The 109,217-nt window shown below is 51.9% G+C and overlaps 4 protein-coding genes across 11 annotated transcripts; 1 reads left to right on the top strand and 3 right to left on the bottom strand.

Annotated features, from left to right (window-relative positions):
- Positions 1 to 17,660: 17,660 nt before the first annotated feature.
- On the bottom strand, positions 17,661 to 21,738 carry SPC24 (SPC24 component of NDC80 kinetochore complex). Its single transcript, XM_077121776.1, has 5 exons — positions 21,531 to 21,738; positions 18,290 to 18,434; positions 18,086 to 18,190; positions 17,905 to 17,981; positions 17,661 to 17,823 (listed from the first exon to the last, which is right to left on the bottom strand). The coding sequence occupies exons 1-5, from the start codon at positions 21,688 to 21,690 to the stop codon at positions 17,711 to 17,713; spliced, it is 600 nt and encodes a 199-aa protein (XP_076977891.1). The 5' UTR covers positions 21,691 to 21,738; the 3' UTR covers positions 17,661 to 17,710.
- A 2,168-nt stretch (positions 21,739 to 23,906) lies between these two features.
- Positions 23,907 to 48,210, bottom strand: KANK2 (KN motif and ankyrin repeat domains 2). 4 transcript variants are annotated; one of them, XM_077121770.1, is made up of 13 exons: positions 48,145 to 48,210; positions 46,568 to 46,869; positions 45,491 to 45,605; positions 43,778 to 44,992; positions 32,480 to 32,647; positions 32,274 to 32,376; positions 31,333 to 31,569; positions 30,618 to 30,705; positions 30,134 to 30,353; positions 29,380 to 29,522; positions 27,872 to 28,072; positions 27,697 to 27,786; positions 23,907 to 25,897 (listed from the first exon to the last, which is right to left on the bottom strand). In XM_077121770.1, the coding sequence occupies exons 3-13, from the start codon at positions 45,525 to 45,527 to the stop codon at positions 25,844 to 25,846; spliced, it is 2,556 nt and encodes an 851-aa protein (XP_076977885.1). In that variant the 5' UTR covers positions 45,528 to 45,605; positions 46,568 to 46,869; positions 48,145 to 48,210; the 3' UTR covers positions 23,907 to 25,843. The 4 variants fall into 4 exon arrangements, with proteins under 4 accessions (XP_076977885.1, XP_076977884.1, XP_076977886.1 ...); XM_077121769.1 differs by having other exon boundaries at positions 46,568 to 47,048; positions 48,145 to 48,200; XM_077121771.1 differs by having other exon boundaries at positions 46,568 to 46,952; positions 48,145 to 48,194.
- Positions 48,211 to 49,124: 914 nt separating this feature from the next.
- On the bottom strand, positions 49,125 to 107,470 carry DOCK6 (dedicator of cytokinesis 6). Of its 4 annotated transcripts, XM_077121761.1 has the most exons (50): positions 107,396 to 107,470; positions 98,421 to 98,508; positions 97,625 to 97,800; positions 97,310 to 97,378; positions 96,921 to 97,083; positions 95,832 to 96,044; positions 94,781 to 94,866; positions 92,366 to 92,432; positions 92,122 to 92,271; positions 91,517 to 91,597; positions 91,239 to 91,392; positions 90,993 to 91,120; positions 90,803 to 90,896; positions 90,258 to 90,420; positions 87,120 to 87,237; positions 86,951 to 87,021; positions 86,714 to 86,852; positions 86,510 to 86,611; positions 85,580 to 85,666; positions 84,900 to 85,131; positions 84,519 to 84,680; positions 82,749 to 82,903; positions 82,269 to 82,373; positions 79,913 to 80,005; positions 79,553 to 79,648; positions 78,581 to 78,721; positions 74,376 to 74,489; positions 74,131 to 74,301; positions 73,497 to 73,636; positions 73,232 to 73,401; positions 70,708 to 70,868; positions 70,397 to 70,579; positions 69,482 to 69,608; positions 69,138 to 69,222; positions 68,886 to 68,982; positions 68,584 to 68,718; positions 68,156 to 68,308; positions 67,374 to 67,532; positions 67,147 to 67,247; positions 65,606 to 65,798; positions 65,384 to 65,527; positions 52,982 to 53,113; positions 52,874 to 52,888; positions 51,353 to 51,478; positions 51,181 to 51,270; positions 50,614 to 50,850; positions 50,186 to 50,329; positions 49,996 to 50,102; positions 49,744 to 49,905; positions 49,125 to 49,347 (listed from the first exon to the last, which is right to left on the bottom strand). In XM_077121761.1, the coding sequence occupies exons 1-50, from the start codon at positions 107,437 to 107,439 to the stop codon at positions 49,305 to 49,307; spliced, it is 6,366 nt and encodes a 2,121-aa protein (XP_076977876.1). In that variant the 5' UTR covers positions 107,440 to 107,470; the 3' UTR covers positions 49,125 to 49,304. The 4 variants fall into 4 exon arrangements, with proteins under 4 accessions (XP_076977876.1, XP_076977877.1, XP_076977878.1 ...); XM_077121762.1 differs by lacking the exon at positions 79,913 to 80,005; XM_077121763.1 differs by lacking the exon at positions 82,269 to 82,373.
- On the top strand, positions 88,377 to 90,663 carry ANGPTL8 (angiopoietin like 8). Of its 2 annotated transcripts, XM_077121768.1 has the most exons (4): positions 88,380 to 88,714; positions 88,906 to 89,067; positions 89,626 to 89,735; positions 89,833 to 90,663. In XM_077121768.1, exons 1-4 carry the CDS (start codon positions 88,418 to 88,420, stop codon positions 89,858 to 89,860), a joined length of 597 nt encoding a protein of 198 aa, XP_076977883.1. In that variant the 5' UTR covers positions 88,380 to 88,417; the 3' UTR covers positions 89,861 to 90,663. The 2 variants fall into 2 exon arrangements, with proteins under 2 accessions (XP_076977882.1, XP_076977883.1); XM_077121767.1 differs by lacking the exon at positions 89,833 to 90,663 and having other exon boundaries at positions 88,377 to 88,714; positions 88,906 to 89,732.
- Positions 107,471 to 109,217: the final 1,747 nt, after the last annotated feature.

Here is a 109,217-nt window from a genome sequence, read left to right as displayed (position 1 = left end):
CCTAGAGAGATTCCTTGAGGTGGGCTGGGAGGCCAAGGGGCGGGGGGTTCCCATGTAGGAGGGGCGAGGCCGCTGTCCTGCCCTCCACAGCCAGCAGCTCCCCTGAGCCTCCCATCCCGGGCCGGCATTCCTTCCTCCCAGTTCCTCAAATCCCAAACCACAACCGGTCCCAGGAGCGCCCAGCAGCAGCCTGCGGTCAAGTCAGCCTGGAGCCGGGGTGGTGGGGTAAGGCTGAGCCCAGGTCGGGGGAGAGGCGGGCCTGCTGACCCAGCCCTGCAGCTGGCCTGGGTCCCCCACACTCAGGGTCAGCCGCTGTGGTGGGGGTGGGGGGCAGAGTTCCTGCATGAAGCGACTTCCCACCACGATGAAGGGATAACAGAGTGGCTGAGGGCTGAACCGTGTGTGTGTGTGTGTGTGTGTGTGTGTGTGTGTGTGTGTGTGTGTGTGTGTGTGTCAGTGTGTGCAAATGTGCATGTGTGGGCAAGCCCTGGGCAGCTAGGGGGGCAGGGAAGTGGTTCCTGAGTCCCAGCCAGCCTCCCAGCAGCTCGGGTTTCCTGCTCCCTGCTGGCCACCCAGGGGCCCCCACCTCCATGTCCCCACCCCCACCCCCCTCAATGTCCCCTCCCTCTCCCCCACCCCCCTCAGGACCCCCAGGGAGCTCAGGGACAAATAATGGCATTTGTCCCATCACCAGGACAGTGAGGCTGCTGCAAAGGGACCCGAATTGAGAGGCCCAGGTCTGACTCCCTTTTCCTGAGCCCCCCTGAAATCTGGCCCCCCCCACCCCTCCCACTTCCCTGTGGACCGCTGACCCCTCTGCCATCACCGTTCCCACCTCACTTGCCCCTTGGCCAGTCCACTGCCTGGATGACTGGCTCTACCCTTCCTACCCTAGGGAGGCCAGGCCTGGACTCAGATGAAATTCCTCCCTGGGGTTCCTCCCAAGTCCCCCCACTGTCCTGTGCCCCCATTTATCATGGACTGGCAGCGTGGGGGGTTGGCACACACTTGGAAAACTAGACCTCCCGAGTTCAAGCTTCGGGCCCGCACTCCACCAGCTATGAAAGTTTGGACAAGGGACTTGGCCTCTGTGCCTCAGCGTCTCTATCTGTAAATTGGGGGGCACAGAAGCACCCACTGTGCTTGGAGCTGACACAGAGCCAGGCAGGTAACTGCCCCAGGGCAATCCACGGGCAGCTCCTGCAGGTCAAGGTTGCCCAATCCAGACTTCTGAGTAAGCAGGGTCTCGGGGCCACCGGTGAGTAGGTGTAGTACAGGGGCTCCCTGGGACCCCAACAGTGCAGTGTTAACACCCCAGTCCCAAGTTCAATCCTCCTGGCCTCTCCTGCAGCCTGTCTATCCTCGTCCCCAAGGGGACAACCCCGGGTTCAGACCAGTCTCATTTACTCGCTCCCTGCTACACAGGCCTGCCCTCCAGGCCACCATGGCAACTGTGCCTCACGCCCCTGATAAGCTGCCACTGCACCAGCATGCACAGCTCATCCCATTCTGATTGAAGCCTGGTTGGGAAGAGCTAGATGCCCGTGACTTTGTGTCTAACAGCCTCAGGTGCTAGACACAAAATCCTAGCAGCCTTAGGATGTCACCATCCCACCAAGCGAGCAGCAGATCCAACGTGAGGGGTGTGGCCCTCTAGGCACAAAAGAACCTTGGTTATTTTCTGTTACATGCCAGGATGGCTGACCGGCTCCACCTGCACAGCGCCTACCGACACAGAACTTCCACCTGCTCTAACCCCTGTGGGCCCAACCGAGGGCAGGCATGGGGTCCATCCTCTGCCTACCTGGGTGACCCTGGACACGGGCCCCACTCCTCTGAGGTTCGGCTTCTCCTCTGAAAAACGGGAGAGGCCCGTGTGTTCGCCAAGAGGCTCGTCCAAGGGCTGTATGAACGTGCCACCCAAGAGGCGTCCAAAGCAGGCGCGGCAGGGTAGTCACCAGCCTGGCCTCTGGGGACCCCGCCTGGGTTCAAACACCAGGGCCCTCGCTGTCTACAAAGTGGGCCAAGTGACTACCTCACCTGACCTCAGTCTCCCCATCTGGACGACAGAAACTACTTGTGGGCTTGGCAGGGTGAGGGGACGTGGCCAGCGGATCAGCGTTTACTGTGATGTGACTACCAGCCCTTGTGCGGGGTGGGGGCCCGGGGGTGCAGGAGGCGGAGCAGAGGAGGTAGCGGTATGGGTTTGCGCCTTGGCCCTGCCAGTGCCAGGCCCTCGGGCCAGCCTCTGGCTCCTACGTCCACGAGGCTGGGCTGGGCGGACCTAGGGGGACAGTCATGGGCCTCCCCCGGCAGAGTGCGTGGTCATCAGGGCTGCATGGGCCTCCAGGATTCCAGAAAGAGCTGGTGGCCTCCCCGGGGTAGCTCCGGAGGGAGAGCAAGCGGGGGCGGGCGGGCCAAGCGGGTGGGGTATAGGCGGACACGGGGGGCCCGCAGCTGGCCCGGGCACCCCGCCAGGCTGGCCGTGAGTCAGGGCCGAGCTTGCTGGGCCCCGGCCAGGCTGCGTTCCTCTCCCACTTGCTCACGCCTTCTGCAGCCCGGGCTGTGGGGTGGGAGGGGGACGAGGGGGTGACTGAGGGACGGAGTTCCCACCCGGCTGGGGGTGGGGAGACAACCCGCAGGGAATGCCTTCCTGGGCACTGTCCCAGAGCCGAGCTTGGTGACTCCTTAGGGGAGGGGGGCAGCTCTCTGCGGACTGCACCCTGCTAGAGTGACCTGAAACACAGTTCCTTCCCCCAGCTCCAAGACCCTCCACCAGGGCTCATGTTCCCCCAGGACATGCTGGGTGGTGGCACTGGCCTTGGTGCCCACCCAGGGCAGGCAGCACACCTGCCACTCAGGCCAGCCCAGCATTGCTGGCACCTGGCTCAGGTGGGGGCCGCAGTGGCAGGGGTCAGCTCCGTGTCCTGGTCAGAGGGGACAGCCAGAAACGGAGGGCAGCTGTTCTCCGCTGAGTCCACAGAAGGGCTGTGGGGCCCCCATGGGACAGGAGGCAGCATCTGGTTGTCGGGCTGGGAGGGGGAGGCCAGGGATACTGCGACAGGACCTGTGACACCCACGATAACCCCCCTCCCCGTGCCGGGCTCAGGCACACGCGTTTGGCCCGTTTCATGCCAGAAAAAAAGCTCCCAACCTGGACCGTGGAAGCTGGCACCAGGAATCGTGAGTCAAGGGACACTGTTCCAGTTTAGGGGACAGACTAACCAGGGACCCCTGCTTTTCTGGGGCCAGACCCCCGGAGCTGGCCCTGCCCAGCACGCCAGGGCTCACGGGCGCCCACACGGCTAGGAAGGTGCACGGTGGGGGCCTCGGCGGCAGCTGCTTCTTCCAAGCTCCCTGGCTCTTTACTTTATTGATTTCTCTTCGTGGAGGTCAACTTTTCTGGAAAGTTCTCCAGTGTCACTGCAACTTTCTTTTGAACAGATGTTAGGCCAGTTTGTTATGCCAGCCCGCTCTGATCCCGGAGGGGCCACGCCTGCCTCTGCGGGAGCTGTAGGGGGTGGCGGTGGGGGTGGGTTGTATTCCGAGGTGTCCTGGCCCTTCTGGTGGCGGGGGGGTGGGGAGACCAGCGTGACAGAAAACCCCGGAGGACTTGGGCTTGGGTCCAAGCTCTGCCACTTATTAACTCTGCGGCACAGGGTGGGAAGGGGCGGCGGTTGGACACGCCTCGATCCCCGCCAGCTCTCCCCTTGTTGCCACCCCCTGGGGCAGCCTGAAGGGAGCCAAAGGAGGGGGTGAGTGCCCCCCGCTCCCCACCACCCTGAGACCAGTGTGCGGCGCAGATGCAGCTGCTCTCAGAAACGGCTGGCTGCACTTTCTCCTCTCCAGCTCAGAAACCAGCCGGTGCGCTTCACCTCCACCCCCACACCAACATCCACCTGCTAACCCCACGTTCACAACCTGCCCCCGCGCCCCCCGGCTTAGCCCTGATGCCAGAGCTGTTTTGGTCATGACCCCCAGCTCTCTTCCTCTGTTCCCCAGTCCACCTGCCCAGCATTCTTCCTATGACAGGGCCTGATCGCATCCTCTCCTACTTAAAAGCCTCCGATGGCTCCCGGCCAGGAAGGGCTTGCACACCAGCCACGTGCCCTGACCCTTCCCCACCTGCCCCCCCCCCGCCTTTTACACTCTGATTAAAAAACAACAGTTGTGCTTATTATAAACAATTCGACTGTACAGAGGTGCAGGAAAATCAGGACCAAGAGCTTCATATAACTGAAGCTCATGTAACAACAAATCTACCAGCTTCAGGCAAAGCTGTATCCAGGGAAAACTGATATCAGTGGGTCTCTCTGTCTCTGTCTCTCCCTCGTGGGCAGGCTGCAGAAAGAACACATCCACTTTCTCACAGTTCCTCAATAACTATGGATGGGGAAAGGATGAGCTGAGAAATTGGCCAGACCTGGCTTAGGCTGTATGCTGAAATGGTTTATTTTGATAACTTATAATAGAAAATCCCAAAATAATGGCTTACACAAAACAGATGCTTCAGAGTTTTCTGTGTTTTTTTTTTTTAACCGCACTTATATGAAGTCCAGCATCATCAGGGAAACCAGGCTTCTAGGGAACGGCATCCACATTTACGTGTGGCAGGAAGGCTGCCAGGGCTCCAGCTATCACACCCAAATGCCAGAAACCAAGCAAAGGAGAGCAGGATGTACTCCCTTGCCTTTTAAGGACACTCCTAGAAGTCTCATACAATACTTTGACTTACATTTCATTGGCCTTAACTTAGCTTCAAGGGAAGCTGGGAAGCGTTTTAACTGGGCTGCTAAAAGTAATGTCTTAATAAGGAGGGAGGGAAGAACAAAAATCAGGGAGGTAACGAAGACAAAAAGAGAGAAGATGCAAATAAATAAAATCAGAAATGAGAAGGGGATCATTACCACAGATCCCAAAGAAATAAAAAAGATCATATGAACAACTACACGCCAACAAACTAGACAACTTAGATGAAATGGACAATTTCCTAGAAACACACAAACAACCTTATCTGACTCAAGAATATAAGACCTCACCAAACCTATCACAAGTAAAGACTCAGTCATCAAAACTCCCCAATGTGTCTGTGTGACACCCGAGACGCGGAGCTAGGGTTCTGCAGATACGAGTCAGCATTACCCCACAGCAACTGTTAAAAACACTGAAAAAGCGACCAGACTTCAGTTAGAGATATGAATGAGGCTGATCTGGGTAGGCTAAGGTGAATCAGATTTAAGGTAAAAGGCGATATTGACTGTATTTTAAAACTTCAACTTCTGTGTGAGAGCAATGGAAAAGATTTTTTATTTGGTGCAAAATTGGTATTTTGGGCGGCACACTAACTGATACATAGGATCAACACAGACCAGGCTCTATCAGACCTGTTTCTAATGATGTTATTCTAGAATTTTTTCTTTCCAGAAGATGATTGAGACGCTAATAAAAAATGGTGCCAGGCACTATAACAGTAGCAGAACTTGCTGTTTTCTGGGATTTATGTTTTTTACTTTTTTTTTTACATGGGCAGGCACCGGGAATCGAACCTGGGTCCTCTGGTAAGGCAGGCAAGCGTTCTTGCCACTGAGCCACCGTGGCCTGCCCTTTTTGTTTTTTTTTTTAATGGACTGTGCTGGATGTCTTTTGATCAGATGACCACAGAACCTGGAAAACCTGATGCTACTAACGATGCATAACATACGGCCATTGCTCTTTATACATACACACACATATATATATATATATATAATCTGATTTTTTGGAAACTTAAGCTGTGCTGTCAACTTTGGAAAAAGTATTCCAGTTGTGCCGTGTTGATTTGGCATTGCACAAAAATTAGCAGCCATATTGGTCTAGAAATGTTAAGCTTATTTTTTCCCCATTTGTACAGGAATAATGCACTGTATTAAAAAGGTCTTATCTACATGGATTTGATTACAGAAAATAATAATCTCTAATAAAAAATAAAGTATGGAAAAGAAAGCTAGCAGACTTCGTCATGTGCCCTTCCTGCCACGAGAGAAACCCTGACCATGACAGCATTCTTGAATCTAGATAAGAAAACTGAGGCTGAGAATATTACCCAGAAGTAACTCTATGCAGTAGAAAGCATTGAAATAAAAGTACAAAGACCTAATCTGAAAACTGAGAGAACTAGACAAAAGAAGAGCAAATTAAACCCAAAATGAGGAGAAGGAAGGAAATAAGAAAGAAAAGAGAGAAGATAAATAAACTGGAAAACTGAGAAAATAATAGTATCAACATACACAAAGTTGGTTCTTAGAAAAAACGGACAAATTTACAACCTTTAGTTACAGATAAAGGAAAAACAGGATGCACATAACTAAATTCAGAAATGAAAAGGGGGTCATTACTGCCAACCCTGCAGAAATGAACAGGACTATAGTAGGAAGCTGTAAACAATTGCGTACCAAAAAAAAAATAGATAACCTAAATTAAATGGACACATTCTTAGAAATACATGAACTACCTCCATTGACTCAGGAAGATCTTAACAATCCAATTGTTAGTAAAGAGATCGAATCAGTAGTAAATTCCCCTCCTCAACAAAGAAAAGCCCAGGACCAGATGGCATCACAGAGAAATTCTACAAAACCTTTCAGGAAAAATTAACTCCAATTCTGCACAAACTTTCCCAAAAATTTTAAAAGACGGGAACAATCCCTCATGCATTCTACAAGGTCAACCTTCAAACCAAAGCCAGAAAAAGATAACACGGGAAAAGAAAACTACATATTACATTTTATGAATATAGATGCAAAACCTACTCAATAAAATACCAGCAACCAAATCCAAGAGCATAGTAAAAAGATAAATCCCCATGATCAAGTGAGATTTATCCCAATTATGCAAGGATCATTCAACATAAGAGAATCAATTATGTAATGCACATTAACGTAATGAACAAAAAATAATACAGGATCATATCAAATGACTAAGAAAATGCCTTTGACAAAATCCAGCAACACTTGTTGTTAAAAAAAATGATAGAAGAACATTTAGAACACTAGCATTCTTTAACATGATAAAGACCGTACATGCACACTCACAGCTACCATCCCGTTTCATGGTGAAAGTCTGAAAGCTCTCCCTCCAAGTTCAGGGGCAAGATTAGGATTGCCCCTGTCACCACCATTATTCCACATGGTGCTGGAAGTTCTTGCTAGATCAATTAGGCAAGAAAAAGAAATAAAAGTCATTCAGATTGAAGAGGAAGAAATAAAACTTTCCCTATTTGCAAATGACATGATCGTATATAGGGAGAATCCTGAAAAATTCACAAGAAAGCTCCCACAGCTAACAAATGCATTCATCAACGTGGCAAGGAAGAAGAGGAATCCCAAAAAGTCAGCAGAATTTCCATATATCAGTAATGAGCAACTGGAAGAAAAAAAATCAAGAAAAAAATTTCACTCACAATACTAATTAAAATAATCAAATATCTAGCAATACATTTGACCTACAATGTAAAGGACTTGCACACAGAAAATTGATACAAGGAATCCAAGGGACACCTAAATAAATGGAGGGATATTCCTTAGTCATCAGTGGGAAGACTAATAGCATTGAGATGTCCGTTCTACCCAGAACAATTTACAGAGTCAATGTCATCTCAATAAAAATCCCACAACCTTCTTTGCAGAAATGGAAAAGTCAATCATCAAATTTATATGGAAGGGCAAGGGGGCCCAAATAAATAAAGCAATCTTGAAATAAAAGAACGAAGTCAGAAGACTCACACTCCCTGATCTTAAAAGATATTACAAAGTAGCAGTAATCAAAACCGCAGGGTTCCAGCACAAGGACAGATATACAGACCAATGAAGTCTAATCTAGAGCTCAGAAATCAATCCTTACACATGTATGGCCAACCGATTTTGACAAGGGAGCAGAGAATGAGGAAGAGCGGTCTCTGAAGAGACATTTGAGACATTTGTTGAAACAAATGGTGCTGGGTAAACTTGATCTCCACTTGCAAAAACGAGTCCTCACACTTTATTTAAAAACTCAAAATGGATAAACAAACTATTAAACTCCCAGAAGAAAACAGAGGGAAGCAAAATCGGGACCTTGTGTAATATAATGGTTTCTCAGACTTTAAACTCAAAGTATAAACAGCAAAAGAAAAAATAGAAAAATGGGGCCTCATGAAAATGACAAACTTTTGCTCTTCAAATATTTAGAAACCACATCTCCAAAAAGATCTACTTTTGAGAATATATACAGAAATCCTTCAACTTAACAACAAAAGACAAAAACCCAATTTAAAAATGGGCAATAAATAAATAAATAAAATGGGCAAAAGTCTCTTCAATGTACATGTCTCCAAAGAAGATATGCAGATGACTAGAAACACATGAAAAGCTGTCCAACAACATGAGCCATCAGGGAAATGCACACTAAAACCACATCGTAGGCACCATTTTATACCCTTTAGAATGGCTACTATTAAGAAAATGGAAAATAACAAGTGTTGGAGAAGATGTGCAGAAATACGAACACTCATTCATGCTGGTGGCAATGTAAAACGATTCAGCCACTGTGAAAACTGCCTGGCAGTTCTTCAGAAAGCAAAATACATAACTTGCATATGACCTGGCAATCCCGCTGTTAGACGTATACCCCCAAAGAATTAAAGGCAACTTGAACAGATATTTGCACAGCATTGTTCCCAACAACATTACTCACAATTGCCAAAAGACGGAAGCAGCCCAGGTGTCCACTGACTGATGAGTTGGTAAATAAAATGTGGTCTACACATACAATGGAATTTTATTCAGCCATTAAAAGGAACGAAGTCCTGAAGCACGTGACAACATGGATGGACCTTGAAGATCTCAGGTTGAGTGAAATAAGCCGGAGAGAAAAGGAAGAATATAAACTCACTGATCTGAAACAAACAGAATAAGCAGACTCACAGAGTCAGTATCTAGGAAATAAGTTACCAGGGAACAGGGTGGGGCTAGGGAATGTGACATTAAGGCGTAAAATATGCATCATTTGGAAGGATGGGAATGCTTTGGTAATGGGTGGTGGTGACGTAATTAACAGTAGTGGGTTATATATCTACATGTCATTAAAAGCGGAAAGTTTAGATGTAAATATGGTAACAGAAAAGAAATTTTTTAAAAATCAAAATTCACACAACTATAGTACACAGAGAATGCTAAATTAAACCACGGATTATTGTTAACAGTACAGTTATAAAAATGTGCTATTATCAACTGTAATAAATGTTCCACATCAACGTAAGGTGTTATTAATAAGCTGGTATATGGGAATCCTGTATTTTATACATGATTGTACTATAAAGCCACAACTTCGCTAATAAAGGGGAGAAAAGGGAGTGCCAAGTCCCAAACTCACGTGCTAATCCCTATAAAAATAAAATAAAAATAAAAAATAAAGTATATGCAAAGTCTCTTTGAGGGACTAGGGAAAAAGGTGGGAATACTAAACTTCCCTACCTGGGGAATTCCTGGTATTCTAGTAAGTACTGGGGACTGCCAATTTGATGGGCCAGGCCCTCAGTCTTGAGGCTTGCCCTTATTAAACTTATTCCTGCAAAGGAGAAGCTAAGCCTACTTATGATTATGCCCAAGAGTCACCCCCAGAGAACCCCTTGTTGCTCATATGTGGCCTCTCTCTCTAAGCCAACTTGGCGGGTGAACCCACTGCCCTCCACCCTAATGGGACATGACTCCCAGGGGTGTAAATCTCCCTGGCGACATGGGACATCACTTCCGGGGATGAGCCTGGCCTTGGCATCATGGGAATGAGAAAGTCTTCTTGACCAAAAGAGAGATGAGAAATGAAACAATATAAAGTTTCAGTGGCTGAGAGATTACAAATAGAGTCAAGAGGCCATTCTGGAGGTTGTTTTAATGCAGTATATAGATATCCCTTTTCAGTTTTCGGTGTATTGCAGTAGCTAGAGGAAAAACCTGAAACTGTCAAGGTGGAATCCAATAACCTTGATTCTTGAAGAAGAGTGAATAACTTTAGAGCTTTTAAAGTGTATCCGTGTGATTGTGAAAACCTTGTGACTGATACTCCTTTATCCAGTGTATGGATAAAAACAAAGACAAAAAATAAATAAATAGTAGGGGGAGGATGGGTGATATGGGATGTTTTAGGTGGTTTTTTTTTTTGAGTAATAAAAATGTTCAAAAATCAATTGTGATGAATGCATAACTACATAATGATACTGTGAACCACTGATTGTGCACTTTGGATATTATATGGAATGTGAAATTATAATATAGCTCAACTAAAAAAAAAAAGACACCCCATCCCCCCCAAAACAAACAAACAAACAACCTCCCAACAAAGAAAAGCTCAGGGCTGAATGGCTTCACAGATGAATTTCACCAATCATCCAAGAAGAATTAATACCATTCCTGCTCAAACTCTTCCAAAAAGTTGAAGAAGAGGGAACATTACCTATTTTAGCTTGCCAATCCTGTGGGAATGCAACACACCAGAGATGGACTGACTTTTATAAAGGTCTCTTCTGACCTCTCTCCTTTAAGCCTCCAGCTAATTAAATTAAATGTCACGACTGAAGATGTAACCAGCTACAGATGAATTTCATGTGCTGATGATTTAAGACCACAGCAACAAAACAACTGGGAACCATCACCTGGCCATGCTGATACCTGAACCCAACTACTACAGTGTCCACCCCTTGTCAACATGCCAACTGTACACATCACCTTAAACCACACTTAATCTCTAAATAAAAAATAGACTTTTTTTTCACTTAACAATGCTCACCTGACCTGCATACAATGCACTAAATCTTTCCATGTAAAAAATACATTCGTTTCATCACAGTATCACAAAAGCCTTAAAGCATTTCAGTGACAATACAAATATGATACCAACTAAAAAACAGTACACAATCTCATCAACATCAGTTCCAGGCACAGTCTGTCTCAAAGCAATATTCTCCTCTGGCTGTGGACCTGTGAATTTACAGCAAGTTATGTGCTTTCAATATATAAAGAAAGAACTGTCATAAGGTGAAGGATCCCATTGCCACAGGGAGAAACTGGAAGGAAAACAGGGATCATTGGACCTAAACAATTCTGAAAACCTACAGGACAAACTCCATTAGATTCAAAGTCCGAGAGTCATCCATCCTCCGGGCTTTAGAAAGCAGCAGTCCCACCCTTTCCAAGGGCCTGTGCAGTGGCCTTGCTCTCTCCAAACAGCGGGATGAGGGTTGCAACATGGCGAGACCACCTCTTTTAGCCCCACCCTCCTCAAGCATTTGGGTGGCACCAGATTCTCTGCCATCTCCGGGGTACACGCTCAACCCCTGCAGAACAATGGGGGGGGGGCAGCCAGGCTCCCCCCAATCCCTGAGGAATGTGCTCCACCCCAGATCTCTTCCTGAGCATGCAGATGGAAGGCCTGCCCTCTGCCTCCAAGGCAAACTCACCCCTTCACACACACAGACGGCTCTACTCTTCCAGCCCGAGGGTTCTTGGCTTCAGACCTTAGCTTCCATGGTTCTACCTCTGAGGTTATTCTTCCTTCTATCTGTCCATTTTCTTACCCTTCCAGTCCAGACCAGGAGTGGTTCCATTTATACAGATCACACACAAAATGGTTGACTTGCATGGATCAAAGCCATCAGAAAACAAGACCTTCCACAAATCCTTCTGGATAACTCTTCTCCTGTCCTAGCTTTCCTTGTAATGACTGACTGGTTCCATGTTTGGTTAATTCTCACATGAGGCACTATTCTCTGGGGTCTCACTTTCTGGAAGCCCAGAATTATCCAGACCATCAAATTCTGATTTCTTTGCACCTAAAAGTTCAGTCCTCAGCCTATCCCTTTCACTGTAAGCTGCAAAGAGAAACCAGGCTCATCTCCACATTTAACTTGGAAATTTCCTCAGACAAGTTCCCAGATCATCACATTAACTTCTGCCTTCCATCCAGCACCAGGACTCAATTTTGACAAATTCTCTGCCACCTTACAACAAGGGTTGCCTTCCTTCCAATTTGAAACAGTACATTCCTTTAAGGCTTCAACAGAAGTATCTTTAGAGCCCATATTTCAACCAATAGTCTCTTCATAACAATCTAGGCTTTCTCTATCAAGCTCCTCACAATTATTCCAAAATCTTGCCCTTATCCATTTAAAAAGCTGTTCTAACGTTTGGTATTTGCCAATGCAGCAGCACCCCTTCCCTCTGGTAGCAAAATCTGTTCCAGTTTGCCAGTGTTGCCTAAATACAACACATCAGAGATGGATACGCTTTTATAAAGGGGATTTATTTAGTTACAAATTTACAGTTCCTCAGAGGAAAGGCAGCTAGCTTTTAACTGGTTCTGTCACGTGGGAAAGCCATGTGACATCTGTTGGCCATCCCTCTCGGCTTCTGTCTTCCAATGGCTTTCCCCAGGATGTGTCCTACTCTCACCTCCAAATGTCTGGGCCTGAGCTGCTGAGCTCTCTTCTGACCTCTCTCTCTTAAGCCCCCAGCTAATTAAATGTCACCCTGAGGAAGCACTTCCTTAGCTGACTACAGATGTAATCAGCCATAGATGAATTTCACATGCTGATGATTTAATTTCATGGCAACAGAGCGACCATTGCCTGGCCAAGCTGACACCTGAAACTAACTCCTCCCCGTGTACCTCATTCTATGAAGCCAATGTCACCTGTGCCCACATTTCTATAGCTTTACTTTAAATTGGACATTTTCACAGTCTTAGAACTATAAACTAGCAACTTAATAAATTCTCCTTTTTAAACACCATCCCAATTCTGATATATTGCATTCCAGCAGCTAGCAAACTAGAATATAACCCTAATACTAAAGCCAGATAAAGATACACAATACCAATCTCTTTAATAAATATAGGTGCAAAAATCCTTCTCAGAATACCTGCAAATCAAATCCAATAGTACTTTAAAAGGATTATACACCACCATTTTTTGAATTAGCCTGAATTCTTCCCCGGAAGAGTGCTAGGAATTCCTCTCAACAATTAGGCTCTCCTTCTCTGTACTACTCCAGGGAGACCTAGGGCAAAGGAGGGGGCGGTATTTAACAAATCAGTCTGGGTGGGGTGTTCCTGAAGTTTCAAATGGTATTGATATTGAGGGCCTGGTGGGGGAGGGAATCAGGGCAAAAAATGAATCTGGTTCGAGCCAAGGGTCAGTTGAATCTCGAACATTCCATTCTTTGTCCATCCTGTTCTGCTGGCTTCTTATCACCTTACACCCCTGCCCCCCAACCAGAGACGCTGCCATGTGTTCCACAAAACCAAACTGTCACCCAGCGACCTTAGCCCCGTCTCGCCATTCACGCCCCGGCCAGGATGCAGGCAAAATCGCTGAGGGCAGGGACCTCAGACTGTACCCACACGATTCTGTGATACCCCAGGCATCACCCTCAGGTCCTAAAGACGTTTCCCCATAGATTTTCACGTGAGTATATCTTTAAAACTATTGTGTATTAACACGCATCCCTCTTTTTCTAGTGCAAGGGCTGCACAGGAATGGCCCTTTGTGTGTCTATGATGTGGCTTTTGGCAGCTGTTTTTTTTTTTTTTCCATTCATATACTAGGATTTGTCATGTGAAATATCAACAAACAGATCATATACAGAATTTAGAAAGTTCTCCCACAAAATAGCAAGGAAAAGAAAGACAACCTAAAAAACTGGGCAAAAGACGAGTATTTTTCAGGAGAAAAATGATATCCAATGGCTAATAAACATGATAATGCGATCGATATAATATATGAGGGAAATGTAAATTTAAACTACAATAAATTACTATACAACACCCACTAAAATCCTCTCCTCATTCCTCACAAATAACATAAAAATAACTAAAATATTTCTGAAAATAGAACGTTGGTGAGATTTTAGAGCAACTGGAAAACTGCCTCTGGAAAACTGAGAAGGTAAATGTGTACAATTGTTCATAAAAATTTGGAATTACTTAATAACTATGACACCTGCATACTTTATGATCAGGTTATTCTACAAAATAACACACAAAAGAATGTTCATAACTACATTTCACACAGAAAAGCCAATCAAATTCCACTGATATAAAAATGGACGAGTAGATTGGGACATCCTTATAGAACGAATACGGTATGCTACCTGCAACATCCTATCTGATCTTTACCAAAATAAGATTGACAAAAGATACAAAAGAGTGAGTTCTCTGTATGATTCCACACGTGTAAAGAGGATCACTTTCAAGGGAGTTCCTAATTGGGAGGGAGAATAAGAAAGAGGGTCCAGGTTGTGTTTATTATGATTTTTGATCATGGATTCAGATACATGGGTGAATTCATGTGGTATTCAATTGTTTAACATTTTCTATTTCTTATTTTTAAATATTTGTAATACCACAACGTAAACATATTTCAAATATATTTATAGATCTACTATGTACTTGATTTTTCATCTAAAGTAGCTAAAATTTTTCTCCTTGTTTTTCAAGATTAACTACTAGGTAAGCTTACTATAGCTTCCCTTAACTCCCCCGTCCTCCAACTTGTTCATCACAGCTTTCCTTGGTAGGGTTAATACAATCTCAGGAACAGGATTGCTGAAGGTCTGACCGTAGCTCTTGGCCTTGTCTATCCTACGTAGTTATGTTGTGCATTTTTTATTGGTGTACCATGTTTAATTTGTCTCTGATACCTTAAATATGTAGTTTTTCTGAGAAATGGGACAATAATGCAGCATCAACTTATAAAAATACATTATAAGCCTAAAAAAAAAAGTTATACAACATGACCAAGCAGATTTTATCCCAGGTATGTAAAGATGGTTCAACACAAAGAAATCAATAATGTTATATACCACATTAACAAATGAAAGGGGAAGAAACCACATGATCACATCGATTGATTAAGACAAGGCATTTGACAAAATTCACCATCCTTTCTTGATAAAAACACTTCAAAAGGCAGGAATGGAAACATAAGGGGCATATATGAAAAACCTACCGCTAACATCGTACTCAATGGTGAGAGACTGAAAGCTTTCCCTCTAAGATCAGGAACAAGACAAGGATGTTGGCAGTCACAATTGTTTTTCAACATTGTGCTAGAAGTTCTAGCTAGAGCAATAAGGCAAGAAAAAGAAATAAAAGGTATCCAAATCAGAAAGGAAAAAGTAAAACTTCCACTATTTTCAGCTGACATGCTTCCATATTTAGAAAGATCTGAAAAAACTACAACAGAGCTACAAGAGCCAATAAATGATTTCAGCAAAATGGCAGGATTCAAGATCAACATGCAAAAATCAGCAGTGTCTCTGTACACTAGGAATGAGCTAACCAAGGAGGTTATCAAGAAAAAAATGCCATTTACAACAGCAACTAAAAGAACTGGAATATCTAGGAATAAATGTAACCAAGGATGTAAAGGACCTTTATACAAAAAACTACAAAATGTTGCTAAAAGAAATCAAAGAAGACCCAAACTAATGGAAAGACATTCCATGTTTACGGATTCAAAGGCTAAATGTTGTCAATTCTACCTAAACTGATCTACAGAGTCAATGCATTACCAATCAAAATTCCAAAAGGCTTTTTGCTGGAATGGAGAAGCTGATTATCAAATGTATTTGGAGGGGAAAGGGGCCTCAAATAGCCAGAAACATCTTGAAAAAGAATGAAGCAGGAAGATTCACACTTTCTGACTATTATAAAGTCACAGTAGTTAAAGCAGCATAGTACTGGGCGGGTCACAGTGGCTCAGTGGCAGAGTTCTCGGCTGCCACGCCAGAGACCCGGGTTCGATTCCTGGTGCCTGCCCATGTATTAAAAAATAAATAAATAAATAAACCTGAAAAAAATAAATAAACAAAAAAACAGCATAGTTCTGGCATAAAGATAGATACATGATCAACAGAATCAAACTGAGGGTTCAGAAATAGACCCTCAGATCTACGGTCAATTGATTCTTGACAAGGCTCCCAAGTCCACTCAACTGGGACGGAACAAGCTTTTTGATAAATGGTGCTGGGAGAACTGGATATCCACAATCAAAAGAATGAATGAGAACCCCTACCTCACACTGATACAAAAATGAACTCATAAGGGATCAAAGACCTAAATACAAGAACCAGACACCATAAAACTCACAGAATAAAATTTAAGGAAACATTTTCAAGATCTAATGGTAGAAGGTAGCTCTTACACCTTACACGCAAAGCGCATGCAATGAAAGGAAAAACAGATAAATGGGACCTCCTCAAAGCTAGTATTTTAACAAAAAATACATTGAGTATTTCGTGTATCTCAAGGACTTTGTCAAAAGAGTAAAAAGGCAGTTGACTCAATGGGAGAAAGTATTTGGAAACTACGTATCTGATAAGGGTTTGATATCTAGAATACAGAATGAAATCCTACAGCTCAACAGTAAAGACCAACAACCCAATTAAAAGATGGGCAAAATACATAAATAGACATTTTTTTCCAATGAGGAAACACAAGTGGCTAAAAAGCAGGAGAGGATGGTCAGCTTCACTAGCTATGAGGGAAAGGCAAATCAACACCACAATAAAGTATCGTCTCACACCCACTAGGATGGCCACTACTAAACAGGAAACTAAACGTGTTGGAGAGGATGTAGAGAAATAGGAATACTCACTCACTGCTGGTGGGAATGCAAAATGGTAGAGCCACTGTGGAGGAGTTTGGTGGTTCCTCAGGAATCTAAATAACGAGTTGCCCTATGACCCAGCAATTCCACTACTTGGTATATACTCAGATCTGAAAGCAAACTGTAGTTTGAAACTGAAAAAAAAGCCACACTCTTTTAATTTTTTGGAGGGAGACCAATTGCGGGTGGGACATTTTGATTAGGTCGTTTCCATGGAGATGTGACCCTGTCCATTCAAGGTGGGTCTTAATCCAGTTACTGGAGTCATTTAAGAAAGGGACATTTTGGAAAGAACGCAGATGTTTGGAGATGCAGAAGGAAATCGCCCCAGCAGAAGCCAGAATGACCCACAGGAGCTGAAGTATTTTGAAACCAGTGCAGGAGAGAAGGGCCAGCAGACATCACCATATGCCTGTGGTCCTTTGGGTTGGGGAACCCTCAACATGCTGCCTGGAGCCTGGCTTCACCCACAGGCCCTCCCGGACATCCTACCTCCTGCATTCATCCACCCCCATCTTTCCCGCTGCCCGAGCTGCCCCGGAATGGACACCCCTTGCAGTGACCATCACCCCCACCCTCTGAGAGGTCCTGACCCTGTCCGTGAGGCATGCATTCCCGCAGCACCCTGCACGCTCTCGGCTCAGGGTGATGGGCTGCAGGAACGTTCAGGCTGCCCTGCCCTCTGAGGAGGTCCTAGTCCCTTTTGTCTGTCTCTAGTACCCAGCACAGTTCTGGGCACACAGGGTCACTCAGGAAAGATAAAACAGGGCTGAGCTTGAATGGAGAGTGATCGCCATCTGGAATCTGTCATCTTATACCACAGTGTCCCCTGTACAGCATTGTCACAGATGTGACATCCCAGGGCCAGCACAGTCAAATGAGTCCCCAATGGGTACCTGGCCTGAGGCCGAAACTGAGGGGAAAAGAAAGCCAGGAAACAGCCCACTTATGTATAAATGTTTAATCGTACGCTGGCTCCTCCCACCCCCCCACCCCCACCCCCCGCCATGGGCAAGAACACGACATCCACGCAGCTCAGGGCTGCCACTCTGTGTCCACCAAGCTCCAGAGATAGTCGCTGATGAATTTCTGGGAGAGCTGGGTGCTGTCCAGGTGGATGGGCTGGGCAACGCTGGGGCCGTGATGGACTGCGGCGCAGCTGTAAGGAAAACGCGGGGCGGCTCGGCTTGGCCCAGCCCCACCCGGCCCCCCCAGCAGGGAAAGGATACTGCCTCTGATCAGCCCCGGCTCACACTCATAATCCCACTCAATCTTGCTGATCCGGCGGTAAAGCTGAGCCACGTACCTGGACCAGGAGAGGAGAAAAGGAGAGGTTACCCCAACTGCGGCTCCCGGGGACTGCCAGGCCAGAGGCAGGCCCTCTCATACGCATCCCGTGGGGGAACCTACATGGCTGAAGGGATGGTGACTGTCGTGTCTTCGTCCACCTCCCTCTCCTGTCTCTGGAGGTTGGCTTCTGTCTCCTTCAGCTCCTTCAGCTCCTGGGAGAGCTGCGTGGGGCAGGCAGTTAAGGAGCACTGCCGGGGAGGGTGGCCGCACGCTCACACCAGGAGGAACTCAAGCTATGCCTTCCATGCACACAGAAAAGGATATAGGAGGGTGGCCTTCAAGCAGGTGTCCTCCTCACTGGCTTTCTGAAGCTCGGCCTCAAGCTGCTGCAGTTCCACGCCCCCCTGGCTCGCCTTCTCCTTGGCGTCCAGAAGGCTCTGGGCCACTTCTTTCTCCATGGTGAGGATCTCTGCAGGATTGGGGAGTTGGCTCGGCCCCGCTTGTAGGCTCCCCAGGTCTGCCCTTCAGCCAGGAGCCCGAGTGTGTGCAGGAGCCCAGCAGCTTCACCCACTCCCATTCACAAAGATTTCGGCCACTTCTGGGTCTGCAGCTCCAGAGTCAGCGCGCCCTGCTCCCCAGCGCCACCCCGATGGTTCCACCCGGACCCTGGTAAGTACTTCCACTTCATTGGAACAAAGTTGAAGACACCAAACCAACACAATCTGAATCTTCTCTCCACACCTAATCTTAATTTATGATATCACAGTCGATGCCCAAAGAGAGTGGGACTCCCTTTCCACATCCACTTGGCTATCCAAGCCTGGCAGCTCCTCTTCCTGCTCAGTTCAAGCCCTTTGCCTGAGGGATGTCCCCCCATCACCCCTCCAGGACCACTGTGCAGCCTCCACACAGCTGCGCCCTGCTTTGGTCTCTCCCTGGGCCAATCCATTGTCCTTTCTGCCTCCAGAGTGACTGTGCTGCTGCCCAGATGCAAAGGATTCCCCTGCTCAAAGGCCTCCCATAGCTCCCCGGTGTCTCTGGACAAAGTACAGATCCCCTCCGGTGTTTTGCCATCTTCACCAGTTCCCTTCCCCCACTTCATATACTGTTCTCTCTGCTCTGGCCAAAGAGACCCTTCATCATTTTGCAAACATGCCACTGTTTTCACAATCCTGGGCCTCGCCTCCCTGCCCTCTCTGGGATGCCCCTCTGCCTCACACCGTCTCGTGCCCAGCCTTCCAGACCTCCTGGGTACAGCAGCTTGGCAGCGAGGTGTCCCCCTCCCGCTCCTGAGGCACAGCTATGCTTCCACAAGCACCCCGGCACATGGAGTCACGTGCTCCACGGCTTCCTTCCTCGTGGCATGTTCACCATCTATTTCCAGCTCCTATCCGGAGTGAACATGGGTTGAACAAAACACCCAGAAAGATCAAAAACATCTTACAAAGACAACAGTGTTCCTTTCCAGGGAGTCAGAGAAAGGCATAGATTAAAATGCCTCCCAAAGGCCACCAAAGTTTCAATTTTTAAAAATCTATGTCATGTTACTTTCTAACTTCTTATCAAAGTACTAAATATAAATGATTGCAAGAATTCAGATAAACATACATACACCTCTACCCCTCACCCATCTGAAGCAGTCACTTTCAACCCTTAGCTGTTTTCTTTGGCACCAACCTCCCTATTTCAAAGCGATTTGCTTATGCGGCTGTTTCTTGGTTTGTCTGCTTTAGACAGTGCTTGCTGCTTTCTTGTTATGACAGTGGAAGGCCCGGCCTCTCCACAGCTCTCCCTCCCCACCCATCTTCCCAAAAGACAACCAAGTCCTCTCTGATTCTCCTAAGGCAGGGGCAGCAGTCCCTGGAGCTATCTTTTCCATAATAACACACCGTAAACTGAGTGTGTGCTAAGAGCCATGTAGTAACTAACTAGGAGTTCGCAAGCATTTCATTCTCACTACAAGCGTCTAAGGGAGATGTCAGTCCCTCCCCACCTTTGAGAGGTGAAGGAGCAGCCCAGAGAGGTGCAGCAATCACCCATAGGCACACAGCCCCAAAGCTTGGATTTGAGCTGATGCATTTGACCCAAATCCCCAACATCCTCAAACGCTGCCTCTCAGTCTCCCCCAAGCCCCTACCCCATCTGCTTTGCTAAAACTCAGGTGGGCTGGGTCGCAGGGGCAGACGCTCTTGCTTAGAATAACATCCAGACTCCTCTGAGTGCTCCCGAGACCTGGCAGGCTTTGGGCCCTGCTGACCTCATCTTCTACGAGGCTCCTTCTCACCCCAGGACCTTTGCATCTGCATCCCTTCTGCCAGGAGTGCTCCTCCCTTGAGCCATCCCACCAGGCTGCACAGGTCATTCAGGTCTCAACTCAAACAGCTGCACCTCATAAAACAGGGCTGTGTAAAAGGCATTACATCCCCCTGGCTCAAAGAACAGCAACACCTGCCCAGGGCTAAAGGGGTGCTCCCTGCCATGAACACAAACTCAAACACAAACACACACACATACACACGACTCAGCGAGAGGTGCTCGCTAGCAGCAGTCCCATTTCACAGCGGAAGAAGACGAGGCTTGTCGAGGAAAGTCACTCCACTGGAACCACAGGGCTCAGGATACTGCTGAAATCCAGACTGAAGGCTCTGGGAGAGCCACTCTCACTTGCAGGAGAGGCTGGAGCTACCTCCATCTGCGGCTTGTTAAGACAGTTTTCTGAGCTGAGTGTCTCCTTATCTTTAAGGGTCTTACATTCGATACTGTCTTGGATTCTATGAACACAGTAATATTTACCCAGTAGGTAAACCACAAGGTGTTTCAGCCACATCAATTTACTTAATCCTTACCACAAACTTCACTCCCTCCTCACCTCCTGCTTTCTGTTTAAACATCACCTTCCCAGAGGCCTTCACGCCAAGATATCACTCTTTATGCAGCCTAATTTTTCCCATTAGCCCATCGCCTCCTGACACAGCCTTGCTCCTTGTTTATCCTGTCTTCCCCACTACCATGTCAGCCCTGCAAAAGGCAGGGCGCTTGTCTGTTTGGTTCCCAGCTGCCTCCCACTCCCACCCCACCATCCCACCCAGGGCCTGGCACTGTAACTGGGATGGCATACAGCAGGAGCTCAGTACAACAGCTGGCCACCTAAGGAAGGAGGTGCCGACTATCATTATAAGCAGTTTACAAAAGCAACGCAGGTCCAGAGACCTTAAATAGCTCGCCCAAAAACTGGAAAATGGGGGTGCTGAGATTACAATATGGCGCTTTAACTCCCGAGCCCCGCTTCAAACCCCGAGCCTCCCAACTCCTGCTCACCAGGTGCTCAGAATGGGCCAGGCTCCATGAACTCCTATGTTAACCACTAAACCCTTAGAGGCGAAGGCCATCACGAAGCCCATGGCATGGACCGGGAAACTGAGGCTTAGAGTGGGCGGCAGAGCCGCTCGCCGTTCCCACAGGGGGCAGGTCAGGGGATGAGGGAGCACAGGTGGGAGGGGGGTCTCGAAGACGGCCTGGCTGCCCCTCCCGTGGCGCGGGTCCCGGCCCCGGCCCCGGCCCTCACCTTTCAGCCGCTGCTCAGCACCGTCCTGCGTCTCCAGCAGCCGCCCCAACACCTGCTCGTGGCGCCCCAGCAGCCGCCGTTGCTGCGCCTCGGCCCGGTTGGTGCCCAGCAGGCTCAGCAGCCCCTGGCTCAGCTCCTCCATGTCACGGAAAGCCGCCATGACTCCACGGCGACCTCTACCACCCACCCGCGCAAATTTGACAACGCGCGGGGCCCGCCCCTTCCGGAAGGAGCCCATCTTCATTGGTTTGCTTCCCCGTCAGTCATTAGCGCGGGGCCGCCTCTGGGCGACAGGTCTGATGCGTCTACGCCGGCGCCTCTGTCAATCTTCGTCGGTGACCAATTGGCGCGGAGAGGGGCGGCCTCGGAAGGCCAGCCCGACGCGCCTGCGCAGGCTGGAAAGCGGCTGAGCGAACCTCTGGCTGTTTGCTTCTGCATTGATTAAGCGCCTGTTGTACGCGGGGCGCGGTCCTGGGGACGAGTCCGTGAACCGTTTCTCTTGGAGCTGACGTTCTACAGTGCTTGCGTGGGTAACATACAATGAACATAGTAAATAACTAAATTCTCTAAGAGGCTGCCTAGCAGAATGGACTCTGCCACTAGATTTACTGGGTTCGAATCCCAGCTTTGCCACTCGCTGGCTGTGTTGCTCTGGGCCAATCACTTCACCCTTCAGTGATTGAAATCATGACCAGCATTTTCTACAAAATAGTATAGGAAAAAAAATCAATACACTGCATACAGAAAGGTGAGTATTGTTTTGGGAAATGCTGGACATTTGTGTATATTTGTATTTGTATTGTGTATTCCATGCTTGCCACTCCTCATCAAGAAATGGGCTCAACAAAACGACAAGCAAACTCACTGCCCTCCCCCTCTCTACTGAGACATGACTCCCAGGGATGTGGACCTTCCTAGCAACCTGGGACAGAAATCCTAGAATGAGCTGGGACTCAGCTCCAGGGGATTGAGAAAACCTTCTCGACCAAAAGGGGAAAGAGAGAAATGAGACAAAATAAAGTGTCAATGACTGAGAGATTCCAAACGGAGGCGAAAGTTTATCCTGGAGGTTATTCTTATGCATTATATAAATATCACCTTTTTAGTTAAGGCATAACAGAGAGAATAGAGGGAACTGCCTGAAAATGTAGAGCTGTGTTCCAGTAGCCATGTTTCTTGAAGATGATACAGCTTTCACAATGTGACTGTGTGATAGTGAAAATCTTGTGTCTGATGCTGCCTTTATCTACCTTATCAACAGATGAATAAAAATATGGATTAAAAACAAATAAAATAATAGGGGGAACAAATATAAAAATAAATTTAGTAGATTGAAATCCTAGTGATGAATGGGAGGGGTAAGAGGTATGGTAGGTATGAATTTTTATTGTTTTCGTTTTCTGAATTGATGCAAGTGTTCTAAGAAATGATGATGATGATGAGTATACAACAATGTGATGAAAAAAGTTCATATTGTATGTTGATTGGTTTTATTAATAAAAATTAAAATAAATTTAGATTGAAATGCTAATGATCAATGAAAGGGAGGGGTAAGGGATATGGTATGTATGAATTTTTTGTTTTCTTTTTATTTCTTTTTCTGAATTGATGCAAATGTTCTAAGAAATGATCATAATGATGAATATACAAAAACAAAAAACTGCAAGCTGTCAGAGAGAGTTGGAGCCATTTTTCCTTGCCTTCTGCTAGGTTTTGCTGGCTCCCACCTTCCTGCTCTCCCCTTCCTTTCACTCTTTTTTTATTTCTAGCAATAAACCCCTTAAGCTTTAAAAAAAAAATGGAATGATCATATGGTAAGAATGTTTGTGTTTGCATGTTATGTTGAATAAAAAAAAATGTGTAATTATAAAAAAAAAACAGCAGCAGAAAAATAAATGTTAAGATCCAACATATTAGAAAAACGGTTGGCAGGATACACTCCAAAATGTTGACAGTGGCATCCTCTGCCTCACCAAACGCTTTGGTGTTGTTTCAATTTTATCTCTTATAAGCTCTAGAAACCATTTTGCAATAAGGGAAATAATCGGTGTAAGATCTGCTTTTTCCAAGATGTAAAGAGCAAGGAGTCCAATAGAACTTTGTGTGCTGATGGCTATGCTCTATATCTCCGTAGTCCAAGACAGTAGCTGCCAGCCAAGTGTGGCTATTGAGCACGAATTAATTCTAATCCATTTACATTTAAATGGAAATAGCCATGTGTGGGTAACAGCTGGGGGGGGCTGGACAGCGCCCCCTAGAGCCCAGCATAAGGGAGTTCATTGTAATATTAGGTTTGAACACTTTGCAAAAGAAGTCATTATTTAAAGAGACATTTGAAAGCTTAAAAGGGAGCAGGAGACAAAGATAAGACATGCATCGGCATTATCTGTTGCTTTATTAAATCCATTTACCTCTACAAAAAGAATACAAAAAGAAATACTTCATTTAAGTGTAATACTGTCTTCCTGGCCGTACCGTGGTTGGAAAGTGAAATCCAAGGTCATGTATATACGTGAGCAAGGAAAGGGATAAAGGCAGGCTCCCTGGAGCCTAGCACACCGAGCCCGTTAAGGATGGGGCCAGAAGGGAACTGCAAAGATAAATATGGACTTATCTGGTTCCCAGGCCAATGAGCTGCTTCTAGGAGCTTAAAATAAACACACTCGCGGGTGGGCTGCTGGCTTCGCGGTGGAATGCAACTCTTGTACCGTTTCTCATGCAGCCCAGAGGCTCAGCCATCATCGGACACTCATCCCCTTTGGCTTGTGGGTGGTTTGGCGCTGTCTCAATTTCTACACCCCCACATGATCTTATCGGCCTTGTTTGGGCCGTCTTTTGCCGTAGGCACAGCCCCTCCATAAAAAAATCAGAGCAAGACAGGCCACATCGAGCTAGGAAACCTACATTTCTGGGAGGGCACCCAACACGCAGCTTTACTTGAGGACCATGTGAGCTTTGGGGGGCTTCTTTGGTTCTGCAGGGGTTCTGCTTCAAAGCCCCAAAAGGCTGAGCCAAGGAAGTATGTGCATTTATAGAGATCTCGCTCCCTCTCTGCATGGTTACAAGCTCTGCCTCTCGCCCCTGACTTGGCCCATTCACGAAGGAAAAGGAAACTAGCTTGAGATGTGGGGGACAAAACCAGCCATGAAGGAAACTGCTTTTTCTCTAACCAGCCCCATTTCCCGGCGGGCTTCGGTCCAGGCAGTCCTTGGCAAGTCTTTTGAGGCTGTTGGAAAAACCAGAGGCTCCTTGTTTGGTTTTCCGCAAAGCTCTGTCACTTTAAGTTTGCCTTGCGCGTCCTTGGGGGAGTGGGGGGGCAGCCAACTTTTAATCAAGCACATGAGATTCTCGGAGCTGGCCCTCAGCTTTGCCAGCAAGCACGTGCCCCGTTTGCTCTGCTCTGTGGGGAGAGGTTTTAGAGCCCAGAGGTGGAGAAGGAAGCCCTGTCACCTGCAGCTCTCAGAACTGGACGCTTTTCCTGCGTCTCTGGGTCTGAAGGATTTTCTAGGAAAATGAGTATCTGCTAAGGCCTCCTGCGGGGAGGGGACAGATTGCGGGGGAATTTCTCGACAGGCATTGGTTCCCTGTATGTCACGGGCATCTAGGCTTTGGGGTTCTGAGCTTGAGTGGGGAAAGGCTGGTGGTGGCGGCAAGAAGGCAGAAGAAAGGACGGAGCTTCTCTGCCCCCAGTGACATGGACAGAATCTGTTTTGTAAAGGCAGCAGAAAAAAATTCCCCCGAGAAAGCCGCCTGGGGAGGGGTGTGTGTGTGTGTAGACAGAACAGCATTATATACCAAACAATTACGTGGGGGGGGGGGGGAAGGGGAGGGGGGACAGAGCCATTTGAGACCTCGACTCGTGCCTAATAACATTCAGGATAAAAAGCAAAATATGCAATTCCAGTGACTTTCAAATTTGGCAACACATAATAGGATTCCTGCCCTCCCCACCTTAATAATGATTTTAAAACCCTAGTTTTTACCTCTCACCCCCTCCATCCAGGATTCCCAACGTGCTTCCTAGAATTCATGCCCCAGTATCAGCAGCTGGTGCCAGCGTGTACGAGAATTAGCTTCTGTCTGCGCAGTGGCTGCTTTGAACTGGGGCAATGGGAAAACACGTCTGAAGCTGGAGTTGTGCTGCTATGGGGACAATCCCCAGGGAAGTGGGAGAAAAACCCGCTTGCCTTATGAGGCTTGGGCCTTGGGGAGTATGGCGGGGGTAGGGGGTGGGGGGGGTGGCCGGGGCATGGGAGGGGAAGGGACAGGGTTGGGGGTGGGGTAGGACAATTCTCTCTGGGGCCGGCTGGCAGCTACTCTTCAGCAGAGGATGATGCTGGACTCTCGTCATCCGTCATAGGGGCAAACTGAAACGAGAAGCCGAATTCCTTTTGTCTGATATCCTTCCAAATTGCCTATGAGGTACCGACTTTGGTGGGAGCTCGGACTGGGGGAAGCTGGCCCTGTGAGGCCGTGAGCGAACAAACAAGTAAGCATGGCAGGGGATGGTCACCGAGGATGAGGGACAGGTAGGGAGGGTGACGTCTGAGCTGACCCCTGAACGATGCCTAGGGGTCAGCAGGAAGGGTCCCAGAGAAGGGCACAACAGGTGGAAGAAATTGCCAGTGCAAATGCCCTGAGGTTGGAAGGGGGAAGGAACTGAGATATAGCCAGCATGGCTGGAGCGGAGTAAGCAAGGGGGAGAGGAAGGAGAGGGAGAAGAAGCAGGGCAGGGAGTATGCAAATGGGGCAGGTCGTGTGGGGCCCAGTGGGCCGCAGGGAGACTTAGGCTTTTGCTCCGAGGAAAGTGGGAGCTATGGAGGGTTCTGGGGAGAGGAGGGACGTGCCCTGGCTCAGGTGCTCATGGCACCCTCTGGAGGTTCTGCAGAGAACAGACTGTGGAGGATGAGAGTGGGAGCCCGAGACCAGCAGTGCTCCAGGTGGGTGATGAGGGGTGCCCTTGGGGGCAAAAGCAGGGGTTGAGGATACCCCCCAGCCCAACTGAGGAAACTGAGGCCCAGAGCTGACGATCCCAGCAGCACCAGGACCTAGGTGGAGCCTCTGGAAAACCCTGGAGAGCAGGTGGAGGTGGATGGAGAGTCACCGTGCCCAACGCCCACCCCCAAATGTGCCTCGGAGTGGGAGACCCTGGGAAGCAACCTCTCTGAGCAGCTCCCCTGCCTACGAAATGGAAATAATGACGGCACTTGAAGCCTCTGAACTGGAGGATTGTGGAAGAGTCAACAAATCACAACAACTATGGGAGGCACTCGGTATACACGCTCTCAGACTGGGAGGGCTTGTCTCCTCCATCAGCTCTCAGTACCCAGGAAGTATCATTTTGGGTCTCTGGTTAGGCTTCTAGAAGCATCTTTGGGTAACAGGCACGATGAATAAAACCCAGATTTTTGTGTGCAATAAGAGAAATGCTGGGTTAGATGCAGCGAGGTTAGGTTTCTTCTTGGTGGATCTTCTTGGACCTTTAATAGACTGACGTGTCCTGAGTCAAGCCCAAGGTCTGGTAAACCGGCCCTCGTCACCTCCCTGTCCTTCTCTCCTCCTTCTCTCCCCCCTTGCTCACTCCTTTCCAACCATAGGGGGCTCTTCGATGTGCCTCAAATGCTCCCAGCAGGTCCCTACCCCAGGGCCTTTGCACGGCTGTCTGTACTGGCTGGATCACCAACCACGAAGGGCTCCCTCGCTTCCTCGGTTGTCTGCTCAAGCATCATCTCCTTTCTGAGGCCTCAAATGGCACCTCCATCCCTCGCCCCCCCCCCCTTCTGCTGCTTCTCAGCACTTACCATCACCCAGCTATTCTGTATTGATTTGCTTATTGCTTCTCTTACTGAGTGCCCACTCCAAAAGCGAAAAACCTTCTTCCGTGTCATTAACCGCTGTGACCGCCAGGCCCTAACTCTTAGAGGCGCTCAGTAACTATTTCTCAGATGACAGAATGGTTATCATAAAACACGAATTAGGAAACAGCCAATCCAGACCCAGATACGGTGACGGCAAACACGACACGCGGCCTCAGCTCGCCAGGACGCATGTCCTCGTTGGACCACCACGAGGGTCCAACTAGCAGACGCTCCCACCGCCAGGCCGTCCCCATCCGGAACCCCCCGCCTCCCCCCAAGCCTCCTGCCCTGGTGGCGTCGAGACTCACCGAACACTTGATGTTCATGCGGGAGTAAAGCATGGCCGCGACCTCACTCTGTCCAGCGTCCAAGGCCACCATCAAAGCTGTGCTGCCGTCCTGCAAAGCATTGGCTGCTGGGTCGCTGCCCCGGGCCGCACCCCCCACCCTCCCCAAGGCCATGCCTGCGTTTGGAGGGACTCACGCGGTCAGTGAGCGAGATGTCGCAGCCAGGCACGGCCAGCAGCAGCCCCGTGATCTCCTTGTGGCCGTGTTCGCAAGCGCACATCAGGGCCGTGGAGCCATCGTCGTCTTGCACATTGACGTCCGCCCCGCAGGCCAGCAGGGCTTTGACCACGTCCACCCGGCCGTGGCTGACGGCCAGCATCAGGGCTGTCTGCCCCGCCTGGGCAGGGGAAGGGACAGGCTGGGCTCCAGGGCAACTTATGCCCTGCTCCAAAATCTTCCATGGCTCCCTAGTACCCGATGCAAACATGTAACCTCACTCTCTGGCCTTCTCCCGGATCTCAGGCGTGGTGCCCTCCCCACTGCTGGGCCTCTGGTTCCCCCGTTAGCGCCTTCCCATCCTCCGGATTGTAGCTGAAACATCTCCTCCTCTCCTTGACTACATCCTCTACCCAATCAAAAGCCAATTCCTAACTCACAGGTGAAAACACATGCAAGAATTTATCGAGCTAAGATCTGTACACTTCTGTCTGATAGGTAAACCTCAATAAAAATTAAACCAACATCCGTCAATGGATAAACAAGGGGTACAAGCTGAACAACGGAATAGTACACAGCCATCAAAAAGGGGAATAAAGTTCTGATGCCGGCTACGGCATGGAAAAACACTGAAAACATTAGGCCAAGTGAGACATGCCGGACACAAAGGGACAAATATGATGTGAGTCCATTTACATAAAAGGTCCAGAATAAGTAAATCCATACAGAACAGAAAGCAAATAAATGGGAGGCTGCCAGGGCCTGGGGCAGAGGCAACTGGGAAGTAGCTGCTTAATGGGTTTGGGGTTTCCTTTTGGGGTGATGGAAACACTTTGTGGCTAGATGGCGGTGGTGCCTATACAAAATTATGAAGAAAATAACACCACTGGAATGTACACATGAAAGCGGTTTGAATGGGGGTGTTTATGTCATATATCGGTGACCAAAAATTAAGAAGTATAAGACTACAACACACAGGGCGAAGCCTAATGTCAACTATAGACTTTAATTAATAACATAATTATAATAATTTGGGGTCACTGGTTATAACTAAGGTGCCACACTCATGTGAAATGTTAATAATAGGGAAGCTATGTGTGGGAGGGGGTGTAGAGGGGAACTCTGCTTTCTGCGTGGTTTTTCTGTAAACCTACAACTGCTCTGAAAAATAAATAAAATTTTAAAATCTTAAGAAGAAAAAGGGTGAGGTTGCCCACAGGTTGCCCAACACAACCCCTTTTTTTCCATGAGAACTTCCTGCATCAGAAGCAGTCTGGCATGCTTTTAAGAACTGGGTCCTGGAGCTAGACCACCTGGCTCTGGTTTGGCCTAGAGGAGATGATTCGGCCTCTTGGAGCCTCAGTTTCCCCCTCTGGGGAATGGGGACGTTCCTGAGACTGCAGCTAGGCTTGGTACACTGCCAGTCCTCAAACAACCCAGAGGGACTTTCCGGAGGTGGTGGCAGTGTGGCTGCGGAGGGCCCTGTACCTGGCTGGCTTTGGCGTTAACGTCCCCGAGCCGGAAGAGCTGCAGGACCGTGTCTGTGTCACCTGGGCTTTCCAGGTTGGCCAGGGCGGTGAGCATGAGGGGGCTGTAGCCGGCGCGGTTTTGCTTGTCCACCTGGCAGACACCTGAGTGGGCGGGGCCAGGTGAGCATGAGCCCCCAGGCCGCACCAGGGCTGGCAGGGGGAGGTTGCCCTGAGGAGCAGGCTGCGTCCCCACCATCAGACTGGAAGCCCTGCTTTATTCTCCCCCAAATGAGGTGGGGCTGGGGGGCACCCTGTCTCCTCCACCAGTCTAGGGTGGCCTGATTCCTCCCTTTTCTCAGACCGATGAAGCCCCTCTCCCCCAGGGGTTTCCATCTTCCCGGGGCCACCCGCCAGATCAGGGGCTCCTCAAGCAGAGACCACACCTCCTGCAACAGACTTGGGGCCCCGTGGAGCTGGAACCCACATTTTGGGCTAAGGGGAGAAGCCGTGACTCCCGCATTAACCCGGGAGAGCCTTTCGCCCTGCAGACTGGCCGTGACGCGTCTCTCCACGCAGGCTGTGCCACCTCCCGCACTCTGGGGAAGGACCGGCTCCTTCCTGGCGACCTGAGGGCCCCCTCTCCGCTCTCCAGGCCCCCGTGGAGGCCACATCCTCCTCCCGGGGTGGGGGTGGGGGTCACCTAAGGGCCTCAGAGTCCCCCGGGCCCTGCCTTTTCCGTCCAAGGCCCGGGGTGCCGCGCCCAGCCGGCTCACCGCTGCCCAGCAGCTGCCGCACCACGGGGAAGTTGGCGTGCGACACGGAGTAGTGCAGCGCCGTGTTGCCGTTGCCGTCGGCGATGTTGACCACGTAGTCCAGCAGGCGTGGCGACATGGCCCGGAAGGTGACCAGGTGGCGCCGCACAAGCTCAGGGTGGGCGTCGCTGCGGCAGGCCAGGCGCAGCCATTCCTGCAGCACCGTGGTGTACGCCACCTTCTGCAGGCCGGGCGGGGGGAGGGGCGCCGTGAGGGGGCGGGGCCCCCTGCCGGGCGGGGGGAGGGGGGACGGTGGTGTGGACACCCCCAAAGGGACATAAGGACAGCCCCCTCCTCTCCCAAGGAACCACACACGGAGCCTCAGGCATCGTCACCCCCTCCCTGGGCCCTGTCTTCAAGGCACCCCCCGCCCCTGGCCACGATCCCAGGGCCCCCAAAAGGCGGAGGGAGACCCTGAGGAGGGGGGGGAGGGGCCCCACCATACCAGCTCCCGTTCGCTGAGGAGGTTGGGGTTCTCCAGGTACTTTTCCAGGGCCAGACAGGCAGAGATGAGGTCTGGGCTCAGCTCCATCCTGGGGGGGTGTGGGGGTCAGGCACGAGGGGATAGTTTATCTTATCAGCCTCCTGGGCCCCCTGCCTCTCCCCTACTCCGCGAATCTATCTGGGGTGCTCAGGGAAGTCTCAATGATCTCTGCCAAAGTCCCATTCTCAGCCCCCTGAATGGTGGATTTCCAGCAAGGCCCCAAGACCCTTTCCCAGGGACACACCTTTATGCTATACCCCAAGCAGCAGAAGTAGAGAAACAGTGCCCAAGAGAAAGGGATCGTGCAGGCCCAGGTTTCCTCCCAGAGGCCAGGATGGATGGAAAATCATTTCCAGTTGGCAGACTTTTCATCAGGGAAATAAAAGATAGTCAAGCAGGATAGACCGGGCAGGGGGGCCAAGTGCCCACAATATGGTGGATAACTTAAGGGTAAACTTTGCTGGGCCCCTAAACCATAACCCCAGAAGCCCTAATTGCCACCCCACCATCAGGCCCTTTCAGGTACCCAGAAGGAGAAAGTGCTTGTTTTGCTAATTCAGACTAAGGTGTGCACAACTGATAGGAAGTTCCCTTAGAGGGCTTGAATGGTGGGACTGGAGGCAGAGGGCACCGACTCCCTGACCCTGCCTGTATGCCTCCCCCCCAGAAAACTGACCGGATCTCCTCTTCCACGTTGGATCCCGATGCCCCCTCAGCCGTGGGTGCATGCTGGGACTCCCGAGACAGCTGGCACTCCTTCTGGCTGCTCTTGGTCCCAGCTACCCCCGTGGACCTGAGCTGGGGGGCCTCAGCCACACCCGGCACCCTCTGCACTGGCTCTGGGGCCTCGCCTTCCGTGCTCTCGTTGTCCGAGTTCTCCGCTGTGCTAGAATCCTCGGAGGAGGACTCGTACCTGGGGAGGAAGCAGAGAGGGGAATGGGGCAGATGCCGCAGATGGGACAGGATGTGGTGGAGGGAGGGGCCTGGGGACCTGGCCCCTTGACCTGCCTGGGCCTCAGTTTCCTGCCACTTAAGACTGTCTTCCTAATGCAAATGGGACCTCCTGATGCTTCCTGCTGTCTCAGGACAAAACTTGAGCTTCTGGGCGTGGCATTCAAGGCTCCCAGTGGGGTCTGCCCTGCTCTTCACTCCCCAGGCTTCATGCTGCTTTCGCTCACCTCTGAGCTTTACCCAGGCCATGCTCCCTCCTCTCAGATGAGTCCTCCCCACCCCACTCTGCCTGGTTAGCTCCTACTCAACTTGTGGCCTGGTCTCCCATGGGGCCATCTGTGCCTCTGTGGTCCCCGCAATGCCCAGACATCCCCCCATCGTGGTCCAGGCACCCCACGTCAGAACCACCTGTCACTCTGGCCACCCTATGGACTGGGAGCTCCTCCGTCAGGCAGGGGACAGCAGTCAAACCCAGACTCAGATCCGTGGGTGGCCGGGGAACCCCGGGCAAGATGCTCAGCCTTGCCATGCCTCAGTTTACCAAATTTAGGGGTGGAGAACAGGACACTTAGTCCATGCTTGTGCGTGAATGAAGCAGGGGACAAACAGCGGTGTCAAAACCAAGGAAGGGGTGGGGGGCGGGGGTGGGGAGGGGTCTCCCCTTACCCGCCATTGACTCCCACGAACTGGAGGCTCTTCGGGTGGGCTGCCGGGCCAGTGGGCTCCTCTTTCTGCTTCATGATGGATCGTATATCCTCCTGGGGCCCGCCTGGGGGTGGGGGGTAGGGTTGGTGTCGTGAGGGATCTCCCAGCCAGATCCCCTGCCTGGGCACCCTGGGGCCCCATCTTTCTCTGCAGCCACCACCACTTACCAGGATCCCTGGCTGCTTCTGACTCGCTCGAGGCTGCTTGCTTGATGGGCTCCCTGGAGGCGGTGTTGCAGGCGGTCACCCGGCCTGCGTTCTCCTCAGGCTGTGCCAGGGGTGCGACCACAGACCCTGGGGTTGGCGAGGACAACTCTGCAGGGCCCCGGGGCAGACCTGGAAGGGCAGGAAAAAAGGTGTCCCCATAAATAATAAAGGAAAAAAAAGCAGTAAGGAGAGCTGCCTCTGTGGAACACATAGCAGGGGCTGGGCGCTTTCTAAGTGTTCTAAGGGATTTCTTGTGTTGCCTCGTTATATATTCCTGGGCCACGAGGGGCTTGGGTTATCCAAGGCCAGGGAGCAAGTTTAAGTGGCTGAACCCAATTCCAACCCCAATCTGTACTGAGTCTTGGCTGGGGCGTGCTCACAGCCAAGTCTGAGTCCCTAGCAAGACCTCTCATCTCAGCTCCACCACAAGGGAACTGTGTGGCCTCGGGCAAGTTGCTTAACTTCTCTGTGCCTCAAGCAAAGGACCTCCTGGCATTGCTGTGCAGAGCAAAGGAGGAAGTAAAGGGCTTAGACTGCTTGCACATCCAGACAGCACTGGAGAAGCACTTGTTAATTTAGGAGAATTGTAAACCCTATTTTGAAGAGATTTATTCTTTTTTTTTTTAAATGCAATTTTATTGAGATGTATTCACATAACATGTAATCATGCAATGTGTACAATCTATGGTTCACAGTATCATCATACAGTTGTGCATTCATCTCCATAATCGATTTTTGAATATTTCATTACTCCCTCCGAAATACATGTAAGGATAAAAATGAAAATAAAAATGAAAAAGAACACCCAAAACATCCCATTGCCTTTAGCACCCCTTATTACTTATTTATTTTTTTATCCTTATTTTTTACTCATCTGTCCATACCCTGGATAAAGGGAACATCAGACACAAGGTTTTCACAATCACACGGTCACATTATAAAAGCTATATAGCTATAAAATCATCTTTAAGAATCAAGGCTACTGGAATACAGCTCAGCAGTCAGGTACCTCCCTCTAGCTATTCTAATCCACTAAAATATGATTTATTCTTATTTGCATATATATAAAAATATATATATAAATTACATATATACTATATATGTAAATAAAAAAACATATAAATTATATATATATATTTTATAAAAGCAGCACCGTGTGCGAATATTGTTTTGTATCCAGCTTCATTTCCTTCTTCTGTATCTAACATTAAGTAGGTATTAAATGAACAATCAGGAAAAAGAAACAGTATGGACTATTAGAAAAGTGAAATCAAAGCCCCACCTTAGGTTGGTTGAGGATAAAAGTGACATCTTGGGTATCAGAATGGGTGGGAGGGGTGAGCAGACCCAGCCTGAGCCCTGCAACAAAAGTCTCGGGCTCCCCCCACCGAGGCCACATGTGGCTTCCGTGTCTCGGCTCCTCCAGGATGTCCCTTTCCTGCCACTGGCCACAGACTCTGACAACCAGCTAATTTTAACTCCCTTCAGCAGTTAATTTTATTTTAGGATATATATAAACACACGGTAGCTACTTCCTCACGTCTGTGGGTGATGCTCAGCTTTAATAACAAACAGGCATAGGGTGCAGGGGCCTTCAGCTTCAGCGGTAGAGTGCTCGCCTTCCATGCAGGAGACCCAGGTTCGAGTCCTGGACCATGCACCCCCCCCCCCAAAAAAATAAGTAAGTCACAAGCAGGGGAGAAAACATTTAACACATGTAGGAGAAGTCAGAGCAGCAGGGGACAGCTGTGCCACAAGCACTTCACATGTCCCCAAGTGCAGAACATGGCCTGGGCCAGGGAAATCCTGGGCGGTGACCCTAAACCAATTGCAGAGACCACAAGCTTACGATACTCAGCGAAACTCCTGATTTACTGTTGAAACCTTGGCAGTAAAGCCCAGTCGACAGCATCAAAATGCTAAAATAATGGCAATACAGAAAATGTTCTTGATCCGTGGCCCTAAAGGCGTGAACCCATTGGTGAACAGAACCCTTGGAAGATGCTGTTTGTTACTTAAGGCATGGTTTATAAGGTGTGGCTGAAGGGAACGAGGGTGGGCTTTGAGCTGCAGGATGTGGAAACCTTAAAGAGAAGCCAGAAGTCGGAGAAAGAGGCAGGAGGAAAGCAAGGACGTTGGTGCATGATGAGGGCAGAGAGGCAAACCAAGGATCCCCCAAGGCTGGGGGCAAGGACAAGCCTGCACTAGGAGGCACTAGACAGCAGAGAGAAAGCACAACCTCACTGATCCTTCAGTTTGAGACTTTTAAAACCGTGAGCCCACAAATTATTGTTTAAGTCGACCCGTTGGGTGGTATTTGTCATAGATGCTCAGGCAAACTGAGACAAAGAATAACAATAAAATTAAAAACTATTATATTGTTATTTAACTGGGGGAAGGCGGCAAACTGAAGCCACAATGTATATGGAAGAATTCAAATCCATGGCAAGCAAGACGAATTTTACAAAACAGGAGCAAAGATGGGGAACCCAGCTGATAAGAATGCAAAATACATGCAAAAAGGTCGGGTAAGGGTAGGCCACAGTGGCTCAGCAGGTAGAGTTCTCACCTGCCATGCCCGAGACCCGGGTTCAATTCCTGGTGCCTGCCCATGCAAAAAAAAAAGGTGGGGTGTTCCCCAAGAGAGCCTCTTTTGTTGCTCAGATGTGGCCTCTCTCTCCAGCCAACACAAGCAATCTCACCGCCCTCCCCCTGTCTACGTGGGACATGACTCCCAGGGGTATGGACCTTCCTGGCAACATGGGACAGAAATCCTAGAATGAGCTGTCACTTAGCATCAAGGGATTGAGAAAACCTTCTCGACCAAAAGGGGGAAGAGTGAAATGAGACGAAGTGTCAATGGCTGAGAGATTCCAAACAGAGTTGAGAGGTTATCCTGGAGGTTATTCTTACGTGTTGAGTAGGTATCACCTTGTTATTCAAGATGTAAGGGAGAAGCTGGAGGGAACTGCCTGAAAATGTAGAGCTGTGTTCCAGTAGCCATGTTTCTTGAGGATGATTGAATAATGATATAGCTTTCACAATGTGACTGTGTGATTGTGAAAACCTTGTGTCTGATGCTCCTTTTATCTACCTTGTCAACAGACGAGTAGAATATATGGAATAAAAATAAATAATAGGGGAAACAAATGTTAAAACAAATTTAGTTTGAAATGCTAGTGATCAGTGAAAGCAAGGGGTAAGGGGTATGGTAGGTATAATCTTTTTTTTTCTGTTTTCGTTTTATTTCTTTTTCTATTGTCTTTTTCTTTCTTTTTCTGAATGGATGCAAATGTTCTAAGAAATGATGAATATGCAACTAAGTGATGATATTGTGAATTACTGATTATGTTAATTTTTATTTCATTTATTAATTTTTTTTAATTAATAAATAAATTTTTTAAAAATGGGGTGTTGTCGCAGGAACAAATAGAAGTAACGAGGGAGAGGGCTCGGACATGGACATCATCCACAGGAACTGGGGGTAAGGCACAGAGGCTTCCAAAAATCCCTGGGAAAGGCTGGATTCCATGTGCATGCTTTTGGAAAAGTAGTCTACTCTCCAAGAGAAATAATCAACCTGAATCCCGACCTCACACCTCATACACAAAATAAACGGAAGGATTAATATGAAAAAACAACTATAAAACTAATAGAAGAGGATGTAGCAGCATAGAGGTGGTCTCTCAAAAGGGGAATGAGTCCTTCAAAAAACTTCTCAAAGCACAAACCTCTTGTGAAGAATATGACGGACTGAAATATAAGCAAAATGAAGATTTCTGTTTGATGGAAAATGTCACAGAGCTGCAGCAAACAGCTTGGCAATTCCCCCAAACGTTAAAAATAGAATTACTATTTGACTCCCAGGAATATGCCCCAAAGAATTGAAAGCAGTGACCCAAACAGGTACTTTTTCACAAATGTTCACAGCAGCATTATTCACAATAGCCAAAAGGTGGAAACAACTCAAAGGTCCATCAAAGGACAAGTGGGGCAACACAACAGAGTATGCAAGTACAAATGGAATATTACTCGGCTGTGAAAAAGAATGCGTCGCGGAACCATGCCACGCCATGGATAAACCTTGGAAAATATTACACTAGGTGAAAGGAGCCAGAAACACACAAAAAACCCCACATATTATAGGATTGCATTCCTACAGAAGTCCAGAATAATTCAATCCATTCAGGGAGAACACAGATTAGTGGTTGTCAGGGGCTGGAGAAGGGAGAATGAGAAGCAACTGTTTGGGATGATACAAATATTCTGGAACTGACAGAGGTGATGCCTGACAACATTGTGGGTGTACTAAAGCCACTGAACTGCACACTTTAAAATGGTCAATTTTAAGTTATGTGAATTCTGGTTTGATTAAAAAAAAGCTAACAAACAAGCAAAACCCCAGAGCCTCATCAATTGAGCTAATAAACAGAAGTCAGACTTGGAAGAAGATATTTGCAATGCCCCAAATGGGCAAGGAATTATCTTTTTGAACAGCAGCCACATGCTTTTTCTGCAAAGGGCCAGATAGGAAATATTTCTGGTTTTACAGGCCATATCGTAGCCACTCAACTCTGCTCTGCAGTGCCAAAGTACCTGTGGGCATGGCTGCATTCCAATAAATATGAGTTTCATAGAATTTGGCTCCTGTCACAAAATATTAGCCTTCCTTTCCTGTTTTTCAACCATTCCAAAAAGAAAAAAAAAACAAAAAACAACAACTTAGCTTTGGGGGGACAGACAGCAATAAGCCAAATCTGGTCCACAGGCCATAGCCCCTCTTCTGGAATGTGCCAGAAACTTCTGAATTGTCTAAGGACAAATGGGGAGAGGCTACAAACAGGTGATTTGCTGGGAAATCGTTACATGAACCCTACAAGGTGAGTTCCAGTGTCACCGGAAATCAGAGAAAGGCAAGTTGAGACGACAAGGAGATGCCACATTGCATGCCCATCAGAGGGACACAAAAGTTAGAAAGCTGGATAAGACCATTTGCTGGTGGGAGGGTGTGCAAGGAAGCCTTCTGGGGATGGGCAGACAAGACTGGAAGTGAGCAAAAGGCTGGGTATCCCCTTTGATCCCACAACTGCACTTCGGGGGACGCAACCCTGAGGTTGAAAGGGTATCTGCGGGGATGAGGCAGTGAAGCCAGGCACCCGCCACGAGGGCCGGGCTAAGAAAAGGCAGCACCTTAGACCCCACTGCTGGTGGCTTACATATATGCAAAATTGCCTCCTCACTAAAATTTATCTGAAATCCCAAATCAACACTCGCGGCGCTTTTGCCATCGTCCACCAACACGCCTGGAGCAACGAAAACTTTGTTCTCAACGCAAGTGGAACGAAGGGAAACGAAGTGAAACTCTACCCTCTTGTTTTGGCTTTCATCCTGTAAACGAGTGTCCTTTTCACAGTTTGTTTAGTGCCACGGGTTTTGTGGGGTTTTTTTTTTTTTGTATTTTTGTGGGCGAGTTCGCCGGTTGAAATGTCCAACCCCCTGGGATGATACTGGGAACCAGCAAATGCACACTTTGGATGGTTTCTATGCCGTGTGAATATATTTCAGTAAAATTGTATTAAAAAAAATGCCCCCCAGTGTAGTGCCAAAGTGCTGTCCAGTGGCCCGAAGTGTGGGAAAGCCGGGATGTGCTTTATGGAGAGAATATGGGTGTTAGATAAGCTTTAAGCTGGAGTTTTAGTGCCACTGGCTGTGAGTTCACTGTTAATAAACCCATAATAAATACATATAAACAGAAACATGCATAAAACAAGGCTCTGTATTGGTGGAATGACAAAAAACACTATGACCAGAGGCTCAGAAGAATCTGCATTTCCCTCAAAAGCGGGGGTTCAGCACTGGCTACCTCCATGTTCCCGATGACCACACACTACCCTAAATACAGCAAAGATGCACCAGCATCGGTTGGAATTCCATGCAGCTGCTAGAAGTGACAAATCAGATTTACAAAGCGGCCACGGAGAGTTCTGAGGCAGTGTACTGAGAGGAGAAAATAAGAAACAGAAGGAACCTTTTTTTTTTTTGATAAAGCACGATACCATTTAAGGAAATCCATCATGCACAGAGCATATTTTCAAGGACACCCAAGCATCTAAATAAATAATAAGCTTCTGGAAGGTGGATTGCAAAGAATGATATTCAGCAAGGCAGCACAGAAACTGGCGGTGGGAGTATGTAAATGGGCTAGGGCAGGGGTTGGCAAGCCAAGGCTCAAGGGTGTGGTTGCTACATTTTTAAGTGATCAGGAAAAAAAATAAAATAAAAATAAAAGAAAGAACGCTATTTCTGCCATGTGAAAATTATGTGAAATTGAAATCTCCTCAAATAAAGTTTTATTGGAACACAGCCCTGATCATTCCTCAATGGATGTGTACGGCTGCCCTTAGCCATGGCCGAGTTGAGTATCTGTGACAAAGTCTGCAGAGCCAAAATTACCTATCCAGGCAGAGAGGGCAGAAGACAAATGTGAAAAAATATTTAAAAACAACAACAACAACGAGGTACTTCAGAGGTAGAATTCTCGCCTGCCATGTGGGAGACCCAGGTTCCATTCCAGCCTCATGCACTTCCTAAAACAAACAAACAAACAAAAACCAAACAAGCAAGCAAACAAACAAACTTCAACAAATGGTGCTGCAGTTAATGGGATACTCACAATGGAAAAAGGATGAAATGGGACTCCCGCCACACAGCATACAGTAAACAAAACAAAACAAAAGAAAAAAATTTAAATTGCTTATTCACTCAGTGAGGAAAGAGAACGAGGCCATGAGACTGGAAGACAATTTGGAAACAGACATGGGGGGGGTCTCAAAAAGGCCCTTCTAGGGAAGAGCAAAATGAGACAAAGTGAAGTGTCAATGGCTGAGAGACTCCAAACAGAGTCGAGAGGTTATCCTGGAGGTTATTCTTACGCATTAAGTAGATATCACCTTTTTAATCAAGGTGTAATGGAGAGGCTGGAGGGAACTGCCTGAAAATGTAGAGCTGTGTTCCAGTAGCCACGTTTCTTGATGATGATTATATAATGATATAGCTTTCACAATGTGACTGTGTGATTGTGAAAACCTTGTATCTGATGTCCCTTCTATCTATGGAATGGACAGATGAGTAAAACATATGGATTAAAAATAAATAAATAATAGGGGGAATAGATGTTAAAATAAATTTAGTAGATTGAAATGCCAGTGATCAATGAAAGGGAGTGGTAAGGGATATAGAAAAAGATAGGGGAAACAAAGGCTAAAATATATTGGGTAGACGGAAATATTAGCAATCGATGAGAGGGAGAGGTAAGGGGTATGGTATGTATGAGTTTTTTTTTTTATTTCTTTTTCTGGATTGATGCAAATGTTCTGAGAGGTGACTGTGGTGATGAATATATAACTATGTGATGATATTGTGAATTATTGATTATATACCAAGAATGGAATGGTCATATGGTAAGAATGTTTATGTTTGTATGTTGTTATGTTAAAAAAAAATTTTTTAATTTTTAAAAAAAGATCAAAGGTGATGGTGGAATTATTCAGAGAAGACAGTATTTAACGAATGCATATGAATGCTGAATCATTAAACTGATATCTCTTTTAGACTCCAGTATTTTAGAGCAGCTAGAAGTCAACCTAAAATTGTGGAACTGTAACCCATATCACACTCTGAAATATATTCTACAACTAATTGTGGTGCTGTGCTTTGAAATTTATAGCTTTTTTGTATATATGGTTTTTTTCACAAAAAAAATGAAGGAAAAAGATAAATTTTACTCCAATGCCCCCCTCCCAAAAAAAGAATACCTACAGAGACAATGACAATTAAATGCAAACATCATTTGGATGGGATCTGGACAGGAAGGAGAGAAGTTGCAAAGGGGAAGTTATTGGGACATACATTGGAATACAGACTGTAAGTTTATATCAATGTTAAATTTTTTTAACTTGATAACAACCTTAAGATGGTTATATAAGTAATATTCATTTTTTCTTAAAAATGTGCACGGCAGTGTTCAAGGAGCATGATGTATACAATCTACATTCAAATGTTCAGAGAATGGATAGATAGAATGACACAGCATATATGGCGAAATATTAAAATTGGCGGATCTGAGTATCTGGGGGTAATGGGTATGTTGGATTTCTCTGTATAGGTTTTGTATTATTTTGCAACTGTCCTGTATGGTTGAAAATATTTCAAAATAAAAAGTAGAAAATAAATTAATTAATTAAAAAAAATGCCCTTCTAGAAATCTGTCCTGAAAACACAGATGTGAGGACACAAGGGGTCCTGGAAGCAGGCTGACTGCACGGGACTGTTGACAGCAGAGAGAAACTGTCGCTGTGGGATGGCTGGGTACAAGGGACCAGTCACGCAGCTTGGCCTCCCCACTTGTCAGGAAAAAATGATGCCGCTGCTTAGAAGAAAAAAAAATCAATCACATTGCCAAAGAAGCTTTACAAACATGGGAAAACACTCCCGGGATCATGTTACATGGAAATCAAAGACGGAGTTTAAATCCTGGTTTCAAGGACCTTGGGCAAAGACTTGAACCGGCCTGTGCCTCGGTTTCCCCATCTGTAAAATGAGGCTTAGGAACGCAACCCACCTCATAGGACCACTGGGGGCTTCAATGAATTATAACGCCTGGCACATAGGAAGAGCCTAAGTGGTTTTAAAAATAAAGCAAAATGGCATCAAGCAAATCAGTCACTTCCATCAGCTCTGTTATGCCAGACTTGATAATACATCATTATCTTATGATCCAAAAAATTCAGAAGGAAAGAAGCAGAAGTGTTGAGGACAGCTGCATCTGGGTGGCGGTACGGTTTATTTTTTTTGGGTGGTGGTGGAGGAAGCAGTTATTTTTTTCTGTTCTATGTTTCTCTGTACTTCCCAAACTTCCAACAACAAAGAACATGAACTGCTATTAGATGAATACTTCTGGAATACGAGCAAAGAATAAGTTTCAAAGCCTTGCAAAGACCTAAAAATATAAAGGGGGCCCCAGGCCTCTGCCTTACCCACCTTCACCAGCCTAAAGGGAAGCCTGCCTGCCTCCCTGCAGGGGGCAAATTACCCATGGAGCCTCATTAGTTGGTGAGAGGTTGGGACTCTTCCTCCAGGGAGTCCTCCCTGACTACCCACTGTGCTCACTGAAACACTCTTTCCTCCACATCCCTGCCCACCTGGCTGCTTCTCTCCTTTCAAATCTTGAGTCAAAGTTACCCCCTCGGAAAGGCCAAGAACAAGCCAAAAACTGGATTCTGGATACCGACTACATGCCAACATCACGTTGAACACTTGGCACGAATGTACGTGGTTAGGCCTCATGTTCATCCAGAGAAGTCAGGCTGTCAGGATCCCCATTTTGCAAATGAAAACAAGGAGGCACAGAGAGGTTAAATAACTTGTCCAAGAACACAGAGCCAAGGGGTAGTGAAAACAGAGTCTAAATTCAGGCCCCTACCCCAATCATTCGCTATCCATTCCATACCCTGGTTTATATGTGCTTCAATACTTATTCTCTGAGATTGTACTTCTTCACTTATTTATTGCAGCCTCTTACTTCCTTACTTCAGAGGCTTTTGACTGTCTTGTTCTCTGCCATGTGCCTAGGAGAATTCGGCACAAAATAGGCACTTAATAATCATTCAGGGAATCGGAAGATATCGAATTAACACACTCCAGTTCAGCTCAAGCAAGACAGATATTGGGGTTGGCTGCAGCAAGAGGGAGTTAAGTGAGACTCAAGGAGGAACTTCCAGCACAGCAGTAGGCACAGGCTCTGCCCTGGGAGTCAGGGCTAGAATGGAGGCTGCCTCTCAGATCCTGTGGCTGGGCCGGGCAGGGCCCCTGGATGGGGGCCAGAGCTGCAGGGCTGGGCGTCTGGGGTGGACACAGAAAAGAGGGCTGGTGTCTGAAGCCAGCCAGGAACAACACGAGGAGGCATGAAAACAAGTTGGGTCCCCACCCTCCAGCCTGCACCCACTGGTCCCTCCCTGGAGCTCTGACTACCCAACATTCCAGGCTGGGACAGGGACCTGGACCCCAATTCTGAGAACCCCGCCACAAATTCAGGCCAACCTGGGTTCAGATCCTGATTCAGCTACTTCCTGGCTGTGTGACACAGGGCAAGAGGAACCCCTCCAGGAGCCTTGGTTTCCCCAGCTCTAAACAGAGTTTGCCTGGAAGTTATCAGCAGAAACAGCCAAGAAGCACTGACTGACCACTTGTGCGGTGCATTAATTCAAGGTGGTCCCCAAAGTGGGGGCTGTTATGATGCCATTTCACAGCTGGGGAAGCTGAGGCTCAGAGAGGTGAAGCCACTCACCCAAGGTCACACAGTAGGAAGAGGGATTTGAACCCATGTCACCTGGCTGGCATGGCCCAGGTTTAGCCTCTCTTCGGGTAAAGCACTTAGTACAAGCCCTGACATCCAGTTAGCACTTGAGAAACAACAGCTGTTGTTATTAAGCATTATTCCGGAAACTTCTCTGAGGGGCTCAGGGCAGCGGGTAGCAGACATTCTGCACACCCAGCAAACTCCTTTCCTGGCAGGAGGACTCAACAGTTCCTCTAGGGAGGCTCCCCTTTCCTCCCTGACAGGCTATAGGGCTTGGGTGGGGCTGTTCCACCCCTGGCTCCGGGACTTCCCTGTGAGAATCACAGTGATGAGCACAACACCCAAGTCAGCCAATGAAAGGCAGGTCTGGGATTTTTATTGGAATTATCTGAGCCATGGGGGCTGTTCTGAAACTGAGCTGGAAGGACAGACGCCCCCAGCAGTGGGGCTACCTTCACCAGCTTGTGAATCCCAGGATGAACAGAAAAGAAAAACCCTGAGTTAGGGATCCCTGATGACATCTGAGCACCTGGATCCAGCCCTGCCTGAAGCTGTCTCTAAGTTCCGTGTAAAAAGAAAACTTTTTTTTTTCATTGCTTTAGCTGTGGTGAAATTGGTTCCTTCTACTTACTGATTATACAGGAAAGGTTTTTGCCCAGCAAAATACCTCCTGTTTCTGGTCACTTAAAATGTGTCACATTCAGAGGAAGCCAAGCACTTAACCAAAACCCACTTTTTTTTGCATGATCCCTATCACCCTGAAGGCGGCAGCAGGACTCTCTGGGTTTTGCGGATGAAGAGACAGAAGGTCCGAGAATGATCAGTTTAGGGGAAGGCCAGGACTGTGACTGGTAGGAGGAGGGACTCCCCCACCGGGTCCTCCCCTGCCGGCTGTCACTCACCTGCTGCCCCATCGCAGCTTCGCTCGGTGATGCTGATCTTTTTCACCATATGGACGTGGCCGGTGGACGCGGCAGGCGTGGAGAACGCCGCCTCCACCACCTCGCGGCTGCAGAACACGGGGCTGCTCTCGGCCCCGTTGGACGTTGCCAGGGCCCGCAGGCCCGCCCCGTAGGGCTCCAGGCTCTGGGCGTGCTGGGCAGGGGCCCCAGCGGCCGTGCTGGCCGCCACCTCCACCTCCCGCGGCCCTTCCACCACCCGGACGGTGTCCACGCGGACGGGGCTCTCCCGCGGCGGCCAGGCCTGGGGCTGGGGCTGGGGCTGGGGCTGGGGCTGGGGGTCGGCCCGGGCCTGCGCCGCCTGCAGCTCCTGGAGCGCCTTTTTCAGCTGCGTCTCCAGCACGGCCACCTTGGCCGCCAGCGCCGCCTCCCCGTCGGGCACGCCCAAGTCCCGCTCGCGGACCCAGGTGCCCACGCTCCGGGTCTCGAGGTCCTCGGGGGGCTCCGGGCCGAGCTCGCCGCGGCCCCGGGCTCCGGCGGGGTGGCCCAGAAACTTTTGGCTCTTGAGTTGCACCGCCAGCTGCCGCTTCTCCTCCTGCAGCACCGACAGCTTCACCTGGAGCACGGGGATGAGCTTCACCTGCTCCTCCAGCTGGCGCAGCTTCCGCAGGGCGCCCGCCATCTGCTCGCGCACATAGGCCAGGTGCCCGGCGCTGGGCGCCACCGGCGTGGACAGTCCCGAGCCGCGCGGCGTGGGCGGCGGCAGCCCTACACCCACCAGCGAGCCCGTGGAGCCCGCGGCGCTGGGCGGCGGGGAGCCCGGGCCCGACGGGGCGGCCGCCTGGTCCTCGAGGCGGCGGCGGGCGTCCAGCAGCGTGCGCTCCACGCGCGGGTTGAAGCCGGCGCGGGTCTCCAGGGCGCCGTACTGCGGGTGGAAGCCGCGGCCGCAGTAGGAGTAGGCCGAGTGGCGGCTGTCCCCGCTGGCCGTGGAGCACAGCGACTCGGTGGACGTCCACCAGGAGCCGGGGCCGCGGGGCAGCGAGCCCAGGCGCGGGCGGCGTTGCACGGCCACCCGGCGCAGCGTGTGGCCCTTCTCGATGTCGTCCACGTACTTGAGGAAGTCCAGGTCCAGGCGGAAGCCGTAGGGGGTCTCCACCGAGTAGGGCGGCTCGGCCTTCCCCAGGGGGAAGGTGGGTGGGGAGGCCGGGCCAGGGGTCCCTGTGAGCGAGAAAGGGGGCGCCCCTTATCTCCCGGTTCCCCCTCTAACAGCCTGGCCCCCAGAGAGGTCCCCGGCGCAAGGCCCGCCCCCTACCCGTGACACCCCCCCAGAGCAAGGTCCGCCCCCTATCCCAGATGCCCCCCCACCTCAGGGCAGGACACTGTCTCCCCCCTCGGATGGCCCAGGGCCGTGTCTCCCCCACATGTGACTCCAAGACAAGGTGAGGTCTCCCTTCTGGGGACCTCTCCTCGCTACCCCGCCCCCCTCAGCATAGGAAAGTGTCCTGCCTCTCCCACTCAGGTCTCCCCCAAAGCTCTCCCCCCTCAGACCCTCAGGGCATGGCCAAGGCTCCCCTCAGCCACTGAATCAGGCCCGTGTCTCGCCCCACCCACCCCAAATCCCATCCCCTAGGCAGGGCCCTGTCTCCCTCCCTCAGATTCTCACCCCCCACGCCCCCTCAGCCCGAGGCCTCCCACCCTGGAGACGGCCCCCCTTACCTGGGAAGGGGGCTGGCGCCGGCAGGACTTGGGCCATCCTCTTGTCACAGCTGTTTCTCAGGAGTCACTTGGGGGACTGCAGGTCAGACTGCCTGCAGCACTGGCTGAGGCTTACCTGGGGGCCGGGGAGGGGGGACACAGCCCAAGTCAGGAGGGGACTGCAGCGGGAGGGGGAGATGGCCCTCCCCCCACAGCTGTCCCCACTCAGCCCCCTCCTCCCCTATTCTTGGGGAGAACAGCTCCCCCCCACGCAGGGGTCCAGGGCCCCCTCACACCGCACACCCCACCCAGCTGCGATGTAAGGGCTGGGGGGGCGCGTAAGGGGGGGACGCGGCCTGGAACAAAGAAACCAAACCTCGCCCACCCGCCCGCACATCTGTCCAGCCCCTGGGCAGTCTCCAGCTGTTCCCACAGCCCCACCTCCACGAGGCCCCAGAGCTGGGGGGCTCCACCCTTCCTGTACCCCCTCCCCCACACCCCCAGCCCGGACAGATGAGGGCGCGAATGGGCAGCACAGCCTGCCTGCAAGCATTAAACACAGGAGACACGGCGGGGGGCGGGGGGGGACGACAAAAAGGGGTAGAGCATGGGGTAGGGGACCCCAATGCAGAATGCAGAGCCGGGTCAGGCCAGACCTGGGATGGGGGGTGTAGGGAAAGTGGGGAGAGGTAGCAAGGAGTGAAGCCTTTCCCCTTTATGGAAACAATTTTCTCTAAAAATAAACAGTTTCCCTGCTGGGCTACATAAGAACTTCCTGCCCCCCCAGGAAGCGTCCGACTCGGTGGCTCTGCAGGGATAAGGGACAGGGCAGCGGCCTGGGAAGTTGGAGGGGTGGGGGAGGAAGTAAGAGGGGATGCCCGGAGGCTGCACAGGGGAGGGACAATCAGAGTCTGTCACTAACTCCCCCCACCCCCCAGCCCTGGAGGACGGCCAGGATCCCTTTGTCCCAAACACCAGGCTTGAGCTCCACCAGTCCCTTTTGCTGTCTGACCTCCGACTGTGCTGCTGCTGAAGCCTGGCCCATCCCACCCCAGGATGGGGACCCTCTGGGCCTGCGGGTGCCAGGGCAGCAGGTACCTGTGAGGACGGACCAGGTGGGGCACCTGCTGGTCATGAAGGCGGAACTGGGGCTCCGGGGACCGACGGCCGCCTCCTCACAGCCTGTGTGTCTCTTGCTTAGGGCCTCGGTGTCTCCTTGTCTCTCTGTGTCTCTCTCCACGTCTCTGTGTCTCTCCACGTCTCTGTGTCTCCACGTCTCTCTATGTCTCTCTCCACGTCTCACTGTGTCTCTCTCCACATCTCACTGTGTCTCTCTCCACGTCTTACTGTGACTTTCTCCCTGTCTTTCCCAGTCTCTGCCCTTACTTCTCTTTCCACGCCTGGAATACACAGGCACTGATTGTAGCAAATTTGGTTTGTCCATCTGCCTGGAGGCTCACCCCTTGCCTGCCGACCCCTTTTTCTGAGAGATAAGCAATAGGGAGGAGATCAAAAATATTCTCTGCGGACCTAAGAGAGAACTGGAGGCAGGAAACAGGGCCGAAGACCCTGGCAGCCCCTGGGGGTGCAGAAAGGTGGTGTGAATACAATAAATAACTATAAGAATAATTACAGCAACTCCTTTCATTGCCACACCGCCCCCCCCCCAGGTGGACCGTCTGTCACCTTGCTTTACAGGGGTCAAGTCGCCTGCCCCGGCCCGGTAAGCGGGGAAGTGACCAGAGCTGAACCTAAGCCTGCCACCCCCTCCACAAGCCTCACCCCTCTGCCCATTTCTCAGATCTGCAGACGGAGGTGTGTGTCTGGGGGTGGGGGTATCTCCAGTCTCGTGATGCTCCCTCCCTGGGAGGGGGGGTGGACTCCGGGATGAGGGGAACAGATACCAGATATGGGGGTGTGTGGCGCTGGGAGGTTTAGGAGCCGAGTCCCATCTCCCCCCACCCCCCGGGGACCAGAAGTGGGGGATGCGATAGACACAGAGAAAGTTGACAGGAAACTCCTAGAGGAGACAGGTTGGGCTCTCAAAAAAGGGGCGCCGGGGTCCCAGACAGGACCCACGTGTCCCGCGGGGCCTCCCCAAAGTCACTCCCACCCCCCAATCAGGCCTGAACGTCTCTGGGGTCTTCCGGCCCCATTCCCCCCACCGCTCTCCCCACCGCTGCCCCCACCTCTCCGGAGTCGGGGGTGAAGGGGACCCCGCCCCGTGCAGGGAGGGGCGGGGCCTGCGGGGTCCCCGGCTAATGGCAAACAGCTGCGGCTCCCCACGCCGGCCCAGCCGCCAGGCCGAGGCCCAGCCCGGCCGCCTTCCCGCCGCCTGGGGCCTGGCTCCGGCCCGGGGGAGGGACAGGGGGGAACGGGGTGGGGGGAACAGGGTGGGGGGAGAGGAGCCGAGGGGAGGCAGCCACGGGGGAAAGGGGCAGGGCGAGAGGTCCGGACGGAAGGGACTGGGAGAGGCAGGTACGGGGTCGCAGATGGGGAGGGGACAGAACCCTCCGAGTCCGGGAAGTTTGTGCAGAGATGGTGGAGTTGGAGGCAGCGGAGGGAGAGCCCCGCGGGGTGGTGCCCGGGGCTTGGAGGTGGGGTGGGGGGTGGGGGACCCACTCTCGAACCCCGAATCGGCCTCGAACCCCGACCCGAACCCGGGTCCTACTCACCTAGCGCGCTCCGGCCGCCGCGGTCCCCGCGTCCCGCCGCCCGCGAGTCCTCCGCGCGCCGCCGCCCGTCCGGCTGGCCCCGCCCCGGGCCCGCCCACCAGCCCGGCCCCGCCCCCTAGCCCGGCCGCGGCGGGGGTTGCTGCGGGGTGGTTGGCGGAGGGGTTTTTTTGTTTTTCGGGGGGAGGGGATGGAGCAAGCGGGCTCACCTGGATGGCAGGTGCGTGCGTGCGTGCGCGCGTGCGGGCCAAAGGTCTGGCCTCGCTCCCCCCACCCCATGGTTCTTGGGGCAAGATACCCCCCACCACCAAGCTCCCGACACCCCCCCCCGCCCTTTGCGCTGTCCTCCCCCGCCCGCGGCCTCTGGGTCTCTGCGGGGGGCGGATCGGCTCCGCGGCGGGAGCGGGCGGGGCTGGCCGGGGCCCAGCTCGGGGAGGGCGCGCGGAGGGCGGGCGCGGCGGCGGCGGGAGGTCACCCTTCCCCCAGGCAGCCCAGGACTGGAGGCGTCCCGGCGCAGGCCTGGTCCGGGGTGGTGTGACGGCCGTGGGGCGGGGCCGGGGGCGAAGAGGCGGGCGGGTGGGGGTACGCGGCTCCGTGGGAATCTGAACGCGCTGTGGCTAAAGCCTGGCCTCAAATCCCAGCCCCACCAAGGTTTTATATCGCAGTGCCTCAGTTTCCCACCTGGAAAATAGGGACACCGACAAGATCCAGTGTCCCCAGCATTTGCAGATTTCTGCAAAAGAAAAGGATTTCTTTTGCAGAAATCCTTTAAGCAGCATTCCACCTTTTTGCTGTTCCCGGAGTCATTTGGTACAGGCATTCAGCTAGAGGTTGATAAATGTTACTCTTGTTTGCCATGGCACGTGACATTATTTGCATGTTGCCTCCCTCCCTAGAAAGTCACCTCCCAGAGGACAGGAATTTGGGGCTGTGATTGTCACTGTTGTGTCTGCAGCCTCCAGTGACCACACAGTACGGGTTGCTTATGAAAATCATTTTAAATTAGGAAAAAAAGTAGAAAGCATCAGTGCACTCAGACAAGGACAGACAGACCAGGGGAATAGAGGGCCCAGCCCTGTTGGCTCCATGGCCGTCCCAGGAAGGCACACAGTTGGCTGGTGTGGGTTCCTCTGGGTGTGGATTCAGCATCCCCACCCACGGGCTCAAAGGTCTGTCTTCCGAAAACTTGCTCTGTTCAGGGAGTTCCTAGGGGAAGAAAGAGGCAGGTCAGGACGGCCCCCAGACTTCCAATTCTTGAGTATTTCCAGCCGGCACTGCCTCTTATCCCCGAAGGATCCTTCTAGGACCTCCCCAGCCTCTTTCCATCTATTCTGGCTGCAGTCAGACAGATTCTCTCTTGGAATCCACCATAGGACCTCCAAATCACCCCCATTTGACAGATGGGGAAACTGAGGCCCGGAAAGAAGAAACCACATGTCCAGGAAGGGATGCAGTCAGGACTGGAAATGGCTCCCCAGAGCCTGCAGTGCATCAGCCGACGAGACCTGCTGCACATGCTCTGTGGATGGCAGCCCCTACGCTGTGTCTGTCTCTCCCCATCCCCTTTTGCCTTCTCTAGGGTGGGTGACCAGGGCCTGGCACCTGAGGCCGGGCGTGGCTGGTGCCAGCCGCTGGGGCAGGCGCTGGGTGAGCAGGGGCTGCAGAGCCTCCCGCAGGCGGCAGTAATGGCGCTCCAGTTCCCGGTGGTATTCCTTCTGATCCGGGCCAATCAGGGCTTTGTTTTTCCGCAGTGCATCCTCACACCTGAGGATCAGAGAGCAGGGGGTGCTCAGAGGCAGGACCGCAGGTGGGGGGTGGGGGTGAGAAATGTCTATAAATGGGGGCCGGGCCTACTTCTTGCAGAAATCCTTGAAACACAGCCGCAGCTTGTTGTGATGCCTGAAGAGCTTGGGGTCTTCTGGGATCTCCGTCAGAAATACCTGGGCCACCTCCAGGGGCCCCTGTTGGATGAGAGGGGGTGGTAAAGGCCCCTGCCTGGCCCCCAGCCTCCCTCGGGCTGCCTGCCCACCCCTGCCAGCCGTGCCTGGTTCACTGTGGGCCCCACGGAGCCCTGTAGCACCATCTGCAGCATCTTGGCATCCGGCGGGTCCTGCTCGGTGGCGAAGGCCAGCTCCCGCGTCTTCTTCTGCATGTCCTCAATGGCCACCTCTACCGGTGTCAGCACGGTCTGTGGGGCAGGGGGAAGGGGCGAGCCCGTGCTGGGGTCTTCAGGTGATCAGGCCCAAGCTGGCCCCAGGGCGGCTCAAACCCCAGGTGGGTGCTCGGACCAGCCTTGGGGCTACTGGGTCTGGGGTCTCCAGGCCTCCCTAGGTTGGAGGTAGAAGTTTGAGTCTGCCGATTGGGGCCTGGAGGTTGCAATCTGGGGTCCTCATACCTCCTCTCTCTCTCTCTCTCTCTCTTCCCCCTCCCCGGGCCTGGAGCCCCGCCCACCACCGCCCCGGCCCCGCCCACCTCCTCCCGGTGGCACACGCGGATTCTCGTCTTGATGTAGGGGAAGGCGTGCGCCGTGCTAAGCAGAGTCTTGCGCTTGTGCTGCTCTGGCAGCTCCCCGTGCGCCCGGCCGTCGGGGGTGAAGGGGGTGCAAAAAAGGAAGGTACGCAGGCCGTAGTTGCGGTCGAAGTAGGTCACCCGGTCCTTGAGCTCGTAGGTGTCGAAGTAGGGTTCCACGTAGGTGATCTGGATGTAGGCCTGGGCGCCGGCGGGGCGCAGGTGTGAGGGCTCCGCCGCCCGGATGCGCACAGCCGGACCCCCCCCACCTCCCCGCAGGGCCCCAGGCCTGGATAAAGGGGATCGGGACTTCCCTGCATGGGGGTTGGGTGGAGGGGCTTTGAATTGGGGGTTCCCAGGTCTCCCCATGTCTTCGTGTTTGGGAATCCCCTGAGGAAGGGGCTTTGGGGTTCCCTAGGGAAATGGGATTGGGGGTTTCCCAGACAAATCAGGAAGTGGTCTTTGGAGACTCCGTGAATATAGGATTTGAGGGTCCCCCCGGGGCGATGGTGGGAGCCCCTCCTCGCTCACCTTCTGCGGCTCGAGCTTGGACTTGTCCACAGGGTTCGAGTCTTTGATGATCGCCACCAGGCCCTCCCCGAACCGCTCCGTGTAGAACTCCTAGGGACACGGGGCTCGCGTGGGGGCCCCGCGCAGGTGCAGCCGCGCCCCCGCCCCGCCCGCACCCACCGCCAGGACGTGCCTCCAGCCGGTGGGAGATCTCGGCCAGCTTCGTGATGGACGGCTCCTTGTACACGAACTCCTGCTCGTCCAGGTCCCCGAAGCGGGCGCCGTAGAAGCCCACCCGGAAATACGTCCCGAACACGCGCTGGGGCTGCGAGAAGGGGCGGTTGTTACGGGGGGGGGGGGGGGACCCCTTTGAAGAGCTCCCTGCCCTGGGGGGGGGGGTGCCCTGATCCTCCCAGGGCCCCGCAGGCAGGATGCAGGGAGAAGCAAAATGGGGAAGAGAGGAGGGGGATGCAGAGAACCCTGCTGTGGGGGACCCCAAGAATATTGGGCCATGGGCACAGGCCGGGGTGTCTGAGGATATCGGGGTGTGGGCATGGGCAGGGGGACCCTGACCACCACCACCGAGTAGCCCATTGGTTTTTATCCCTAACTTTTCTGTACCACCCCCAAATCTGTGACTTCATCTAATACTAGCATCCCCAGTGTCCGTATTTCCTGCCTGCCCTGGGCGGTACTCCATGGACTGGATCCCAATAGGAAGTTAGGATTGAGGCTGTAGTGCTTATAGCCGTGTCCCTAAATATCCACGGGGCTGGATATACAGCAGGCACACACTAAATGCTTGAGTGGCCAAGGAAAGGCATGGCGGTGTCTGGCTCTGGCTCCCTTGTTGCTGGCCATCTCCCTAACTTCCTCCCACCCCTGGCCACAGCCCTAAGTTAGGAAGGAGGACCCCACCCCAGGAACTCCCCCACACACACCAGAAAACAAGAGGGGCAGATCCAGCTCACTCACCACGGCAGATCCGGGCACAATGGGGCAGTCATGGTGAAAGGGGGGGGGGGGGCAGAGAGAACAAGTCATGGAGAGGTCAGAGGTCAGACTCCCCACCCCCCCACCCCTGATTGTGCTGCCCTGTGAGGTCCACTCCACAGGTTGAGGGAGGGGGATTTGGGGAGGGGACCTGCCCGCCTCTCCCAGACCCTGTGCAGCCCGCCAGCCTGGACTCTGGGTTCCTGCCATCTTTGGCCAGAAAAATTCTCCCCAAACTAGGAGATGCCTAAAAATAGACCCAAGTGGAGGAGAGGCGGGAGGTGGCAGTTGGGGGGTGGTGGTGTATGAACCAGAGATGTGGAGCAGAGATTCTGGGGTGGGGTGGGGGGGAGAAGGGAGAGACAGAGACAGGGAAAAAGAGACAGAGACAAAGCGAGACAGAGATTGGGGGGGGGGGGAGACCAAGAGGCACAAAGAGACAGAGGCAGACAGAGTGATGAGGGAGGGAGTCAGAGCTGCCCTCCCCTTCCACCAAGCAGTGACCGAGCTGGCCCTGCCCGGGGAGGGCCATCTCTGGAGAGCTCCCAGCTGGGTGAGTCACAGGCTCAGATGCTGCCCTTGAGGTCTTGGGGGGGGGGGTTTGCGTCATTGCCTACCAAGCCCAGCCCCTGCAGTGACCTGGGAGGCCATGCTCCTCTGGCGCCCCCTGGTGGTCTCTGACCACTGCCGGCCAGAGGCGTGGCCACCAGGGTTGACTCACCTCCCAGCCAGAGCTCTGTAGGGAGAGAAAAGCCAAAGTCAACCAAGCCCACCTCGGTGCAGCCAGGGCTGAGGAAGTGGGGTCTGGGGAGGGAATCCTGGGCCCCACCTGGTGCATGATCTTGGTGAAGGCCTCCTGCAGTTTGCCATGCACAGCGGCCAGCTTCTTGTAGTCACGATGGGCTTCCAGAATGGGGGTAAGGGTCTTGTATACCTCATTCACTGCCTCGTAGAGCCCACCCTGGGGGTGGGGAAGGGGTGGGGAAGGGGTGGGGAACCCATCAGGATTCCCGGCCCCCTTCCAGCACAACCCTCTCCTGCCTGGAGCTCCTACCTCCCCTCTGTGTCCCCGTCTCCACAGCACCCTCCTCCAGGAAGCCCACCCTGATCACTCCACTCCAGATGGGGCACTAGCCTTTCCACGCGTTCTCCTCAGCCTTTTCCTTGTGAGTTTACCGAGTGTGCTCCCTATGTACCAGAAGTTGTGTTCATCTGCATTTTACCCCATCTTCCCTCATCAGCATGAGAACCGTGCTTTCTTCCCCCGTTCTCCAGAAGGGAGATGGAGTTTTAGGGACTTGGAGGGGCTCCCCATAGCCAGGACCCAAACTCCGACTCTTCCGACCTGGTGCCTATTCCTTTGACACCCAACTGCTTCCCAGAACGGGTCAACAATCACTGGTCATTGTCTACACCCCTGCCCCCAGCTGGCACCAACATCAGTCCTGGCTCCCGGCCAGTGTCCTGGGATGTTTGTTGACTGACTGTCAGAATGTCTGTGTCCACCCTTTGAGAATCCAGCAGAAAAAACAACAATGAAAACATCACAGGAGGGGTAATGGGTCTTGTTTTGTGGGTGCCTGATAGGGTGCATTAAGAGAAGCTGGTATCACTGAAAAAAGAATGTCATTGGAAAATATGGCCCTGACTGTGATCTGGCCCCATCATCTAAATACCAGTTTCCATAAATGCAGGGACCCGAGGAACAGGAAGAGTGACACCATAAGGACATAACCAGTCCAGCCCAGGCCAATTAACCCACTGGAACAAAGCCCCTGGATCCCCACCAAGTGGAAAGAAACCAATTGCCTTCATTCAGATGAGTGACAAGTTAGAAAGAAAAACTGGAGGAAAAAATTCCTCTACCTCAATGGAAAATCAAATAAAACGTTCAGGTCTTAACCTCTCAAAAAAATGCATAAAGCTCTTATTTTAAAAGGGGGAAACTGGGAACAGATTCCCAAACTGTTTTTTTTTTTTTTTTTAAGATTAAAAGAGACCTCAAAGTGTTTTGCAAGAAGATGGCAGAGTATAGGAAGCTCCAGGAATCAGTCCCTCCACCAAAACAGCTACTGAACAGGCAGGGACTGTCTGGATCACCTCTTTTGAAAGTCTGGAGTCTAATGGGACACTGTCCAGCATCCAGGGAAGAGCTGGAGGAAGAACCTGGTAAACTGTCATAAATAACGAATTTCAAGCCTCTCCTGCCCCCCATATAGCAGCTCCCACCCCCCACCCCCAGCCATAGCTGGCAGTGGTGGGGACTGCAGACTGGGCTCCCGGTGCAGCCTGCTGGTGGCAGGCTGTGCTATCAGGTATGTGCTCTGATTGCTGATCCTTGCTTTGGATTAGGTACTTCAATTGCCTCAGGGGCCACTGTTCCAATTACCCCCACCCAGGGAAAAGGGGCAGGAAAGTATTAAAGAGGCCGCACCTTTGTTTGTTTTTTTTCCTTTTCTCTTTCCATTCCCCAGTGGAAGCACAAATAGTTTGGAAAAGTCACAAATGAACAACTCTAGTCCTCAACAAAAGCAAGAAACTGAGTGGCTGCAGAGGAGTGGGAGAATGATATTTCCAAAGCTATAACAACATAATACTCAGAATGTCCAGTTCTCAATAAAAAATTGCAAAACACAGAAAGAAGAAGGAAAGTCTGGCATAAAAGAATGTGCCAGAAACCATCTCTGCAGAAGCTCATTTGTCAGAGGCTTTAAATCAACTGTCTTAAATATGTTCAATGAGCTAAAGGAATCCACATATACACAGAACTAAAGGAAATTAGGAAAAGGCTGCCTGAACAAAATAAAGAGGTAGAAATTATAAACAGAACCAATGGAAATGTTGGAGCTGCTAAGTACAGTAACTGAAATGAAAAACACAACAGATGGGTTCAACAGCAGATCTGAACAGGCAGAAGAAAGGGAGCAACAAACCTGAAGACGAAGATAATGGGGATTATCCAGTGTGAGGAGCAGACAGAAAAAATAATGAAGAAAAATGAAGAGAGCCTGAGGGATGTGTAGGACAGCATCGAGGATACAAGAAGGACCACAGAAGGAGAAAAGGCAGAGAGAGTGTTTGAAGAAATCATGACTGAAAACTTCCCAGCTCTGATGAAAGATGTGAATACAACGCATCCAGGAAGCTCAACAAACTCCAAGGATAGATTCTAACTGATCGGCATCATGACACGTTATAGTGAAATGGTTAAAATCGATAGACAAAGAAAGGATTTTGAAAACGGCAAGAAAGAATCAACCTGTCACAGACAATGGATTCATTAATAAGGTTAACAGCAGAATTTTCATCAGAAATCATGGCAGCCAGAAGACAATGGCATGACATACTTAAAACCCTTACAGAAATAAAACTGTCAACCAAGAATTCTACATCCCACAAAATTATCTTTCAAAAACAAAGAAGAAAGGAAGGCATTTACAGCTAAACAAAAGCTGAAAGAATTCATTACCAGAAGACCTGTCCTACCAGAAACGTTAGCAGGTGTCTTTCAGGCTGAAATAAGACGACACTAAAAAGTAACTGGAAGCCATAAGAAATAAAGAATACTAGTAAAGGCATCTACGTAGGTAGATTAAAAAGCTTGTATTATTACACTTTCAGTTTGTGACTCCTTCACCCCCACTTATGACTTACAGGAAAAGGTGTGAAATAACATTTTAAATCTATGCCAATGGGCATGCAATGTATAAAGATGTAACCTGAGCCAATCACAATATAAGGGGGAGGGGAGGAAATATATAAGGAGTACAGAGTTTGTATACTGTATTATTATTATTATTATTATTTTTTGCATGGGCAGGCACTGGGAATTAAACCCAGGTCTCCAGCATGGCAGACGAGAACTCTGCCTGCTGAGCCACCATGGTCCACCCTGGAATGGCTTTTAAAAAGGGAATTTAAAAAGTTACAAGTTTACAGTTCTAAGGCCATAAATATGTCTTAACTAAGGCATGCAGAGAAAGATACCTTGGCTCAAGGAAGGCAGACTGGGGAAGGCAAGTGGCTGGCATCTGCTGTTCCTTGTTCTCGTTTCCAATGCATCCAGCTTCTGATGCCAGTGGTTTCCTTTTCAAGCATTTGTGGGCCTTCATGTAGCTCCTCTGGGACACAACTCTGAGTTCTGGCTTGCTTAGCATCTCACGGGAAGACACATGGTGATGTCTCTGGCCTCTGCCTAGGCATCTGCTCTCTCTGTCGGCACTCCAGGCATCTCCAAACATCTGTGTTTCTGTCAGCTCTGAAGCAACTATTCTCCAAGCATCTGCATCTGAGGTTTCTCCAAAATGTGAGCTCTTTTAAACTAATCAAGACCCGAACCTAGAATGGGTGGAGTCACATCTCCATCTATTCAAAAGGCCACACCCACCATTGCATGGGCCACACAATCTAATCAAAAGCTTCCACCCTACGATATTGAATCAGGATTAAAGGAAATGGCTGCCCCTACAATATTGGATCAGGATTAAAACATGGCTTTTCTGGGGTACATAATAGTTTCAAACTGGCATATTCCACCCTGTGGATGCCAAAAAAAAAAACGTTCTTTCCATATACGAAATATTCTCTCCATCACCACATCACAAAAGCCTTAAACCATTTCAGTAACAACACAAATATCATACAAAGTAAAAAATAGTACAAAATCTCATCAAAGTCAGCTACAGGCCAGGTCTGCTCTAAAGTCAACATTCTCCTCTGGCTCCGGACCATGAAACTCAGAACAGGTTATCTGCTGTCCATATACAAAGGAGAGACAGACATAGGATACGTTTCCATTGCCATAGGGAGAAACTGAAAGGTCAACAGGGGTCACCAGACCAAAACATTTCCGAAAACCCTGCAGGGCAAACTCCTTTGGATTTCAAAGTCTGAGAGTCATTTATCCGTGGGGCTTTAGAAAGTGGCATCTCACCCTTTCCAAGGGTCTAGCAGCAGCCCTGCTTTCTCCAAAAGCTGGGGTGAGGACTGCAAGACTGGGGCTCGCTGAGGGACCACCTTTCTCTTGGCTCCACCCTCTCCAAGCATCAGAGCAGCACCCAGGATCTCTGCCATCTCCATCTCGGCACACTCAACCCCTCCAGAACAACGGGGTGGCAGCCAGGCTCTCCCCAGTTCTCAGTTTTGTGCTCCTTCTCTCCAATGCCTGAGGTAGCACAGCTTCTCTTGAGCATAAGGTGAAAGGCCCACACTCTGACTCTGGAGCAAACTTTCTCTCCAAGTGCATGGGTGGGTCCGCTCTCCTGGCCTGAGATTTCTTGGCTCCAGACCTTAGCTTCCATTGTTCTGAGTTTGAAGTCATTTTTCCTTCAATTTGTCCCATTCTGTCCCTTTTAGTCCAGACTGGCAGTGGTTCCATCTATACAGATCCCACAATACTCTTATGGTTTTCTATGCAGTATGCATAAACATCAGACAATAGAAGCTTCCACAGATCCTTTCTGGATAACTCCATCTCCAATTCTGCCTTTTCCTGAAACGGCTGACTGTTTCCGTATTTGGTTAAATCCACACGTGGGGCACTGGGGTCTCCCTTTTTGGAAGCCCCAAATTTTCCAGACCATTAATTTCTGTTTTCTCTGTACCCAAGAGGTCAGTTCTCAACTCATCTCCTTCCTCTCACATTTACTATAAGCTGCAAGGAGCTGCCAGACTCCATTTTCCACATTTAGTTTGGAAGTTTCTTCTGCTAAATATCCAAGTTCATCACTCTCAAATGCTGCCTTCCATCTATAAAGAATGCCTTCCTTCCAGTTTGTAATGACATGTTCATCATTTCTGTCTAAAGCCTCATCATAAATATCCTTAGAGTTCACCTTTCCACCAACAGTCTCTTCAAAGCCTGCTCTATAAACTCCTCATAACTCTTCCAGAATCTTCCCCTTATTCATTTAAAAAGCCGTTCCAACATGTTAGGTATTTGCAAACCACAGCAGCACCCTATTTCTCCAGTACCAAAATCTGTATTCGTTTGTTAAAGCTGCAGGAATGCAATATACCAGAAAAGGAACGGCTTTTAAAAAGGGGAATTTATTAAGTTGTGAGTTGACAGTTCTAAGGCCATCGTCCTAACTAAGGCATCTAGAGAAATATACCTTGGTTCAAGGAAGGCTGATCAAGGAAGGCACGTAGCTGGCGTCTGCTGGCCCTTGTTCTCAGTTCCATTGCTTTCAGCTTCTGATGCCAGAGGTTTCCTCTCTAAGCATCAGTGGGCCTTCACTTAGCTCCTCTGGAACACAACTCTTGGTTCTGGCTTGCTTAGCATCTCATGGGAAGGCATATGGGAAAGCGTTCCATGCGAAAGCATCTCATGGAAAGCCCTGCTGGGCTCTGCCTGCATATAGGATCTGCTCTGTCGGAACTCAGCATTTTCCAACATCCGTGTCTCCGTCAGCTCTGGAGCAACTGTTCTACAAGCATCTGCATCTGAGCTTTCTCCAAAACGTGAGCTCTTTTAAAGGACTCCAGTAAACTAATCAAAACCCACCTAGAATGGGTGGAGTCAAATCTCCATCTATTCAAAAGGCTACATCCATAAATGGGCATGTCACACCTCCATGGAAATAATGCATTCTAGTTTGCTAGCTGCTGGATTGCAATACACCAGAAATGGAATAGCTTTTTAAAAAGAGGAATTTAATAAGTTGCCAGCTTACAATTCTAAGGCTGAGAAAATATCCCAATTAAAGCAAGTGTATAAAGATGTCAAGATTAAGGCACCAACAAGAGGTTACCTTCACTCAAGGAAGGCCAATTGAAGTTCAGGGATTTTCTCTCAACTGGAAAGACACATGGTGAAGATGGTGACATCTGCTAGCTTTCTCTCCAGGCTTCTTGTTTCATGAAGCTCCTCTGGGGGCATTTTCCTTCTTCATCTCCAAAGGTCTCTGGCTGCCTGCGCTCTGACTCTCATCATTCTGAAGCTTTCTCCAAGTGCTTCCTCTTTTAAAGGATTGCAATAAAGTAATCAAAACCCACCTGGAATGGGTGGAGTCACATCTCCCTCTAATTAATCCCCGTAATTGGGTAAGTCACCTCTCTGAGGAGATAACCTAATCAAAAGATTCCAACCCATATTATTGAATAGGGATTGAAAGGAACAGTTGCTCCCAAAATTGGATTAGGATTAAAGCATGACTTTTCTAGGGTGCATAAATCCTTTAAAAGCAACACATAATCTAACCAGAAGTTTCCACCCTACAATATTGGATTAAAACATGGCTTTTCTGTTTTATATAATAATTTCAGACTGGCACTTGTACTACTGAAACTAGGCTGTTACTAGCAGAATTATGTTGTCATTGGTTTAAGATGTTTTGGTTTTTTTTGGTTTAAGATGTTATTGGAATAAGAAGGTAACCACGAGAAAATACAGAGAAAAGGAAAGAAGAAGGACTTAAAATGGTACACCACAAAAAGGCAACTAAATACAAAACATGTAGTAGTGGAATAACCGCAATGGATCTTTAGATTTTACACCAAAAGCACAAGCCACAAAAAAAACCCAGATAAAATGGATCCCAAAAGTAAAAACTTTTGTGCATCAAAGGACATTAGCAAGAAAGTGAAAAGACAACCTACAGAATGGGAAAAAAAAATATTTGGAGAAGATATTTCTATACCAATGTTCATTTTGTAGCACTGTTCACAATAGTCAAAAGGTGGAAGCAACCCAAGTATCCATACACAGACAGATGGATAAACAAAATGTGGTTTATCCAGACAAGGGAATATTATTCAGCCATCAAAGGAAGTGAAGTGCTGATATAGGCTACAGTAACACGGATGAATCTTGAAGACATCATGCTGCGTGAAATAAGACATACACAAAAGGACAAATATTATATGAGCTCTCTTACATAAAATTCTTAGAGCAAGAAAATTCACAGAGGCGGAAAGCAGAATAGTGGTTAAAAGGGGTCAGGGTGGGGGAACTATTGCTAAATGAGTATGAGTATTGGTTTATGATGATGAAATCATCTGGAAATAGCAGCAAAAGTTTCTCTGTATTGTAAAGGTACTTAATGTCAAAGAACTGCCCACTTAAAACGCTTGCAGTGATTTTTATGTTATGTATATTTTGCCACAATTAAAAATAAAACTTAAAAGAAAAAAAGAGGCTTCAGCAGCATGCCAGCCTTGTGTGGGACTTATATGAATTCAAACCCACCAACCACAAAAAGATAAATATTTTTTGTATTGAGATTAAAAGCTATGAAAGAACTATGGTTTCCTTAGTCACGTGTGAAAACAGTTTTGCAAAAGGGTCTTTATCAGCAGGGGATGCCCACGGAGGGGTCAGAGGGTGCGATGGCCAGCTACCTGGGATTTGTTTTAAACGGGAGCCTCTCGGATTCAAAGGGTCCCAAAATCTGTTAAAATGCGGGGCCTGATCTGCCCTGATGAAGAGGGTAAAGAGAGAAGCTGCAGGGCTTGGTGCCCCCACGGAAGCTTTGAACAACCAGTAAGAACTGGCAGAAACACCTTTCTCAAAGCTCCAGAAAACGATGAAAGGACTGGTGATAGGGCCAATGCTAAATTGAGAAAAAGGCTACTTAAAAACTGGGTGCAAGGCAAAGCACTGCAAAGGAGGGCCAGAACAATCAAAGGCTGTTTTCGAGCTCCTTGAGAAGTATGCCTCATTTGCATAGGGGTTCGCTCTGCAAAAATTCCCCTCCCCAGAAAAACAGAGCCACAAACAACTTGGGGAATGAGGCCCCTACTTCCCCCAGCAAAGGTTAATGCCAAAAGAATGCTCGATCAACATTCTTCCTCCATCCTTTTAAGTACTTTTTTTTTTTTATATCTTTTTTTTACATGGGCAGGCACCAGGAATCGAACCTGGGTCCTCGGGCATGGCAGGCAAGCACTCTTACCTGCTGAGCCACCGTGGCCCTCTCCATCCTTTTAAAAAACAAAGGGAGGAGATGTTGGGGACAATTAAAGTAACATGTATAAATTCCACCCTCAGCAATGCTGGAAACATGTAACATGGCTGCCAGGGCTGAGACAAAGAACAGCCTAAGCTATAATTTGCTTTCTTCACGGAAGTAGTAATAGTTTACACCAAAAAAACTAACTGTACATCTGCCCTCCACCCTAACAACAGCAGTCACCAATCCCAAATCATCCCTTTATCCTTATTCACCCAATTAGAGATCGCCGCCTATCCCTACTGCTACCCTCTCTCCTAGAGTATATATATACCCGGCCTTTTCAATAAACTTTTGCAGCTTGATCAGAATATTTGTCTTGCTGTCATTCTTCATGTCTCTTGTCCCATACCATTCCTCCCTTACAGGACTTAGAGCCTCGGTTGATCATCCTGCGGGCCGGGACAGAGCAGGGTCCAAACTGGGAACATGTGTTTCTGGCTTGAGGGACTCACCATCCCAGAGCTTGCCCCGTGGGTACAAAGCTCCCCTACGGAATGCTCTGGGACAGAAATCAAGTCCTGCTGCCTGGGGCAAAGGATTGCAGACTTAGAACGCATACTGCAATACTCAAGACCATGAGGAAACTGTTTTCTAGGGAAGAGGGGACATTTGGAACCATGTAAACGGGGGAATTTTAGGGCCACATGTGCATGCTGAAGAAAAGATGCATCAACAGAAAGTGAGGCCCCTATGCTTTGGCCTGGAGCTGTTTTCTAAACTCATTGTATGGATAAGCCTTGAAGGAGACCACTCACTCAGGCCAACCTAAAAAGACTGGGAAAGGTGTTTTCTTTTTCTTTTTTGTTTAGCTCCTGGCATTCAAGGAAAGTCCTGCCATAACACTACTCGCATGCAAGCTGAAGGAGCAGGCACCTCAGAGTCTAAATTCCAGGGATAACACATGAAATATCAAAATGTCCATGTTTCAACAGAAGGTTACAAAATATACAAAGAAACAGGAAGTGGTGGCTCAGGCAAAGAAGATTAAAGCATTAGAAACCATCAGTGAGGAGGACCAGACCTGGGATATATCAGACAAAAGCTTTTTTTCTTAAAAAAAAAATGCTCAAAGCACTAAAGGAAAACATGGACAAAGAACTAAAAGAATCAGGAAAATGATAGGTGAACCCAAAGAGAAAATAAATAGAGGTGGAAATTATGAAAATGAACCCAACAGAGCTGAAGAACACAATAACAGGAGTTTAAAATTCCCTACAGGGGTTCAACAGCAGATTGGAGCTGGCAGAAGAAAGAATTGATGAATTTGAAGATAAGGCAACTGAAATTACCCAACTGAGGAGCAGAAGGAGAAAGAATGCAGAAAAGGGAACAGAGCCCAAGGAACCTGTGGGACACCCTCAAATGTACCAATGTATGCATTGCAGGGAGTCCCAGAAGGAGAAGAGAGAAAGGGGCAGAGAGAATTTTCAAAGAAAAGATGGCTGAAAACTTCCCAAATTTAATGCAAGACATGAAAGCACACATCCAAGACACTCAATGAACTCCCAACAGTATAAACTCAAAGAGACCCACGCTACACTGTTACAATCAAACTGTCAAATGCTAAAGATAAAGAGAGAATTCTGAAAGCAGCAAGAGAGAAGTAATATGTTACATACAAGGGAATGTCAGTAAGATTAAATGCCAATTTCTCATTGGAAACCATGGAGGTAGGAAGGCAGTGGAATGGCACATTTAAAGTGCTAAAAGCAAAAACTTGCCAACCAATAATTCCCTATCTGGCAAAACTTTCAAAAATGAGGGAGAAATTGACATTCCCAGATAAAATAAGGCTGAGGGAGTTTGTTACCACTAGACCTGTCCTACAGGAGATGCTAAAGGGAGCTCTGCAGGTTGAAAGATAAGGACACTTAGACAACTGATAGAGACCATACAAAGAAATAAAAATCTCCAATAAAGATAATGATATGGGTAAATATAAGCACCAGTACTTTTTTTTTCTCTTTTGCATGGGCAGGCTCTGGCAATCAAACCCAAGTCTCCAGCATGGCAGGTGAGAATTCTGCCACTGAGCCACCGTTGCACCGCCATAGCGCCAGTACTTTTGTATTTTGGGTTTATAACTCCATTCTTTACTTCCTACAGCATCAAAAAGGCAAATGCATAAAATATAATGATAAATCAGCAGTTTTAGGCTCATCATATATAAGCATCGTTTGTGGTAAGATTACCTAAAGGTGGACAGAGGAGTATAGAAATAACTTGTGTATACTGCTGAAGGTGAGTTAATAGCAAAGCAAAGGAGATTGTTATAGATTTAGGATGTTAAATTTAAGCCCCCTGGTAACCACAAAATATCAGAGAATATGCAAAAAAGTCACAGAGACAGAAAGTAGAATACAGGTTACAGGGCTGGGGGGAAGCGGCAATGGGGAGTTTCTGTTTGGAGTAAAGGGACAGTTCTAGTGATGGATTGTGAATGCGATGAATCCCATTGATGGTCTGCTTGGGAGAGGTTGGGATGGGAAGATTTATGTCATATTCATGTTTCCACAATAAAGAAAAAAAAAGAGAAAGAGACACAAAAGAGGTGACAATTAAATGCAATACATTACGCTAAATGGGAGCTAAAGATAGAAGGAAAAAAAAAGGCTCAGAGGGACTGTGCTGGTTTGAAACTGTTATGTACCCCAGAAAAGCCATGCTATTTTAATCCAATCTTGTGGGTGTAGACTTACTGTGGGTGGGACCTTCTGACTAGGTTGTTTCCATGGAGATGTGACCCTACCCATTCAAGGTAGGTCTTCATTAGTTTATTTTTTAAAGAACTCACAGAGACAGAGCCCAGAACCAACCCAAAAAGAACAGAGATGAAACCAGAACGCAGACAGTTGGAGATGCAGACAGAAATACCCCAGGTGCTAAGCAAGGACTCACAGAAATAGCCAGAACCTGGAGAGAGCCAAAAGAAGCTAAGAGATGAAATCCAGGGTTTGCCCTGGAGAAGCTAAGTGAGGACACACAGATGGTTACAGAGAAAACCACTGGAATCAGAAGCTGAAAGCAACAAACTAGGTGCAAGGGACTTAGATGCCAGCCATGTGACTTCCCAGCTGACAGAGGCGTCCCAGATGCCAGTGGCTTTTCTTGAGTGAAGGTATCCTCTTGTTGGTGCCTTAATTTGGACATTTTTATCACTTGAGAATTGTGAACTTGTAACCTGATAAATCCCTTTTGTAAAAGCCAATCTATTCCTGGTATATTGCATTCCATCAGAATAAGCAAACTGAAACAGGGACATTAGAAAAAACTGGACTAAAGAACATCAGTGTTAAATCAATGCTCGATTTCTCGAACTTGATAACTGCACTTGAGGTGGTTACATAAGCGAATATCCTTTGTTCACAGGAAATGTACATAGTTCAAGGAGTATGATGTGTGCAGCCTACTCTCAAATGTTAGAGATGGATGGATGGATAGAGAATGATACGGCAAAGGAAGCAAAATGTTAAAGCTGATGGATCTGGTTATCTGGGCATGTGGGGGAAACTGGAGTTCTCTGTACCGGGATTGTTTTTGTTTGTTTGTTTGTTTGTTTGTTTGTTTTTCTGCATGGGCAGGCACCGGGAACCGAACCCAGGTCTCCAGCACGGCAGGTGAGAACTCTGCCTGCTGAGCCACCGTGGCCTAGGGACTGTATTACTTTTGCAACCATGCTGAAAGTTTGACATAATTTCAAAATAAAAACAAAAAACAATGCAGGCCTAATTCAGAGGGCTGGGGGCGGGACTCAGGACTCTGCATTTCTATCAGCAATAGCAAGGGTTTAAAAAAACATCAGCGAACAGCCAGGTTTGGTTTCTTCTATTTGTGAGCACTACAGCTGTTGCATTTGCCTGAAGTATTTTTCTACATCAACAAAGAAAAACGAAAAATAAAATGGTGCCATAAAAAACAAAAAGAAAGAAAGGTGCAGGGCAAAGGGGAAGAGAAAGAGGAAGGCAGAAAACTGACGGTTTCTGGATGCAGGGGATGGGAGAGGAGGAGTGGCCCAACTCTCTTCTCCTCTAGAAGTTTCTGTAATAAAAAGGTTCTCAATAGTAGCTAAGTGTGTTGAGCGCTCAGTGCAAGCAGAATTTGAGCTGAGGGTTTTTTGCGGGGAGAAAAGCAGACCACGGGGTCTCAGCACTCCAGTTTTCCTCTCCTAATTCTCCTCCCGGAAGGGCTGGCCTCGAGTGGCCCCGGTGTCCGGGTATGCCCAGGGGGCTGCCTACCCGCCCGGGCCCCGCACCCCGAGCCCGGCCCCCGGGCCTCACCATGGTGAAATAGGCAGCCGCCTGCTCCAGCAGCCCCACCAGCCCCAGCTCCGTGAAGTGCTTCCCCGAGCAGAAGCCCTCCTCGTCGGGCGACAGGATGTCGTCGGAGACAGCGGATTCCTCCAGCACGTTGGACGAGATGTTCTGGGGGCAGGGGGAGGGCGTCAGGTCCCGGCCCCCCCAACCCGCACCCCGCCCAGCCCCCGCCCCCCGGCTGCTCACCTGAAAGGAGACGCAGCCCACGGGCAGGTAGCGGCTGTCCTCAAGCAGGGCCAGGTACTCGGCCACCAGGGCGGCTGCATGCACCATGCACTGCGCGGCCTCTGCGTGGTTGCCCAGCTCCGCGTGCTTCCCCGCCATGTTCTGCAGCCACGTCAGCCGCAGGTCCGGGGAGCCCTGGTAGCCCCGGGCGATCCTGAGGCCCAGGGGAGAGGGGACGCGAGGCTGGGGACGCGCCTGGCCGGCCGCCGCCCACCGCTCCCTTGTCCACTGCCTTGACCTCCACCGTCGGTCCAACCAACCAGCCAATCCCTTCTCCTGTACCCCATTCACTTGTCCAATCTCCACCCGTCCATCCCCTCACCTGTCTCGTCCTCTGGCCTATTCCTCTATTCACTTGTCTCACCTGTCCTCCCCACACCTGCCAATCCCCTCACCTGTCTCCTCCCCTACCCCCCTCATGTATTCCTCTACTCATCTTTCTCCTCACTTCTCCTTCTGCTACCTTTATCTCACTGACCAGCCCATCTCCTCACCCCATTTACCTATTTCCTCACCTGTTTCATCATTTGTCCATCATCTCATTTATTCATCTATTCACCTGTCTCCTCACTTGTCCAGCCCCTCACCTGTCCATCACCTCACCTGTCCAATGCTTACATCTGTCCAACCCTCACCTGTCCATCCCCTCACCTGTCTCATAATCTAACCTACTCCTCTATCCAGTTGTCTCCTCACCTGCCCAACCCTTACCTGTCCATCCCCTCACCTGTCTCATAATCTAACCTACTCCTCTATCCAGTTGTCTCCTCACCTGTCCAACCCTCACCTGTCCATCCCCTCACCTGTGTCCTCCCCCACCTACCTCATGTATTCCTCTACGCATTTTTCTTCTCACTTCTCCTTCTGCTACCTGTATCTCACTGACCAGCCTATCTCTTCATCTGAACCCCCTTTACCTGTTTCCTCACCTGTCTCATCATCTCACTTATTTCTCTATTCACCTATCTCCTTACCTGTCCAACCCCTTCCATGCCTACCCCTTCACCTCCTCCTACGTGGCATTCTTTCCCTTGTCCCTAGGCCAATCAGTTTACCTGTGGAACCTCAGCCACCTCCCCCTCACCACTGCCCTTGCTTATGCACCATCTCACCTGTTCAGCCCAGCCCCATCCCTCCCATAGGCCCCTGACCTTCCCTGCCTCCACAAGCTGTCCACCCCTCTCCCACTCCTCCATTTCTTCTTCAGTATCTTTCTCCTCACCTCCAAAGCCCTTGTTCTCCTGACCCAACCAATCCTTCTCTCGCTAGCACCCCACCTGCCTCTCTCACCTGGCCCCTTCACTTGTTGTCCCCTCTGTCATCCTCACCTCCTCTCTCTACTCCTTGGGCTCCCTTTTCACCTGTCCATTCACCTGCCCCCTTCTTACTTGCCCTTCTAAGCACCTGCTCCCTCTTCCCCTCCTCACCCATCTATAGGTCCATCTCCCTCCCTTTCCCTGTCAGCCACGGAAGGGGCTGAGGGGCCACCTGGCCCGTCTCACCTGTACATGAGGTCGATGAGCATCTCGGGGTCCTCCTGGTGCTCCTTCATCTTCACCGTGTCCGTCAGGATCATGTGCAGGTTGAACATCAGGTCCTGGACCTGGGGCCGGGGGAGGGCCGGGGAGGGCCGTGAGGACGCCGGGAAGGGAAGGGACCACGGAGGCGGGCTTGGGAGCCAAGGTGGGGAGAGGGGGCAGGCACCCAGGCCACCGAGCGTGGGGGTCACCTGCTCGGCGAAGTTGCTGTCCCGCAGCCCCACGTCCTCCTCAGCGTACGTAAGGATGGTCTTGAGTGAGCGGCGCAGGTGCCCTTCACTGAAGTTCTGGGTCGTCCCCACCAGAGATGACAGCGACATGGTCACTTGCATTTTCACACGGGCAAAGTTCTGGGTGGAGGGGATGGGCAGGGGAGTGAGATACACCTGTGAGATGGATTAAATCTCATCTGGTGGTGGGAACTCATCTGTAAATGGAACCCGTTGGAGATGAGGTGATGGGTTCAGGTCTGGGCTTATTTAGGAAGAGGCTGTTTGGATGGGCCCCAGCGGACTCCGCCCTTTCCCTTCGAAAGAGAAGTCAGAAGTCAGAGAAGGATGGAAGAAGAGTTTAGAAAGGACATCGCCATGTGATGGGGGGCACAGATGCAAGGATGGGGGCAAGGACAAGCCTGCACCGAAGGCACTGAGGCTGGACAGACAGCACAGCCTTGCCGACGCCTTGATTTGGGACTTCCAGCCTCCAAAACCACGAGCCGAGAAATGCTCGCCGTTGAAGCCAACCAGCGTGAGAAATCTGCCATGGCATCTCTGGCAAACTCGGACCCCACCCCATGCCTCACCCCCTTGCCCCCACTCTCCCTCCACATTATGCCACCATATCTGACCTCCACGTCCTGCCTTTTACGCTTCACACTGCCTCTTCCTCTTCCCTTGGGGAACCCCAGTCAACTGCCTGCCCCGAAGTCTTCGGCCCACCCGCCACCCTCTGCCCTGCCTCTGCCTGCACTTACATTGCCGATTTCAAAGTTCTGGCGCATGAGGAGGTAGAGGGAGGCGCTAGCATGCGTTCGGATGGTGCTGACGCGGCTGCCGCAGTGGCGCAGGAGCCTCAGGCAGAGGTCGGCACACAGCTCTGTGTCTTCTTCGAAGAGCAGCTCTGGGAACTGTCCCCCGCCAGGGCCAAGACAGACACTGCTCAGCCCCGGTGGAGATTTGACTAGGGTATGTATGGGGGGGAGCATGGGCATCTGCGTCCTCAGATCTGGGATTAAGTCCTCACTGTGTGACCTGAGACACGGGGCCACTCTGAACCTCTGTTTCTTCCTCTATAAAATTATGACTAAGGACTGTCTGCTTCTTGGGGTTGCTGTGACCATACAGTAAGCGCTTAGTGAATGGGCTGGTCTTATGACTGGTGGTCGAGGAGGACAGCTCTCACCTTGGACACCAGGGCCCGTTGTGTGGCAAGGCCGTGCTGCAGAAACAGAGCACTCTGGGAACTGCCCAGACTGTACAACACAACCTTCAGTACTGCGCCCAAGACACTCTCCCGGGCTTCTGACAGCATCACCGTCTTGACGGGGAAGAAGAGATCAGAAATCCAGGTGTTAGTGATTGTCATGGTTATGGGGGCGGGGATTCAAGGAAGGAGAGGGATTATGGGGTCAGAGGTTGAAGGTCAGAGATCACAGGAAACCATGGTAGGGTCTGAAGTTCCCCAGATACTGGACAAAGCCCTACCTGCACGATGATCTCCAGTGTGTCCAGAACCACCAGGCTCGCCTCTGTTGCCAGGTTCCCGTCCACCAAGGCCTCATGCTCCATTTCATCCTTGGTCCTGGATGTGGGGGGAGGGCTTAGTAGGGGAGGCAGGCAGCACTCCAGGTCAGCTCCACCCCAGAGCTGAGCTCTCCCCTCCCTTGGCTTCCCTGGGGGTGTCAGCTCCCTGGGACCTGGTCTGACCCCAGCAAACCACTTCCTGCCCAGACCCACTTGTCCACGCGGTCTGAGGTCTGTCTCCAGTGGGTGATGCTCTTCCGCCAGCGTACGTTCTCCTGATTCCCAAATGGGCTTCTCTCTGAGACACGTGCATGGTTACAGATGAGGACGGATGGTGAGGAAGAGTGCAGAGATACAAAGATGCACATGTGGGACAACCCATAAAGACAATGAGCAGCTGGGTGTACTCAGGTAGACATGGACAATATGGGATAACAACTGAGGAACACAGAGACCCATGTGGATGGTGACAAAACATGAGATTCTTTCTGGGTAAAGGGAGCCAGACAGAGGGCGAGAGGTGGGGACCGGCTGAGCAGGGTGCATCCTCCTCTCACCTCGACTCCGTCGCACCATCTCCTGCCGTGCTCCAATGGTGCCCAGGATGGCTTCCTCTAGTCTAGCCTTCATGTCCAGTGACTTTTTGAATGTGAGGCTATTGATGCGTTCAAAGGCCTTTTTCCCCTGGAGGGCAGAGGACAAGGGTTCAAGTTCCTGTGGGAACTGGGCCAGCCTCATCCCTCTTCCTCCAACTACCTCCTACCTTCTGGAGTCTACCCTTGGAGACAAACCCTCAGCGCCTTCCAAATTCTAGTCACAAGGACAGTTCACCCTTTATACCCCAGCTAGGCACAAAATCAGCCAGCCCTTTACTCTCAGCACTGAGCATCTTGTGGGCAAAGACAGTCACCCCTCACCCAGCCCTCAATACTTCAGAACCTGGGTCCAGAAACAACCCAGTCCTTAACCCTCAGCCCCTCGGGACTCTGTACCCAAGACAGTCCACCCCTTGGCCCTCAGCACCTCAGCTTTCTATACCCAAAGACAGTCCACCCCTTGGCCCTCAGCACCTCAGCTTTCTATACCCAAAGACAGTCCACCCCTTGGCCCTCAGCACCTCAGCTTTCTATACCCAAAGACAGTCCACCCCTTGGCCCTCAGCACCTCAGCTTTCTATACCCAAAGACAGTCCACCCCTTGGCCCTCAACACCTCAGGTTTCTATACCCAAAGACAGTCCACCCCTTGGCCCTCAGCACCTCAGCTTTCTATACCCAAAAGACAGTCCACCCCTTGGCCCTCAGCACCTCAGCTTTCTATACCCAAAGACAACCCACCACTTTTTCCCAGCCCTTCAGGAGCCTTTGCACAAAGTCCAGTTCTTCACACTCAGCCCCCAGCACCCCAGGACCTTGCATACATACACCCCCAGCTTGATTCCTACACTCCCCTCCTTTGCCTTCCCCTTCCAACCTTGTACTCAAAGGCAGCCAGGCAGAGGTACAGCAAGTCCAAGAGACGGCCCAGCTGAGGGAGGGTCAGGTCTGCGGCCCAGCGCTGCAGGAGGGCTGGCTCTGCATTTTTCAGAACCCAGAGCACACACACTAGCAAAGTCCGGCTTGACTCAGCAGAGAGGAGACTGCCTGAGCGAGAAGCCTAGGAACAGAGAGGGGACAGGGTGGTCAGAAAGGTCAGGTTCAAGTAGTTCTTTTTTTCCACGCAGGAAGAATCATGGCCAATTTGTTATCTCATTCTATGCCTTCCCTCTGGGGACAGAGACTTACGGTTGCAGGCCCTTGGGAGATGCTGCTCCGGGAGCCAGGGGCCAGGGGGCCACCAGCAATGGCCATGGCTACCGAGGGGTTGATGGTAGTACCCACATCCCCTTCCCCTTCTGTGTCTGAGTCGAGCATCGAGGCCAGCCTTGACCGCTGACCTGGACCCTCTGTGGGGAGAGGGAGGGGAAGAGAAGAATGGGGCCTTGGTAAGTGCTGTCCCCCCTATCTCGAATAAGGTCACCTCCTCAGGGAAGCCTTCCTTGATACCACCACCCAGAGCAGGTTGAAGTCTCCATGCACCTGTGCCCAGAGTTCACTTATTATATTTGTAATTACAACCACTAATTGTGCAATTGTTTTTAAGCTCCCCTGGGCCTGGATGAAAACTGGTCTGGCTCCTGGTATCTGCTCAGCATTTAAAGCAAGGCCTGGTTCACAGGGTTAGAGTGAAGATGATGGTGATGAAAACAATTCTGCTATATTATTACAGCACCAGTCAGCATGAAACAGCATCAGCTGAGTCCCAGGCCCGGTTCTAAGCACTTTAAACATTCTCAATCTTTATGTTTAAGACATCCCTCTGAGAGAAACACTTCTACTATCCCCATATTACGGATGAGGAAACTGAGGCACACGAAGGGTAAAAAGAGGCACACGGCAGGTAAAAAGAAAAAGAAGTTGCAGAAAAAAGAGGAGTGGTCAACAAATACATAATAGGGCTCACGCTAGAGCCTTTTGAAGCAAAAGGGTGACTGAGTTGAATGAAGCTCAAGGCCAGCCCAAACAGGCTCAGTTACCGTGGGTGGTGGGAGCAGCCCCTCCTCATGCTAAATGTGGGGAGGGGACCCCTCACTGGGGATGACATCGCATCGTCCCTGTGGTTCTTTTAGATACAATGCCCAAAATACAATAAAAAGTCACAAGACATCTAAAATTTATCATGGCGATGAATGCACAACTACGTGATGATGCTGAGACACGGATGGCACACTTTGGATGGAGTGCATGGTGAAGATAGGCACTTCTTTGGATGGGTGAAGATATCCCAATAAAATAGCATTTAAAAAAAAAGCTACAGTATATGTGAAGAGGCAAAAAGCAATTCCCGCTGAGAGAAAAAAGAGACAACAAAACAAGACCCCAAATGTTGATGTTGGCAGACAAGGACTTTAAAGTATAAAAAAAAAAAAAAAAAAAGAGGAAAAGATAGACAAAAAATGGGTAAAAAGGTGGAGAATTTCAACAGAAAACTGAAATCTACAAGATAACAACAACAAAAGGACATTTTATAGCTGAAAAATAAAATATCTGAAATTAACAACTCAATGGAAGGGTTTGACAGAAGACTAGACTTAGCAAAAGACAGAACTAGCAGACACAAAAACAGGTGAGTACGTTTTTGAGAGTATAGTTAACGGGGCTGAATTGTTTGCGTGACTGTGGTTGAAAGGGGAACTTTAAGGCCACGTGTGTCATCAGAAAGAGAGTTAGAGACTGAACAACACAAAGAACCCTGCCTGGACGATGCAGGGTTAATTATACAGATGTAAGAATGCTCTCCCATGAACTAGAATAACTGTAGTCATTATTACAAGGAGTTAATAATAAGGCGCTATATGGGAAAAATACATCTAATGCAAACTATGAACTATAGTTAACATAATACTGTGATATTCTCCCACCAATTGTAACAAAGGCACCACACCAATGCTAAGTGTCAATAATAGGGGGCATATGGGGTATGGGGTTTTTCTTTTTGGAGCAAGACAAATGTTCTAAAATTGGTTGTGGTGATAAAAGCACAACTCTGGGATTACTCTGAGAGCCAATGATTGTCCACGTTGGATGGACTGCATGGAGTGTGAATAAAACGGCTTTAAAAATAAAACCAAACTTTTCTAACTGAAGCCCAGAGGAAAAAATGAATGAAGGAAAAAAAAAATAGAATAGAGTATAATGGACATGACCAAAAGGTCCAACATACATGTAGTTGGAATTCCAGAAGGAGAGAAGAAACAAAATGAGGCAGGAAAAAAAAAAAATCAAAAGGTAACGACTGGGAATTTCTCTAAACAGATGCAAGGAATCAGCCCACAAATTCCCAGTCTGTGCTTCCGACCGCTATTCTGTGCCAGGAAGCGCTCACTGAACACCTGAATAAATGAATGAATGAATGAATGAATGCAGGGCTCCAAACATCTTCTCCCCCTGATTCTTCCCAGCATTCCCACATCCCCTCTCTTCTTAGAAGATAATAAATGTGCTGGCATCTCCCACTTACCAGGTGCTCATATGTTCCCACATTCTCACCCAATAAAGCAGTTGATATTCTCCCCATTTCACAGGTGGGAAAGCTGAGGCTCAGAAAGCTTCCTGCCTTGTCGGGGAGCAGGTGGCGGGCCTTGCACCTGCTCTGTGCACTCTAACGCCCGTGCTCTCACCCCCGACTGTGTTCTCCCTCCCCGTCCTGTCCCTCGTGCGGCCAAAGCCCCTGGTACCATGCAACCTCATCCCGCCCTCGCCCTCTGACCAGCAAAGTCGTGCAGCCGTGGCAACGCGTCCCGAGCGAGTGAAAGGAGCGGGAGGTACAGCTCAGCCACGCGGGCCTTCACGGTGGCGTCGGCATAGCGAGGGTCGGTGTCGTGGCTACAGAGCAGGCAGTGGATGGCGCTGATAGCTTTCTTGTGCAGCAGGGAGGCCCTAGGGGGCAGTCAGGTCATGCTCAGGAGGGGCAGACGTGGACGTGGACCTCCCCACCCACCCTGGGAGGGGGAGCAGGAGAGGCCTGAGCTCACCCCTCGGCCTCTGGTTCCAGGGCCAGCGCCAGCTCGGTCAGCAGGAGCCCAGCCAGGAAGTGCTGCTGGCGGAACGGGCCGCTCAGCTCAAACATGCTGGTCACCTTGGGGTCTGGGGCTTGGCTGGAGAAGGTGGAGCTCTGCAAAGAGTGGGGTGGTGGGAATCAAGGACGGAGGGGGCAAGCAGCCAAGAGTTGGAGGGGAGGGGTCAGATCCTAGAACCATCTGGAAGGTGACGAAGTCATGGGTCATAGACTAGAGATGATGGGTTGCAAGGAACGGAGAAGTAACAGTGGGCATGGGTCAAAGGCTAGAGGTTAGGGTTAACCCATCTGGGAGGTGAGAGATGCTACTATGGCCAGGGGGTTGAGAAATAGAAGATACGATGCAGGCTGGAAATTGGTGTCAAGGGGTTGGAAATGAGAAGCTGGTCCTCCTGGAAAGCACCCTAAGTAAGGAGTCAGCACTACAGGGTCATAGGTGAAGGGTCAGAGGTTAAGGGGTCAGCAGCCACTGTGAGGTGGTCAGGGGGAGGGCAACCTGTGGGGATGGGGGCTGCTCCCCCACTTCAAGATGGGCTGAAGGGCTAGAAGTCAAAGGCCAGAGAAAGGGGCCGGAAGGGCGGCCAGCCCACCTGGGAGGTGGTGGAGGACACAGACGGTGATGGCGAGGCCGGGGGCGACAGGGGGCAGCAGGGGAGGTTGAGGGTCACGTAGTGCTCGTGGCTGCACAGGATGCGGGTGAATTCCATGCGCAGGGTCAGCAACGCCGCGGGGTTGGGGGCCGACTGGAGCCGCGTGGCCACCTGCGGGGAGGGGGCAGGACCAGAGTGTGCTGCCAGCCCGGCTGCGCCCAGCCGCCCACCACGCCCGCCCCTACCTGCTTGTAGTGGGCCCGGACCAGGCTGAAGACGAAGCCGCGGTCGGCCAGGGACAGGAGGTCACTGAGGAAGACAGCCAAGCTGGTATTGAGGTGCTCGGCCAGCTCCGCGTCCTGGGGGCATGGGGTGGGGGGCTGTCAGCCACACCCACAGTGGCCCCTCAAGCCTCAGGCGCCCTCCACGGGCCAAGGCCACCTGTGACCTCCGGGAGCCAGGCTGCTGACCCCCACCTAAGCTGTCAGTCTTCTTGACGCCACCTTCGTCTCTGGGCTCTGTGACTCCCCAGCCTGACCCCCTGCCCTCCTCTCTGACTTGTCCCCTTCACACTAAAGTGTGGCCACACCCCGGGGCTCCAATCTGGAGGCTCTTTCATTTCCTCTCTCTTCCACACTCACTGTTAGAGTAGGGATTACAGAAAAATAAGGGGTGGGGGAGGAAGCTAGAGCAACCCATGTGATTAAAGATTAGAGTTTGAGGCACCAGCACGGACTCATGTTTAGCTTAACAGAAATGCAATTACATCCAGGGTGAACGTCTCCCTGGCAATGTGGGACATGACTTCCAGGGATGAGCCTGGCCCTGGTACCATGGGATCCACAATGCCTTCCTGACCAAAAGGGGAAAAACAGTGTAACAAATGAGGTATCAGTGACTGAGAGAATTCAAAGAGAGTCAAAGGGCTACTCTGGAGGCTACTCTTACATAAGCTTCAGCTAGACATTGCTACTTATCATGGTTTGCCAAAGCCCAACCAAAACCACTCCTGCCAACCCTAAAGAACACCTAGGGCTCTATCTGAGATTCTACAAAGGTTCCAGGCACTAAGATTACTTTCCAGAAACCTACAACCTCCAGATGGGTCCCTGGACCAGATAAGTCCTGAAACCCAGAGATGCCAGCCTCTCCAGAACTTCAGCTAGTTCCACCCCCGATCCCATATTATCGACAGCCCCTTCCAATGTGAAAAAAGTTAGAATGGGCATAGCCCAGGGCAGGCCAAAGTTGCTCAGCAGGTAGAGTTCTCGCCTGCTGTGCTGGAGACCCGGGTTCGAGTCCCAGTGCCTGCCCATGCAAAAAAAAAAAGAATGGGCATAGCCCAAATACACCTAAAGATGGGGAGAAAGATCAAAGGCGAAGGAGGAGTTATAACAGAGAAGACGATATTTAAAAATGAGTACGACTGCTCAGTCATTATGCTGATATTTATTTCTGTCTCCAGTGTCTTAGAGCAGCTAGACGGAAAAACCTAAAATTGTGGAATTGTAATCCATACCAAACTCTGAAATCTGTTCTTTAACTAACTGTTGCAGTGTGCTTTGAAATTCATTGTGTTTTTGTATATATGTTATTTTTCACAATTAAACAGAAATTTATAAAAAGGAAATACAGTTATGTAGAATAATATATATATACACATATGTGTATTCCCACAGGTTAACATGCTGCATATATCTCCTTGTTCTATTAGCTAAGGACTAAAAGCAAGAGAACACCCATGGGAGACACTGGCTCCCCCCAGGGATCCCCCCTCCTCACCCCGGGATATCAGAACCCCTCGTTCTGCATTCAGAGCTGGGCAGAGACTACATTTCCCAGCTGCCCTTGCAACTAGGGGCAACCATGTGACCACATTCTGGCCAACAGAGAAGAAGTGAGGTGATCATGTGACCCCGGATGCCAGCTGACCCCAGATGATAGCTTGCCATAGAGACCCCTCCCAGCTCAGAAATAAACCTTGATCGCATTGAAACACCTGTGATTTGTTAGAGCAAGGTAACCTTTGCTCCACACACTGATGGACCCTCCTCCATCATCTAACCAGCATGTACCAAGCACCTCCTCTATGTCAAGTCCCACGAATGAGCCAGACACAATCACTGTCAGTCTTGTGGGGGAGAAAGACCCCCGGACAAAAGAATTCCAGATAGTTCTACGTGCTTCCAAAATAACAAGACACCTTTCTCTAAGCCAAGTTGGCAGGTGAACTCACTGCCCTCCCCACTACATGGGACATGAGTGCCAGGGGTGTAAATCTCCCTGACAACGTGGGACAGAAATACTGGGATGAGTCGGGACCTGGCATCTGGGACTGAGAAAGCCTTCTTGACCAAAAGGAGGAAGAGAGAAATGAGACAAAGTTTCAGTGGTTGAGAGATTCCAAACAGACTCGAGAGGTTATCCTGGAGGTTATTCTTATGCATTATACAGATATCCCTTTTTAGTTTATGGTGTATTGGAGTGGCTGGAGGGAAGTACCTGAAACTGTTGAGCTGTGTTTCAATAGCCTTGATTCTTGAAGATGACTGTATAAATATATAGCTTTTACAATGTGACCGTGTGATTGTGAAAACCTTGTCTTTATCCAGGGTATGGACAGATGAGTAAAAAAATAAGGACAAAAAAATAACTAAATAATGGGAAGGGGATAAGGAGTAAAAAAAAAATTGGGTAGATTGCAATACTAGTGGTTAATGAGGGGGATGGGTAAGGGGTATGGGATGCATGTGTTTTTTTCTTTTGTCCTTTTATTTCTTTTTCTGGAATGGTGCAAATGGTCTAAAAATGATCATGGTGCTGAAGACACAACTATGTGATGATATCGTGAGCCACTGACTGTATAGTTTAGATGGATTGTATGGGGCATGAAGATATCGCAATAAAAATATTAAAGACAAAACAAAACAGCAGGACAGGGTGATGTTTTGAAAGAGGCCCAAAGGATGATATAGGGCCAAGGAGAGAAAAGCATTCTGAAAGAGGGGAAAGCGAGTGCAAAGGCCCTGAGGCAGGACACGCCTGGCAAGTGTGCAGAACAGCCAGGAAGCTGCTGTGGTCCTGACGCCTGGCAGGTACTATTCTGTCCCTGCGCTCCTGCAAGCCACTTCATCACTGAACCACACACCCATTCCCCGAGTTAAACTTGGTGGCCCCTCAGTTGCCAGCAACCCCCCAAAAAACAAATACAGAATCTGCCCAGACTCCTTCGAGTCCTCAGGCACAGTGACGGGGGCTGCTGGACTCCTGCAGCCTGCTGCAATTGGCGTCCCATACGTGTTGAGTGAATGAAACCACAGTGGCCTGTCACCAACACCCTGCAGTGGCCCCGACAAGGACGCTTACTGGGGGGCGTTGTACTTCCCTGCAGCCCTTCCCGGGGGTACTGGTTTCCTCAAAACTTGGGTCAGCCCCTGGGAATGTCAGTCCTTGGGGAGTTTCCAGCAAAACCAGGATGAGACCTTCAAGACCAGAGCAGAGGTCACACAGAATTGTGCAAGGACCAGCTGTGGCCTGCCAGTATTTCCAAAATTGGGAATGCTCCCATCAAAATCCAGAAGTCCCATTTCTCCTTCATATCAGACTGTCTGGCCACAGCTGATGTGGATTCCTGCAGGATCTTGGTCACCAGGAAGCGAGGGGTGACCACTGCTCGTGTGCCCTTTGGCCCACCCGAAGCCCCCCCACCCTCCCAAGTGAAGCCCTTGATGAGGGTAAATGCTCGGGAGCCAGGGAAGCTCGGGTTCAAATCCTTGCCCTGCCTCTTCCCAGTTGTGTAGCACCAAATTAAATTATTATCATTTTCTGCCTCAGTTTCCCCATCAGTAAAACAGAGGTATCATAACACTACTTCCTGGGGTTGTTGGGAGAGTCTAATGTATAATCCATCTGAAGTGCTTACATATACATTAAGTGCTCAACAAATGGTCCACACTACTGTTATTGCTATTATTATACTCAGCCCCTGTAGGCACTGGAGTTGGTGAGCTGGGGGTGCCTGGACATACAACAGGATCTCTGAATGCCAACATCCACTTATTGAGCACTTACTGTATATAGGCACTGAGCTAAGGGCTAATGGGTCTGCCTGTCTCCTCCCCTCTCCCCTTATTCACTCAGCTCCTGCCACACGGATCTCCTCAAGACGCTCTAACAGGCCAGGCACAGTCTGCCTCAGGACCCTTGCACTTGCTGTGCCCCCTGCCTGGAGCTCCCCCTCTTCAGGTTTCCCCCAGAGTCAGCTCCCCATCCACACGTTTGTAAGTTTGCTCCATTCCCTGCTGTGCCTCGAGGGTACAAAAATAGAAGCTAAATAAATAGATCCTTCTAAAAAACTGGACTGCCGGTATGGCTGCACTAGGCAGGATTTCACATGCATCCTGGCATCCTCCCCCAGGCCACCTCCCCACCCAGGCTCCAAGCCCTTCACCTTGTGGCCGCGGGCGATGACCTCCAGGCCCACAGAGGCCACCAGGGCGGCGATGTCGTCCAGAAAGCGCCCAGGGAAGCGCAGCTTGCGGGGTGTGTCCAGCCGCTGGCTCAGCAGCAGGTGCAGTGCCATGCTCTTCGCCTAGTTGGGGAGGGCGCCGGGGGCGGTGTGTGAGGGGAGGGGGGCAGAGGGGGACTTAAGGGGCTGTGTGTGGGCCTAAGCAGCAAGGGAGGGGAGGCCGTAGGTGGGCATATGGGGTCCTGGGTGGGGCTTGAGTCCTATGGATAAGGGTGAGGCCTTTGGACTGTGGGTGGGGCTTGGGAAAGCATGGGCGGGGCTGAAAGTCCTAGGCAGGGGAGACTGAGAACTATGGGCAGGGCTTATGATAGCCTGGGCGGGGCTTATGATAGCATGGGCGGGGCTGAGAGGGCCTGGGGCAGATGGTGGCAGGGAAAGCAGAGGGTTGTGGGCACAGCCTGAGCAGATCTAGGGGGTGAAGCCTTCATCAGATTAAGCTATTCAGTCATTCTCCGCTTCAATTACCCCATCAGTAAAACGGAGCTATCATAACACTAACTCCACAGGGTTGAGAGAATTTAATGATATAATCCATTTGACGTGCTTAGATATACAGTAAGTGCTCAATAAGTGCTCAAGGCTGTCCTGCTCTAGGGGCGGAACAGAAGGTGGGTCTTGTAAGTGCAGAGAGGCCTGCGGTGAATGGGGCCATTAGGCTGTGGGGAGGGGCCTGGCTGGGTCTTCTGGAGGGGAGGGTCTTTTGGGAGAGGGGCTCCAGTCTGGCCACAGAGGGTCCCCTTTCTAGCTGGGGGTATCTGTTGGGGTGGGGGGGTTCTCCCCTGTGGGGAAGAGTCACTCTCATGGGGGAGGCGGGTGAGGTGGGATCCCCCCTCCCTGAAGACCTGCAGGCCCAGGGTGGTCCTGCCCGCCACCGGCAGGGAGAGGGGGGCTCACCATGAGCTGGAAGAAGAACCAGGCGTGCTGGAGCACAGCCTCGCGCACGGCACTGCCGCTCACCACCCACTGCAGGGCCAGCTCCTCATGCAGCAGCTGCGCGGGGTGGGGAGCAAGGGGCAGGGTCGCAGAGAGCCCAGGACCCTTATCCCCCACCCTCCTCGGGAGGGCGTGATGCAGCCGGAGCGCCTGGGGTTAGAGCAGCAGGCCAGGCAGGAGAGAGGGGGCAGGAGGAGGCTGGCATGCCCCTCCCTGGGCTCTCCAGACCCTGCTGGATTCTGAGGGAGGGAGGTCCGGACCCCTTTGCTGGAGGCCTGAGCAGAAATGGAATCGCACCCCCCCGTCCTTTCCCTCTGCTACCTTGTGCGCAGTGGGTCTCGGCTGGGAGGCTGGCAGGGCCGAGGAGGTGCCCTCAAGGTAGGTGGAGGCGCGGCCGGCATTGCCTTCGATGGCCTATGATGGGATGGGGTGAAGAGGGTGGGATGGCGATGAGAGGGTTAGAGTGGGTGGGGGCGATGGGGTGTGGATGGAGGAAGAAAGGCGTGGAGGGGCAGGTGGGGCGGTGGGGGTGGGCATGGACGAGGGCAGAGTGGGTGGAGAAAGAGGGCCCCATGAATATAGAAATAAAGGGGTGTGAGCCTGGAGGAGGCAAGAGTGGTGCAGAAATGAGGGTGACGATGAAGACAAGGTGAGGAGGGGACAAGAAGCATGAACAAGAAAGGTGAGAATGTGGACGGAGGAGAAGAGAGCGTGCACGGGATCCCATGAACGAGGGCCATGGAGGTGAGTGTGGATGGCGGAGGGCAGAGCGCAGGCAAAAGGGGAAAGGATGGCTCAGTGGGGCAAGGAGTATGGGTGGAGTAGGGGAAAGCAGTGTAGATGAGGGAAAGGATGTACGGCCAGAGGAGGTGAGAGTGAGTGGTGTGGTCAGAGGAGATGAGAATGAGTGCGGCCAGAGGAGGTGAGAATGAATATGGCCAGAGGAGGTGAGAGTGAGCGGGTGTGGTCAGAGGAGATGAGAGGACGTGCAGTCAGAGGAGGTGAGAATGAGTGTGGCCAGAGGAGGTGAGAGTGAATACAGTCAGGGATGGCGAATGTGAGCGACTCAATGAGTTTGGAGTAGCGAGGGCACAGAGGGGGTTAATGGGTGGACAGAGGAGGAAGAGGAAGACAGGAAAGAAGTTACGAACAGAGGAGGTGAGACAGTGATGAGAGGAAGCAGAGCAGCCAAAAGAGCCCCCTTTTCCAGGCCTGGCCGGGCTCCAGCCTCACTCGGGGCATCGCGGGGCCTCAGTGTCCATGAGTTGTGACATGGGGGCGAGGGACCAAGCCCCACTGTCCCCTCCTGTGCTGCTCAGACGCTGGCAGGGAGAGGAGGCATCCAATCACAGGGGCCTCAGTTCTCAGGGCTCCCCGCCCCAGCTCCCACAGTCCCAGCTGTACCCTGGTATCTGGGCACCCGCCTGGCAGGCCTTCCATGGAAAAGGCTGCCTGCATGTCACACCCTCAAGGGCCACAGGCCTCCGGACCCAGATGACCCCTCAGGGAACAGGAAGAAACCCAGTTACAAATGCTGGTGGGAGGGACCCAGACTTCCAGATTCCAGGAAATTCCTAGAGAGAAAGTCCAGAGGTTCCCCTGGCCTGTACTGGGCTGGCCTGGGTGCTGAGCTGGCCTGAGGGCCTGGGTCCCAGTGGGTAGGGACAGTCAGCCCTCTGCAGCTCCCTCCTGGTGCCTGGGGCATAAGGAGCTCTGCATCCGCCTTGCAGGTGCCTCTCCCTCTGCCTGGAAGCCCCCTTCTTCCCCTGACCAGCTCGGTCACCCCTTCTAGTCTCAACTCAAATGTCACCTCCTGAGAAGGGCCTCACAGACCACCCAAGAGGAGCTCCCCCCACCCCCCCAGTTTCTGTCCCTTCCTTTCAGGCACTTTCACGCTGTGCCGTTAGACTTCTGGGTTCACCCTATCTGAGCCTGTTTCTCCCAGAGGCCTGGCCGAGGTTCTGCCCCAACCACAAAATGCCTGCAGCCAGACTTTCTCCCAGACTCTGGGCTGCTGTCCTGAGGGAGCACTTTACTCTGAATCTTTACCACGTCTGGAAATCCCAGATGACATCTTCATTTTACAGAGGGGGAAACTGAGGCTGAGAGATGCAGCCAAATGCTTGGGACAGACAGAGAGCCGAGAGCAGAGGCAGGACTCGAACCCGGCTCTGTCTAAAGGCAAAGTGCCATCCAATGCCAGGTGCCAGGGAAGGGGCAGGCTAGCAGGAGCCACTGTCGGGGTCACTCTTTGTTGGCAATGGGATGAGGCACCCAGTTCTGCCTCTTGGCTGGGGGGGACAGTTGAGACTCCACTGAACAGAGGAGAGACTTGTGCGTCAGTGGATTAGAGGGTGAGGAAGAGACCATGCAGGCTGTGAGAGTGTGAGTGGGTGGGTTTGCATATTATTTGCATGCTGTTTGCATTCATTTGCATGCTATTTGCATGCCACCCCCTCCCTGGTCCCTTCTATCCCTGCCTGAGGCCGAGACATACGTGAAGATGATCCCCCAATGAGGGTTACACCACAGACCCCGCAGCCCCAAAGGAAGGCAGGAGGGTAGCCTGCCTCCTCCCTCAGGCAGCCCTCCTAGGTTAGTCGGCCACAGTGAGGAAGGCAGGAGGGGCTCAGGCTGAGGTGCCGTCACACGTGTGCAGTTAGGGAGGATGGGGCACCTGTCTGGGTTCGGCCCCACAGTAAGGGGGCGCCCGCCGTAGCACTGCCTTGCTGCCCCCTGGTGCATAAGCAGAATTCACCCAGGAGTGCGAGCGGTCGACGGCCTGGAGATATATGGAGAAGTGGTGGAGAGTGGGCAAACCAGCACGAGACACCAGGTGGGGACCCCATTTCCCGGATCCGACACATTGGTGAGTGGGTACAACACACGTATAAGCGTCTGCTGAGCCACGGATGCGTGTTCGCTTCTCAAACACACCAGTCATCCCTGAGCAGAGCCCAGCATGTCTGATCCCGGGTCCCCAAACCTTGTAACGGACCCTGTCCACCCCACTGCCAGGAGTCCAGCCTCGGAAACCCGCTTGGCTCTCTCGGACCAGATGCCCCTTTCCAGGCTTCCGTCAGAGCCAAGCTCGTCCGCCCACCTCTGTGACCCCTGATGCTGGTGGTTCCAGGGACCACCTCCCACCTCGTGCTACCTTGTTGGCCAGGATGCGGGAGATTTCGTCATCCACCGAGCCGGGGCCCACGGCCAGGTCGGGGTTGCTGCTGCTGATGCTTTTAGAGCGGGTGAGGTAGAGGCTGGCCGGGCCATGGGGCAGCGTGGCAGGCTGCAGGGTTGCCGGGGGGGGCCCTGAGGATGGAGGCAGGATGGTCAGCCCCTGGCCATCTGCCAACCCCCACTCCCAGCCCTTTCCACTCGGCCGCCCTCGGCAAAGTCACTTTCCTTCCCTGAGCCTCTGGTTTCTGCATCTGCAAAATGGGTGTGACAATAGCGACTGCCCCATCCCACCCCCCACCAGGGACTTGGGGGAGCTTGAAAAACACTGAGAACAGGGCCTGGCACACAGAAAGTGCCAAGTGGGCTTAACGGTTATTGTGGATTATTTAGCAAGTGAAAAAAAAAATGTGACTTTTATCGAGCACTCACGATGTGCAAAGCATCCTGCATGGATCGTGGTGATGTCACTCATAATTAGCAGCCTACCCAATGTGGTTGTGGGGGGCTGTTATTCTCCCCATGTTACAAATAAGGAAACAGTCTCAGACAGGTAAAATCACTTGCTGCCTGGAGTTGAATTGCGTCCCCACCAAAAAAGGCATGTTCAAGTCCTAAGCCCCCGTCCCATGATTGGGGAACCTTATTTGGAAACCGGGTCTTTGAAGATGTGATTAGTGAAAATGAGGTCAAAGCAGATTAGGATGAGCCCTTATTTCAATATAACTCGTGTCCTTGTAAGAAGTGGAGGGAAGACACAGACACACAGGGGTGAAGGCCATATGTCAAGGGGAAAGGCAGAAGAGGCAAGGAAGGTGTGATGACTTCAAGTCACATGTACCCCAGAAAAGCATGTTCTTAAAGCTAATCCATTTCTGCGGGTATAGACCTATCGTGGGTGGGACCTCTTGATTCAGTTATTTCATCTGAGACTGCCCCAAGTGAGTCTTAATCCTCTTACTGGAGTGCTTTGTAAGAGGATAAAAGAGAGAAGACATGGGAAAGCCCCAGAGGAGAAGACAGAGAAAGGACAGAGACGCTAAGAGAGAAATACACAGAGACTCAGAAAGAAAGCACCAGAAGGAGCAGCCAGAAATGTCTGAAAGCAGCAAAACCCAGGAGAGAGGAGAGTGACCAGCAGAGATTGCCGTGTGCCTGGTGTGTGACGGAGGAGCCCAGGATCGCCGGTAGCTGGTCTTTGGAGAGAAAGTATTGCCTGTGGATGCCTTAATTTGGAAATTTTCACAGCCTCAGAACTATAAGCTTGTAAGTTAATAAATTCCCATTGTAAAAGCCAGCCCATTGCTGGTATATTGCATTTTAGCAACTTTTGTAAACGAAAACAGGATTTGCCCCTACGAGTTTCAGAGGGAGCCTGGCCCTTTGGGACCTTAATTTCGGGCTTCTGGCCTCCAGAATTGAAAGTGAACAAATTACTGTTGCTTTAAGTCCTTCCCAGCTGGCGGCACTTTGTTACAGCTGCCCAGGATTCAAACCCAGACGGTGGAACTTGAGTTCCTGCCTCAAGCTGCCTACACTTGTCGATTGGCCGAATAATCTGCCGGTCAAGTGTGGAGCCCATGCTCTTGTGGGGTGGGGCAAAAAGTAGTGAATCTTTCTTTCTCTGGCAAGTTGCCCAAACCACCACAGCCTGAGCAGCCTCAGGACCTTTGCACAGGCTGTTCCCGCTGCCTGGGATGCTTTGCTCCCAGTTATTTCCTGCCACCCGGAGTCTCCCACCGACACTCACCACCTGGGGGGCTGGGCTCAGTGCCAGGCAGGCGAAAGGCATAGTGAACATAAGCAGCCAGCAGTGGGCAGTGACCACGGACGTCCTGGGCACCCTCCAGGCTCCGATGGATGAGGCCGACCACGTGGGCCATGGCTTCAAAGACTCCACGGCCCAGGTTCACTGCCAGGTAGAGCAGGCAAAGTCAAGTTTCAGGGCCCAGGACCTCCCAGCTCCCCCAGAAGAAGAGACGGAGGGCCCGAAGGAGTCATGTGGCCACCAAGGGATCCCATGTGATCTGCCCTGGGCCATTTCATAGATGGGGAAACTGAGGGAGGAAAGGTCTCTCAGGACCGGGGACTAAGAGGCCCTTCCCGGATGGGGAAACCAAGGCCCGCTCACCAATCTGCCCCCCAATGATGGGGGGCCTCACGACCAGGCGCATGAGCTTGTCGAGGACATGGTGGGAGAAGGCGACGAGGGGCTCGGGGCTGGCGAGGCGCAGCGCGGCCAGGCTGGCCCGCAGCTCCTGCTCCACGGTGCTCTCGCTCAGGACGACGTCCTTCAGCCGGAGAGGAAAGGTCCCCTCCTCCAGGACATGGACCAGGGTGAAGAACCTGTCCAGGTGGGGGTCCTGGGTGGGGACCAGGGGTGGGGGGGTGTGAGCTCGGGACGGGGTTGCCAGGGCTCCCAGCGGCAGAGATGGCAAAGCTGGGGATGCACAACTGAATGGGGGTGACAGGGCAACCGAGGAGGGGGCAAAGGGACAAGATGGTAAGTGAACGGAGGGGAGGAAAATGAGATGACAGGACTTTGGGGGGGTCGGGGGAACACAGGAAGGGCCAAGGCCCCAGCTGGGGAGGCCGAGGGCATGGCTGCCACCCCCCCACCCCCACCCCCACCCACCAGGCCTGAGTCAGCAGCTTCCTTAGGGCCTGGCCGGGCTGACCAAAGTCACGTCCGCGGCCTGGGGCCAGGCTTCCCTGGCCGGCGGGGAGGGAGGGGTTGCCCAATCCGGGGGGGGGGGGCGGGCAGGCGGGGGAGCAGGGTGGAGGAGCTGGGTCCTCACCCCCATCCTGTACCTGGGCGTGCACGGAGGACACAGCCGTGAGCTCCACGCTGAACACGCCCTTGTGACCGTCCACCCAGCGCATCCCCGGCAGGGCCACCTGCATGCAGGAGGAGAGCCCAGTGGGTGCCCACGGACCCTCTCCTGTCCCCCCCCACCCCCGCCCCCAGTCACGCCGCCGGCGGCCCCAGCCATTGCGACACGGGACGGCCGCCCGTGCTGGCCTCAGCCCAGCTCGGGGAAAAGGGGGCAGGTCGGCAGCGTGGGACCTGACATGGGGACACAGTTGGGGCTGTGACCGGGGAGGGACGAAAGGAAATCAGTGCAGAAAATGACGGGGAGGACTTGTGCGTCCCCCTCCCAGGACACAAACACCCCGATGGAGAGGAAGTGGGGGGCCAGGGGGAGGGCTGATGGGGGTGAGGAGGCAGGCCCAGGCGAGGGGGGCGGGGGAAGGCCAGGCAGCGGGGATTTCAGTGGGGGTGGGGGGTGAGGCGCGGGTTAGGGGCCGGGTGACGAGGCAGACCTCGTTGGGGGACAGGAATGAACACAAGTGAGGAACCCAGAGGCATGAACGTGGGGTGGCGGTGGGCAGGGGCCCTGATGGAGAGGATGATGGAGCATCAAGAGGGGAAACTGAGGCAGGAGATGCTGAAACCCTCATGGGGGTCAGCGAAGGATGTTCCAGGAAGGCATTAACGGGGGGGGCAAGTGGGAAACAAGGGGCCGGGAGGCACTGGTGGAAAGCGATGGATGGGGGGGGCAGGCCGGGGACCTGGTGGGAAGGACGGTGGAGCATCGAGAGGGGAAACTGAGGCAGGAGACATGGAAGCACTCAAGGGGGCCGGCGAGGGAAGGCATTAATGGGGCGGCAAGCAAGGAAACAGGAGGCACTGTTGTGGGGGGGCGGCCAGGGACCCGGGGGGGCCCCCAGGGTACATACGTCGGGGGTGAGCACGGAGTAGCTGGGGGGCGGCCGGTCCACAGACACGGGCAGGCAGAAGGGGCCGGTCCTCAGGCGGCCGTGCTGCAGCAGCGGGAGCCACTGGGGAGAGCCCAGGGTCAGACGGGCGCCGGGGCTGGCGGGGGGGGGGGGGGCCCAGGAGGGCGGGGGGGGCGCCCGCGGTGGGGGGGCGGGGGGCCTCACGGTGAAGCCCACGGGCGTCTCCAGGGCCGCGCCCGGTCGGGGCTGGCAACTGACGTGGTAGAAGGTGAACAGCAGGTGGTGGTTCTCGGTCACGCAGGCCGGGAGGCGCAGCTTGATCTCCTCGTAGAACTCGGGGGACCTGGCGGGGCCGGGGGTCGGGGAGGGTCTGCGGTGGGCCCCCCTGCAGCCCCCCACGAGGGTGCACGCCCACTCCACCCACCTGGGGCCCCCACCCACTTGCTGTGGTAGACCACGGGCGTGCACGCCTCGCGGCTGAACTCGCTGCAGCTGGACTTGCCGAAGATGACCTGCGGGGGGGGGAGGGGGTGAGTGGGTGGGGGCGCTCCTGCAGCACCCCCCACCCCGTCCCCGTCCCCTGTCCCCCACACGGGGTGCAGCCACGCACCGGCAGGGCCTGCCCGGGGTCCTCGCTGGCCATGTACTGGACCCTGACGGCGAGGTTGCGGACAGAGCCCTGGCGGCTGCTGAAGTTGAGGCTGTGCGGGTAGACGTAGAGCAGGTTCCTGCAGGGTGGGGGGCACGGGAGAGGGGGCGCAGGTCAGGGGTCGGGGCCCGCCTGGGACACAGAGAGTCTCCATCCCGCAGGCAGGAGACCCGACTGGCTGAGCGTGGGTGGCAGGTGGGCCCCCAGAGAGCTAAGATGGGGGAAGAGAGGCACCGGGGGAAGCACCCAAGGGGAATAGGCTGGGGGGGGCTTCTGAGCCGGACTCCAAAGAAGGAGGTCCAGAGGCCAGTGGTCAGGCCCGAGCCCCATCCGGGCTGACCCAGCCCCTCAGCCCGTCCCAGGGGCCCTGCCTGCACATCCCCCAGGAGACGCCATAGGGGTTTCCTGGCTTGTTTGGGGTGGGGGGGAACTGAAGCTGGGGTCAGGAGTGGGGTCACCGTCCTGCCTCCCTCCTCCAGGGGCGACTCAGTGCAAGTTCCAAACTTCCTCTGGGCCTCAGTTTCCCTATTTGGGTAGCAGGGACAGCAAGCTTTCTGGCTCAGACCCTGATACAGCACTAGTGATGACAAAGCAATAGTCACTGCGCCAGAGACTCAGGTGGCACCTACTGTATGCAGAGGTCTGTTCTAAACACTCGATGTGAAATAACTAATTTCCCCCCCAGCTAGCATCACCCCATTTGACAGGCAGGGAAACTGAGGCAGTTACCCCCAATCGCTGAGTGCACAAAATGGCAGTCCGTGTTCACCTGGGGTGTATGTGGGGCCTGGAGGTGGCTGTGCAGCCTTTGGGTGACAGCCTGCTCCCCTCACCCACCTCCCAAGCTCCTGGTCAGGCCAGTGGAGGCCGTGCCGGGCAGGCTGGTGGGGAGGCACTGGAAAGAGCAGACGGCGGCTGGAGCACCTCTAGGCAAACAGTCGGCGCTCATACACATCTCAGTGTTACTACCGTTATCGTTGTGCCCGTCCACAGGTGGCCTCGGGGTCACCCAGTGGGCAGGAGTCTCTCCCAGTACCCCTGCCCCCCACCCGGCCCCAAGCCCCTGCCAGCGTGATCTCAGCATGGCAGGCAGGACACTCGCCTGATGCAACCGTCCTGCCACCCCCAGGCCCTTGCACAACACAGGACTCCCGGCCCGGCCAGTTAATGATTGACCAGGGGTTCAGCCGGGGGGGCAGGGGCAGGGCATAAAAGGCCGCAGCCTTGGTGGCGGCACTGCATCCCCAGACCCCCCAGCCATGGCTGCACCAGCTCTGGGCCTGCTCTGGATCCTGGCAGCGGCGGCCCAGCCTGCCCAGGCAGCCCCCATGGGCGACCCAGAGCCAGCGCAGCAGGAGGAGCTGACCCTCCTCTTCCATGGGGCCCTGCAGCTGGGCCAGGCCCTGAACAGCGTGTATAAGGCCACGGAGGCAAAGCTGACGGAGGCTGGGCACAGCCTGGGCCTCTACAGCCACATACTGGGGCTCGTGGCGCAGGAGGTCAGCCAGGGCCAGGCTGGGGCCCAGGAGCTGCACAGAAACCTGTCGGACATGCAGGTGGGCACTGCAGGTGGGATGTTGTGGGGTGGGTAGGAGTTTGCAATGGAGTTAACATCTAGGGTGGCCAACCGTCCCGGTTTGCACAAAACTGAAAGAGGTGCAGGACTTTTGGTGATAAAGCCAGGACACTCCCAGGCCAACAAAGACAAGGTGGTTGTCCTACTAATGTCCCACTGTCTGTTGAGCAGACAGAAGAGGATACTCTGCAGTTGCACGTAGAGCTCACGGCCCAGGCCCTGGGGCAGGTGACCCAAGAACAGCAGGTGCTGCGGGACAGCGTGCAGAAGCTTGAAGGCCGGCTGAGGGGCGCATGGCTGGGCCAGGCCTGGCAAGAATTTGAGGCCCTAAAGGTAAGGGGCAGGGTGCATGCGTGGTTCAGTGGCAGAATGCTTGCCTGCCATGTGGGAGACTTGGGTTCCATTCCCAGCCCATGCACCCAAATAAGAAAAAAGAAGAAAAGGAAAAGGGCTCCTAGCCCTGATGGGTCAAGACCCTGATTCCCAGCCAGAAATCACTTCTGAGCCTTGAGTCCTCGATGGCCTTTACCCTGTGTAACCCTGGGCAAAACCCAGGTCCCATTCTGTGCCTCAGTTTCCCACTTTGCAAATAAGGGCAACCAGTAGAGCAAAGCCAGAGATCCAATGCAGGTAAAATACTCAGCATGGGGCAGTGTACACAGCAGGCACTCAATAAGTGCTTACTGTTAGAGGAAGTGGCAACGCCCATTAAGTACCAAGCACCGTTCCGTGGCCTTTCACAACTGCATGACCCTTACAACACCCCAGAGTGAGTCAAGGACGGTTTCACCCCCATTTTTCAAGTGGGTAAACTAAGGCCGGATAGGGTCACCAGCTGCACTGAGGGTCACCCAGCGTCCCCCAGCTGAGGTCCTCGCCCCACCCCCGCAGGCCCATGCCGAGGAGCAAAGCCACATTGTGTGGGCCCTCGCGGGCCACGTGCAGCGACAGAGGCAGGAGATGGTGGCGCAGCAGCAGAGGCTGCAGCAGATCCGGGAGAGGTGAGACTGGCCCCGGGCTGGGTGGGGTGGGGGGTGGCGGGGTGGCCAGGTGGCTGTCCCCCCCCACTCCCCGGCTGAGCCATCTCTCCCTCCCCAGACTCCGCACTGCAGCTCTCCCGACCTGAGCCTGCAGGGATGAAACAGAACCAGGGACCAGACACGCAGCCAGGGATGCCCCCGTGGCCCCCCGAGCTGCCCCCCGCATGGGGCAGAGCGGCCTGTCCGCCAGACAAGGCCCCGGAGCACCCTGCTCCAGGCCACGGAGCAGACGCGAGCAGGCAGGAGGGGACACAAACAGAGGACACAGGGCCCCCCATCCCCTACCCTGGGGGAAGGGGCAAGTAGGCCAGGCGCCCCTCGATGCCGACACAAGCCACAGTAATAAAGCACAGCCATGCAGTCTACCTGGGTGTCTGTGTGTGTCTGGGAGAAAGTGGGGTTCCCCCAAGCCTGATGCCTGAATGCACCCCCAAATCCTATCCAAGCAGCCTGCAGCCTCTACCCCTCACCCCCAGGCTGTACCTGTAGCAGGTGTGGGGGGCATAGACCTCCCGGGCAGGGAACTCCAGGATCTCCTTGATGGGCCGGCCCCTGGGGTCCGGGTAAGGCTTGACATGCAGCAGCTCCGGGGAGAGGCAGAAATGGGGGTTCTCGGGCGCTGGAGAGATGTCGATCTTGAGCTGAGCTGGGAGGTGGGGGGAGGCGAATGGGCAGTTTGCATCTGCTGAGGCCCTGGGGTGGCTGCCCCCTGTACCCCCTCATCTCTGGGTTGTGGGGTCAGGATGCTTTACTGTCCCACAGCTGCCCCCCTGGCAGCTCCCCAGGGCTCCTCACCCCCACCTGTGACCCGGGCAGCCGGGTCCCCTCATCTCTCTCCTGTCTCCACCGTCACCATTTGATCCCCCCAGCTCCTATGTTTCATCTCTTCTATTCCTCGCCCGTGACCCCTTTTCAGAAGGTCCACCCTCTGCGGTTCAGGGGTTTGTCCATCACGGTCACCACTGGGTGCTCCGCGGTGTTTGTTGAGCGACTGCGTGACGGCCACGCCTCTTATTTACGGGCCGCACCGGTCACAGGCCGCAGGCGCCGCAGCAGGGATGAAGGGCGCCTCATGTCAGCCAGGAACTTGAAGAGATCCTCGTCGCTGAGCCTTTCGGCCTCCTGCAGGTGACGCAACGCCTGTGAGCCGGGGGGACGGCGGGGGGAAGGCAGGGTCCCCAGAGAGCCCCGCGTCCCTCACCCTCCCCTCCACCACACCTGCTTGAAGAAATTGGTGACCGTCAGCGTGGCCGGGCGGAAGCCGGAGAAGCTGCAAGCCTCGTCTCCGCTGCTCGCCCGGTCCTGGGGTCCCCGACGGCGGCGGTCGGTCCAGGCGGGGCGGCGCTCTAGGTGGCGGGGCGGGGGAGGGGACAGGGAGGCTCAGGTGCTGTACCGAAGCCGGCCGCCAGAGGGCGCGCCTTCCGCTCCGCGCCGGGCTCCCGGTCGGCCCCGCCCGGGCCTCACCGCCCTCGGAGTCCGAGTCCCGGTCTGACGGCCCCGAGCTGCTGACGATGTTCGCCAAGTGCACCGCCGTCCAGGCGAAGGGCATGCGGTAGCGGCCCAGGCGGGTGCAGAACTGCTCGGCCGCCAGGCGCAACTTCTCCAGCTTCTCCTTGTTCTGCGGGGAGACCCCAGCACGCCCCCAGCCCCCCAGGGCTCAGCGCCTCCAGCCTCCGGCCCTGCAGGGTAGTCCCCCACCCCCACGCCCACCCCCACCCCGGTGCCAGCCTCCGCCTGCCCACCTTGGCCGTGTCCACCTCCCGCATCACCATGTAGGGCTCGCAGCACTCGCCAATGTCCCCCTGCTGCAGCACCTTCTCTAGCTGCGGGGAGGTGGGCGAGTCAGCTGTCTCCCCTCCCCCGCCCCAGAAAACCCCCACCCTGCGCACCCCCCCATTCCATATTATCAAGTGGGGACCAGGGGAGCACCCATCTCCCAGGGCTGCCATCAAAGCAGGAAAGCCCTGGGAAGCCTGATTTGGGATGGTGCCTGCAGGAAGGAAGGCACTTAATTAATTTCATTATTGTAACCTAATTTAAGGCTTCAGGAAAGGACACTCGAAAATCCCAAACGAATGTGCCAACTAGGTCTTTCCTTTCCTGAAATAACTGAAAAAGTCTCAACTTAAGGAAAAAAAAAACCCGTGCCACTGCCCCTTCACCCCAGGCCACCCACCCTCTAGGCTTGGCTCAGAGGTCACTTCTCCATGGAAGCCCTCCAGGAAGCCTTCCAGCCAGGGGCCGCCAACCCCATTGCGACCCCGACATCTTTCATGGTGGCAGTCCATCCCCTCTGGTGAGCACAGACACCCTGCTTGTGGTGTCCCCGCTCAGCCCTAGCGAGTACCTTGATGACCAGGAAAATGTCAGGGGAGGGGTAGGTCACGGAGAAGATGGCAGAGCGGGCCAGGGTGGAGATGGCAGGGTGGGTGCCATGTGCCCGCAGCAGCCCCTTTGTGGAGTCCGAGTTCAGGTCGAAATAGAAGTTCTCTGAGATCTGGGAGCATGAGAGGCAGATGGGTCACCTCTTCCAGGAAGCCCACAGCCCCTGGAGAAGTCAGAGAGAGAGGTGGGGAAAAGGGCGCTCCTACCTTCTTTTTCTCCCGCACGTCGTACAGGGCCAGGATTCCAAAGATGGGCTCGATATCAATTTCGAACCTGCAAATGAATAGGGGGCTCTCTGGCAGAGGCTCTCCCTAGCACCCCAGTTCTGCACCCCACCCCACCCCCACACGCCCACTCCCTTCTGAGGCCCCAGCCTGTGCACTGCGTGTGTGTATGTGGTGGGGAGGGGGTGCCATACAATTCCAAGTGGAACCTTTTGGACCCACCATCTAAGGGTTTGCAGGAAATGCCTGTCCCATTTTGTAAAAGGAGACACTGAGACACGGAGATTTTTTTTTTTCCTCCACCTTTGCTCAGTGAGTCACACAGAGCACCCTGCCCCCCCAAACCATGGTTTTGATCAGTGGACATAGAGGTGGCCTTTTGTCACAGCAACTCCTTCCCGATCTTGAAATTCTTGATCCCCAGGTCTCCCAGCTTCCCTCGAGGGTATCCTCTGGCCCCCTGGGCTGGCCAGCTTCTCCAGCATGTGTCGCCTTAACCGCCTTGCCTGTCTATTTACTCTGCCTTGCCGGCCCCATGCAACATGTGCCTCTTCCAGAAGCATCTTCAAACGCAAAAACTGGGAGCTCCCTTCTCCTTTTTGAATAGGACGCTGCCTGATTTGTGAACTGCTCAAGAAAGCCATGAGATCCTAAACTACAGGCTCCCATGTTCCATTCTCCAGTGTCACTAGCTTTTAGTCCAAAGGAAGTGGGCTAATCCTACAGGCAAGAAGGCTCAAATTTTGAGTCCAAGTCCCTAGCATTTTGGTGTGGTCCTCGATTTCATTTTTTCCTACTGCTGGTTCCTTTGTCCCATGCACAAGGGAAAAAGTGGGGGCCTACAACCTACAACCTCCAGATGGGTCCCTGGTCCAGATAATTCCTGAAACCTAGAGGGCCCAGCCTCTCTAGAACATCAGCTAGTTCCAATCCCCATATCCCATATTATCAACAGCCCCTTCCAACATGAAAAAGTTAGAATGGCCATAGCCCAAATACCCCTAAAGAGTGGGATAGAAAGATCAAAGGTGATGGTGGAGTTATATAGAGAAGGTCGGGTTTAACAAACGAGTATGACTGCTGAATCATTGCATTGATATTTCTTTTAGTCTCCAGTATCTTAGATCAGCTAGAAGTAAAAACCTAAAATTCTAGCCCTGTAACCCATACCAAACTCTGAAATCTGTTCTATGACTAATTGTTGCGCTGTGCTTTGAAATTTATTGCTTTTCTGTATATATGTTATTTTTCACGAGAAAGAAAAAAAGTCAATTGTGATAATAAAAAAAATATTTACTTCTTCTATTCTCCTAAGTTCTAGAGTAGCTAGTAGGAAAAATCTCAGAGGATGGTACGGTAGCCCGTGACAACTCTGGGATCTGTCCTGTAACTACTTGTTGAAGAGTGCTTTGAAAACTATTGCTTTTTTTCTTTCTTTGCTTTGTATGTATGTTATACTATACAATAAAAAAAGTTAAAAAAAAAAAAAGTGGGGGCCTCCAACTCTAAAATCTTAGATTCTTTACCCTCTGCTACTCAGGCTTATGACATGTTCAAAAATTATGGGGCCAGAAGCTGTGCCTGACTGTCTGATTCATGAATCGCTCAATAAAGCTATGAGATCCTCAAAAACAAAAAAAAAATTAAATTAAAAGAAAAATCAACAAATATAAAGGCTTTCCAGGGTCCTAAGAACAAAATCCCGTGTGGCCCGGCCCCACCCATCTAGAATGCTCTCCTCCCTCCCCTCCTCCCCTCGGGCTGGCTCAGAACCCCCCACGCCCAGTGCACCTCCCACTGGGGGCCCCCGCGTGGTCACCCCTCTGTTGCATGTCCTGTATGCAGTCGATGCTCAATAAGTGTTGGCAGAATGACAGGCTGAGCCCACAAAGCGGGTTCCCGGACCCCCGTGCTTGGGGTATGAGGCCCACTCCGGCCTCAGGCCAGACCGGGGCCTCCCTTTCCTGCCTCCCTCCGACAGGAACTCGGCCGGGCGAGGGTCCAAGTCCGCATCCTGTTCAGCTCGGTTCCCACGCGCTCCTGGCTGCTCCCCGGGAGCCGACACCAAGGGGGCGTTGGGCGGCTGGAAGCCCGGCGCCGGGTCACCAGTGCCCCCCCCCCCACTCCCCAAGTCCCCAGGTCCCATCGGCAGAGTGGGCAAGCCCCCAACTCTGGCTGGTGTTAAGTCGGGTGATCTTGGGATATGATGACTTTGCCACCCTGTGCCTCAGTTTCCCCACCTGCACCCACCTGGCAAGGCTGTGCTGGGGACTGGATGAGTCCATGCACACGAAGGGCAGAGAACAGGGCCTGGCACACTGTTGGCGCTTAACGGAAAATGAAAGTCCCCCCCCCCCCCCCCCCCGCCGCCCCAAGCCCACGGGCAGCTGCACTCACTTCAACGACAGACATTTGACCAGGATCCTCTGTCCGAAGTGCTCCCGGGGTGGCTCCGGGTGGCTGCAGCGTTCCACAGCTTCATCCTGCGAAGCCCCAAGGGGGTAGCTGGGACACATCCTCCAGGAAAGGCCTGGTCTACCTCCAGCCTAACTCAACTTCTTGCAGTCCCTCACCTCTAAGCCACTGCACATGCTGTTTCCTCTTTCTGCAATGCCCTTCCTATCCCCTCCTCCTTGTCTACCCAATGCTTGTTCGTCCTTCAGGCCACATCTCAGCCGGCGCCTCTGCCAGGGAGCCTTCCCTAACTCCTTGGCCTCCTCCAGGTGCTCAGAGGCCCGTGCTTCCCGTTATCGAATGTGCATGTGCTATTCTGCCTGGCTTGTCATTTCCTGGCAGTGTTAGGGGGATGTCCCCCACTGGATTGTGAACTCTGTAAGGGCAGGAACCGGCTATATCCCCAGTACCTGCTATACATATAGGAGACACCCAAACATGTTGAGTGAATAAATGTCTAGGTACACAGTAGGCATCTACTAAAAGTTGGCTGGATAAACATAGGTGTATACAGAAAGCATTCAATAAGTGTTAATCAGACACACATAGGGATATACACTGCGTACCCAATAAATATTGATTGAGTAAATATAGAAGTAAACAACAATAAATGTTGGCTGAATAAAAATTAGTCTAGGTGAACAATAAATAAATGTCTGTTGGATAAATATAGGCATATCTATTAGGTACTCAGCAATTGCTGATTGATTAAATATAGGAGTAAACATCATTTGCCCAATAAATGCTCTTTGATTAAATACAGGAATATACAGCAGGCACACAATAAGCACTGGTTGGATAGCTATAGGGTATACAGTAGGCATTCAACAAATGCCGGTTGGTTAAATAGGGGGTACACAGTAGGTGCTCAACAAATGCTGGGTGGCATTTGATAAATGCTGGTTGGAGAAATATGGGGGTATATAGCCGATGTCCAATCAAAGCTATTCCAAGAATCTAGGGGACACAGTAGGCATCCCTTAACATCGCTTACCTCGTCGGGAGCCGGGTAGAGGGTGAGAAGGGTGGGGGCGCGGTGCTGCCGGCGCAGGGCCTCGTTCCGCCGGTCCACCTCCTCCGGCGCCGCGCGCTCCAGCAACGAGGGCAGCAGCGAGTCAGCGGCCAAGTTCCTCAGGTCGAAGATGCCGGAGGCGCCGCTGCCTCGCGGGGTGTCATCTGGGGAGCCCGAGCGGCGCCGGGGGTCATCCTGCCCCGAAAGCATGCAGGTGCTAAGCGCCGGCTGGATGCGCCCTCACTTGGTTCGGGTAGGACCCACCTAGGCCACATTCTGTCAAAGGGGACCCTGGGGGCCAGGGGCTGGGGTCACCAATGCAGGGGATACCTGAGGGCAGTGCTGAACCCCTATCCGGAAACTTCTGTCTGGGGACCACCCCCCCGCCCCCCTATCCCAACCACTGTCAGGTGAGGCTCCATCTGGCCCTACACCTGGGGCTGCCTGGGACCACGGTTTGGCCAATCAGAACATGGCATCTGCCGGTCCCAGGGATAGGCTCTAAAGTGAGGGCGTGCCTGGCCTGGGCCAATGAGGACCTTCCCTGGGACTTTGCTCACTGTTGCCAGGGGAGGGAAGAATTCAGTCCACTGGGCCTGCCCAGGCTCAGCTGCGCCAGACTCTGCTGGTTCAAATCCCAGTTCTGTCCTGCGATGCTGCCTCTAAGGGCTTTAGGCTCCCCATCCATCAAATGGGTTTATAATCGTCTAAAACTACCAACAATGGAGGCCAAAGCAATGACAAACTATTGTTGGTATAGAGTAGGTGCTCCATAAGTGCTGATTGACAAAATATAGGCTTAAGCCCCAACTGGCCAGGGAACATCCTTGCCATGCCTGTTTCCTGATCTGCAAAATGGGTGTAAATGCTGCCCTGCCTAAGAGGGTGAGAGGAGAATGAGTACAAAACATTCAGTATGCAGTAAGTGTCTAATAAATGCCTATAATTATTCCCCTTAACTTTTCACTCGTGAGGGCTGATACTTGTCCTTTGGGGCTCAAACCTGTCCAGGCGGGTTTCCTGCCAAGTGTGACTGAGACCCAGGGCCACAGCCCCCCGACCTGCACATACCCCGGCCATGCCCCCTGCCTGGGGCTCCCTCGCCGTGTCCTCGGAGCCTGACCTCTCGTCCCCAGAAGCATCCTGCTCAAAGACCTGGGGCGCCAGACCCTTCTGCCGCTCGCGCTGCGTCTCCGGGGTGATGGGGCTGTACGCCGTGCTCAGGTGCTGGTACCTAAGTGGGAGGAGGCTCAAGGTGGGGAAGCAGGGCCAAGGGGGTCCCCGGGGGAACTCCTGGGCACCGACACACCCACCGAGGCCCACGGAGTGCCGCGTAAAGCCACCCACCCTCCCTGTGCTCCACCTGGCAGGTGGGTAGATGAACAGGGGGACCGGTCACTGACCATGGCTCAGCCTCTTGACCCTCCTGCCCCTGCCAGCTGCCCACGAGCGACACCCACCTCCGGCGGACGATGACCCAGTCGTCAGTGTACATCTCCACCGCCGCCCTCACCTGGGCATCCAGCTTCCTGCGGCAAAGTCAAATCAGGGTAAACAGAGGCAGGGCCCAGAGCCAACCTGACCTTCTCCCGATTCGAGAGATGGAGAGAATCGAGGCTCAGAGAGGCAGCGTGACCTGTTCAGGGCCACACAGCCGAGCCAGAAATTGAACTCAGGGCCACTGGTGCAAATGGGGTTGTGCATGGGGGTGGGCAGGGGGGAACACCAAGGGTAGAGTGGGATCCTGGGCGGGGAGGGCATGGGGGTGAACCCACCCATCCTCAGGGATCCCCGGCTCCGTGGTCCGGCACTCCCGAGGCTGCAGCAGCAGTTCTATATCATCAGTTGGAAACTCGACTAGGTCCCGGAGGGGCCCGGGCTCGGCATCCGGTGGCCGGCTCAGGAGCACGTCCTCGAAGTCCAGGGGCTCGATGACCTCGGTCAAGGGCACCTGGGTGGGAGGAGAGTGACTGTGACCTCTGCCTCCCGGAGGCTGGGCTTGGGGGCTGTGGGAGGGCCGCAGGGTGCAGGCAGGGTCGTGTCGGCCACAGATGCCAATCGGAGGGCGGTGGGAGCCATGGAAGGTGTCGGAGCTGCGGAAGAGCCACAGGAAGTGGTAATTTCAGACTCTCCGCTGTCCCACCCTGGCCCTGGGCCCCTCCTTCCCAGGGCTCTAGGCAGGAAATCACAACCGTGTGCCCGGGCGGAGCAGGGAACCAATGGTGGAAGGAAAGGCTTGGGAAAGAGACAATTCCTTAGGCAAGTATCTCCCAGCCCCCAACCTCCCTTGGGTGGTGCAGGCAGCAGGAGAGGGTGACACCAGGCCAGGAACCACTCCCCTCTGACCACCCACAGTGCTCCCCCAACAGGAAGCAGCTGTCAGAGAGTGGCCTCCCTCCCCCTGCCCCCGACCCCGACAATGGGAAACAGGAAAGGGACATAGCACTGGGTCCCGGACAGGACCCCTTTCCTGCCACTGCTAATTCCCAACCCATGAAGCCGCCTTGAAACAGGGCAGAGCCAGCAGGGGACGTTGAGGGGATGGGCACCCCCCCAAAAAAAACCACATACCCCCAGATTGCTGCTGCAGCGCCTGCTGGAGTGGGGGGAGCCGCTGCGTTCCCGGGACATCTGCTTCCGCACCTCGGCAGCCACCGTCCTGGGGGAAAGGCAGGGGGCTGCTGGGGGCAGGAAAACTCGGGCAGGAGGCCCTGAGAACCCAGGCTTCGGAAGCCACAGACCTCAGGCTGCGGGCTCCAAGGCCGTGGTGGGCACACAGCCGCCCATCTCCCCAAGCCAGGGCCCCTGGGGCCCTCCCACAGTACCCCAGTGACAGACGGAAGAACTGCCCCTGGATGGGGAATGAGAAGGTCCCACTTGCCTCAGGCCACACAGCGAAAAGGTCTGTGGCTTCCTCCACCTCACAGCCCAGAGGGGATCTGGGTGAGCCAAACCAGGAGGGACATTGGGGGGAATTCATTGATTCCATCCAAAATAATAATAATAATGTATGGGCAGTTACTATGTGCCAGGCCCAGTGCTGGGACCAGCGGGGACAAAAGACAGTCCCGGCGAGCGGAGGGCTCCATGCTTTATTCCAATCCTGCTGCGGAAGTCGAACCCAGAGCCCAGCCACAGGGCCTTTGCACGCGCCATTTTCCTCTGCCTGGCACACTCTCCCCAACAGCTCCTGGGCTCCGCAGGCTGCCACACCTGCCCACACACGGCAGCCTCACACAAGCCAGCTTCTTGCATGCCAGCACCGTTGTCTCAGATGCCCTGAGAACGTGCATATATGGAGTGCCCACTGAATGCCAGGCCCAGGGCTCAGCTTCCTGCAGCAGCCCTGTGAGGTCAGGGTGGTTGCAAAATGTGTAAACTGAGGCACAGAGGCCTTGGTGCCTCTTAAATTAGAGGAGCTAAATGCTCAGGTGTTTGGGGTCTTGCTCCCCTCTGTTTCCCACTTTTCTGTGTGCTTGGAAATTTTCATAACAAAAAAGTTGTGCTTGCAAAGCACAAGGCTGAGGATTGCAAACCGGGCAGAGCCCTGGGGACCACAGTGTATGCAGTGGGCCCAGGCGAGACTCCAAGGAGGGGTGGGGGAGTCCGGGAGCCCCAGTCCCGTCTGAAGGCCTCTGAATTCTGCTTTGTGTGGGTCAGACAAAACTTGGCCCTGACCCGATGTGGGGGCCGCCAGTTTGAGACCCAGCCTCACATTTTCTCCATCTCTGTGTTATATTTCTTTTCTCTGTCCGCTGTCCCAGTTTTGCTTCTAATGGCCAAGGAACAATGAGGGGAGGTTGTGGGAAATCCAAACAGTCTTAAAAATTCGGGCTTTGTCTTCAAATTCCCAGAGTCGGGGGCCTCCTCTCTCAAACCTCAGGGAACAGGGGGAAGTGCTGGGGTGATTTACAGGAGATGCTGGGACAGAGGCAGAGGCTGTGTCCCAGCCCCAGCTGGTTTGCAGCTGCTGCACCAGCAGGGACCAGGCGAGGATGCAGGGCTGGGCCTCTGGCTTCACTTTCCCAGAGTGAGGAAGTGCCAGACAGTCCATTTCTCATGCCACCTGGAGCTGGGCAAGCACAGGTAAGTGACTGCCTCTCTCTGGGCCTCTGGGCTGGGGACAGAGCCCGCCTCATCTAGATGTTCCAGGAACTGGGTCTGGCATATACAGGGAAGTACTCAGTCACAGCTTTCTGTCACCAGGTCACCCTCAAAGACAATCCTGGGAAGCTGAGCTTTCTGGGCTGTTTTTGAGTATTATGGATTAAATCATGAACCCTGCAAAAGATGACATTAAAATTCTAATCCTTGGTACTTGTGAGTGTAACCTTACTTGCAGGTGCATTTAAATTAATTGAGGTACTGCTGGATAAGAGAGGCTGCTAATCTAACGTGGTTTATAAGAAGAGGAGGACCCAGGCAGAAAAGGGCACAGGAGGTGGGAGGCAGGGATTGGAGTGATGTGGTCACAAGCCAAGGGACACCAGAAACCAGAAGAGGCCAGGAAGGAATTCTCCCCTCCACATTACAGAGAAAGCACTGAGACCTTCAACTGAGGATTTCTAGCTTCCAAAGCTGGAAGAGAATAAATTTCCACTGTTCAAAGGCACCAGGAAATTAAGACGGTGAGTAAGGTTCAGAGAGGGTAGTGAGCCACCCAGGGCTGCACAGCACACTCATCCCCACCACCCAGGATGCCGTCCGGTCTCAGGGTTTTGACGTCATCTAGAAACTGATGAAAACCCACACTCCTTCCGTGTGAGATCTGCCTCCTTGGCGTGCCCGGGTAGGGGTCTTGGACAGCCATGTCCTGTCCCCACACCTTGCCATCTTTCTTGGCCCCTCCTCTTGGGAACTCAGGACCCTGACCTTGGAGTTGAACAGGAGTCCTCTCTTTTTCTCACCCCACCTCAGATCGCCTCCCCGTGCGCCCCCATGCGATAGAATTTTTAAAAGGAGTTCAAAAGTTGAGCTGACTTTCATGTTTTTTTCCCAGGAAGTGCCCTCACACTCATGTAGGGGAACTGTGAAAATCACGTAGTCAATCAAAACAGCCGCGGCTGAGATAAATCTTTCCTGGGCAAAAGCCAGCAAGCCCCTGTGAGGCTCCAGGGACCAGAGACTTGAGGGAAAGACAAAGTGGTGGCATCACTGAGGATGCGGATGGGACTGTGGACCCAGGCTGGCCAGATTAACTGAGATCTATCTTCTCAAGGGAGGAGGATAAAGTCAGAAACAGGGATGACAGAGGCCACAGGCGTGGCATGTTCCCACCTGTGCAAAAAGGGAGGGAGAAAACAAATTCATAGAGAAGGACAGAGTGCCTCTCTGTACATCCCGCCCTACCCTCACCTCCAGATTGGAAAGAGTCTTAAAACAAAAATAATGCAAGGGCCAGTGAGGATCTGGAGCCCTTGGAGCTCTCCCAGCCACTGCGGAGGGAATACCCCTTGGACAAACCCTCTGTAATTATCTTGCAAACCGGCAATTTCCCTCCAAAGCATCCTGATCATGATAGCTCCCAAACGGCAACCCACGAGTTCATTGACAGGCCACAGGAAAACATGCCAGCTATGGAATACTATGCAGCCACAAAAAGGATGGAGCTGGCTACAGGCTGCAGTACTCATGAGGGTTCCTGAGTAAAAGAAGCCATAAAGAGAGAAAATGGAAAAGGGAAAGAAAAGGAGAGCAGCTGGCACAAACAACCCAAGATCCTACCTGAGTCCATTTCCATGAAGTTCTAAAAGAGGCAAAAACTAAGCCCTGGGGACAAGCGGCCAGGGAGGTGACTTAGGAGGGACCCCGTCTCATAAGAAATGATGACTTCCTCTGAGGGCCGACATAGCGGACAATGAGGAGAAGCTGACACGTGGGGTACAAGTGGGGTACCGAGAAGAAGGAGCTGTCCCCATGTTGACCCTGATGGCATTTTCACTGGCATTTACTCTTTATTCTTGAACTTTACACTTTTCATATGGATGCCATATAATCACAATTTTTTAAGCAGTTACAAAACAAAAAGCACATCATGCATGGGTGTGGCAGTGACTTTTCGATACAGCACCAAAAGCATGCTGCATACAAGAAAAACTGAAAAATTGGATATCCCTAAATTAAAAACGGCTGCGCTGCAAAAGACACTGTTAAGAGAAATAACAAGACAAGCTACAGAGTGGGAGAAAATATTTGCAAAACACATATCTGATCAAGGACGTGTATCCAAGACAAACAAAGAACTCTTAAAATTTAACAATATGAAAACAGACAATCCAATTGCAAAATGGACCAAGAATCTGAACAGGCGTCTGTCTCACCAAAAGAGACGGACAAATAGCAGATAAGCATCTGAAAAGATGCTCAACATCACAGGGCATTGGAGAAATGCAAATTAAAACAGCAGTGAGATACAGGGGCTCAACTATTAAACGTGGCTAAAAGCAATACATTGACAATACTAAGAGCTGACAAGGATATGGGCAATAGAACCGCTCTTTCCTTGCTGGTGGGAAAATGGTTTGAGATGGTACAGCCACTTTGGAAGACAGTCTCGCATTTCTTACAAAGATAAACGGCACCTTCCAGCAATCACACTTCTGGATGTTTACCTACATGAATTAAACATTTAAATCCACATAAATGTTTATAGCGGCTTTATTCATAACTGCCCCAAACTGGAAACAACCAAATGCCCTTCAATGGATGAATGGCTAACCAAACCGGTACATCCATACAATGGAGTATTATTCAGCAATAAAAAGAAATGAGCTATCAAATTTCTTGAACCTGATAGCTGCACTTAAGGCGGTTACATAAGTGAATAGTCTTATCCTTGGGAAATGGACGTGCAAGTATTAAGTTTTCAAGGGGCAGGCGTACACAACCTACTCTCAAAGGTATAGAAAATACAGATAGATAGATATGATAAATAGATGACAGACTGATAGATACATAGAATAATAGAACAAATATAGCAAAATGCTAATAGTTGGTAAACCTGGGTATCTGGTTGGGGAGCTATTTTAGAGTTCTAGGTATTTGTTTTCTGTATTATTTTTGCAACTTTCCTATATTTTGAAACATGGGTCCACAGCTAAGCATGCCGACATCTGAAGGTGGTTGGAAGCCTTGGGCCATTCACTCATTGGTTCACTGAGACCCCAGGATTGTTCTCTGTTCTTCTTGCCTGTTGCACTGTAGCATTCTCTCCCCAAGGTAGGAACCAATACCCCTTTTTCTCACATGGGTGGAAGCCAAGCCCCAAGGACACAAGGACTGAAACTATTTCAAAATAAAAAGTTGAAAAGAAATGAGGTGTCAAACTACAACTAGGCATTCGGAAACTGAAATGCAGATTGCTAACCGAATGAGACCAGTTTTTTTTTTTTAAAAGCGCAGTGCATTAAGACTGTCCAACCATTTGCAGTTCTGGAAAAGACAAAACTCTCTAGACAGTAAAAAGACGTGGTTGCCAGGGGGCGGGGAAGAGGGGAGAGGGATGAAGAGGTGAACTCAAGAGCGTTTTTTAGGGCAGTGAAACTCTTCTGTAGGATATGGGAACAGTGGGTACATAACATTATATATTTCTCAGATCCCAAGGGCCAGTACGACACAAACAACCAACCCTAAAATGAAGGACTTTATAATAAGTATCAATATGGGTTCATCATTTGTAACAAATGTACTTCAGCTAATGGAAAATGTTAATAATAGGAGTAAATTGGGGGTGAGGGAGAAGGTACAAGGGAACACGCTGTACTTTCTGCCTGTTTTTCTGTGAATCTAGAACACTGCCCTAAAACAATAATAATAAAAATAACAAAGTCGATTAAAAAAATGCATCCACGCGCATGTGTTTGCAGTTATGTTCGGAGAAGGGGCTGGAGGAAGAGTTTTCTCTAGAATCCTGATGGTACCCCAGGAATTTCAAAACTTGTCAGCCTGTGGAGTTGCTGCCCTCCCACCCCTTACAACAGATCATTATTTCTTTAAATGAAAAACACACCTGCCCCCTATCAGACAACTGGGTCACAGAATGAAAAAGCAGCTGTCAGGACACCCAGGAAGATGGTGAATAAATGGGCTTTGGTTGGAGGGGGTGGGGTGGTGCATGGTCCTGGGTTCAAATCCCAGACCCACAACTTCTGCCCTGGTAATCTTGGTGAGCCACCCAATCTCTCTAAGTCTGAGTTTCGACAGCTGCATCTTTGTCAGCAGGCTGCTTGGGATGATGAGTAAATAAGTGACACCCCAGACAGGGCCCCGCTACTACTGATCAGTAAGAGCTGCTGTCATCGTTGCATAGGGTATTTTATTTTAAATGGGACAAGCAACAAAATGAACAAATTATACTGCATATAGCAACATCTGGCCACATAACCTATATTCACAAAAGTGTGCATTTTTATTGAGCCCCCAAAACCTGTTTGTTTGCGTGTTTGCTTATTTTAAGAAATGGGGACTGACTAATATTTGGGTTAATACGGTATCTATGGAACGAAGGACTGACTAGACTAAATGTATGAATGAATGAACACGGGCCCACAGCTAAGCATGTCGACATTTGAAGGTGGATGGAAGCCTTGGGCCACTCACTCGTTGGTTCACTGAGACCCCAGGATTGTTCTCTGTTCTTCTTGCCTGGTGCAATACAGCATTCTCTCCCCAAGGTAGGAACCAGTACCCCTTTTTCTCACATGAGTAGAAGCCAAGGCCCAAGAACACAAGGACTGAGAGGCAAAGAAACATGACAATACTATCCCAAGGCTCAGAGATGCCAAAGGTCCAAGACAGAAACACAGAGATAATGGTAGAACATAAAAATTGCCCAACATACAAAAACTCAAAAATGGACAGCACAATAATACCTAATTGTAATGTAATTATGTTAAAACACCAAATGAAGCTGCATCTGAGCTATAGGGTTTTTTTTTGTTTGTCTGTTTGTTTGTTTGTGTCTTTTTTTTTACTATTATTATTATTTTTATTTTTTTCTCTATATTAACATTCTATATCTTTTTCTGTTGTTTTGCTAGTTCTTTTCCTAAATCGATGCAAATGTACTAAGAAATGATGATCATGCATCTATGTGATGATGTTAAGAATTACTGATTGCATATGTAGAATGGAATGATTTCTAAATGTTGTGTTGATTTCTTTTTTTTCTTTAATTAATAAAAAAAACTGAAAAAAAAGAAAATAAAAAACTGCCCAACAGATAATTTTAAAATATTGGCAAAGTCCCTTGAGGGACAGGAGAAAAAATATGAAACTATTAAACTTTTCTACCTGGGAAACCCCTTATACTCTCTCAAACCCTAGGGACTCCCAAGTCCATAGGCCAACTCTTAAAAAGCTTATTTCCGTAGCAGAAAAGCTAAGTCTACCTATAGTTGTGCCTAAGAGTTACTTATGCCTAAGAGTTACTTCCAGAAAACCTTTTTTTGTTGCTCAGATGTGGCCTCTCTCTCTAAGCCTAACTCTGCAAGTAAAATCATTGCCCTCTTCTCTATGTGGGACCTGACATCCAGGGGTGTGAGTCTCCCTGGCATCATGGGACATGACTCCCAAGGATGAGCCTGGCTCTTGGTACCAGGGGATCAACAATGCCTTCCTGACCAAAAGGAGGAAAAGAACTGTGACACAATAAGGTATCAGTGTCTAAGAGAGCAAATGAGAGTCCAAAGGCTATTCTAGAGGCTATTCTTATGCAAGCTTCAGCTAGATATTGCTAATTGGCTCGGTTTGCCAAACCCCAACCAAAACCCTTCCTGTCAACCCTAAAGAACACCATGGGCTCTATCTGAGATCCTACCAAAATTGCACGCACTAATATCACGTTTGCAGAAACCTAAAACCTTCAGATGATTCCTAGTCTGGATAAGTCCTGAAACCCAGAGAGCCCACCTCTCCAAGAACATCAGCTAGCTCCATCCCCCTATCTCATATTGTCAACACCCCTTTCCAACATGAAAAAGTTAGAATGAGTATAGGCCAAATACTCCTAAAGAGAAGGAGAAGGATCGAAAGAGAAAGAAGAGTTATAACAGAGAAGATAAGATTAAACAAATAAATATGACTGCTGAATCATTATATTGATATTTCTTTTTAGTCTCCCATGTCTTGGAACAACTAGAAGGAAAATCCTAAAATTGTGGAACTGTAACCCATACCAAACTCTGAAATCTGTTCTATAACTACTTGTTACAATGTATTTTGAAATTCATTGGTTTTTTTTTTGTATGTGTGTTATATTTCACAATAAAAAATGTTAAAAAAAAAATTGGTGGCCGCTCTGCCCCAGGCCCTCCAAAGCGCCCACCTTATTCAGAGTAAAAGTCAAAAATCCTTGGGCAACCCACAAAGCCCGGAGCCATCTGCCCCCCCCCTCTCTTTCCCTCACTCCTCTCCTGGGTAAAGTGAGAACATCTCCGTTAGCGGGCCACAGGGCCTTTGCACATCCCCTTCCCAGTGCCTGGACTGCTCACACGGCTCCCTCCCTCACCTCTGTCAGGTCTTTGGCCACATGCCACCTTCTGGGCCAGACCTTCCTGAACACGCTTCCCCCCACCCCCACCCCAAGCTAAAGTATTCCCCTTCCCCATCCCCCCTCCCTTCCTTGGATGTCCCCAAGTACTTATCATTAGCGCTTGATCTACTTTCCCCTCTTTCTCCCCTATAATGTCCACTGCCCCCCATGGGGTGGGATTTTATCCTGTCCCCCATCTGGCCAGTGTGCAACCCACGGGGGAGGGGAGCGGGGACTTTTGCACCTGGGGCTGGTCAGGAGAGGTCCCGATGGAGAGACCCCAGCCCGGAAAGCGGCCCCAGAAGTCCGACCTCTCCCTCCCAGGCTGGATCGCCCGCGATCCCCGGTGGCCAAGGAAATGGAGCCCCCTGCGCCTGGCGCCGGCCCCGCCCCTGCCCGCCCACCAGCTGGCCCGGTCCCCGCCCCCACTCCCTCCATTCAGCCACCCGGCCTTCCTCAGTCCCGCCGCCCGGGCTGGGAGCGCCTGAAGCCGCGCTGGGGTGGGGGTGGGGGGTGAGCGTCCCCAGCTGTCCCCAGCCCCCCCAAGACAGCTGGGCACGGGACCCTGGGGGGAAGGGCATGGGGCAAACTTCCCGAGGGGTCCAGAGACCGTCAGGAACAACCATCCCCGCCTTGAGTCCCGGCGCCAGACCAGGCGGAGGAGGGGACGCGAGGGACCCCCCGCCCCTCGGGCTTGGCGCCGGGACACCGGGAGGGGACGCGGCTGTCCCCGCGCCGCCGCCGCCTCCGGGAAGCCCCCCCGGCCCGCCCCGCCGCGTCCCACCGGCTCCCGGAGAGACTCGCAGCCGCGATCGCGCGCGCAGCCCCGGCCCGGCCCCCCGCCCCGGCCGCCCTCCCCGCCTCTCCTGCCGCCAGCTCGGGCCGGATCCCCGCAAAGGCGAAAGCGGGGAGTTGGGCTGGGGGGAAATGGGGAGGGCCGGGCCGCCCCGGGGCGGGGCTCCCACACACGTGGGGGGTGGGGAGCGTCCGGGAGGCGCCCCGGCGGCCGCGCTACCTGTTGATCTTGTGCGCAAAGGCGCGGCGCTCGGCCCCGGCCATGGCGCCCCGGCGTCCCGCCGCCGATACCGCCGCTGCCGCCGCCGCGCTCCGGCCCCGCCGCCGCCTCCCGGCTCCGGGCGGTCCCGGCAGGGGTAGGGGCGGGGCCGGGGCCAGGGGCGGGGCTCTTCCGGGTGGCCCGGGCCGCTCGGTGCTGCCCCTGCTGGTCGGAGGGGTCCGACCCGGCCCTGGGAGCCGTGCTGGGGAAACTGAGGCTCGGAGCGGAGCTGGAGGGGGGAGGCCTGGGAGACGGGACCCGGAGCCCACCCGCCCCCCACCCCCCGACTCCTGGCTGGACAACAACAACAACGTTCACCCGCGGGAATAATCATCATTAGAATCGCCAGTTCTTCTGGATCGCCGCCCAACAGCGAAGGGCGGAAGGGACTATTGTTACACCCATTATACAGATGGGTAAATGGAGGCACAGAGGTGCAAGGTGCGCTTGCCCAGGGCTGAGGGGTCCGCAGAGGTCTCCGGGGCATCCATTGGATTTGCCCAGCCCGGGGTTAAGGGCGGAGGAGGGCGTCGGCCTGTCCGCCTCGGCCGGGAGAAGGATGCAGCGCTGTCTTGGTTAGGTTTTCGCCTCGGATCTCTCCAGCGGCCCCTCTTCCCAACCCCAGTGCAGCGTTTTTAGGGACCTCCTCCGCCCCACTCATTCCCTGGATGTGCCAACCCCTTTCCCTGCTCCGTGCTGTGCAAGGCAGGCCCTTCCCCGTACACTGCGCTTCCAGGCTGGGGTGCCCTAGGGAACATTCGAGGCTGAAGGAGAGCGCCGCCGGCGATCTGCGCTGCGTGGGGGGACAGAGTCCCGGCTGCGGAGGGCCCCTCAGGCTGCTCAGAGCCTGGCACAGGGTGTGCGCCCACGTGCGTCCCAGGCCCCACACCCGCCCGGAGTGGCCCAGCTGCTTTGGCCCGGGCGACGCCAAGTGCAGCCCCGTCCATCCCTGTCTGCCGCTCCCCACCCCACCTGCCGCCTCTGGGGTAAAGTCCCAGCCCCGCCTGCCTTCCTACCTGCCGGGTTCTCCCCTCCCTGCCCCTGGGGAGCCAGGCCATGCAGGAAATGGGGAGGTGAACAGAGATTTGTAACTTTGTCACTTCCTGTCTGTCTCCTGACAGCCCGGTCTCCCCATCAGCTCCCACCTGGACCGGTGCAATCACTTCCCCCACCCCCTCACTGACTCTCTAAAAACTAGGGCACAGCTCCCCCTCAGGGCCTTTGCACAAACTGTCCCCTTTCCCGTGTGTGGGTGTTGTCATTATGATGAGGAAACTGAGGCCGGGAGAGGTGAACTGACTTCCACCCCCCCCTTCCAAAAGACCCTCTGCCCACCCAACACCACCCCCACTCCTGCCCCTCCTGCTACCCAGTGAATCTGTCCCAGATCTAAGATTAGGATCCAGGGACTCTGACCCCCAAGCAGTTGTCTCTGAAAACCAGCCAGATCCCAATCCCAGCCTGGCTGTGTGACCTGCAGTAAATCATGCCACCTCTCTGAACCTCAGTCTCCTCTTCTGTTCCGTGAGGGCATGTGGTCAGTCATGAGCCCCACTGACTCCAGGCCCTGCCTCGGTGGAAACGCTGCTTCGAAATCCCTCCCGACAAAGTCCTCATCCTGGCACCTGCTAGACCTGACTGGCAAGGCTGTTTCTTTCGAGGACATCCCCAGATCTGACTCAATGGGGCAGGGATGGGGGTGACCCTGGCAGTTGCCTAGAAGCCTAGTGTGACAGGGACTTTGGCACCCTCTGGCAGAGCTGGGGAGAACAGACTAAGGGTT

The sequence above is a fragment of the Tamandua tetradactyla genome, chromosome 11, assembly GCF_023851605.1.
Source record: "Tamandua tetradactyla isolate mTamTet1 chromosome 11, mTamTet1.pri, whole genome shotgun sequence".
NCBI classification, from domain to species: Eukaryota; Metazoa; Chordata; class Mammalia; order Pilosa; family Myrmecophagidae; genus Tamandua; species Tamandua tetradactyla.
Note: the sequence above shows the minus strand (reverse complement) of the source record. Positions and strands in the feature narration are given on the sequence as shown.

Bases quoted from the DNA above. Each gene is read 5' to 3' on its own strand.
- KANK2 (XM_077121770.1), bottom strand. From the start codon at position 45,527: ATGGCCCAAGTCCTGCCGGCGCCAGCCCCCTTCCCAG. The intron at 32,377-32,479 runs GTAAGTGGTGGT...CCCCACCCCCAG, and splicing joins AGAAGCAGCCAGGGATCCTG to GCGGGCCCCAGGAGGATATA. The intron at 30,706-31,332 runs GTCAGTTTTCTG...ACACCCCCCCAG, and splicing joins AACGTGGAAGAGGAGATCCG to GATGGAGCTGAGCCCAGACC.
- SPC24 (XM_077121776.1), bottom strand. From the start codon at position 21,690: ATGGCGGCTTTCCGTGACATGGAGGAGCTGAGCCAGGGGCTGCTGAGC. The intron at 18,435-21,530 runs GTGAGGGCCGGG...CCAATCCTGCAG, and splicing joins TGCTGAGCAGCGGCTGAAAG to AGATCCTCACCATGGAGAAA. The intron at 18,191-18,289 runs ATATCCTTTTCT...TGCCTGCCCCAC, and splicing joins TGCTTGAAGGCCACCCTCCT to GCAGCTCTCCCAGGAGCTGA.
- DOCK6 (XM_077121761.1), bottom strand. From the start codon at position 107,439: ATGGCCGGGGCCGAGCGCCGCGCCTTTGCGCACAAGATCAACAG. The intron at 97,801-98,420 runs GTATGTGGTTTT...CCTCCCACCCAG, and splicing joins GCTGCAGCAGCAATCTGGGG to GTGCCCTTGACCGAGGTCAT. The intron at 51,271-51,352 runs GCACGTCCTGGC...CCGTGTCCCTAG, and splicing joins AGATCTCCCACCGGCTGGAG to GAGTTCTACACGGAGCGGTT.
- ANGPTL8 (XM_077121767.1), top strand. From the start codon at position 88,418: ATGGCTGCACCAGCTCTGGGCCTGCTCTGGATCCTGGCAGCGGCGGCC. The intron at 88,715-88,905 runs GTGGGCACTGCA...TCTGTTGAGCAG, and splicing joins GAAACCTGTCGGACATGCAG to ACAGAAGAGGATACTCTGCA.